The 144,179-nt window shown below is 36.6% G+C and overlaps 1 protein-coding gene and 1 pseudogene across 1 annotated transcript; one reads left to right on the top strand and one right to left on the bottom strand.

Annotated features, from left to right (window-relative positions):
* Positions 1–16,086: 16,086 nt before the first annotated feature.
* LOC131859031 (uncharacterized) lies at positions 16,087–16,518 on the bottom strand. The gene has a single exon (XM_059212545.1). It carries the CDS (start codon positions 16,516–16,518, stop codon positions 16,087–16,089), a length of 432 nt encoding a protein of 143 aa, XP_059068528.1.
* A 21,580-nt stretch (positions 16,519–38,098) lies between these two features.
* On the top strand, positions 38,099–117,057 carry LOC131039391 (cytochrome f-like; annotated as a pseudogene).
* The last annotated feature ends 27,122 nt before the right edge of the window (positions 117,058–144,179 follow it).

The raw sequence follows: 144,179 nt of genomic DNA, 5'->3' as shown, positions 1-144,179 counted from the left end.
CAAGGATGTCTTTGACTAGAGAAACAAGGACAAAACATGATATTTTCTTGTCTACTATTTTTAAATTAATCATTGATATTTGTAAATTTGTCTCAGGACATGATCATCAAAGAATCATTGAAGACATTTTGGATTTGCATATAGAAATGGTTAATACTGCCTGTTTTATGCAAGCAACACTCAGGTCATCTTGGGTCAATTATACCTCAATGCTTGTGCTAACTTGCAATATCAAAACCCAAGAAAGTAGTGCTTAGGTCATCATGGTTCATTTATACCATCGATGTTTTCACTCACTTCCCACATTTTAAAATCTCAATGATGACAAAAAGCAATGACCAAGTGACTAATTCGATCACAACATTGCATATTATTTTCATTTAAATTAGATTGTATTCTATTTTGCATGGGATCACAAAAGCCCATCTTTTTCCAAGGCCAAAACGCTTCAACATGTGTTATCTCTCTTATTACGTGATTGAGTACATTGGACATTAACAAAATATAATCAATTCATTCATTTGACATGATAAGTTAGTTCATTTCATCACATGTTAGCATTGCATAATAAGATGTCATTTGTATAGATCTATCATCCATATAGATCATAGATCATTCAATCTTTCATTCCTTCATAAATATCAATCATGTCAAAGGACATCATCATTGCATTGCGTTGCATCCATCTCATATAAACATGCATGGGAAAAGTCAGAAAAGCATTATACAAATAGGAAACATTTGATTTCACATGCATCACCATACATATTCACATAGTACATATAGCATCATCTTGCATCATCATATAAGAGGAATGCATCTATCATCTAGGGTCCATAATCATATAGCAACTAGAATGCATCCATAATCTCATAGACCATATAAGGCAAATAGGATCGAATGCATATGATATCATTCGAAATAATCAAGGTCCAATGTACAATGATATCACAAAAATCTCAGAATATATCGCAGGAATCATCAATGTCTCATCACTGGTGTATACAAAATCGCATCAATGATCAATCTCTCATATCAATATCCACTAGGATGATGACCAAAACTTTCTCCAGATGTTGTCAGCCTAAATGAATATCATGCTACTCCCCCAAATGCACCAACATCAGCACATCTAAATCCTCCTACAACAGGATATCAACAAAATGTCAGTTCTTTATCTAATCAATCTCTTTGATCATTTGATCTGCTATCCTATCCGCTCACTGGATATTTGCATCAATCTCTTTGAGCACCCATAAGTGATTCTAATTCATCATGAGGTCACACATCTAGTATTTTCAATCTTGAGTTTATATCATTGACGCTCATCAATCATGAAGTCAATCAAACACATCCTATTAGATCATCAAATAATGAGTTTATATCATTGACCCTCATTGATCATGAGGTCAATCACACTCTATCAATAATCAATTCAAGCAAAACATTAAAGTCATCAAAGAACTGGCACTTTCATCAACCAAAGTTGCAAGAATCAAGTAAATTTTATCGGGAAATCAATTTCGTCCAAATCCAAACAATTCAATTGTCCATTCTCTCAATTGATCTCTCTAAGGGGCATCCTTGCATCATAATCTATCAATCAACATCTAGGGAATCATATCGAAATCACATCCATATCAACTCAATTTTTTTTTTGAACTAACACGTCATCACACATCGCTTCAAAGAGGGGAAAAATGTATACACCTAAAAATGGTTTGAAGATAATGAATTAAATACATAGTTATTTAATTAATAACCCTTCCCAATTAATTGAATTCACAAATAATTTGATTAATTTCCCCATTCAATCTACTTATAAATAAATCTAAGGATTTATTCATTAAGTTCATTTCAATAATTCCCCTTTGATTAATTAATCCTCCCCCCATTTTAAATTCACTCTTCTAATCCAATAATTAGTTAAAACAAATCAAATTATGATTTGTTGAAATTGATTCTTTTCCTAATATTTGAATTTCTAAATTCAAATGAGTACATGGCTCCTAACTTCTAACCACCTAACCTAATCACCCCCTAACCTAACCCATTCTATCTAATCCTGGGTTTAACTAACCCTATCCTATCTTTCATATTCCTAACCTCTTTTATCCTAACCTCTTATGGGTTGGATATTCTCCCCTTGAGACACATGGAACTTTAGCCACATGTCTCCTCCCTTGGACACTTGCCCTCTCATGAGAAAGGTTATTTGACACTTGTCACCATAGAGATGACAAGTGTCCCTTCCTCCAACCTCTTCTCCAGCTTCCTCATTCTTGACCCTTGATATCTTCAGATTGAATTTGGACTGTCGATTCCTACCACCTCAGCTTTGTCCTTGGAATTCCTATAAATACCCCTCATTTTGGAATAATAAAGATCCCTTGCATCCTAGATTTAAGCATCATTACTGTAGTCATTTTTAATCTCAATCATCTAGCATAATTAACATCTTAGATTAATCTTGCATACAATCATGTATCTCATATCATTTTGGATTAATCTAGCTTAATTTGTTAATCTTGCATTCAACTAGTTTGCATTCATATAGATTAAATCCTTTGTCTTGGTGTAGTCAAGTCACTGGTACTACCTAGACAAATTTGAGAGAAAATCTATGCTCATATCTTTTAGGAGACAATAGGTTGATTTGTCATAGTTTTACATTTATTGATTTTGATCAACTAACCATGCATGTAATGATCTATTGAGTGTTTGTGTTGCAGATACAGATTCCAAATTTCATGCGAACAATTGTTGCTTTATTTTATTATTAGGATTAGGAGTAGGTTGAGTTGGTAATTGAGTAGGTCTTGGTGGGACATTGGTGGGTGCAGGTGGCATAATTGCTGGCTGGTTAGCAGATTGGTTGGGTTGGAGATCTAGCTAGCTGATTAGGCCATTTCTATCCTCTCCATGGTTGTGATTGTGGCCAATTGGTTTGTTGTGCCTGCCGATTTCCTGGGGGTGGTTTCCATTGAGCTTGAGGTCCAGACCAAGACTTTGGTTGATAATTCAATTGTGGATTCCCATAATCACCAAAATTTTGTGAATATTGAGGTTTCCACTGATTACTAGGTGAATAAGAATATGGACCATTAGAAGATAGAGGATTAGGTGGCATACCTTGTCTCCCAACCCATGGATTCCTTTGTGATACAAAGAAAAGTTGGCCTTGGTTATCTTCTACTAGATGAAATTTTGGTTGATGAGATTTGTTGTCGATGCTTGCCAGCTTCTTGCATCTACACTCCTTTTTCCTCTATCTGCAACGAGGACATAATTTAGACAGTATGGCCTCTGTAGCATCTTGCTTCTATTTTGCCTGAAGAGTGTCAATTTGTGTGGCCATGTTATTAATAATATCTTATTAAAAATCCTTGAGCAAATTGGTCAAATCCATTATTGAGACTCTAGAGTTGGTTTTATTCCCTAATGATGTATACTTGTATCCTCTAGGCCTTCTTAATGCAACTCTTGAATAATTTTGACAGAGTTGTTGTATGTCACTCCAAGTTGATTAAGTAATATCACCACTGCCCATGAGGTTCAGAGCATCAATACATTCCTCATTGATTCCCCTTAAGAAGACCAATTTATGAGAATCTTTAATCAACAGATTATGTTTGGACTTCTTCAAACTAAACATAAACCTTTCTACACAGTCTTCCAGAGATTCCTCAGCTTTCTGTTGCATCCAGAATATATCATCTCCTCTCATATCACTTCCTCTGCAGTAGTCCTTGTATTTTGTGAGGAAATTTTCTTTCATGGTGTCCCAATCAGTTATAGAATCTTCTCCTAAGGACATAAACCAACAGAGAGAAAAATATTTCAAAGTGGATGGAAACAACTTAAGTCTGTGTGCATCTATAGTATAGTCATAACTTTTGCATAGCACATCAAACTCAAAAAGGAAAGTTTCTGGGTCTTTCGTAACAAGGCCATAAAAGTGAGGGAAAGTGGTAGGATGAATGTTCTTCAGATTGGCATTGGCTCCTTGTGGTGGAATAGGAAACTTTAAGGTCAAGTCAGGAGGTGGGGGTGGATTGTTACCATCACCCCCACCACCACTGCCAAGGCCTACCATCTTGCCTTGGTAAACTACTAATGCAGAAAATGGATTCTCTACAAGTGGTGGCTCAGGTGGAGCAATGAAATTATCTAGGCCGTTATTATCTAGGTCTGCAAAGGGTTGTGCAAAAGGATTAATTTCTAGCTCAACATTTGGATCTTCAATTAGATATTCTTAAGAGTGATTCAGGTTAGGAAGAAATATCCTAAGGGGATCTCTTCTTCTATGGATACATGTATTGTAAAAATAGCATCAGACCTACATGAATGACACAAATAACTTAATCTAATCTAGAAATTAAAGTACTGCTATAACAATGACTTGACAAATGAAATCCCATGTTCCCATAAACTCTTAGTTTGTAACCATCCCTGACAATAACGCCAAAATGTTGGTCCAAAACAATGGATGTTAAACACAATATAATAAGCATCTTAGAGACACAAGTTCCTAATTGGGCAGCTATCCAAAACCCCACTATCCTAGCTCATTTATCTTATCAATTCAAGGACATACAACTTGAAATGGGACAACAAAATATATGCACCAAGAGTGTCAAGGAATAAATCTATCCTATTCTAAGCAGTTGGAAATACTAAATAAATATTCATAAGGAAGGAACTTTGCTTTAGAATTATAACTTAGAGAAACTATGCTAACTTCTACCAATAAAATGTAAGCTATTCTAACTTATGTAGAAATGACTATTCTGTTCTGTCATGGCTGCAGGAACAAACACATAGTGACAATCCAATAGCTGTAGGAATGGACAGTGAGTAATTTAAAAGAACAAAATTAAAAAACTTCAAAAGATAAAGTGCATAAAAAACAACTAGACATAATCCTCACCAAGTGGCCCCCCTTGAGTGAGTCTCCTAGATTATAAGTTACAACAAAAGTTAATTATAGAGCTCCAATAATCATATCACAATATTATGAACTTATTTAAGAAATTAGATATGCTCCTTTATTCAAAATCAATTCAACATCATAACATGGCCTGATATCAAAAATGACAACTAACTAACTAGGAAACTAGAGAAGGATTTATAACATTCATCTTTACAATAGTTTTCCACAAGAGCCACCCACTTCCTTATATCTGGGAGGAGGCTTTTATTTGGAATATGAAATCTAAGAGAACTAAGAAAACATGACTCTACTTCGTTCTTGAGAATTTGTAAATATTCCCTAGATATGCTTCAACATCCAACATGGCTATTAATAGAATTATTAATAGATCATAAATGATTTTGAAGATTCCTTAATGATCTTGAACAACTTGTGCCCGAGTTGTAATAACCCTTAACCTTTTCACATCTTGTTATCCAATCATGTCCACATTGCCATGCTGCTTATCAATAAAGCCCTGTTTCATCTCTATAAGTCTTCCATGTAGCTGCAACACCAAGGTTAGAACAAGCACTCCTATCCACATTTCATGATCATTCATTGCAACACATTCATCAACATACAAAGACAATAATTATTTATATTTGCATTCATTAGGTTCACTATTTTGTCAAAATAAAGGTTCCAAAGTATAGACAATATGATCATCAAATAGGTTCAAAAAGTCAGTCAAAAACATAATATAAAGTCCCATCAATAAGTATATAGGAGTCCTAAGCATGGTAAAAAGACTACAAATAAAGGCATAAAACTAAGACTCATCACTCACATATTTGGTCATTATTTCCACATTTGATGTAGTTTAGGACATGTTTGTGGTAGTTTCTACCACGTGTGTGATAAATTAGGTTTTTTGTTATTTTTTTAATTAATTTCTATTTTACAACGTCTTTGGTATATTTTGCCACGTCTCTGGCATATCTTGGAACATGTATGATTTATCCTTATGAATGTGTGGTAGATTTTTTTGCATCCGTGGTTTTTGCAGGTTTTTTGATTTTGTAGGTTGTGAGTCAATTTTGTTCATGTTTCTGGAAGGTATTATAACATCTTTGATTTTTGGGGTTTGGTTTTTGCATTATTAAATTTGGTTTTGATTTGGCTAACCCTTGTTGGTACTTACGAAGTGGTGCAACTTATCTATAGGTTGTAGAATGACCCCCTTTTGGAAATTACTAATCTCATCTTGTAGGACCCAAAGGGGTTATTTTTTTTTTCAACTACTAATTGGTGGCTTCGTAGGGGTTGCTAGTTGAGTGTTTGTGCTCTCTTAGATTAGCTCACATTTGGATTTTGTGCTTTAAAAAGAGATCTTATTTTTTGTGTCTTGTGCACTTGCACACTTTGTGTTTAGAACCCAAAGGTGTTGTGAAAGTATCCTTTCCCCTCTCCCTCATGGACCTTAGGTGTAAGAGAAATCACAATATCTTCTTTTTTTCTTTTGTAAAGGGTTTGCCTTTGGAGAAGTGTGTTGGCATTTTTGATGTTTATGTTGTGATTGCCATTGATGGACACACACTTGCATTGAGATCCCCTTTATATGTATGAGCTAGAGCTCAACCGGTATCTATTCCAACTAGTATGTTGTATTCTAGTCTTTAGACTATTGGTGATTGTGCAGAAAGTGTCTCTCGGTCTGAAGCGGCATATCGACCCCAAGTGGTTCATAGATCTCAAGCAGTATGAGGGAGAAAAGCGGCATAACACATTCTTACCAGTCTTCATTTTTGTCAAACTGGCAACTGGTATTTTGTATGAACCGGTAATACTCTGTGTTGAGTTACCAATCCACTAATTGTCTGACGGTGCCGACACACTGACAGTGCTTTTTGTGTCATGTTACTGAGTATGTCTAGATTCATTGAACCTAGGAAATTGAAATGTAATCCTATTGGACCAACATGAAATCAGATTCCTTCATAAGGACATCATGTCTAGGGTTCTAGGTTGTTGTTGAAAGTTTTTGTTTGTGCTAGGGTTTAAGGTGGTTGATGAGTTGTTGTAAGAGTGATCTTATCTGAGAAGATCAAGTAGTAACTGAGTGAGAGACAAAGAAGATTGAAGTAATGCTAGAATGCATTAGCTGTGAGCTATAATGTATTTAACCAAGCAATCTGTGCTATCTGATAGATTACACACTTGTTGATTACTCACCTCTTTGACAAGTCTGTAGCCCTTAACCAGGTAGGCTCAGAGTAGCCTTTGTAAAATCCTCTAACAAGGTGGTTCACCTCTGTGAATCTAAAATCCTCTAGCAAGGTAGTCCTTAATCGGACTTATCTCCTAACAGAGATTGAGATTCCTAATAGGATCTGTTTTGGTGAAGAACATTGTAAGACCTTAACCGGTCTGACCTTAACTGGTCTGGTTTCTATTCTACAGATAGTGACTTGTGAGTTCCATCTCACCGTGGTTTTTCCCATTTGGGTTTCCACGTCAAATATCTTGTGTTATGGTTGTATTTCTTTTGTGGGTGAATACTTTATTTGCATTTTGGTTTGCTTGTGTGATAACCAGTCTGTCTGTTAAGCTATCTCACCGGTTTATCTTTAGACTGTTTAAGTGTTTAAGTGTAGTGTTTTTCAGTATACTAATTCACCCCCCCCCTCTTAGTATTCATCAATTGGTATCAGAGCCTACCTTTCTATAAGTTTAACCACTTGGAAAGAGATATGGGGGAATACACCTTGAGGGAACTTACTCAATGGCTCACTTAGTTTGAGCAAGCCTATGATGATCTTATGGTCAAATTCAAGGAATCTCAAGCAAAAAGGAGAGAACATGTAGAAAAGCTGATGGAGCTATCTGAAAATAGTTCTGGAGATGAATCAGACATGGAAGCCCTAATTGCAGAAGTAAATAAGTTGAATGAATCAAACTCCAACCCGAGAAAAGAGTTGGAAGGATTGACTATCCAGATGTTTCAAGAGCTTGAGAATCGAAGAAAAACTGAAGACCTAGTGAAAGAAAGAGATTGTGAGATCTCCAAGTTGAAACAAGAGATGAGTGCCCTAAATGCTCAACTCCATGCAAGCAATGTGGAAAAGGAAGACATGCAAGGAGAATTGAACACTGCCATCTCTGAGAATGAAAACCTGTTGGAAACAAATGCTGCTATCTCCAAAGAACTCTCTGAGTCAAAGGAAATACTTGCTAAGTTTAGCAATAGTACTGTCAAGCTAAAGCAAAAGCTTGAGTCGGCTAGACTGGTAAAGAATACCAATGGACTTGGTTTCTCTAGACATGAGGAAGGAGAATCCTCAGAAACAAATGCTGAAGCATCAAAGAAGCAACCGACATTCAAAGGAAAAGGTAAGCAAAAATTCAAACCTGTTTGCTTTAACTATCTTAAAGAAGGACACACTGCCAATGTATGTAGGAGAAAAGCCTACAATAATTTTCCTTACTTTATTAACAATATACGTAGATCCAATAAGTTCAATGGTCATTGCTATGCATGCAACAAGTTTGGGCATAGAGTATCTGAATGCAGGTCTATCATGAACAACACCGGAAGATATCCTCAGAGGACCCAAGGAGCTGGTCCAGAATCTTTTGTGAATCGGAACCACAACCAGTTTAATGTCTTCAATCATCAACCAAGAAGCAATGGCTATCAACCGACAACCGGATAGAGAGCAAACTGTTGGGTTTATCATGGTCATGGTCACATTGCTGCTACATGCAGAAGGAAGAATGGAAACATGAACAATGGACCTTGGAGAGCACCTGGAATGATTTGCTATCATTGCAACAAACCGGGTCATGCGACAAGATTCCGCAGAAGCAGAAAGAGTGTATCTGATGATCTACCAGTCACTTGGGAAGGAGAAATTGATGTTGAAATAGTTCAAGCGGACATGAACAAAACCTGGAGGAAGAAACCAATAATGTTGGAAGAGGAATCAGTTTCTGCACCTAGTGTGGAAATATCAGAACTGGCAAACTAATCTTCAAAAGGCTTAGGGGGAGAAAAGGGCAGAATGTTTTCAAACCCCCGGTTTACACCGATAAAAGACCTTAATCGGTATGTGATACCTGTCACTTGGCAAAAGACCGAAAATAGTAAAAAGACAAATTAGGGTTTACGCCCTAATAGAGGAGCATTAATGGCAGTAGGTGAGAGACATGTAAAAAAGCATTTTTCAAATAATTTCTCACTATCTGTTTTTCGAGCGAAGAAAAGTTTTTCAAAGAGCAGAGCGAAGAAAAGGCGATTTGAGTTGAAATTTCAAGAAATTGACAAATCGCGAAGGAAATTCAAATTCAAATTGCAAACGGTCAAGTGGAGAACACAAAGCGGTGATTCAACAACCGATGGAGTGTGGAGTGAAGGAGAATCAGAAAGCCCTAAATTCGCGTTTTAAAGGTATTTCTCGAGTTCTTAAAATATTCTACAATGGCTTCCGCATCTCATACTAGTTCTAGTGCATCCATTGAGTCTGAAAGTTTCATTCAAAGGAAGTCAAAGTATAATGCCTTATCACAAGTTCCGGCTGGAGTGATAGTAGAAGAGGGAATTTTTGACTATATTGATTGCAAGATTGAAGACCTAGGGTCTCTAGCCATCCACTCCCAACTAGGTCTATTTTGTGGAAAGGATAAGAAAATCAAACCGGAATATAGTATCTTAGAGAAGAAAAAACTCCATAATGCTGTATACTTTCTGGAAGACTTTACCGAGGATCATATTAGGATTATTCTGAGTAGGGTCCATGGTGACAAGATGTACCTGGAGAGGATGCATGATATCACGCCATAGGCAATTCATGCAGTCACCAGTTTTTGCAACACAGGGGAAGTGCCAGCCCTAAGGACAATAAGCAAAATGAAAATGTCAAGGCTCATCGGTTCAGTGAGTGATTCACGAGGCATGACAGTCAACTCCATCAAGGATGATCGGGTTAAGTATGCCTGCATGGTGATAGGCTACCGAACATTCTTTGCCAGCAGAATTAACTCTGTATCTGCTGCAGTAGTAAATGCCGCTTATCGAATGATTAAAGAGGATGCATCATTTGACTTGTGCACTGGTATGCAGAGGCAACTCCTATCTAATTTGAAGTCGATCAAATAGGATAATGCACTAAGATTCAAGTTCAGACAACTATTGGTTGGGTTGTTCTTCTATTTCCAAGGCTACTTTCCTGGAGTAGGAGATGTCCAGTGGTCTCCTGACCAACCAGTAACCAAGCAGATCAAGAAAAGCATTCAAGCAATCAGAACTGGTTACCCTGATGTGCTGAACAAGTATTTTGATGAGTTCAAATGGAAAATGGGTCAAAGGATGAGGATCTCAGGTGACATCATCAAGAAATATGAAGATGACATCTGTTTTACCATCCAGGTGGACAAATGCTTAATGGAGGCTGTTGAGCCTAGAATGGAAGAAGTGGAGCCAATGGGCTATGAGGTGATGTACAATATGCTAGAAGGGTATGCCTCAACCCTTATTGCCTCACCTCTTGATCCTAAGGCAAAGAGGACTGGAACCTATCTAGAAAGGATTGCACTGGTCGAGAAACCCTTTGTTAAGAAAGGAAAAGAACCGACAACAAAGAAGGCAAAGGCAGTGCTTGTAGCATTGGCACCAACTACTATTGCAACTTTAAGAGTGACCAAGCGGTCACCTACAAAGAAGAAACCAGAAGTGGCACCGGAAAAAGTCTTTGAAAGAAAAAGGAAAACTAAGTCAAATGAACCAGACTCTAAAGAGACTGAGTCTGAGGAGATGCCAAAGAAGGCCAGACAGACAAAGAAGATGAAGAAGAATGAACCGACAGTGTCTGCACTGGTAAATATTGATATCTCCTCATATAAACCTTTGACACATTGTCAAAGAACAATAAAGAATATTAGGAGAAAATTACTTCATGACTTAGTAGATTATTATGATGATTTTAGTGATGAGGAGAAAGAAGAAGTACTACAGGAGATTATTATTTATTTGTGTAAGAATGACCGGTCGCCATCAGAGATTAAATCTCAGACACCAGATTCCTTATATAAGGCATTAGATAATAAATGGTGCATTGCTATAGAAAAAGAACAGGAGATTAGGGAGAAAGTCTTTGCACAGTACTTTCCCGACCTCTCAAACTCAGAATTATTTGATGTTTTGGACCAAAATAAAGGACTCTTCTTCACAAGGAGAAGAAGACTCTAGCTATTAGAGGGAAGAGTTGATGATGTTGAAAAAGACACTCATTAGTATATGGATCATGCTATCCATTATCACAAAGCACGTATGGCCAACCTGCAAGCAGAAAAAGAACCGGTTATATCCAAACTGAATGAAGTTTTTGATGAAGAAGGAAACCCGGTTGAAGAACCAATTGACACTATTAATGTCGATGCCCTGGATGTAGAAGATGTCACTCAAGACATACCTTCTGAGGGAACATGATAGGTGCAATAGGCCGAATAGGGTAGTGAGAAAGCCGAGGACAGATAGGAAGCGGCTAAGGAACAGGCAGAGAAGAAGAAGAGGGATGAAGATGAGAAAAAGCGGAAAGAGGAAGAGAAGAGAAAAGAGGAAGAGGAGAAAAGAAAAGATGAAGAGAAAAAGAAGCAAGAAGATGAGAGGAAAAAGAAAGAAGAAGAGGATAAGGAAGAAAAGAAGAAGAAGGAAGAGGAAAAGAAGAAGAAGGAAGAGGAAGATAAAGAAAAGGAAAAATGAAAGGAAGAAGAAAAGAAGAAGAAGGAAGAGGAAGAGAAAGAAGAGGAGAAGAGGAAGGAAGCTGAGAGGAAAAAGAAAGAAGAGGAAGACAAGGAACAAGAAAAGAAGAAGGAAGCAAAGAAAAAGAAGAAGGAAGAAGAAGACAAGGCAGTGGAGCAAAAGAAAGCGGAAGAGGACAAGGCAACGGAAGTGGTGAAGAGCACACAGATGGAGACTTCGAAGGCAACCGGGAGTCAAGCCAAACAGGCTGATATCTCTAGTCCTATCGATCTCCAGTCTGCAAGTGAATCAGAGCTAATGCAGAGCATCAAGGTTGCTCAAGAGCTCCTTGAAATCATTCGAAGGAAAAAGGAGCAAGATATAATTCAAGCGGCTGTAGACACCCTTACTGGTTTGATCCCCGGTACCAATCTTCCCAACACTGAATCATCACTAGCAAGGCTTAAGCTAATATGTATAGTAGTGGATGATAAAGTGTAGAGCTTGGAAGAAGCAGCTAAGGCAAATGTCAAGAAAGAGCATCAAAAGGCTCTTAACATTTCTCTAGTGAAGAAGTTGAATGAACTCCGGTCTGAACTACTGAAAGACCAAAAGGATATAAGGGACGCTTTGGATGAGGGAAATCTGCTACTAAGCAAAATCTGTCAACCCCATCTATTCTACAATGATGTGCTAGCCCAGAAGCAAAAGCTTCAAACGGACTTACAATCTTACTTGAGCACATTTAAGCCACCTTATGATTCCTTTGCAACTTATGGGCAAATCGTTCACCAGTTTCACATCCAGTCAGCCAAAATGGAGCAAGAGATCAACACACGGTCTAGAGATTTGTAGGAGCTACAACTGGTTTTACTTCCACATCTGCAAATTCTTCAGAAGTGTTATCTGAACCTGGATGCCTTGACAGTTACACAGGAGATGAGCACAGTTGATGCCATGGAAGAACAGGTCTCCTAGATGCAAACAGAGAAAGAAGTGGCCACCTCCCTACTTGTCCTGGTCTCTATCAATGAAACAATTTTTGCAAGACTATAAATCTGTTTTTGACAAGTACTACTCCTTATTGTCATAAAATTTTATTGTTTTAATATCAAATGGAAACAAGGTTGTTCAACGGTACTTTGTCATTGTTGGGAAAGGGGGAGAAGTACTCTATTTTGGAGAAGTATAGGGGAGAAGTCAAGTACTCTATAGGGGAGAAGTATAGGGGAGAAGTATCTGGTTTTAAAATTTTGCTATATGCTTTGATATATGCTCTGATATCTCAATGTTTATGCTTTGTATGCAAAATTTCTATACATTGTATTGATTAAGGGATAGTGTATATGCTTAGGAGGAGCAATTTTGTTAATGGCATGTTTTTGTTGTAAAACACTTAGATGTCAAAATTTTATTTTCCTAAGTGTTGCCATCAATGCCAAAGGGGGAGATTGTTGGCATTTTTGATGTTTATGTTGTGATTGTCATTGATGGACACACACTTGCATTGAGTTCCCCTTTATATGTATGAGCTAGAGCTCAACCGGTATTTGTTCCAACCGGTATGTTGTATTCTAGTCTTTATACTATTGGTGATTGTGTAGAAAGTGTTTCCCAGTCTAAAGTGGCATGTCGACCCCAAGCAGTTCGTATATCTCAAGCGGTACGAGGGAGAAAAGCGGCATAACACATTCTTACCAGTCTTCATTTTTGTCAAACCGGCAACCGGTATTTTGTATGAACCGGTAATACTCTATGTTGAGTTATCAACTGGCATTTTGTGATGAGTTACCAATTCACCGATTGTCTGATGGTGCCAACACACTGACAGTGCTTTTTGTGTTGTGTTACTGAGTATGTCTAGGTTCATTGAACCTAGGAAATTGAAATGTAATCCTATTGGACCAACATGAAATCAAATTCCTTCATAAGGACATCATTTCTAGGGTTCTAGGTTGTTGTTGAAAGTTTTTGTTTGTGCTAGGGTTTAAGGTGGTTGATGAGTTGTTGTAAGAGCGATCTTATCTGAGAAGATCAAGTAGTAACTGAGTGAGAGACAAAGAAGACTAAAGTAATGTTGGAATGCATTGGCTGTGAGCTATACTGGATCTAACCAAGCAATCTGTGCTATCTGATAGATCACACACTTGTTGATTACTCACCTCTTTGACAAGTCTGTAGCCCTTAACCGGGTAGGCTCAGAGTAGCCTTTATAAAATCTTCTAACAAGGTGGTTCACCTCTGTGAATCTAAAATCCTCTAGCAAATTAGTCCTTGATCGCACTTATCTCCTAACAGAGATTGAGATTCCTAACAGGATCTGTTCTGGTGAAGAACATTGTAAGACCTTAACCGGTCTGGTTTCTATTCTATAGATAGTGACTTGTGAGTTCCATCTCACTATGGTTTTTCCCATTTGGGTTTCCATGTCAAATATCTTGTGTTATGGTTGTATTGCTTTTGTGGGTGAATGCTTTATTTGCATTTTGGTTTGCTTGTGTGATAACCGGTCTATCTGTTAAGCTGTCTTACTAGTTTATCTTTAGACTGTTTAAGTGTTTAAGTGCAGTGTTTTTCGGTATACTAATTCACCCCCCCTCTTAGTATTCATCAAAGTGATCACTCCAAAGGGAATGAACCAAAGAAACTTTTCCTTTGGCTTATTATATAAGTGGTAAAGGTGAAAATTAGAGCCTAATTTGGGAGTGTATCCCATTGGTGTCAATTTGGGGGTGTATCTTATTGGTGTCAATTTTGGGGTGGAACTGGAGCCATGCACGGTTCACTAAATCCTTAAGTGGCTTACCAGCGAGTGCAACCACACAAGCCTCATGAATAGTGACTATAAACTTTGTTGTAGTGGCCTACCCTTTTGATTGACATTGTTGGTGGCTTGCTTAGTGCAAGGGTGTAGGATTGCACCTTGAAGTTATCGACCACAAGTGTCCCTTGAGTTGAGACAAAAAAAATCAGGTTGTCTAAGATACATGTAGCTTTCGAGAAGAGGGTGATTGGGTCATGCCTCTAGTCCTGGAGCCCACTACATATCCTTCTTTCATGAAGACAAGAATGCAAAGCACTCCTCAAGGTGTTGCGCATTTGAGTTGATGGAGATTCCAATTGTATTTTTTCCATCAACTTTCTTTTTGATCAATAATAGGTTTAATATTTGTATTGATTGAAAGGAGAAAATTACATGACTTCAGCTGCTCTGCAACTTTTCCACTATCATAAGACTATATGGGGTCTCGCCCCTACAAAACTCAAAATGAAACCTGAGACAAAAAAACAACACCAGCTATGCCTACCACTAAGGTTACAATCCTTACATCATTGAAAAACCTCCAAAAAAAACCAACGGCCTACTAACAAAAAATTCCTCACGAAACCATCCTACCGGAACCAGCCAAGGGCCTCCTCCTTGGAAAAATTGGGGATGGCATGACTGGGTCCTACATTAGATTGTGCCATCCCAACACTGGTCATAGTTCCCGGCCGTCCACCTCACAACTCACTGCGTTCCACAATCTTCGCAATCTTTCATGGGAATTGATGTCGTACCATCAGCCACCCATCCTCACCAATCAGAGCCTGCGACTTCACTGGGGTCTGCTTGCCACATAGTTTCACCCACTTTGTCAGATCCATCTTCTGCACAAAGTCTAGTAGATCTCGCCACCCTTTCCTTGCATCCTCCAACTGGGTTTCAACCGAGTGAGAGGCCGACCACACCACTAGAGGCTACACTACATCATTCCACCCGCCTAAGCACCTCCATGACCCTTGCTCCATTCACAAACCCACACCAATCTCTGCATGTTCCACCAACTCTGCTAGGCCAACCAACCATTTTGGTCTCAGAACTAGAGACGCCACCCACGTCACCTCCCCCCTTGAACTTCCCACCATCAGTGCCAGTGCCACAAATTGGGACGATACATCCAAATTAGTTCGCGGGTGACAGTAAGTGTCCAGGAATTCATCTCCAAACATTAAATGAACAACCTTCCAAAATTCTTCCTCATCCACCCTAAATACATTCTTCAGACGATGGCTTGAAATAGGGCCTCGAAAGGCAGGCATTTGGCCCAGAGTGAGCAATAAGAAATTTGCTTCCATCGTTCCCCTGCCACACAACCAAGAAACAACGCTTGCAAAGGAAATTGCAAGCCCTCTTCGAAATGCCAAAAAATGAGGACCATAATGTCACAAAATGCTGCCACCCCTTCCAATTATTACACCGCACGTACCACCTCACATCGCACATCACCAACAAATCCAAAGTTCCATTCACTGTCATAGTTGACGCCACCATTTTCTCTACTTGCTGCCATTGTAGTGTACTCAATCCACATAAGCAACATGCATATCTAAAATGGGTTCACACTTAGCTTTCCACAACTTTTCGGGTTCCCCTTTCATACTCAACGCTTCTTCATACAAATTCTAGGGGGTCCAAATCCCTTAAGTCTTCAAAGAAATTAAAATGTTCAGCCAAGGAACCATTTGCACCTACGTGCGAGAGCACATCATCTTCTGCATTCACTTCCCTTAGAAAATGCAATACTTTAAAGTCCTTGAACCCATTTAGGAGTTCATGTATTTTTCTGATATGTTTATCCAGGTGCCAAGCACCCATCCTACCCCTAGCGATGCCATTCACCACTATCTGGGAGTCCCCTTCAAGGTGTAGTTTTTTCACCTCCAATTTTTTTGCCATAAGAATTGCTTCAATTGCTGCCTGACACTCATCTTCATTGTTAGTGCCATCCACCAATCTCTTTGCTCCAAATGCTAAAATACTACCTTTCTCATCTCGAGCAATGACCCCTGCATCGAAGATCCCGGGATTCCCCCTAGATTCCATCAACCTTGACCTTAGGTGTAAAGAGTGTTTTTCATGTTTGCTTTTATGATAAGACCAATAGAAATTTGGACTTTGAGGATCCTAGGACATGCCTTAATTATTATTTATCACTGTAGCGTAGAAATTAGGAATCATCACAAGATAGGTAAATCAATCAAAACACAAGACATGCTAGCTCAATCAAAAGAACTCTTATTGAAATGAACCTAATTCCAAAGCACATTCAATAGAGGTATGAAAACAAAGCATCTAAAAGAAAATATCATGCAAACCATATAACAATTCGGATGCTTCTTCCATGCGGCTCCATTGTTGTTCTTTCCTCTTCAATGGGTTTGTGGATCTCACCTACAAGTGCTCACACAATTGAAAGCAAAAAGCTCAAGAGTACTAGAAACGAAAATTCGGTAGTTTGATAGAAATTCGGGATTCATGAAGGATTCGAAGGGTCAAGGGATTTGATTGATGAAGATCATCCAATTTATAGAGAAATTGGAGAAATGACAAGATTAGCATGATGCAATTCAAATGGAAATTGCAAATCAATATGACAAATTATGACAAATTATGCACTTTCCATGCACAATTTGATTGATTGACAATTTGATGACAAATTATGACACATTTCATGTCAAAATTGATTGATTATCAATTATGACAATTTCATGACAAATTGAAATGTCACTCCCATAGAATTAGGAGATGAATTAGGAGGGAAAAGGAATTAGAAATTTGAAAAATTAGGAAATTGAAATTGATGACAAATTAGGAATTAGAAATTGATAGAAATTAGAATTTAGGAATTAGTGAATTAATTAATAATTTTTCATTTATTAATCAATTCACAAAGAGGAATAATTAGCCAATTAAATAAAGATTTAATTGTAATAAGAAACTTAGGATTAATAAATAATTTAGTAATCCTAGAGGAAGAAATGACAAATTAGGTTAAATGAATAAATCATAAAACCCTAGAAGACAAATTAGAAATGTGAAAATGACAATTAGGTCTTGATTGAAGATAATTAATGTCATGATTTTGAATTGATAAATGACCAATGCGACAAAATGATTTGATTGATAAATGGGCCAATTGACGAGGAACAATGACAAATTGATCCAAATTGACATAATTGAGACAAAGAATGATCAATGACAAATCGGTTGCAAAATGACAAGATCGACAAAATAGATTGCAAGACGACAAAATTGGAAATGACCACGATCGATGACAAATCAGTCGCAAAATGACAAGATCGAACATGGCAATGATCGATGACAAATCGATCGTAAAACGACAAGATTGATAAACCGATCGCCAGATGATAAGATTGAAAAGAGGACAAAACCCTAATTAGGATTGACGATGTCAAAAATGATGAGATTGATGATAGGATTGATAAGATTGACAGGATTGATGATAAGATTGATAAGATTGATAGGAGGACAAAACCCTAATTAGGATTGACGATGTCGAAAATGATAAGATTGATGAATACGCACATTGATGCGACAGGGTAAAATCGATCAAAATCATGACTAGATAATGTTGTCGACAAGACCAAATTCGAGGACGAGATGAATGAAGAATGTAGAAGAATGACTCGATGTTCGCAAATGATAAAGACCAAGTGCGTGACATAGGAGAAATGTTAATGCGACGCAAAAACCTAACATGAGGCAATGCGCAAATGTTAAAGTATGACCTCGCAAGCGTTGACCATTTTTGGGTGTCTACAATCACATTAGTAGCCATTGTGTCATCTTTTTTGCAATGTATTCTTGCCACATTAATCATCAAATATTTAGATTTAGTCATGATTTCAACATTCAAAATAAACTTAAGCAAACATTTCACCAAAACCATGTATGTAGTAGATCGTGCCACATATTTGACTTATTATATCATGTGTCCGAGTAGTCTTGTCATGTGTGTGGTTTATCCTAGCACATGTTTGGCTTATACTTTCACGTATTTGAATAGTCTTGTCGCAATCTTGGCCTTTGTAACTGCGTATCTGGTATTTGATTCTACTTATTTGGTTAGAGATATTTAAGAGCTTCCAAAATAATTCAATAGGATTCCTAGTTAGTCAACCATCAATTTCACCATGTCTTTTTTTGCCATTTCTAGTCATTCCTTTTTCATGATCTCATCCAACCTGATTTTCTCAAGCTCAAAAAGTTCTCTTTGATGGTATGATGAAAGAGTAAGGATCTGATCAAATACTAAGAGGGCAGGGGGCGGGGGGGGGGGGGGGGGGGAGTGAATCAGTAGATAGAAAAACTGATATAAACTTTCACCATTCTTAGAATCAACCTCTCAAAGCAAACTCTAAACTGACAAGTTAAAGCACTGAACTATAAATGCAATATCACTGTTAGAATAAACCGGTTGACTATTACAACATATGAATAGTAAAACAACTTGAAACTCACAAACATCCAAATACTTTTACTGACATAGGTAAAACCTCATTTCAGATTGCTGTCGGTTATCATAACATATAAAAGTGGATTACGTAGTTAAGAAATTCAACCATAGTAAACATAACCACAAAAACACTCACCACTTGACATAATATTTTTGACATGGAAACCCAAATGGGAAAAACCATGGTGAGATGAGACTCACAAGTTAACTATCTGAACTCTTCTGAAGTTTGCCCTGTTAGGAGCCAACCCTGTTAAAGCTTTACAAAAAGTCTTGTTAAGAACAAATCCTATTAGGGACCACCCGGTTAAGGGATTGACTATAATACCCTATTAGAAGCAATACTCTATGAGGAGTAACCTCAGTAGAGGATTTGAAATCCAAGCTAATGGACCACCTAGTTAAAGGATTTAAATAATACTAAGCTTGTTAGAGCTTACCCAGTTAGGGGATTTTAACTGTTATAATTGTTAGAAAACAACAAAGGTTTGCTAATATATTTGAATAGCACTACACTTGCTTGTTCAGATCCTTTTCATGCTCCTATTTGCCTTTACACAAACTGTAGATACATCATACAATTCATCAACAACACACTCAACTAGAACTTTGCCAACACTGAAATAAAATAGCTCATCGACCTTATAAACAAATCAATAGGTCAGTAACACAATAAAAACCTAATTCTCTCATAGAGATTACAAATAAGTTGGTTCAAGTATGACCGTTAGATTACATAACAATCTCTGCACATCATTCAAGAAAGCCTCAACCATTCCTTGATCATCGCTTCATCAAACTTTGTAACTCATCACGCGTTTTGCATTACATGCAATATACTTGCTCATTCCCAAGATAAAAATTGTTATCTCAACGCACCAAAAACACTTTGAAACTCTCTTCATACAATATGCATACGTGTCATAATCATTACTGCTCATCATCAGATCATAAACCAATACAACTAATTCACCAAACTTAATTGGTTAGGGTTTATCAAATCAATTGGTAGGGTTTACGGTTCAACTCTTCAATACTTGGCAATACCGGTTCACTCCACAAACTTACCTACTGGTTACAGTTCCCTTCACTAGCTCTTCCTACCAATTACAAAACAACATTATAACAATATCATTACCACTTAATTGACATCAATGACAACAAAACATTTGATTAATGCAATATTCATGCAAATGCCAACACTCTTTTTTCCTCATTATCTTGGATTATCCTTGACATTAGTGATTTTCATACGTGGATCTATCATCTTTCATGGTAGGATACCATGTTAGTTTCTCAAGTTAAGCTAGCTTACCTTGGAATTTATCATCTCTTAGGAAGTCATATCTTGCTTGATCTATCGATTTGTGGCTATATATCATAGTCCTAATATTCTAAATATTGAAGTCTCATCTTAGGACTTTATGAGACAACTTTTGACTTCTCTCTATTCTAGTAATTTACCTTAGCCTAGTCTTTATGATCCCTCTTGTCATCTTGCCATTTCATCCATTATGTCAAATCTTTCTTGTGTATGGTTGAAACTAGAGCCTAAAAACTTAGAAGAGAAGCACGAGAAGCTCAAAAGCCTCAAAACATGGATACTTATTCTTATGATGAGGAGGATTTTTATAAAAGTCCTTTAGAAATTGAGGTTATAGAAGTGGTTCAAAAGACGATTCTCCAATCTTGGGACAAATTCAAGACTTTATGGTTTATTATAGGTGCAATAAGATTCTTGATGTTGTGTTACATCAATATCCATAACATTACTTTCTTATTCTTGCTCAAAGTAGTGTCAAATTGCTTCTCAATTTTGATGTGTCTAAACTTAAGGAGGTTAACCAAAATGACGTGAGTACTAGTGGACATGGATTTTGGGATATCCTTGTTCCTGACTCACCCTCATCCCTTTTGCAAAAGCTATCTAATCTTATTCAAGATGCCTAAATGTACACCCAACAAGACCAGAGGGGAGCTCATGTTAATACTCTTGGCATACACAGTTGAAAGAACAAGAGTTCACATACCAATAGTTTACCTCATGGTCCAAATCATGGTCACATTTCTACCAATCAACAACATGGTCCCTCTAATGAACAAAACCAAAATCATGCTATTAATACCAACCATACTCATGATCATAATACCAACCAACATTACCAACAGTACCAATAATATCATACTTATGTCCTTCCTCCTAGTGGTGCCTACAATAATTACATTCCTCCTCCATCTCTACCTAAGGATAAAAACAATAACTATGTTCCTCCACTACCTCTCGGTGGCTAATATCATGCTTAGATCCCCCCTCCCAATGGTCATTACAATTTTTACATTCCTCCTCCTCTTCCAGTTGGTGGCTTAGGAATAGGGATGAATCAAGTAGACATGGCACAACCCAATGGATATTTGACACAAGTGTGAGAATCACAACAAAAAATTATTATCACGCAAACAAGGACCCCTATCGAGATTTATAAACTTTAGGATATTTGTCCTTATCCTTTTGATAGGTCTATATGCATGCCACCTTTTCCTCCCAAATTTTGATGTGCCAAAATTTGACAAGTATAGGGGTAAAGGTGATCCTAAGGAACATATAATGATGAATACTAAGAGGGGGGGGGGGTGAATTAGTATACCAAAAATTACTATAAACAAACTCTTAAACAATTTAGCAGATAATCGGTGCAACAGATTCACTAATAAACTAGTTAAGATAAATGCAAACTAAATAGAAAACAAAGCATTCACCCACATGAGAAAAATCACCATAACACAAGATATTTGATGTGGAAACCCAAATGGGAAAAACCACGGTGAGCAGAAACTCACAAGTAACTATCTGTAGAATAGAAACTAGACCGGTTAAGGTCATACAATATTCTTCACCAGAACAGATCCTATTAGGAGATAAGTCCGTTAAAGACTACCTTGTTAAAGGATTTCAGATCCACAGTTGTGAACCACCTTGTTAGAGGATTTACAAAGGCTTTGCTGGGCCTACCTGGTTAAGGGTTTCAGACTTGTCAAAGATATTAGTAATCAACAAGTGAATGATCTAGATAATAGCACAATATGCTTGGTTAGATCCTTGACAACTCATTGTTAATGCATTTCAACATTACTTCAATCTTCAATATCTCCACACTCTATCTCTTCACACAGACTAATCTTCTCTTCAATGATCGCACATAACCTTTTCTATCACAAATCTCACATGAAAAACCTAGACATGATGTCCTTATAAAGGAAACTGATTTCATGTTGGTCGAATAGGATTAGACTACAAGTTCCTAGGTTCAGTGCATCTAGACATATTTGGTAACACGACACAAACACACCGCCAAAGTTTTGGTGGATGATAACTCATCACACATTACAGAAATACTGGTTGGTAACTCATCACAAATTAATACCAGTTAGTACAATATACCGATTACCGGTTGTCAAAAATGAAGATTGGTAGATCATAGTGTTCCGATCAAAAGTTAACTACCGCTTGGGTCCTTCATACCACTTGAGCTCCTCGTACCGCTTGGGGTCTTCATACCGCTTGAGCTCTTTAGTCAATCTGTGATTGGTAAACATCTTCTGCAAAATGCCGATAGTCTAAAGACTATACATTCAATAATATACAATACCGGTTGGAACAATTACCGATTGAGCATAACTCATACATCAAGAAAGTGTGTGTACATCATCAAGAAAGTGTGTGTCCATCAATGAAAATCAAAACATCATCAAAATGCCAACAATCTCCCCCTTTGGCATTGATGGTAACACTTTGGAAAATTTTGACAGCTAAGTGTTTTTACAACAAAAATTGCCATAATCAAAATTACTCCCCCTAAGCATATACACTACTCCCCAAACTGGTAACATGAAGTACATGAAATGGTAACATTCACCAAAATTTTAATGTACACTACTCCCCCTTTGCCATCAATGACAAAGTAATGCAAAGTAACCCCTTTTTGCATATATAATAAAATAGAGTAGATGTTCATGACAATAAGGAATGAAATTGATCAAAAACAGATTTAAAGTCTTGCATAAAAGTTTTCATGGCCAATGTCCATGACTCAAGTAATGAGGTAGCAACCTCACTTTTAGTCTACATCTGAAATACCAGTTCTTCCATTTCATCAATGGTACTCATCTCTTGAGTTACCGTGATAGCTTCCAGTTGAGAAAATATTTCTGAAGAATCTGTAGTCTAGGAAATAGGAGTAGTTGTAGCTCCTGCAAATCTTTAAACCGGTTGCTGATCTCTAAGTCCATCTTGGTAGTCTGTTGTTGATAACGATGAACGGTTTGCCCATATGTAGTAAATGAATCATATGGCATCTTGAAATTGCTGATATATGCCTAGAACTCTGATTGGAGTTTAGCTTTCTAGTTAAGCACATCGTCACAAAATAGATAGGGTTGGCAGATTTTACTCAACAGTAATTTACCTTCACCCATAGCAACGCTGATATCATTCTATTGCTTCATTAGTTGTGTCTGGAGCTCATTCATTTTTTTGACTAAGGCAGTGTTGAGTGCCTTTTCATGGTTCTTCTTTGTAGTGGCTTCAACAACATCTTCCAAGCATTGTACTTGGTATTACACTATGGTACACAGAAGTTTAAGCTTGGATAGAGAGGAATCAATACTAGGGAGGTTGGTACTGGGAATTAGACTGGTAAGGGTGTCAACCACAGTTTGTATGACATCCTGTTCTTTCTTCCTCTGTAATGCTTCCAGTCTCTCCTGTACAAGTTTGATGCTACACAGTAGATCATACTCATCTGCAAGAGTTAGATCAATAGGACTGGTGGTATCAACCTGTTTAGTTGGATCACCGATTGCCTTAGGAGTCTTCGCTTGTTTTTTCTTCTCTGCTTCCTTCTCCTCTTCTGCTTTTTTCTTATCCTCTTCTTTCTTATTTTGCTCCTCTTCTTGTTTCTTCTTCATTTCTTTTTTCTTCTTGTCCTCTTCCTGCTTTTTCTTCTCTTCCTCCTTCTTCCTTTCTTCTTTCTTCCTCTTCTCCTCTTCTTTCCTCTTCTCCTCTTCTTTCCTTTTCTTTTCCTCTTTCTTCTTCTCTTCCTCTTTCTTCTTCTCTTCCTCTTTTCTTTTGTTTTCTTCCTGCCTTTATTTTTCCTCTTGCTCTTTCTTCGCTTTCTCTTTGCCTTGTTTCTCTTTTTTAGCTTTTTCCTTGTCCTATTTCTCTTTCTCTTCTTTTTATTTATCCCATTTCTCTTTCTCTTTGTTAGGAGTGACATCCTCATTATCTAATGCATCCACATCAATAGGTTGTTCTGTCACTCTTTCACCTTCACTGTCAAATACTTCATCCGGTTAGCTTGATGATAGGTTAGGTTCTTGTTTAGCTTGCTTAGTAGCTTCAGATACTCGGTGCATATTGACAACAACTTTCACATGAATGTGAGTATCCTTTTCTACTTCAGAAGCTTTTCCTTCTAGTAGCTTGAGTCTTCTCCTTCTCATGAAGAAGATGCCTTTGTTCTTATCCATTATCTCAAATAATTCTGAATTTGAGGCATCAGGAAAGTATTATGCAAAATTTTTCTCCCCGATCTCCTGTTCCTTTTCAATGGAAATGTACCATTTATTATCTAAAGAATTATATAAAGAATCTAGAGTAATAGATTTAATCTCTGATGGTGATCGATCATTAACACATAATTATTTGATGACTTCCTATTCTACTTCTTTCTCACTATCAGTAAAATCATCAAAATATTCCTTTAAATCATCAAGCACTTTCCTCTTAATATTCTTTAGAGTCCTTTGACAATGTGTCATTGGCTTATAAGAGGAAATATCTATATTTACCAATGCTGAAGTTGCAAGTACATTACCGGTAGACTTCACCTTCTTGCTTGATTGCCTTGTCTTCTTTGTTTGAATTTCCGGTTCAGTGTCCTCTCACTTTGGTGAGTTGGTTTTGGTTTTTTGCTTCCTTTCAAATACCTTTGCTGGAATAACCTTAGGTTTCTTCTTGGCTGGTGACCACTTGGTCACTTTCAGACTGGTAGAGGTAACTGGTGCAGATACTGATGGCACTGCTTTGTCCTTTTTTTGTTTTGGTTCTTCAACCGTTGTTACCCTCTCTAAGTAGGTATCAGGTCTCTTTTTCTTAGCATCCAGTGGTGAGGCAAGTAGGGTAGAGGAATACCCGATCAACATGTCATACATCACTTCATACCCCATTGGTTCAACTACTTCCTTTCTTAGTTCCACTGCTTCCATTATGCAGTCATCAATCCTTATTGTGAAGTAGATGTCATCTTCATACTTCTTCACAATATCACCAGATATCCTTATGCTTTGGCTCATCTTCCGCTTGAATTCATCAAAATATTTATTCAGAACCTCAGGATATCTAGTTCCTACTGCTTGAAGACTTTCCTTGATTTACCTAGAAACTGGTAGGTCAACAGACCATTACAAATCACCTACTCCAAGGAAATAACCTTGAAAGTAGAAGAATAAACCGACTAGAAGTTGGCCAAATCTGAACCTTAGAGAATTGTCTTGTTTGATAGATTTTAGATTTAACAACAATTGCTTTTGTAGATAGGTACAAAGGTCAAATGAAGTGTCTTCCTTGATCATTCTATAAGCTGCATTCACCGCAGCAACAGGGACAGAGTTCATTTTGCTGGCATAAAACATCCGGTAACCAATCACCATGTAATCATATTTCACCAGATCATCAAAGATGGTGTTGACGGTCATCGCCCATTGGTCACTCAGAGATTCGGTGAGCTTTGTCATTTCAGTTTTGGTGACCTTTCATAGAGCTGGCACCTCTCCAATATTGTAGAAACTGGTGACAACATGAATTGCTTCTGGTGTGATGTCATGTGTCTGCTCGAGATACATCTTATCACCATGTACTCTACTGAGGATGATGCGAATACAATCTTCTGTGAACTCTTCCAGAAAATATACCGCATTGTGCAGTTTCATCTTTTCAAGGATACTATACTCAGGTTTGATCTTCTTATCATTCCCACAAAACAGACTTAGCTGGGAATGGATTACTAGGGATCCTAGGTTTTCAAACTTACAGTCTATATACCCTGAAATGTCTTCCTTGACAATAACTCCAGTGGGTATTTAGGATAGGGCATTATATTTCATTCTCTTTTGAAGAAATTCATTTGAATCTACAGGTGCACTAGAACTAGAGTGCGATGTAGAAGCCATGATAAGAAAGAAATTTGAGAAATACCTTCACAATCTAAAATTTAGGGTTTCCCAATGTTGCTCACATTACACCACTTCGGTTGCTAGATTACCGCTTAGTGCTCGTCACTGATAGATTGAAAAAGATCTCTGGATTCCTTTGCAATATTTTTGAATTCACTTTGAATCACTAGATGAATCGCTCTTTGTCACTCTGCTCTTGAAAATTCTTCTCTCAAAAAATGATAAGTGATAATGATGACAAAAATACCTTTTAAACAACTTCTCACCTACCATAATAAATGCATCACCGCTAGGGCACAAACCCTAATTTTGCCTTTTACCACTTCAAATCTTCTGCCGATTGACAGGTAACATATACCGGTTAAGGTCTTTACCGATATAAACCGGGGCTTCAAAATATTTCACCAATATGTTCCCCCTAAGCTTTTCTAAAGCTCAGTTTGCCGGTTCAGAGATTTCCACACTAGGTGCAGAAACTGGTTCATCTTGTGACTCTTCTTCTGATTTCTTTTTCCAAGTTTTATTCATTTCCACTTGAACAGTTTTAGCATCAATCTTCCCTTCTGGAGTGATCGGTATATCATCTGATAGGTTCTTTCTCAGTCTGCAAGTTTTGGCAGTGTGTCCTGGTTTGTTGCAATGATAGAATACCATTACAGGTATTCTCCATGGTCCATTATTCATACTTCCATTCTTCCTTCTGCATGTTGCAGCAGTGTGACTACTACCACAAGAGATCAAACAAGTTTCTCTCCAACTAGTTGCCGCTTGATAACCACCTGACCAATGGTCATAGGTATTATACCGGCTGGGATTCTAGTTCACAGAAGGTTCCAGGATAACTCCTTGAGTCATTGGAGGATGTCTCCCAATGTTGTGCAAAACAAACCTACATGCATAACCATTTCCATTGAATCTATTGGATCTAGGCTTCTTGTTTAGAAAATAAGGAAAATTGTTGTAGGCCTTGATTCTACACACATTAGCAGTATGTCCTTCTTTGAGACAATTAAAGCAAACAGGTTTAAATTTTTGCTTACCTTTATCTTTGGATGTCGGTTGCTTCTTTGATGCTTCATCTTTTGTTCCAGAGGTCTCACCTTCCTCATACCCAGAGAAACCAAATCTAGTGGTATTCTTTACTAGTTTTGCTGATTCCAGTTTTTGTTCTAGCTTAACAGTACTCTTATTGAATTTGGCAAGTATCTCCTTTGACTCAGTAAGTTCCTTGGAGACAGTAGCATTGGATTCCATCAAGGTTGCATTCTTAGAAATAGCCATGTTAGTTCACCTTGCATTTCTTCTTTTTCCACTTTACTCTCTTGGAGATGAGCAACAAGGGTACTGATTTCTTGCTTCAGCTTGGAGATCTCATGATCTTTGTCTTTTACCAGATCTTCAACTTTCCTTCTATTCTCAAGCTCTTGACACATTCTAATAGTCAGTCCTTCCAACTCTTTTCTCAGATTGGCTTTAGATTCATTCAATTTTTCAACTTCTTCAACTAGGGCATGCATGTTAGCTTCATCAGAAGAGCTATTTTCAGTAAGTTCCATCAGTTTCTCAACATTCGCTCTTCTTTTGGCCAAAGAGGCTTTATACTTGACTTTGAGTTTATCATAGGCTCTCTTAGTCTAAGTGAGAGGATGAGTAAGTCCCCTCACACTGTATTCCCCCATATCTCCTTCCAAGTGGTTAGAATTATAGAAAGGTTGTCTCTGATACCAATTGATGAATACTAAGATGGGGGGGTGAATTAGTATACCAAAAATTACTATAAACAAACTCTTAAATAGTTTAGCAGATAACCGGTGCAACTGATTCACTAATAAACTAGTTAAGATAAATTGAAACCAAATAGAAAACAAAGCATTCACCCATAAGAGCACAATCACCATAACATAAGATATCTGACGTGGAAACCCAAATGGGAAAAACCATGATGAGCAAAAACTCACAAGTAACTATTTGCAGAATAGAAACCAGACTGGTTAAGGTTAGACTGGTTAAGGTCATATAACATTCTTCACCAGAATAGATCCTATTAGGAATCTAGATCTCTGTTAGGAGATAATTCCTGTTAAAGACTACCTTGTTAAAGGATTTCAGATCCACAGTTGTGAACCACCTTGTTAGAGGATTTACAAAGGCTTTGCTTGGCCTACCCGGTTAAGGGTTTCAGACTTGTCGAAGATATTAGTAATCAACAAGTGAATGATCTAGATAATATCACAGTATGCTTGGTTAGATCCTTGACAACTCATTGTTAATGCATTTCAGCATTACTTCAGTCTTCAATATCTCCACACTCTGTCTCTTCACACAGACCTAATCTTCTCTTCAATGATCGCACATAACCTTTTCTATCACAGATCTCACATGCAAACCCTAGACATGATGTCCTTATAAAGGAAACTAATTTCATGTTGGTCGCATAGGATTAGACTACAAGTTCCTAGGTTCAGTGCATCTAGACACATTTGGTAACATGACACAAACACACCACCAAAGTTTCGGTGGATGATAACTCATCACACATTACAGAAATATTGGTTGGTAACTCATCATAGAGTAATACCGGTTAGTACAATATATCGATTACCGGTTGTCAAAAATGAAGACTGGTAGATCATAGTGTTCCGATCAAAAGTTAACTAACGCTTGGGTCCTTCGTACCGCTTGAGCTCCTCGTACCACTTGGGGTCTTCATACTGCTTGAGCTCTTTAGTCAATCTATGACCGGTAAACATCTTCTGCAAAATACCGATAGTCTAAAGACTATACATTCAATAATACACAATACCGGTTGGAACAATTACCAGTTGAGCATAACTCATACATCAAGAAAGTGTGTGTCCATCATCAAGAAAGTGTGTATCCATCAATGACAATCAAAACATCATCAAAATGCCGACATATAAGAGGGTTCTCCACCACCTGTATAGAGGTGGCTGATGATGACTCTTATCAAATGCATCTCTTTTCACATGGCTAAGTGGACAAGTTATGGAGTGGTTTTCATGATTGCCTCCTAGGATTAGATCTTGGGGTGATTTGGATGAGAAATTCATTACACACTTCTCCTATAATTTTGAGTATAAAGTCTTAATGACAACTTTATGTAATGCCAATAAATGTAATGAATAATCCTTTTCATTCTTACAACTATGGAGGAGTTTGGCTAGTCATTTCTCTTGTCATGTTCCATGAAAAATAAATGGTTGAGATGTCCATGCAGAACCTAAATAGTGAGATTGGATTTAAGTTTCACAAATTATGTTTGACAAAACTTTAGGAAGTCATTGAAAAGGGTCCATCTTTTGAAATTATCCTCCTTGAGAAACATACAATCAAGATCTACAAAGATAAAAAGGATGACCCTAATTCAAATAAATAAAGAAAAACCTCATTTTTGGAACAAGAACAAGAAAAACATTAATGATGGGGTTGTAGATACAAACATGGTTGAGATGACCCAACCTTTGGTGATCTTTCCAAGAGCTATTACATCAAGAAATAAAATTAATACCCAAAGGAAAACAAACCCCATGTCTTGAAGAAAGTTTACACCTTTGGGAAAACCCACGACAAACCTATAGAGTCAGCATTGCAAAAACATGTTGCTAATAAGCTTATTACCTTGCCATAAGCTAAACCATTTGAACCTAGGATAAATAATTCATGGTGGAATGACAATGAGTATTGTGAATATCATGGTAATAAAGGGAACACAACTAGTAATTGTCATAAGCTTAAAAATCTTATTAAGGACCTCATTGAGAGTGGTGCAATTGAAGTTGAAGGATGCTCATCTAATGAAGAGCATGTGGTGTTCAGGGACCCTTTGCCTAAACATGATAAAGGAAAATCTCCCAATGTTACTTTTTGATGCCCTTGCCTTGATGCCTCCTATGAGTATACAATCAATCATAATACCAAGATGGACCATCATGTCTCTACCATAATTGTCAAAGATAAAGCCCTTGAATGCATTGTAACAACTTGTCAAGGTAAAATGAACTTGAAAGGTATTATGTCCAAACCTACTTCCTTGTTAAACTAATATGACCTTATTGATCAACTCAGTAAAATGCCTACCCATATATCCATTCTTGAGTTTCTATTCATATCCCCTTTGCATACGCTAATCTAGACAAAGCGCTACAAGAAATTTCCAAACCAAGTGACCTACATGTGGATTAGTTTCAAGCCATGGTGGGAAATGTATACTTGCCTCAACACCTCATATTTACCGAGAAACATGATACATCTCCTCAACAACCTCATAATGCACCTCTCTGCATCAAAGCCTTTATCCATGAACATCAAATAAATCAAGTTCTGATAGATGGAGGATTGGGTCTAAATGTTTTTACCTTGAAATTAGTTCTAGCATTGAGATTCTTTGAAGGGGTTGTAGATTTAAACAAGAAGACAAAAATAAAGGCCTATGATGATGAAGAGCGCTCATCCAAAAGGATAGTCACCTTTATAATCAGAGTTGGGCCAGTAGTAAATGAAGACAAACTAGCTTCTCAATTGATAGACACAATAGATTTGGGCTTAGGACAGGTGTTATTGCAATAGAGATATGCATTTGGATCACTAGGAATAGTAATTTTTATTCCATTATGTGGAAATTTAATGCATTAATGGTATATAGAGGGAACAAATCCCATGAAATGGATCCAAAGACAACCCAAAAGTATGTTATAAGTGATATCAAGGTCTTAGACTTGGAAAACCACATCCTTTTGTTGATCCTGCATCATTAAAAGCTTCTACTTACAAACAACTTGAGATCAAGGCTAAGGTCACAGATAGAGGAATGAGAGAATATAGTTTGCAACAATCCATTTATCTTAGGCAATTTATGGATTCCCCTAAGAGTTATGGTAGACCACAATCATCACAATTTATGTCATTAGTTACTATTAAATGGGATCAAATGACCTTTACTAGATGGGGTGAGATGGAAGATGAAGACCTTCTCAAAATGTTATTTGAGGACTCATAAGAAAAATTAGATCAAGATGATATTAGAATACCTATTGAAAATTATGGTTAGGGTTTTATGTTCTTACAAAAAATGAGATATAATGGTAAAGATCCTCTTTGCTTATAGAAACAAGGAATGGTATAACCCCTTCAACTTGAATTAGTACCCATGAAACAAAGGAATAAAGGACTGGGTTACACACCTTTGAAATTACATGGTCCTAATTCTAAAACTGAAGAAACATTGCAAATAGTTTCATCTCATCCTACAATTAATAATGAACAGTGTAAAGAATATTGTCCAACCACATATTCTATCGAATGGGAATGGGGCTCAGATAAATCATCTAGCAAACTTGACCTCGAGGAAATATTCAAAGAACCTAGTGAGCCTACTTTGGAAGAAAAAATCAGGGTTGGGCAAACACATATTATGCCAAGAGTAGATCGGTATATTCTTCAAGACAAGCATGCTAGTGGCAAAGAATGGATAATTTTTTTTTGGGATATTGAACCCTCTATGTCTCAAGGTTTAGGGTCTGAATTGTGAAAGGTGAGGACCCCCTGTTATGAGTGTCCTTCTAGTAGTGTTGGTTAAACTACCTCCATAATAAAAAAATGATGAGGAGAGTACCACCAATGACCTTGATGATATCACATTTATAAAGACATGCATTTTTATCCTCGCCACATTTGACTTTGACTAAATTGATGGCCTTCCACTTGTTCACCCTTGACTCATAGATTAGGACCAACAAGGGCCTCTACAACTCAATATATTCCAAAACTATGAGGCTATTATTGACTAGACTTCAAGATGATCTTCCCATCAGGGACCATAGAGTAGGACTTATCATTGAACTCAGCAACGTGGCTTATTTTGGAGAGGATGCCAAGCCTTTTTAGTCATAAAAATATCAAAATTAATAATAAAAGGTCTTTTGGTGAAAACCACACCGTGAAACTTTTAGACCATGGAAAAGTAAAAAGAAAGGGTGTATCTAATGGTGAAAACCTCTATGAGGTGTTAGAGGATGGAAGGCTTGACACTCTCCCCTTAATGACTTATCATGAGTGATCACTTGTGTTAATAGAATAGACAATAATGAACAACCTTGAGATTGAAGAAGATCCTCACAATATCTATCTTGTAATATCACCGACATAATAAGAATGTACCGACTTTGTTATATTTTTCAAGGAAAATCATATCAACTTTGCATGGTCATACATCAATATGCCTAGTTTAGATCTTGATCTTGTCATGCATTAATTACCTAACAATTTCATCAAGTGGAAAACCTATAAAGCATAAGTTGAAAAAAATGAATCTGCAAGTAGCACTTTTGGCCAAGGCCGAGACTGAGAAGCTACTTGATGTTTGTTTCATCAGACCAATAAGTTATTTAGAATGGATTTCAAAATTGGTACCCATAGAAAAACCAAATGGTTGCATCAAAATATGTACAAATTTCAGAGATATCAATAAAGATTGTCCTAAGGATGATTTTCCATTACCCAACATAGATTTAATTGTCGATCATATGGATTGACATGCAATGTTATCACTCATGTATGTATTATCTAGATACAAACAAATTAAGATTGCATTTGAGGACCAATATAAGATAATTTTCACATGGCCTTAGAGAACATTTTGTTAGAAAATCGCATTTTTTGCCTCAAGAACATTGGAGCTACATATCAAAGGGCTATGACCACTATTTTTTATGCACACTCTAATGGAAGACTACGTTGATGAACTCTTCAATAAATCACTCACAAGAGAAAACCATTTGGATGTCCTAGACAAAATCTTCACTCAACTAGAAAAATATAAAGTGTGATTGAACCTCAAGAAATGTGTCTTTGGAGTAACCTATGGGAAGCTCGTAGGATACATTATGTCAGAACAAGGTATCAAAGTTGATCTAGGAAGGTCAAATCTATCTTAGAGATGCCTCCACCAAATAATATTAGTCAACTCCGATCACTACAAGGAAAGCTATAGTCAATCTGTAGGTTCATTGCACAACTTGCTGATAAGTACCATCCTTTTACACATTTGCTACACAAAAACATCGCATTCAGATGGGATAACAAGTCTCAATAATATTTTTAGATTCTCAAGGATTATCTCATAAATCCTCTTTTTTCTCATGTCACTAATTGAAAGTAAGCCCCTACTTTTGGACATATCAACAACAACGATAGTGTTAGGGGAAATTTTAGCATAACAAGACTACTAGTGGGATACGAGATCAATTACACTTCAATTGAGAAAGTGTGTCTTGCAATAATTTTTTCCTCACACAAATTGTGACATTACATGCTCACTCACAAAAAAAGCTTGTAGAAAAAATTAATTACCTAAATTATTTTCTTAACAAGACATTCTTGATAAGTAGGCTAGAAAAATGGGTAATGATTCTTAGTGAGTTTGATATTGAATATGTTGAAAGAAAGGTCATAAAAGAACAAGTTATTGTAGATTAGTTAGCAGCAACACCAATGATAGATGTTCACCCATTGGTTTCAGAGTTCCTAGATGAATCCATCCTAGTAGTCTCACTTTCAAGATTATTGTAGCTTTATTTTGGTGGATCATTCACACAACATGGAGCAGAAGAAAGAATCCTTTTTGTCACACCAAAAAGGAATTGCATTCTAAAATATTATAAAATATTATTCCCTTTCACAAACAATATAATAAAATATGAGGCACTTACTATTGAACTATAGATTGCAGTTTAGTGGAGGATCCAAAAACTTCAAGTTTTTGGTGATTCCTCATTAGTCATTCAACAAGAAAACAATGATTATCAAACAATTTATGAGAAACTTATACCTTAGAAATATGTGGTTGATAACTTCAATAAATACTTCACAGAGATCACCTTTGATTAGATCTTGAGAGATAATAACAAAGTTGTTGATGTTATGGCTACCACTATTTCTTTGATTGATATACCACATAATACAACTTGTTGTGATTTCTTGGTGGATAATCTCTTGGTACTTGCATATGAGATCCCATGTCTGAGCTTATATGTGTTCTTGATCCCGATTCCCCTGGTACAATGACATCTCTAACTACTTCTCTAAAATCACCCTTCCACCTAGCCTTTCTAGCAGTCAATATCGTACCTTCATTTGTCAAACCTCTCATTATGTAATCAATGCAGACACCCTTTATAATAGAGGTCTCAGTGGTACTCTTCTCAGATGTCTAGAATGTGAGGAAGTTCAAACTGCATTATGTGAGGTACACAAAGGTATATGTGGGGCTCACTCTAGTGGTCCAACCCTAGCTAAGAAATTGATGAAAAATTGGTTATTATTGGCCCACTATAGAGAAAGATTCCTATCAGTTTGTTAAGAAATGTGAACAATTCCAGATTCATGGATACTTGATACATGAGTTATATGAGCCAACACAAGAGTTTCACCGATTGCAACACCTTGGCCCTTCTATCAATGTGGGTTCGATCTCATGGGTAAGATTCACTGTCCATCCTCCAATGATAAAAAATTAATTATCACTTCCACTGAGTATTTCATGCAATGTATTGAAGCTATTCCTCTCACACAAGTCACAAATAAATAGATTTCCACTTTTGTCCTTAATTACATTGTATGTCGGTACGATGTTCCAATCCCTATCATCACTAGAATAATGGGCGTCCCTTAAAAATTAGGATGTTCAAAAACTCTTTAAGAAGTTCCATATTCAACACCATTTATCGACTCCATATTATCCCCAAGGCAATGGTCAAGCCGAGGCATCTAATAAAACCATCTTGAAAATCCTCAAGAAGATAATCAATGATGTTGGTCATGATTGACACATACAACTTAATCTCACCTTATGGGTATACTGTACAAGTGTTCGCACTCCCACTATATTCACACCATATTCACTTGTCCATGGATCTAAAGCTATCTTACCCATTGAGGTTGAGTTACCATCTTTGTGGATCTCTTTGTGCAAACTTATCAATGATGAAGATTATCGAGTCTCTCAACATCAAGATCTTGAATTATTGGATGAGCGTCGATAAAATGATTTCAATCCCCTCAAAACATATCAACAATGCATGTGACATAGTTACAACCACAAGGTTAAGTCTTACACATTTGAGGCGGGTGACTTAGCTCTCAAAGAAAATCCTAAAAATTAGCAAGATTGAGAAAAAAGAGGCAAGTTTAAACCCAACTGGCTAGGCCCCTATATTGTTATGGTAGTATATGGATTTGGAACATGTTAGTTATCTACTCTTGAAGGTAAAATACTTGAAGATCCTATAAAAAAACATGCATCTTCACAAGTTGTACACTTAGTCCTTCAGCGAATCTCTTAATATCAAAAAAATAAAAATAAAAAATAAAAAAATAAAAGAACATCACCTTGATGAAAACTTGGTAAACAAGCATCTATTCATTAGCTCTTATTTGTGGTGCACTATTTTGTGCAATGTGGGTAGTGGCTATAATAAGTTTGATGAAAAAGGAGTTGTATGCCTTTTTCGCTTGGGATTTTTTGAAAGAAATCATCACGTTTTCCTCCAATTTCATATGAAGGATATTTAGGCGATCAAAATGGAAGTTCAAGAAGGAATTTTTCCTCATCGTGTTCTTTATATGGAAATAAAGGGCCAAAAAGATATCTCCTTAACTTGTACTGAAGAAAATTTGACCCTGCATAAAATGGAAGAAAAAGATTCTGAATTAGCCCATTTTTTGTGCGTATCCATTGAAGGATTTTGAAATGAGGGGAGAAAGTCTTCTTTTTTAATATATAAATTGATAGATCTTGTATCAGTAGATACCAAAAAAAAGTTTTCACATATTTGTGTGGGGGAAAAGACCATATAGTCACTATATTTCCACCAACATGAAATGTTACTTATAAAATCATACCGATATTCTTTGGCAATTCACAAACACTCCATATCATTCTTTATCTATTATAAAACACATATATAATATATTAAAAGAATACAATAAAGTAAATGACTATTGTTTTTTACACCTTTTTTTACATATGGACCTGAAATATTACAATCTCATCTATGTACCAAAGTGTATAGAATTGGGCTTAAAATTTCATTTATTTGCTACTCAAATTGAAGTGACTCTTTGGGTCAAGACTTAAATAAGAAAACAATAAATAGAAAATGAGTCCAGATCCAAGCGATTTTCAAGGATTGATCCTTAATTTTCACTCTACTTCTCAATTGGAACAAAATATCTTTCATCTGAAAGATATTTTCTCCCGAAGTCAAAGAATTACACAAAACATCATTATATGGATCTCATAGCTCGTTCTATAATTCATACTTTGTTGAATTTTTGGACAAAGCTAACAATTAAAAGAAGCTCATTAGTGATTCACAAATTGGATGTCGCCAAATATAAAGCATTCGCTTCTCTAGAATATCTTACATTTTTAATAGTATTGCCTTGGACAATTTCAATTTTATTACATAACAATTTAGAATCTTGGGTTACAAATTTGTGGAATACTAGTTAATCAATTTTTTTTTTGATTATTTACAAGAAGAAAACACTATAAGAAAATTTGAAAAAATAGAAGAGCTATTCCTTTTAGAAATAATGGTGGAAGATTATTTGAAAACATATTCACAAGATATTCGTGTAGAGATGCAGAAAAAGATGACCCAATTGGTCAAAATGTATAATCAAAGATTGTATCCATATCATCTCACATTTATTAGCAAATCTAATAAGTTTGGTTCTTCTTAGTGTTTGTCTCATTTTGGGTAAGAATAAACTTGGCATTCTAAATTCTTGGATCCAAGAAGTCTTCTATAGCTTAAGTAATACAATGAAATCTTTTTTCTATTCTTTTAGAAACCGATCTATGTATTGGGTTTTATTTGCCCCATGGTTGGGAACTGATTATCGATTGATCTTAAAAAATATGGATTTTCCAATAACAAACAAATAATATCTGGTCTTGTTTCAACTTTTCCATTCATCTCAGACATAATTTTTAAATATTAGATCTTTCATAGTCTAAATTGTATATCTCCTTTACTTGTAGTAATTTATCACTCGATGGCTCTCTTCCTCACCATAATATTGAGAGTCGATCACCTTTTCCAAATACCCTTGACCCTACTTCGCCTTTGTTTAGTTTTGAGAAAGTTTGTATCTGACATCCTTGCCTTAGCTAGAGATAGGATGGTGTACACTTTCAAAATATTCAAGTGAATATTCTATGAGATCAAATATATCCAACTAAAATAGAGAGCTGATAGCAGTAATTTGGAGGTAATTAAAGAAAAAGTTAAGAATATAGATAATGTGCATATTTCTGATGAGAACAGTCCCTGGTCTGAGAAAGAGAAGTCTTCTGTTATCAATTGCCTTAAGATTACTATGGAAGCCTTTGAAAAATTCAAAAAAGACTATGAAGCTAGGATGGTGAGCCAGGAAGAACAAATTGATAAAATAAAGGATTCTATCAAAGCTGTTGTCAAAACTAGTTAAGGTGTGATTGGTGCCATGGTTGATAGCCTTAAAAATATGATTAGTAGTCTTGAAGAACAATTCCAGTTGAAAGATATTGTGGATGTGGACATGAACAATGATCAGGACATATCCTCAGGCCCCATCAAAAGATCGAGAGGCAACTTGAAGAGAAAGGCAGTGGGACCTCCTCCTGATTTCCAGAAGTTAAAGAAGATCACCAATACAATGATTGAGATTGAAAAGGAGATGACACAATTAATGAATCTATTGGACTAGTGCTGGTGCTCTGCAGCCTCTTTGTTGGGTCTGTTGCTATTGGTATTTTTGCTGTCTATTTTTCTTTGTTGCATACCAATTTCTGTTGTTTTGGTCTATCTTTTTGTTTGCCCCCTCTCTGTTTTGAGGCTTATTGTATATCTTATGGGGCAACATGGTCTTTTGTGGTCTCTTTTTGGCTTAATGGTTTGGTAAGTCTGAAGTACTCTCTATTTTATTGTTAAAGGGTTTCGGGTCCCTTCAAAACCCATTTTTACCTTTTTCTCCCCCATTTTACCTCTCTTGCTTTTTACATTTTTTTAAGGGTGATACTTCTTGTTTTTTAGCTTTATGTTTAGTATAGTAGCAGAATTGCAGGCTGGTAACTATGAGAGTTACCTACCACCATTTATTTTAAATAAAAGAATTGTAACAAAAAAATGAATCATGCAAAATAAAAAACTTATGATGACTAGGTGAAAAAGTGGATAGCTCAATCAATTTCATCTTAATAATGAAAGATATAATGAATCACACATCTATTGAAAATGCATATCCTATTTTTGCACAACAAGGCTATGAGAATCCTTGAGAAGCAACTAGGTGTATTGTATGTGCCAATTGTCATTTGGCTAAAAACCTATGGAGATTGAAGTTCCATAATCTGTGCTTCTTGATACCGTTTTTGAAGAAATTGTTAAAATACCCTATGATAAGCATATAAAACAAGTTCTTTCTAATGGTAAGAAAGGAACTTTAAATGTATTAGTTATTCTTATTTCACCTGAAAGTTTCAAATTATCTCCTCCAAATTGTGTTTATTCTGAGATTAAGGAAAAATCAGGTGATCTTTATTTTCAAAAATATCGTCCCAATGAAAAAAATATTCTAATAATAGGTCTTGTTCCTGGTAAAAAATATAGTGAAATTGTATTTCCCATCCTTTCACCAAATCCCACTACCAATAAAGCAACTCACTTCCTAAAATAACCTATATATGTGGGTAGTAATAGAGGAAGAGGACAAATATATCTCAATGGGAGAAAACACAACAATACAGTCTATAACGCTTCAACAATGGGTAAAGTAAAATTTCATGTAAAGAAAAGGGTGGATATCAAATTGTAGACATCTAAAAATGGTCAATGCTTGCTGAGTCATACTTTAACATTTGCGCATTGCCTTATTTTAGGGTTCTTGCATCGCATTAACATTTCTTCTATGTTCCGCACTTGGTCTTTATCATTTGCGAGCATCGAGTCCTTCTTCTGCATTCCTCATTTTTCTCGCTTTCGAATTAGGTCTTGTCATTTTGTGATCAATTTGTCATCAATCCTTGTCCTTGTCAATCTCGTCATTTTTGCGATTGATTCATCATCGATCCTTGTTCTTAGCAATCTCATCATTTTGCGATCGATTCATCATCGATCCTTGTCCTTGTCATTCACATCATTTTTGCGATCGATTCGTCATTGATCCTTGTCCTTTTCAGTCACGTCATTTTTGCGATCGATTCATCATCGATCCTTGTCCTTGTCAATCTTGTCATTTTGCGATCGATTCGTCATCGATCCTTGTCCTTTTCAATCATGTCAATTTGGATCGATTAGTCATTGTTCCTCGTGAATTGACGCCTATCAATTTGATCTCCTTGTCAATCTTGGTCAATTTGTCATTGATTTTTGTCAATCAATCTCAATCATTTATCAACATTGGTCCTTTGTCAATCAGAATCATGATCGAACCTACATTAATTTCTTGTTGTCTTGACCTAATTCCTTGTCCTCTTATTTCTAGGGTTTTATGATTTGTTCATTTAATCCTTTTCTTCTTCTTTGTGGGTTAAATAAATATATTTGTTTAGTCCTAGGTCTCTTTCATGAATTAATTAATGGATGAAAACCTATGAATTAATTCACCTAATTTCTATTTCATCTTTTTCTTCAATTTTCTAATTTGCTAATTTCTCCTAATTTCTAAATTTCTGTTTCTATTTCAAATTTGTCATAGTTTGTCATGCATTTTGCATAGCAACTTGTCATAATTTGTCATACATATTGCATAGAAATTGTCATACATTTGTCATAATGTTGCCATTCTTGATTTGAATTTCCTTTCAAATCTCTTCATGCTAATCTTGTCCTCTCTCCAATTTGTCTATAAATTGGATGAGTTTCTTCAATCAAGAAATGAATCACATTTTCAGAATCAATCACATTTTCAATCAATCAATCACATTTTCGAGTAACCTTATGCTATGAATTTCATCTCTCAACAACTTGCTTTCCACATGCATTTTGCACTTGTAGGTGAGATCCACATCAAATTTGAAGGTGAAAGAAGAACAATGGAGCCACATGAAGGAGATATCTGCATTGGTTTGCTTTGATTTCATTTGATTTGAACATCTTGTCTTTATGTCTTCATTGATTGGATTGGGATTGTTTTCATTGCTTTAGGTTTTGTGATTGTCCTAATTGTTGCTGGTTTTGATGCTTTTCAATTTCCTGATCTACACAAATAACTATTGATAATCCATCAAATGATTGACAAATGTTTGAATTTGTACCTCTAGGACCAAGACTTTTGTTTCAGAAGGCAAATTAATCAAGATGGACCAGTCATTAACAAATAAACCTAATGTAGGTGGATTTGGTTAGGAAAATATAGAAATAGTACTTCAAGATCCTTTATGTGTTCAAGGTCTTTTATTATTCTTAGCATCTGTCATTTTAGCACATATATTTCTAGTTATTAAGAAGAAACAATTTGAGAAAGTTCAATTGGTTGAAATGAATTTTTGGGTGCATAAAAGTGAATATATATATATCAAAAACAATGAAGATAAATAAATTCATCCAACGGTGAAAACCACTTTGGTGGTGCCTTAGGCAAGTACCATGGTAAAAATTAGGCAATCAATAACATGTGTAGGGACTTCGCTCCTCTCTCCTTCAGGATTCCATATCATCCTTTCACTTTGCACGCACTCACAACTCTCACTTCATAATGAACTTTTCATACCCATCATGGCTTTCTATTGTTCTACTATAGTCTTCGCCTTCCATAATAATTTTTGGCAACTTTGCTTCACCCATAATAATTTTTGTCACCCTTGCTTCACCCATAATAATTAGGTCCTTATATCTAACTAGGGGAATATTCTTGACTTAATTACAAAATTAGATCCTTCACACCACATGTTATGAGGAACTTCACTCTTCTATCATCCTTCACACACTCATCATTTGTAACAAACTTTCACTTGCATCGTAATCTGCAATAAAGTTTCCACCTTTCTTGGTAATAAAGCATTCATTTTATGGAGTGAGATACTTTCAAGTAGACCTATGTAGTGTTGGTCTTTAAAAAAATCAATTTTTTGATTAAGACCAAGATCCTAGCATGACTAATGATCCTATTTGCTTGAGCACTATTTGTCCTGCATTAGGATATTATAAAAAATCTCATCGGATAAAAAATCTAAAACTATGGAAAGAAATATTTGTGGCAAGTGAATTTAATTGACTGTTAGTTTAGGTCTTTATTTTTCTTTTGATTTGATCTTTGGTGACACACTTACTATACTTCTCAAGGATGTCTATGAACTAGAGTGGCCAGGATGAGGCATGCTCACCTGATTATTTCTTATGGTTTGTTCTCTAGTAACACTATGGCTCATCCAAGGATATGGCAGTCTATGATCATTGGGGACCTAATGAGTCAGGCGTGAACAAGGGCATTCCTTTTTTGTGAGTGTCTTCTCTACATGCAAATGTTATGTGGAATGTCTGGTCTAAACTACATCTAGATAGTCACATCTGCTTGCCATAATAAGCTCAATGAGGATATAAGCACTTTAAATTTGTACCAGTGATCATCAACAACTTATCTCTCATTCCCTCATCAATCCATCATCTCTTCTTTCTTCTATGGCCAACTAATCATTGAGCCCTTCGTCATCTTGGAAGTCCTACATCAACCGATTGAGTATGTTGACACATTAAAAATACTTAGGGCATGCATTGCATTAGAATCCATCCTGCATCACCACATGTTAGTACTGCATATATAAACATCTCATATAGTATCACATCTGACATCTGCTATAGTTTAGCTCATAATCATATGATAATTTGCATCATCATCCATACATAACACATAAAAAGCACCATAGATATATACACATATCCATGTAAGATCATTATACATCACAAGTGCATCATGATAACACATGCATACATATAGACATCATACATCATAGAAAGCATATAGAATCATTTCACCAGAGGATTATTTTGCATAAGTCCTAACTGAATCACATAGTACATAATGCATAATCCATCACAAATATCATAACATCATAAGAACATAGCATCATAGAATCATGTAGAACATAAATGTATCCATAAACGTAATAGAAAGCCATCACATAAAGAATGCATTCATATAGACAATGATGGCATATCTCAAAATGGCTACCAGGAGTCCCAAAATTATGTCCCATAAGTATCTACATATTGTACAAAATTGATACAAAAATAGTACACAAAACCAAAAGGAGCTATGATGAATTACCACTCTCGAGACTTGTCAGTCTCAATGGTCCTTGAGCACTAGAAGGTCTTGCCCATCTTATCCTTGCTGATGGAGGTGGTGTTTTTCCTCCTGAACATCTTGTCCTTGTGGGTGGAGGTGGTGCTCTTCCTCTTGACCATCCTATCCCTATGGGTGGAGGTGGTGCTCTTTCTACTAACCCTATTTTCCCTCATGTTGCCCATGTGGGCCCATCACCCCTGCACTCTATGTCCTTTGCCACTAAGATCTCCCATGAGATGTATGTTGAAATTTGTTTTCCCTTTGTCCCTTAGAACCACTAACTTGTGTAGTTTTCTCTAATAAGAAATCTCCAATCTTACGTGGAGGTAAAAATTCATACTCCCAAGCACATCCCCTTGTTGTGCCCTAATGGATAGTTGGATGGTGTCCTATCCTTGACTATATCTCTATATACTCATATCCCTCACTCATGTCAAAACTTGTATCTATTGTATGAGGGTAGATACCTCTTCTTGCAGAGCTATAACTTGTGCATCTCTGGCCTATACTTGCTGTAGACACCCAAAAATGTCCAGTCTAATTAAATAAATATTTTATTTATTTAATTATCTAAGCTTAATTCTTCTATTAATTAAATAAATCTTTATTTATTTAATTAATTCATTTATCCTCTTCTAGCCTTATTTCTCATTTAAATAAATACATTTATTTATTTAAATTATCTTTTTCTTAAATTAAATAAATATCTTATTTATTTAATTGATCCCACTTCCTCTATTAATTAAATAAATCTTTATTTATTTAATTAATTCATTAACCTTTTCTACCCATGACACATGTCATTCATCTCTTAATTCATACACTACCTAGCCCTTTCATTATTTTATTATTTCTTTTACCTACCCTCTAATCATAGCCGACCTCCTTTTACACCTCTCAATCTTATCCCTCCATTTCATATAGTGTCTTCTATATAAGGAGATGCTTCCTTCATTATCAAACCCCCTCGTTGACTACTTGACTACACTACGCTTTTGAACATAGGTGATCCTACTTGCAACCACATTCCGTTCTTTGTTGAGCTCTTGTGCACATAAAATCTGAGAGCAAATATATCAAGCAAGATCAATGGACATAGGAAGAATGGAGATCCAAAACTCTATTGGACATGTGATGGTATAATCTTTGTGATTTCATTTGATTTGCATTGTCTTAGGTAATCTTCATATGTTATGGTGGATCTTTGTTGTTGTTAGGCTAGGGTTTTGTGGTTGAATTCACTTAGCCTTTCAATATCGTTATTATTGTTATCCATTTTCACCATATACACTTGCAACTATAAGGAAAATATCTACTTGTCCCTATCATCTGTTTCTTGCAGCACAACTTGTCTTGATGCCTACCCCTACCCCTCCCCCTATCCTTTCTCTTGTGGTTGTACTTATGCCACATCATGTCCTCCTCAACTCCTTAGTACTCTAGGTGGTACCTATGCTCTATTAGCTCTACCCTCATAATCTCCATCCCCTCAATCCCCTTCTCCTATCCTCCTCCTCCGCACTTGTTTCCTTGGTTGGGGTCCCTCTCCCTCTGTGTCATTTTCTAGTATAAGTGGTACCTCTCTTGACCTAATCAAATGTGAGAACTGATGAAATGCAAACAATACCTCAAAATTGGGGGTCATCCCTGCATCTGTAATATCTTGTTGTAGATCCCACTATAATGGAACCAATGCTCTAAACTCTACTACAACTACCTTATTAAAACATGATAGACCCGCATGTGGCATCTCTCATTGTGTTTGCATAAGCTCAATTGAACCTCGTGGCTGATCTTGAATCCTCCCAAATTGCCTAAGTACCCCTATCTTGCAAGTGATGCTCAATCACATATGGTGTCCAACCTATTAAACATTGCGTCTGAATATAGTGTGGCAACTCTATGTCATTCTCCTCCTAATCCTGCTAGTCTAAATAATTTCTCTAGGTGACACTGTTAATATCATCTATTTCTCTATGCCAGTACTCCATCTTCCCTAGCCGTGGTTGGGAAGTGATCATGCTATACATAAATGCATAAGGTTGTCCTACTCCACAAAACCTCATGCATACTAACCACAAAATTGCAATATGCTTGTAAGTCCATGCATGTGAAAGGGTAACCCCTGCCAACAAATTTCATTTGTAGACAATGTCATGCAAATCATGGTATAGATGGGCCAATAGACATGGACTCCACATGAAATAGGTGTCCTTATCAACCATCATCTCCATCGCTCGACCCTATCCATGAGACAATCCGTGTGTCATCCTTTCCAAACAAATGTATCCTCATTTGATCCCACTTAAAATTATTGGCAATGCCTCCCCTGACCGTATCATCTCATCCTCGGTAACGTATCCCCTCAAATCTCTAGGTCATCAAATCTAAATGCATGACACAAAGCATAAGGGTCTCCATATCTATAATAAACTATGAGATCTCATGCTATCAGTATCTATAATATGTGATAGACATTCTTTAGCATCACAAATATCTTTCTTGTTGGAAAGTGGAATGACCTATGCTTGTTATACCATCTCTTACCCAACATCAACAACAATCTCAAGGATAAACACTATGTGTCATAATCTAACTGAACCTAGGATCAACATATTTGCTTCTGATAAATCTAGCCTCAACCATTGCATCTCTTGTGACTCCAATGGTGGCAAGTCAACCTGCAATCACAACAATCAGTGCATCAACAACAACTTAATCAACTAAACATATTAGGGATACTATCTGATTCTATCAATCTGGTAGTCATCCTTATCACCTACATCTTTTTATCACATTTGCATCTTTATCCCTTACTTTTCTTACCAGCTTAGCCAAGGACACATTTTTATCTACCCTATGCATGCCTTTATACTAAATACACATGTTTATGGTGCACACACACAACATTAATTATGTATGTAGTTTTAACTTCCATGCACACATCATTTGACTAGACACACGTTCATATACCAAGGATGTGTTTTTATGGACGAAGCACATCACAATAACTATCAGGCATGTGGTTGCACACCACACACATGTCAGTAGTGACCCAACACACATTTATAGGCTATCCTAATCCTATTGCATTTTTAGCAACCCAGGTTTTCTACCCTATTTATGATGCAATAAAGGCACTTCAAGGATGAAAGTAAGATGCACTCACCAGATCCCCATACTCCTTTGGTCAATTGCACCATTACACATTCTCAAATATGTGAAACCACTCTACTACACCAACCATCTCTACAACTGCTATGCTCTCCTTCCTAATCTTTAAACCAAGATCTCTAAGAGTAGTGGATGCAAATGAGGAGATTCTTTCCTTTGGATCCTATATAGAGGTGTTGTAAACCTAATTGGTCATGGTAATTCCTTGTGCTTCTTGTCATCCCTTGTGACCTTCCTTTACCCCATTTTATGCCAAAATAACTTGCATCTTTTGCATCTTTGTGCACCTTATCCTATTTTTTTGTTGAGAAATTGTTGAATTTTTTTCCAAATTTCACCCAATATCTCGAGAAGGCAGATACCAGCTTCTAAACTAGGGCATGCGTTGGTTAAAATCTTATTATTTGAAACTGTTAGGCCCAATATGGAAAACTAATGTACTGAGATGGGAGGGGTGAATCAGTACTCCAAAAATTTTCTTTGATAATAACCTTACTGTTGTGCATAAACATAATAGTGCAGTAACATAAAATAAAGCTAAAATCAACAGATAACAATCATACATGATTTACTCCATAACACATATTTTGGTCACGCAGAAACTCTTGGTTAGAGAGAAAAACTGTAGTGGGGATGGCACCCACAACTTCACTACTACAATAATAAATATTGCTCGGTTATAGCTACATTTAGCTATTTCTGATAGCTTACCCTGTTAGGAGTATCAAGATCAGTTAGATCTACCTTACTAAAGGATTTTATAACACTATATAAATGCTGCACCTGGTTAAAGGATTTACAATTTATAGACTTGGTTAGAGTCTTTTACCCTGTTAAAGGTTTCTCTTACAACTTCAAATATTACAATAGAATCATTACAAATATTTGCAACTTTACATTTGAAATGCTATAGCAGATTCTATGTGCTCAGAATAAGATTACCTAGCTTGTAGCATACCTCGGTAACCCATAATGAAACTTGGTAAACCCTTTTGATTACTCTGTTCTTCAACTGTTCACTGATAACCTTCTTGGTGACCTCTCTGTGTCTCTGTAACAGTCTTCCTTCATGCATACACACACATATCTCACATCTCTTGTTGTATATCTTTTCTAACCCTAAAATCATGCTATATAAATAGATCTCTTACAACGGTGATTTAATTTATTGCTTCGATCTTACAAAAAGATTCTTCAAATGAATAACTAAACAAAATATCTCATTGGTTAGATTGACCTTGTAATCATACACAATCTCCTAGTGCAATTTCCAATGCAAAAATGGTTAGATGTGCCTCGATCTTGTAACACGTTTTCATGTGCATGTCCAGATTCAATGTATCTGGTAAAACGTTTCACTCGGTGAATATCAACTCGGTGAGTTAACTTTACTGCTTGGTAGCCATGAAAGATTACTCGATAAACAACTCAGTGAATACTGCGTTCTGTGACTGCTTTCTTCTGTAACTGACTATACTGTTCATACCGACTTCTCTGTGTGTACCAACTGCATGATTCAGTAATACTAACCAACTAGAATATATAGTATGACTTTGGATATGAAACTAATGGCTATTTGATGAGTAGTAACAATGTCCCCTTTTGACATTAGTTGAGATGTTTGACAAAAACTACTTTCAAAGTCATAACTCAAAAACTATATACTTGCAAAATGACTATACTTGACAATATATACAATAGTCAATAAAATAGTATATGCAGATATACTCCCCTTATCATTATTCTATACATAACTCTGAATTTTGCATGTTTGGTTATGTTTTGTACTTGTGTGCTTTGAATTCTCTTTATATTCTGCTCGGTATACTCCCCTTGTATACAATACTCAAAATTGTGTTATCAAAATTGTATTACTCTCCAAATGTATAATTACTCCCCCTTTTCTAGGTATTACTTTCCTCTATGTGGTATCATAATATTACTCCCCCTTTTTGACAAACATTAAAAACTTAATTTCCATTTAGAGGCGGTAACTGATAAAAAATAGTCTTATACTTGGTCCGGGCGTCGGTGAGGGCGATTGAGAGTGAGTCCTTGACACTTTCCATTAATGAATTTTGTGCTTGAATATTAGATAAGAGTGATATTAAGCCATCAAGAGTGCTTCCCTCTTGTGTAGTTGATAAGCATGTAGTTCGGTTGATCTGTTCCTGTACTGATGAGAGATGAGGAAGGAATAATGTCTGAAGGGTCATTATATCCATCCTGATTTTATGCTCTTCATTCCTCAATTCTAATTGTTGAGCCATGAGCTGTTGTAGCTTTGTATAAAAATTCTGAACTAAATTTGGCTTGGTGGTCAACTTAGATGAGAGATTGGTGATCTCTTTCTCAATTGCATCAGTTTTATTTTTGACATCTTTAATAAATAAGGAAAATGTACACAGTTTCTGGAATAAATAAAGAATATGCTTGAGTTGAGGGGACAACTCAGCAATGAATTTGACAAGTTTTACCTTGCCAACAACAATTGATTTTTGTACTTCCTCTATCATTTTTGCTGTAAGCTCTTTATCCTTGAGCTTGCTTAAGTACTCAGATGCATCAACTCCAGATGTTTTGATCTGATTGAGGAGTTCATCCAATTGAATATGGATGGCTGCATCGGTTGTAACTATTGCTGATGGTAGCATTTCTATTAGTAGCGTCCTAACCTTCTGAAGTACTTTATTCTTTTTCTGTATGGCCAATTGCTTCTCCTGTTTAGCCTTTGCTTTGCATAGTTCACTGAATTCAGTGAGTGCTTGCCCTTTCAATTTGGAAATGTCTACATTGGGCAACACGATCGGTTTAGATAAGTCAAATTTGAAACCATGCTTTCTCACCTTCTGCTCTTTTCCTTTGGTTGGTGGCACTAAGACAAGTGCTTGTGAGGCTTGCTGACCCTTGGTAGGTTGCTCGATAGATGCAACACTTTGGTTGGCTCCTATAGCCATTGCAGTGTCTTTGGGTGGCTCGGTGCTAGGGGTCTCAGTTGTAACATTTGCAGTGCTTGTCTGTTCTTGAGACGTCTGATCTTTGGTTGTATCTCCTGTAGCTTCAGATTTGGTACCTTTGGTGCCTTGCTTGGTGTCCTTGGGAGCTTCGGTTGAGACTGGTGGCTTCACCGGTGGATAAGGATGAACTTGTTCTAAGACAGATTCACTAGAGACAAGTTTTGCATAAGTGGTGCCTTCAATCATTTCCTGCTCCGGTGCTGCTTCATCCATTACATCTTCATCAATTTGTATATTGTCAACCGGGTCTAGACCTTGCTTGGTGACATCTAGATCTTGCTCGGTGACATCAACAATTTCAATTTGAGATTGTTCACTGACATCCTTTTGTTTGAAGATCTCCTGCCACTTGGCTTTTTTCTCATTCTCCACATCTATATATAGCCCATTCATCAATTTTAAGGCTCTCTGTTTCACAAGAAATTTAGAATTGTATGTGGTCAAATGCTCCTTGATTTCTGCTACAGACATGTCAGGAAATAGATGGACTAGACTTCTTTCTCTTATTTGTCTCTCTGTGTCCATTGCATATTTACATCTGCTATCAATGTGTAAGTAGAGTTCACTCGGAAGTGACTTTGCTAGTTCTAATGGTGCTAACCAAAACTTCAGAAGTGTACAGATGATAGCTTCTTTAATCTGTCGCTTCTCATCATTATTCCTAGTCTCATACTTAACATATCTAAATCCTGCAAATCCACCGTATTCTTTAAGATTGGCACAAAAATTTTCAACACTGTGAATGTTTACCTTTTTTCTTTTCACAATTTGGAATTTGTTTGCATCATCAGACTCTGTATCACTCGACTCTTTTGCCAAAATGAGTCTCCGAGTAGATTTCTTGTAAGTCTTGGTTACCTTTGGTGCAGTAACACTCTTTTTCTTCTTACTCGGTGATGCAGCTGATGCTCTGGTGTTGGGTCTCTTTGTTGGTGGAGTCGGTAGGGCCTTTGTGATGTCTTGTTTCTTTCTTTTCAGAACTTTACCCTTTGGCAACTCTGTGCTCAATGTTATTGTAGCCTCTTGAGCTTCTGATTCCTCTTGAGTAATGGCAAGATTGCCTTTGATAGGTGTAGAGGAGGATTCTTCTCTGAATTTCTCAGATAAAACCTTTATCATCTTTGTAGCTTTTCTTGTAGCCTTAGGTACTACAATGCTCATTTTTACTTTCTCCTTCATCTCTTCATAGGTTCCATGCCTTAGTTCGGTTGCATGCCTTGGCAGTGATAAATAGGCATCAATTTGTTGCTGTGTAATATCATAATCAATCTCATAACCCATTGGTTGCAATGATTGAGTCCTCGGTTCAACAACATTTACATAACAATAATTAGTGTCAACTTAAAAACATATATTGTCCTTGTATTTTTCGACCAGCTGTGGTGGAATCTTGTACCTGTTGTTCATTTTCTCTTGGAATTTGCTGAAGTAATCATCCATGATATCATTAAAGTTATCTCCTAACTTCTTGATGTAGTCATTGATCTGATGGGTGATAGGTTAGTGTAGCTCCCATACTACTTTACCGACTGAGGGAAGGAACTTCTCAAAATAGAAAAACATACATACAAGTAGTGAACCGAACTTTAGTGTATTTGCTGAGTTGTTCTTCTTCAGCTTCCTTATTGTGTTCAGGTTCTCAAACAAGTTCTTCAGCAACACTTCACATAAGTCTACTTTCATTCCCTTCTTCACTATTTTGTAGGCCAAGTCAACTGTAGCATATGGTACACTATTTTCCCTTGCAGATTGGAAGAAACAGTAACCAATAACTCTAATTGCAAACTTTAGTTCTGCATCAGTGACATTATTTAGTTTCAGTCCTCGATAATCAGATTCTACTCCGGTTAGACTGATTAGCTCCTTTTGTGATATCATTTTCTATGCATGAGCATGATCATAGATGGGATACCCGGTGATCAGGTGAATGACTTCCTTCATGATCTTGAATGGTTGCTCTTGTAGCCACATGAAATCATCATGTATTCTGCTCAATACAAACTTAACCCACTGGGGTTTGAACACACGGGGAAAGACTAGGGCTTCAGTTAATCCCTTGATTTTGATATGCTCAAATTTGCTATCTAGTTTTCCATCAGTGCAAAGTTCATCATATGTGTCACTAATCTCTACATGGCCGAGTTCCTCAACACGACATTTGGTAAAGAATCTGACAACTTCCACTAACAAGACTCGTTCTGGGATGAGTGAAAATGCAGTTTTATCGTTCGGTTCTGAGGCAACTTTGCGAGTTAGAGAATATTTCAGTGAGGGCTTCTCCACATTTTGGACAACTACAGCGGCTTGGATCTTGGGTGCCATGGTAGGTTTTGGGTAAGATTTGATAAGTTATCCTTAGGGTTTACAAGTGACTGACGCTTCACACTCGATAGACAATAGCAATTTGACTAGATTGGAAACCAACTAAACAGTGAATAGATTGATGTAAATACCTTGAAATTTGCTCTGAATGAAGTTTGATCACTTTGATTCACTCTACTCTGCTTCTCAAAAACTTGGGTGAATGAAAATGACCGCAAAAACACTTTTAAGTACTAAAAAATACCTCATCGGGCTCCGTGCAAGTTAGGTCAAGACATTAAATGCACTTGATTCACCTTTTACTAATTTACTCCTTTTTCTATTTTAACCGAGTACCCAAATTTGCTTTATTAACCGACTTGATAGGTTTCCTGTATACACCGACTTGACAGGTTTCCTGTATAGTATATAAACTAACTAATTGCATCTTAACTATGCAGATTTTGAATTTTGTACATAATAGAATAGGAACTGTTATGATTTAACTTTTAGGGAATGCAGTCCCTTCATACCTTTTCTTGACTAATTTGAAATAGGTGCACCTAACTCGGTAGGTAAGGTTCTTTCTTCATTAGACATAATTTCTTTCTTTTTCCATATCATCTTGAATTTTTCTTTTATCTCTTCCGTGTCTCTTCTCGGTTGATCTCTACAATCTCCAGCTAAATGTCTAGCTTTGTGACAATGAAAACATGCCATACCAGGATTTCTCCATGATCTCAGGTTGTTCATTCCAAATCTTATAAAATAGTTGGCACTTATATGTCCATATCTATTGCAGTTTTTACAAAACCCTTTGAATTTTGCCTTCTGATAGTTGTTAATAGACTTTGTCCTACATTGATTAGGTGTGTGACCATATTTATTACAATTGTAACAATATCCATCAGACTTAGAGATATTCAATTGCTTACCTTTTCTGATCTGGCATATGTTGGCAGTATGACCTTGATTTCCACAGTAGTAGCAAATAGGCTTCTTCCTTTTGATGTTATTCCTATTTCCAGCTTGCTTTGATGATTCTCCTCTCTCGGTAGTATGAATTCCTTTCTTGGTTGATTCTTTTCCTTTGTAACCGAGTCCTCCATCTTTGTAGAGTCTTCTTGTATTCAGTTTCTCATCCAACATCTTTGATGCTTCATAACTTTTCTCCAATGATTCTTTGGATTTCTCCTCTGTTTCAAGTTCACCAGTCAACCTTGATACTTCAAGTTTCAATGATTGATTTTCATCATTCTTTAGAATTACTTCATGATGTGCATAACCTAGTTGATCTGTCATATTTTGTTGAATACCACTTAACCTTGTGATTTCATCATCCTTATCAGATACTAGAGCTTCAAGTTGTTGTTTCTCTCTTTGTAGATCTCTTGCTTTATCCTCAGCTATCCTTAATGCATCTAGATTTTCAGTCATCTGTGTACTGAAGTGTTCATGTTCTCTTTTCATTGCTTTTAGTTGATCAACCAATGCTTTATTCTTTTCTTTCAACATTCCAATCATTTCTTCAGTCTCTTCAGATATACTGTTCTCAGATGATGTCTCGATTTGTTCCACTAGCTCTTGAGAATCCTGCAAGTCATAAGATAATCTTCTCCTTACTTTCAAAGATTTTTGCATTTGCCTTTGCATATTTGCAATCACTTGATTTGCATTATCCAACTCTTCTTGAAGATACACAATCCTCTGAGATTGTTTGTAGCCTTCCATTGCTAAGATCTTTCTCTTTAGGTAGTTAAACCCTTTTCCAAGATTCAAGCTCTGATACCAATTGTTAGGCCCAATATGGAAAACTAATGTACTAAGAGGGGAGGGGTGAATCAATACTCCAAAAATTTTCTTTGATAATAACCTTACTATTATGCATAAATAGAATAGTGTAGTAACATAAAATAAAGCTAAAATCAACAGATAACAATCATACATGATTTACTCCATAACACATATATTTTGGTCACGTAGAAACTCTTGGTTAGAGAAAAAAACTATGGTGGGGATGGCACCCACAACTTCACTACTGTAATAATAAAGATTGCTCAGTTAGATTTACATTTAGCTATTTCTGATAGCTTACCCTGTTAGGAGTATCAAGATCAGTTAGATCTACCTTACTAAAGGATTTTACAACACTATATAAATGCTGCACCTAGTTAAAGGATTTACAATTTATAGACTTGGTTAGAGTCTTTTACCCTGTTAAAGGTTTCTCTTACAACTTCAAATATTACAATAGAATCATTACAAATATTTGCAACTTTACATCTGAAATGCTATAGCAGATTCTATGTGCTCAGAATAAGATTACCTAGCTTGTAGCATACCTCGGTAACCCATAATGAAACTTGGTAAACCCTTCTGATTACTCTATTCTTCGACTGTTCACTGATAACCTTCTCGGTGACCTCTTTGTGTCTCTGTAACAGTCTTCCTTCATGCATACACACACATATCTCACATCTCTTGTTGTATATCTTTTCTAACCCTAAAATCATGCTGTATAAATAGATCTCTTACAACAGTGATTTAATTTATTGCTTCGATCTTACAAAAGGATTCTTTGAATGAATAACTAAACAAAATATCTCATTGGTTAGATTGACCTTGTAATCATACACAATCTCCTAGTGCAATTTCCAATGCAAAAATGGTTAGATGTGCCTCGATCTTGTAACACATTTTCATGTGCATGTCCAGGTTTAATGTATCTGGTAAAACGTTTCACTCGGTGAATATCAACTCGGTGAGTTAACTTTACTGCTCGGTAGCCATGAAAGATTACTCGATAAACAACTCGGTGAATACTGCGTTCTGTGACTGCTTTCTTCTGTAACCGACTAGACTGTTCATATCGGCTTCTCTGTGTGTACCGACTGCATGATTCGGTAATACTAACCAACTAGAATATATAGTATAACTTTGGATATGAAACTAATGGCAATTTGATAAGTTGTAACATAAACAATGTAATAAACTACATTGTCTCAAAGAGGGGCAAAATATAGACACTTAAAATTATCCTTTAATTAAATAAATATTTATTATTTATTTAATTATTTTGTACTAGTGCCTTTTATTAATTAAATAAATATTTTTATTTTTTAAATTAATTCATTAGCCTCTTCTAGATTTCAAGAAAGATTGTAAACCTAGATCCGAGGAGGGAAAATGGATCATAAAATGTGACAAACGATTTAGGTTGAATTGTCAGGACCAAGGGAATCATATCGCCCTAGTCGTTTGAATATCAAGGGCATATAGACTGGATCTTTTTTGGATTAGGATGATGCATAGAATCCATTATCAGAAGGTCGTCGAAAACTCTTGAGACCGAGGGGAACCGGTCTCTCTAGTCCTTAGCTTTTCACGCCTTCAAAAGCAGAGTTTGATCATTATCATCTACACTACTAGATTCCTCGCTTGTAGCTCTTGAGACAATTCCCTACACACAAAAATGAGGAAATATGGTTGTTGATGGGGCCATGTCTTAGGTCAAACCCTAGTTTTGGAAATAATATTTAATTGAAATAGTAATTGAAATGTCGAAGTAAATGTTGTATCATAATACCTTAGATTTGCAATGACTTATTGAAGTTGATGATGCAATGCTCTTTAGATGTGATCACAAATGTTGATGCAATAACATAACATGACATAACATGAACATGACCTAATCAAACACACATTCTTGCATGAGGATTGATGTGATTTTCTCCTTGATTCTTGAAGGATATAGTGGGATGAAATGTTGCCTTGAATGATTGAGAATGCTTGATGAATGCACGAATGATGGGGTGTGTTATCCTTGTTTTCATTTCAAGTGAAAATAGGATAACCCCTACAATTTTTTGTTAAAATTCATTCTCATTTGTCTAAGAGTTAGTTTTTCAAGGTATTTTAGTCACCTCATTGGTCTTGAATACTTTGTATTCATTTTCAAAATCTTGTTTTTCTTCGAAGGAGTCGATGCTATATTCTCCCACTCCTCTGCCACTTCGGGCTATGAGAAACTATTAGTCCATCCCTAGGCCCCATCATGCACTAGTGCATTAAGGTCTGGCACCCTTTTTGCAGTCCATCCCCTTTCCTCAGGTTGCAAAATTGCTAGTATAGGATCAACATTTTCTAGCTCCAAAATCACCATAAGAGCCCCGACTTTAATCCTAACTCTGTGCACAATATGGTCATCCAATTGTCTACCAAATTGTTGCAGACCATTCTTCACATGATGAAAGTTTTGCCTTTCGAGGGCATGCTTGATTCAGTCATAAAGCACCATGTATGCATGACTGGATTGGATGAAATGACGTGGAAATAGACCCCCTAAGAGAGCCGATCCCTGCCACAGATTATAATTGGCCAGAGCTTCATGGAACGTGGCAGGTTCAAGCAAATTCTTCCTTACCACTTAAAAAACACTATTTTGAGCAGAGGAATCGATTGCAAAAGATCAAGAGCATTGGATAGAAAAAAACTGAGAATTTGATAGGGAAATAAAATTCTTTTGGCTTGGGGGGACAATATCTAATCACCAATGAAATCTTTGACTGCTCTCCTTAGTTGTGGGTTTTGCAGATGGAACAGTTGGTCGAGGTCCCCATCATCAATGTGGCCATGGAATGCTGCAAAGGGCTCTTTAATATGCACTGGAACTCCGTCGTTCCATGACATGTACTCCCAGTGCAATTGCCTACAACCTTCGCAAGAAAAAATATCCATTTTTCTATACACTGAATTGCTTCAAACTTCAAACACTTCGGCTGAAAATTGTGAATTAAAGTAGGCAAGTTTCCTTTTATAAACAAAATCTAGCTTGCCACGCAAAAATAGGTTCCAGAAGGATTGCATTAAGGCAATCTTTTTATTGCAATAATTAGTCGGTCTATAAAAAATCAAGCTCGAGATTTCTTGCATTAACATGTGACAGTAGCACAGTCGAGGGAATGTGTGAGAGGCCAAAAATCTGCTTACCCCATGTGAAATGACATCATCAAAATCTCAGAGTACTTGCACTGATCTTTCATTCATGCCATCCACAAGCTACATTTAAATGCATACATGCGAGTGTCCTGTCAGTCATACTATCCACATGCTTCAGATTAAGTGCATACATGCGAGTACTCATTGAGGTATAATTTGGAATTAAAGTGCTGTAATTTCCTTTTGTACCAATTCAAGCAAATCAGGGTATGAAGACAATTTAATGGGAGATGCAACAGACTCAACTGAAATGCCATCACAACCCATATTTACTAATTTGTTAGCTACGAAATTGCCTTCCCTTAATGTGTGGCTAACAATGTAATCTGAAAATGTCTCAAGTAAATCCCAAATATGCTTTAAAACATACGATAGGTGCCAAGTCTTAGATGTTTTTGATGTAATTGCATTGATGAGAACTAATGAGTCCCCTTCTAAATGTATGTTGGAGAGACCGCATTTCCTTGCTAACACTAGGCCAACTAGTAAGCCATTTGCCTCTGCCAAGTTATTGGTACCCGAGGGGATAGGAGATGCTTGGAAAGCACACATTTTGCCATAATGATCTCGAATACAAACTCCAATTCCCGACTTCCCTTGGTTTCCATGGGAAGAGCCATCGAAGTTGATCTTAAATAAATTGGGTGCAGGGGGTAGCCATTTTATGGAAGACCTATCTCTAACATGAGTTGAAGATCAATTCAGAGGAATCCCTATTGGTATAATAATACTATTCCATGATTTTACAATTACCTTATCCCACTGGGTAAATGACTGAATGTCCTTGGAATTAGAGAGAGAATAATTTATAATTTATGCAATCAAATTTTCCAACTTGGCCAAAACTCAATCCAGGGAAGAGGATGCTTTTTTGAAAATTCTTTTATTTCTCTCCCACCAGATGGCCCAAATGATGATAGCAGGAGCACATTTCCAAATGCCTGAGAAAGTTGAAGATAAAAATAAAAGAGGCCAAGAGTTAAACATATCCCAAAGTGATTTCAGGAAGGGCATAATAACTTGAAGTTTATTCATGATGAAGAACCAGCATTGAGAGGCAAAAGTGCAATGTAAAAATATGTGATCAACTGATTCTTCTTCTAAGCCACAAAGCACATAATTAAAATCTTGTGAAATTCCCAATTTTACTAGTCTATATACTATTAATATTCTTTTGTTCAATGTTAACCATGTGAAACAACCTTCTTTTGGCAGAACAATATCATTCCAACAAAATGAGTATGCCCGACTACTCACCTTACTGCTACAACCCTATTGTATGGCTTTGTAGCCTTCTCTAATTGAATATTTCCCTGATTTAGAAGCTGCCCAAATTAACACATCTTCCCTATTAGACATGAGAACTGTCATATTCAAGAATATATCTGCCAAGGAAGAAGATTGCTGATTGGATATTGGGAGAAGAACTGGGTCTTTCCAAATTGTTTTACCTGAAAATATTTCTATAGTGGACACATAGTCACTCAATTTTGTACCCCAGTGAGCTATAGCTATATTCATAATATCTTCCATATTATCCATTTGAGCAATTGGAGGATGCCCACACCATGAGTCTGTCCAAAAGTTAGCACTGAAACCATTATTGACTTCCTATGAAATATACTTAGTTACTAGATTTCTTGAATCCATCATAAAATTCCAAATAGCTGACCCTTTTGGAGGATCCAAAATTGTCAAAACTCTAGATGGTTGATTGTTGTCCAAATATTTAGCTTGCATAATCTGGCACCATTTGGAAGCAGGATTAGTATACAATTTCCAAATCAGTTTTCCTCCAAAAGCCTTGTTGCGATGTTTTAGATTATGAAGACTACGCCTCCTTGGGATTTTTGAAATGACATATTTTCCAGAGAGACTAAGGGGATTTTCCTTTCATTTGTCATATTACTATTCCATAGAAAGTCTCTTACAAGTTTTTGTAATTGTTGAATGACAAATGAAGGTGCTTTGAGAACAAACATGTAATTGTTCGGTATTGCTGTTAACACTGTCTTTATAAGAATAATTCAACCTGATAATGGAAGCCACCTTACTTTCCATGCTGAGATTCGTGCCTTGATTCTTCCAATAACAATAGACCAATAAGAAGATTTGTTTGTCCCCATAAAGAAAAGAATACCAAGGTAAGAAGATGGCAATTGATCCATTGAGAAGTCCAAAATATTGGATATTTTTAGTGACAAGATTGGATTTGTGTTGAAGATGAAAAGCTTAGACTTAGCAACATTAATTTTTTGACCCAAAGCTGATGAATAGACTTCCAAAGTTTGCTTAATATGCCTAGCTTCTTTTAAAGAAGACTTACCAAATAACAATGTGTCATCAACAAAAAGAGAGTGAGTTACTGCTATGAAAGTACCTGGTAGACTAGCTCCATGCCAAAGCCCTTTTGATGTCTGAAGATTGATGCTTCTACTAAAGGCATCCGCCATAAGAATGAAAAGAAAAGGTGATAAAGGGTTTGCCACCATCTTCAACATGCGGTGCAGGTGGCAAATTTTGTACTTGTACTTGTGATGATGTACCTTCCTAATTTTCACTAGTACCACAATCTTTTCCAATGCCAAAGTATGAATACAACGTTCTTCTTTTTGTTGGCCTCTCCTGGCCTTCCCCACATTTAGGTTTCCTACCCCTCTTCCTGTTCGACATCTCCAACGAAATAAAGGCTGCCAAAAAAATATCAATTTGCTGAAGAAGCAATAATAGACTATAATGTATAATATACCAGTTCAAAAATATGATCTCTCACCTTTAGGCTTTAGGTAATAGGCAGTCGCCAATACAGTCAACAACAATGATTTTCCTTGGTCTGAAACTTTGCTATTGATAAGAATTCAGAGCCTAGAACCCACCAGATTGTGTTGAGATAGATCTGATCTTTGCATGTATTTATACCAATCCTTATATGGCGAATTCCGCGGGAATTTACCAGTATACAAATATTTGGTGAATCTCGTGTAACTATAACATGACTTATGTAATTTTCGAGGCAATTATAGGTCGTCGAAATATGACTTATGTAATTTTCGAGGTGATTATAGGTCATCCAAATAATAGGCGAATAGCGAATACAATATAGTTGGTGAAAGTTGGGGTGACTGGAGACACGCGTCGGGCGAATTGGGTCCCCCCGGATAACAAATCTTCACATGCCTATAGGCGAATTAAGGTCATCTATTAAGGCAACCTTGGAGAGTGTAGGCAAAATAATTAAATTTACCGTGCGTCCACCATATATTGTATTGGTGAAATCATCACATAGAAACATTTAATTGCATAAAACATATGGCGATCGGGCCGTGACATTGACGGAAATTGATAATGTTCTGGCAACATGGCCACCCCCATACGGTACAAAATATTCGCCATTTTTGACAGGGCCGACGTGAAAAATTCGCCATTGGCAAATATTCGCCACTAAAGTAATCGCTGGTCACCTTGTCTTACTCCCTGTGTACCCTGAAAAAAACCTGAAGGATGTCCATTTATTAGAATCGAAAAGTGTGCACCTGAGACACAAGTTTTGATCCATTTGCATCATTTGTCTGAGAAGACAAATTTAGATTATACCTTAAAGAGAAAATCCCACTTAACCCTATCATATGCTTTCATCATATCAAGTTTGACAACAAAATTTTCTTGCTGATTTTCATGGATAGAATGTAAAACCTCATGTGCTACTAAAGCTCCTTCCATAGTCTCCCTTCTTGGAACAAAGCCCCCTTGTTCTTGCGAGATAATCTTAGGTATGAGATAATGCAGTATGAGGTAAATGGCCTTAGTTACTATCTTATAAATCATGTTATAGAGTGAAATAGGTCTGAACTCTACAAATGTTGATGGAGAGGGTGTTTTAGGGATAAGAGCAATATTTGTTGCATTGAAACTTTTTAACATTGCACCCCTTTTCCTGGATTCTTCCATTACCGCTAAGAGGTCAATCCCTATCACATCCCATCACTTTTGGAAGAAGAGAGCAGTGAACCCATCCAGACTTGGAGCTTTATCCGAGGAAAGAGAGAATACCACTTTATGGACTTCCCCTAAAGTGAAAGGGGCCAGTAAGACTCTATTATCCTAGTCAGTGATTAGAGGAGGGATAGACTGCAATAACTGCTCAACTTTATCATTCCAAGAAGGATCTAAAATAGGAGGTACAGGGGCTGAAAGATTCTTAAAAAACCTAGCTCTTTCATCTTGAATATCTGCCAAATTTTTAATCAATACCCCTGTGTCCGCATGCTTGATTGAGAATATAACATTTGATGCTTTTCTTTGTTTTGTGGATGCATGAAATTTTTTTGTGTTCTTATCTCCCTGCTTCAGCCAAAGCTCTCTTGATTTTTCTCTCCAATATTCTTCTTCTCTATTACAAACCTCTTCCCACTCACTTTGAAGACCCTTCTGTGTAGAGTGCAAAAGCTGATCCAATCCCTTGGAAATTATATTTTGGTTAACTTCTTCCAACTGTTGTTCAATGATTTTTTTGTGCAAATACATTCTTGAAGACCTTTCCATTCCACTCTTTTTCCTTAACCTTAATAAACTAAAGTTTCTTAAAGAATTGGTGCATCTTTGTTCCACTGCATGTAGGGGCAGATACCCACCACTTCCTTAATAAAGCCTGAAAGTGTGGATGTCTAAACCACATATGCTCAAATTTAAAAGAAGAACCAAAACATGACATCGGATTCTGATTTTGCCATTCAAGTGCAATTTGAACTGGAAAATGGTCTGATTCTGAAATAGGAAGAATTTCTGAGCAATAACTGAATTGTTTGAGTCGCCATTCCAAAGGTATAAAAAACCTATCAAGTCTTTCTACAATATGAAGAAAACCTGATCTCCTGTTAGTCCAAGTGAAGAGACCATTATTGGGAATCCCATCCAATAAGTTGTTTTCTATGGTAAAGTTTAGAAAATCCTACATAGTTCATGGGGGGTGGGTAGATTCCTCCTTGCTTCTCCTCATGAGACAAAATTGCATTAAAGTCTCCCCCTATGATAAAATTCTGTTCTTCTTCTTGTTGGAGCAATTGAGTCAGTTTATCCCATAGATCTTTCTTTTCCTAAGAGGGGGTAGGACCATACACATTGAATAACACAAAGGTCATGTCATAACATACTACTTTCAAAATTTGCCAATTATGATCTTGATCTAATAGGTAAACTTGAACTTTTTAAGGATTCCATAATGTGAGCAATCCTCCCAAGGCCCCAACACCTTGCATATAGGCATATCCAAATTGTGGTCATTTAGCCACTATTTTGTGATACATTTCCTTTGATAACTTCGTTTCTTGAAGTATGTAGATGTTAGCCTTTGTAGAATCAAGATGAAACTTGATTCTACCTCTTTTGTCAGGAGCATTAATTCCCCTGACATTCCATGAAATTATTTTCATTGCAAAAAAGGAGTGCCTTTCACACTCCTTGTAACTCTTCTTGACACCTTAAATTTTCCATCTAATGTACTCTAAACACCTACCTCTATTTCCTCTTGAATCTTGATAGAGTTCGGTTTTCTACCTCTCTTTTTAGGAGTTCTAAACACTTCTGACTTCATACTGGGACTTTTCTCAACCGATAACGACTGTGAATAGTCAAAATTACTCATCTTTGTCTCACCATCATGTTGAGGGGCTTCCATTTCTTTTTGCATAATTTCGTGCAAACGGATATAAGTGTGGGTAGATCGGAGAGAAATTTTGTTGTATCTTGTTTGTAGGACTTAATCCAACAGGTTTACTCAAAACATGAGATTCTTTCACCAAGGGAAGTTTCCCTTTCACTGAAAAGTCAATTGTTGAGCAACAACACCTTGCCTTTCGTAAGGGACACATTACATTTGTCATACTAACAACCTTCAAGTTCTACAATTTCCTCAATCATAGTGGCAACTAATGTAGACAAAATATCATCTGCTAATCCTTGAATATGGCCTTCATTTCTTCAAACAACTACCCTTGAATCTGAAAAATTATGCATTAAACTCTGAATATCAATCGGGGATTCATTAAACATTAGGTCTCAAACTATAAATTCTCTGTCATCAGATGTTTTGTCACATAATTGGAGAACCACTGTGGGCGTGCTAGAAGATTGATAGCTATAGAGAATCCAAGTATACATGTTAAAGAAATTGGTCAACTGAATAATCCAATGAACATAAGATAACTCAAAATTTGAGTCATCATGAGGCACAAAGGTGACACTACATGGTTGTACAGAATTAGAAGGTAAAACTACCTCGTGTTGATGGACGGTGCACAGTTAAGGGTCTGAGCAATGATTTTACAAACTAGAATCTCTGAAGACTCAAGACCACTACAGGCATTAGTAAAATGCCATAGTTTATGCTGATATTTGCAAATGTCCTCTGCATTATCCATAACAATGTCTTGATACCATAAACCCCATTTTGTTGTGACAAAGATTTGCCTTGGAAGGATTTTATTTGAATCGAGAAGTAGGCAAACTCTAACATCTCTTTGAATTACTTCAAACGGTATAAGATCACGAGAAAAAAAAAACCTAGTTGACTAGCCATGATCTCAACAATTTTTGGATCTCTATATTCCAAAGGCAAGCTCGAGTTAGAAATCCAATAAGGGTAAAATCTACATAAATTAGCATTTGGTTTAAAGTTTGGAATCTAGGGCAAGGTAAAAAGACCGGTCCGTTGACAAAACCAGCCTTTGAATTTATGGACTACATCTCTATCTTCAGGTGAATAAAATAGAGCAACAAAAAACCCCGAATGGCTATCAATATAGAAAAGATCATGAAAACCCGACCATTGGCTATTAGCCCATAAAAGTAAAGATTGAAAAGGGATCGATGAACTAAAATTACCAATGAGAGCTGACTTTTAGAGAAATGAAACAAAATAAGAGAGAGCATGCTCAGGAAAAGTGATATTGATGACAGAGGCGTTCTCTACTGGAGCCAGTTTGGAAAAAGGGGTTTCCACCTCCTTGAGATTGGCCTGTTTTCTTCTCCACACAAGGTGCATAGATTTTGGATTGAAGGGACCTCCATGATCACCCTAATGGTATGTTTCATTATCCCTTTCGACTAAACATCCCTTATGCAAGGATTGTTGGGATACAGATGGAGTTTCTTTACAAATGTCAAAAACAGGTTGTTCTTCTTTTTGCTTTGGCCGATACGCTTTCGAAGGTTGAAACTTTTTGACAGGATTTTGAATTTTTTTCCCACCCAAATGATTTTTCAATAAATGGGCGATGGCATGTGTGTCCTCTAAAATCATTTTGAGCCCCTTGTTTGTATGATGCTCCCCATTTGTAGTTGTTGAAATTCAAATAATTTTGCAAATTTCCTTGTTCTTTGAGAGATTTTTTATGAAATGAGTGAGCCGGTTGAACAATTGGTCAACTGTAGAAGATTTCAGAGATATCTGAATGATCTTGGAATCTTTGATTAGCTACCTTATTTATGTCAACAAGACATACAAAACAATTCAACCATTGTTTCCCTGAAGGTAAGTTTGAAACCAGTTGGATAAAAGGTTTATCTCTGAAAATTTTGGTAAAGGGATTAATATCAAAATCTGAATGCTGGGTGAGCCAAAGGGAGTCTACTGAAAATCACTATAGCCTTGCCTCCATCTTCCATTTCCTGAATGTTGAAGCTGCTCCCTACTTTGAAACCCTACTGCTCCATGCGGCCATCCCATTTCATAATCTCTATAGTTGATTATTACTTTCATGGTCGTACATTATTTCATGATTTCCTTGACTTTTTATCATCCTTTCTATGTTTTCACACTAATTATCCTTAAATTTGGTAGGTACTTCTCCTAGAGTATCAAACTTATTTTTGTTTTGAGGAGTAGCTTCATCTCCTCTAGGTGTGAAGGAGGTCAAAATGTATCTTTCTTATGAAGCATGGTAAATCCATTGGTATTATAGGGACTACCACTAGACCCTTGATCATGTCATTGAATCAATTATATATCCTTTTTATCGTCTTGTGGCACCTTCTCTTAAGAATCATCTAATTTAAGTTGTGGAAAATCCTAAAAAATATTTCCATAATGATGAAATTCGCTACATATGAAAGGAATGGTTTCATAATCAAGGATTTGATGCCAAAAAAGATCTCCCACCTAAACATTAAGAACCTCTAGCAAGAGATTATTTAGAACATGTCCAACTCTAATATAAACATAAGTATATTTTTTCCTCGATAATTTGTGAGGTACCTAAATAAGTACCCAAATAATCACCCAAAAAATTTAAGTACTCATCTTTCCAAAAAAATAGTGGTAAAACAAATAAATGGATCCAAAATAGGGCTTTAAATAGGAATTTCCACTATCGTAATAAAATATAGATGTTAGGGTTTCATGAAAAGTTCAACATGCTTCAAAGAATAATGACCTCCTTAAAAAACTTGAACATAGTCACCAATATTTTTAAAGAAAAGAAAGTGTTCATTGCCAACTAAGGTAATCTCCATCTCTCCTTTGATGAACCAAGACCTATTTGCCCATTCATGTAGTATACATTAATTTAATCTAACCCCCATGCACTTATTTATGAGAACAATTCTCTAGAAAATAACTAAAGCTTATAGATAGAGAGTTTATATTAATAAAATTGTAGGAAATTCCTTGCATTGAGGAAGGTATCCATTGATTTTTACATTATTATTATTTTTTTAAAGAAAAAATTGTTGCCTCTAATCAATATATACAATAATGTTTGTTGCATTAGTTTAATGTATGGAATGATTGACACATACACCAAGCATATCTTGTTTAAATAAACCTTAGTAGGATCATGAAGATCAACCGTGAAACCTTCTAAAACTCAAATTTCCTGAAATGCAAATCCAATAACATTAAACAAAAAGGAGATAAAATCCATTAAAAAAAACAAAGAAGAATAAGAAAGAAAATGAAAATCACACAATATTGTTGAACAAACCAAAGACCAGGGAAGAAGATAGTGCAAAACTTACATGTAGCACTATGCAAAGGCATGTAATGTAGAAGAAAGTCATCCCTATGTCATTAATTTTTAAGAAGTTGACGTGGCCATATAAAATAACTTTAGTATTCAAATATTATTTAAAATCATTCTCTTTTTTGTTTTAGTTAGAATTAATCCAATCTCATGTTGCATATAATATTGATTAGTCTAAATTACATCAAACATGTAGCCCATATGATCATTTCCTTGTACTAGATCTCACTACACAACCACATCCGTTAAATTTAAAATTCAAAATCTCACCTCCTAAAACCAATAATTATAGAAATTAGTCATTGTGTTGGACACAATGGATCACTGAGAGGGGATGAATCAGTGATTTAAACACTTTTTCTTCGACAGGGAGATGCTAGTAATATGTATAAAACAAACCGAGTGCTAACCGGTAGCCTAAATAGTACAAACCAGGTGTGTGAAAGGATTTGATAAAAACTTTAACTTAACACATGCACAAAAATGCATCACACAACACCAGATATACGAGGAAAACCCAATGTGGGAAAAACCTCGGTGAGAATAGCTGATGGAGATCTTCTTCTCTAATCCAGTCTCACAATGTAAAAGTTTTGATTAGAATTTTAAGGCACCAACCCAAGGAGCACCAACCCTTGATTTATGAGCACCAACTCAAAGGAGCACAAACCCCTGCATAATTTATAGGATACAACCTAATGGAGCTCCAACCCCTGCACTAAGCTCCAACTTAGTGAAAAGCAATATAAAGATTATAAATACAAAATGAGATCTCTGTTGCAAAAGAAGTTTTGCAACCTTACAATATTCTGTTATGTCGGTTTCAACCTTATAGATCTATGTTCTCTCCATCCACTCTGAAACTTTGATTTGTTGATAACTTTGCTAAGTCCCCTCACACAATGTCTTTACTTCTAAAACTCACACTTGATCACTCTTTATCAGGCACAACTTTTGCTGGTTTGTCACCTCTGTGTTCTATGCTCACTCCACTGGTTTGTTCCTTACACTGGTTTACCCTACTTCTCCTTATCGATATAGTATTCACTCATAAACACTTCAAGTATTTATCTCTTCGGCTCTCAGACAACAATTTCACACATGCCTTCACTCTGCAACAGTGACAATCTCAGTATCAAGTCATCATATTTAAACTTGAGCTTTCTTGGCAAGAATCAATTCAAACTAAGAGAGATTAGGGTTCCAATCTGTCTTGGATCAATCACCTGTATTTGAAGAATGCATATGTACGCATTTTCCATTATCCAATGCATATTTGCTAAAGATAGAAATCCCGATCATGATTTTCGGCCTTGAAATCTATCGACTCATTTATGACCTAGCTGTTTCCTTCTCGAGGTGCTCTTATAGTCTGATTTCTTTGCTTTGATCCAAGCACCAACAACTCCCTGATCTTTCTCTATCACTCTTTCTTCCTCGAGCCGTATCAATCAGTTATCATCCCATGATTTGTGGTTATTTTATTAATATCGACTAACTGTTTGAACAACCACGTCGATGGAAACTTCACCGTCCTCTGCATGCTTGCCACCTCAGCTCCACATGGCATCACATTGGTCATACAATCAGCTCACCAACACAAGGTCAGTTTATGTTTGAGTATTCAACAAACTCATATTGGCACAAGCCCTTATAGGTGAGACTTTCTCTTTCGGCTAACCGATAGTGCACACTATACCGGTAGCACATCTTCACCTCCGGTGGTTTGTGATCATTTTAACATTTTGCCTCTTCATCACAAGAAGACAACCATCCTTCAAACCAATTTATGCTCTACCGGTTATCACTCAACATGCTAACACGTACATGCATCTCACCTCATACCAGTGAAGTCACTGATAGTCTCAATTCCTACTTGTCTTCCACCATACCAATTGACAAGACTTCATGTTAATCTTCCTTATACCAGTTGAATCTTCTTTATACCGGGTGACATACCTTTATAGATAGTCTACAATACCGGTTGACATCAATGACAACTCAATGCCAACACATTGTTCCTATTTGGGGCCTTCATTTTTTTTTACACTTTCATGTTTACTAGGGTTAATTCTTTCCTCATTTCTTAAACCCTGAACCCTTGATTTATGATTGACCTTATATTCTAATTTCACGTTGACTAGTTATTCTTTGTGTCTGGTAACATAAGCCACAATTTGAGGGTATTAATACCTTGATGTGAAGGGTCACTTAACCCTAGCATTGCCTATTATCCAAGACAATTTCATATTTCCTAAAGTCCCTATGTTTTGTATTCAAATGTCAAAGTATTCATGGCCCCTTAGGTTGGCCCCCTCTTTTACCTAGTTGTTACGTGTTCAAGTTTTCACATGTATTTTTAGGATTTTTAATTAATCACTTAAGTATCTTGAGGGGTGGGACTCTTTAGCCGAGTCATTTATTTTTATTTAAACATAATCCTTCACTAAGAATTCCCTAAGGTCTCAACAAAGTTGTGAAAAGGCTTAGGTGGCTGGAGACTCTAGGATCAAGTACATTTTGTGGGAGCTCTCTTCATTGTTGAGACATCTTCCAAGCTCCAGTGAGCTTGTGAAGGAAAAAATGGTCCAAGTCATCATTTTTTTGAAACCTATCACATATTCCCAACAATCATACTAAGTATTACACGAATGTGAGTTTGGTTCAATAATTATTTCATAGGAAGTTGTTCCTTCACTAGAACATTCTACGAGTCTTGGTGGGATTGCAAAGATGCTTACGTGGTCAAAAGACCAAAGGGGAAATGTTATTTTGTGTGAACTTAAACATTCACCAGAGTGATTCAATAGTTCTTGAAAATCCATGAAAGATGACTTGTCAGGCATTTGTGACAACAAATATATTTTGCCAAAGTTTCTTTTTTTGTTGAGACACTTTTGTGTTCCTCACAAGTTAGCGAAAACACATGTGGCAAAGGCGTTAGATAAAGAGATTTTGTGGAAAGTCATGTAGTTGACTAAGCTTCTAATGAGCCCCATGGGTTGGAAGTTGAATCTTCACTAGGATATTTTTATGTCCCATCAAGGTAGAGATATTTCTCCATGTTAGAATATGAAGCCAAGTCAGTGAATTTTGCTGAAGCTTATGCCATCACTGGTACACTCCAAAGGCTCCTACGAAGAGGAGTGTGAGCAAAATTTTAAGATTTCCAAATCAAAAGGGGTGTTTCCTTTTTCGTAAAAGGAGATTTAAATCTATTCAATAGCCTAGATCACATTGAATCAACAAATGACATTTAAAATTACCAATGATCCACTAAGAGAAGGCTTGTTTCAGACTTATTGCATTAATTGCACCATTGCAAGATTTTAATTGATTTTTTAAAGTTTTTTGACCATAATTCAAATGTGAAAACACAATTATAGAGCTGGTGTGAGTGCATAAAGAAGAAATTTCTGGGTTCTTGCAATCAAACAAAGTTTTCAAGAAAGCTGCTTAGAATTTTGCTACCATTGAAACCAATGTCCTCTTATTGTATTCTAATAAATTAATTAGGGTTTCTTAGTAATATATAGTCCAAGTTGAAGGGAATTACTAGTATATATAAACTAATAACCTAATTTAGTTGCAATTATTGGTAAAATTAGTCAATTGGAAACAAAACCCTAGGGTTCTCTAAAAAAATCCTAGAAGAATGAAAATTTATTCAACCCTAGTCACAAATATGGCCGACAGATCAGAGGGAAAAGAAAAAGGAGAGAAAAGAGGACTTTCATATGAATCGATTACCCAATTTCCTAGTTTATATCAGACATCCCACCATAAAAAAGGCTAAAGTATGGAGTCTAATAGCATTACAGACATTCAAGAGGCATATAAATGAACCATACTCCCTATTAATGAATATGCAATATTCAAATACTATTTCAAAAAATGTGTGAGGAAGGTACCTATCTATAATCCTTGTAGATTAGAGCTTTGAAGGCTGGTTGTGTCCAATGTGTTTATAAATTTTAATTTGATAAGAGCACTAGCTAAAAATTATATCCTAGAGAAGAAGATAATTTTCACTGGTGATGCAAAGGTAATTGTAAAGATGACAATAGAATACATCTACAAGGTTTTCAACCTAGATTTAAATGCTAAGATGCTAATTTGGCATGGGAAAATTTCTTAGGGAGTACCATAGATTAGAATACAATTATAGAGTTAAGTGGCTCCCAATCCACAAGTCAAAGGTAAATGATAAATTGGTGATATTTACAGATGTGACAAGGAGCCATTCAACTATGGTATTTTATAGGACTACTTTTAGAACACTTATTTTTCTTTGTGCCAAGTGCTTGGAGTTGATTCTAAGGTGAACATGCCTTTGAACATAATGGTGTTGATAGAGGATGTTCAAATTTGGGAAGGGAATAGGCATTTTGATTAAGCCTCATTATTGGAGTAGGCTATCAACAAGGCCCTAGCAGACGTGAATAAGGATAATTTTATTGTTCATTTCAAGTGGTATTATATGTTGTGCCATATTATATTGTATGCATGCACTCATGTGTGGAAACCTCCTCTTAGATTAAGGATGCAGGGCTATAAAAAAATGGCTACTAGTCCAGGAGTGGACCTACATTTGGGATAGTGATTTCCCACGGCTAACCATTTTATGTTTGAGGAATTATTTATTAAGGAGGTGTACATGGACTCGGGTCACCTAGTAAAGTGGATATTGTTAGCAGCAAATAGGAGGGAAAACTAAGAAGGGGGGGGGGGGGGGTGAATCAGTCTTCACTAGATTTACAATCTTAACTACAAAAATAGATCTGATAAATTGCAACAATAATAAAGATAAGAAAACTAACATCACAATACACAACAACAATATTTTGACATGGAAAACCCGGTTAAGGGAAAAACCATGGTGGGAACCTACCCACAGTAAGATGATACTCTGTAGTAGTATGTGAACATATTACAATGGGGAATGCACATGCATTCAGGCACATTACCTAGAGCTCACTACTCAAAAGATAATGGCCTAGAAGGCTACAACCCTCAGGGAAGTCTCACTAAATTACAACAAGATTCAGACTACAATCTAGAAGAAATGAATTGAAAGAATAGCATCCCCGAATGCCTGATTATAGTTCTGGCTAAGAACAAATGTCTTTTATGCAACACCAATCTCTCCTCAATCATAATGCCAAAGGATATACCACTTGTTTGCACATACACCACTCTTTGATAATACAGACACAACCATGACACACAAATTACATGAATATATCACCTATATATACAATTTATCAACCTTGATAACAAGGTTGGATAAATCCTCAACCCTCAATTACAAAATTACATCACAAGATACAAAGATCAACCATCAGACCAATATAATAGTTTACATGACATAACATGGACCTAATTCAAATTCTCAAAAATACAACTTCACCGAAAATCATGCCAAGATCGATAGCAACACGTTACACCACTAGAGATACCGCATAATACAAAAACCATCGATTCATCAAAGTCACTAGAAACTCGCACAACAATCAATGCAGATAATCAAAACAAATAGGACACGACTATGAAACACCAACAAGAACATTAGAATCATAAAAATTGCTGCACCAACACCACTTATCAAATATTCATCTGTTAATGTCCGAAAGCTTAAGAACACAACCAAACAACAATTGTCACAAAGAAAGATAACTTGCGGAGCACCAAATCACAAACCATATGAAGTGAAGATACACAAGACCATATCAAGAAATATCTTAAAGTCTCAACACAAGATCTGTTGGTATTTTGGATATGTTGATATGGTTTTGTCCAGAGTTTACTTTAGTGGCGAATATTGGCCAATGGCAAATTTTTCACATCGGCCATGTCAGAAATGGCGAATATTTTGTACCGACTGGGGGTGGCCATGTCACCAGAACATTATCAATTTCTATCAAAGTCATGGCCTGATCGCCATATGTTTTATGCAATTAAATGTTTCTATGCGATGATTTCACCAATACAATATATGGTGGACACACGGTAAATTTTTTTTTTTTGCCTACACTCTCCGAGGTTGCCTTAATAGATGACCTTAATTCGCCTATAGGCATGTGAAGATTTGTTAGCCAGGGGGACCTAATTCACCCAACATCTTTCCGACGCGTGTCTCCATTCACCCCAATGTTCACCAACTATATTGTATTCGCCTATTATTTGGACAACCTATAATCACCTCAAAAATTACATGTCGTATTTGGATGACCTATAATCGCCTCGAAAATTACATAAGTTGTGTTATAGTTACGCGAGATTCGCCAAATATTTGTATACCATATAAAATTCCTCCAGAATTCGCCATATAAGGATTGGTATAAATACATGCAAAGATCAGATCTATCTCAACACAATCTGGTGGGTTCTAGGCTCTGAATTTTGATCAATAGCGAAGTTTCAGACCAAGGAAAATCATTGTTGTTGACTGCATTGGTGACTGCTAGTGACCTAAAGCCTAAAGTTGAGCGATCATATTTTTGAAGTGGTATATTATACATTATAGTCTATTATTGCTTCTTCAACAAATTGATATTTTTTTGGCAACCTTTATTTCGTTGGAGATGTCGAACAGGAAGAGGGGTAGGAAACCTGAATGTGGGGAAGGCCTGGAGAGGCCAACAAAAAGCAGAATGTTGTCTTTGTACTTTGGCATTGGAAAAGATTATGGTGAAAATTAGGAAGGTACATCATCACAAGTACAAGTACAAAATTCTCCACCTGCACCGCATGTTGAAGACGACGGCGAACCTGATATCTCAGATCAGGATGATCTTGAAGAAGATTATCTAGTAGATACCCAAGTTAGCTGGAATGAAATAATCGACTTGGGTGATAATGCCATTGATGATAATGCACAGAAGGGGAAAAGAAAAGACATATCAAAAAAGGGTGAACCACAATCAAAAAAGGATCGGGAGTGGGATATGTCAGCGAGGAATTTTCAAATTAATTGGGCATCAAAGTATCCATTCATTGAACCAGTGGAGAATCCAATCGAAGGTGAGCCTCCAATAGAATGCAGGTGTAAGATTTGCACTTGGAAACATAACAAGGAAATTAGGTTGCAGCTAAAATTTGACACCATAGAAAAGCATATGGGTAAAGTTTATGAAAAATAAACGATAGACGGGGTTGAAAAATCAATGATAAGATGAAAAACAAAGGAGGAATGTAAGCATGTGAGGAATGCCGAAGAGTATTATTTTCATGAGAAAATACAGATGAAGCTTGCTGAAGTTAAAGGTTCTATGGAATCTATTTTTGGAAAAGCAATGCAAATAAAATAACTGGGAAAAGCTGTTTAGTTAAGCGTTGTTTTTAATATTTTGAGCAGAGGGTGTGCTATGACATATTTCCCATCAATTAGTGGTTTGTTACACTTTTTGAAAGTTCCTAACTATCCTAATAGACATTGGTCAGTAAACATTGGATGGGAATGGGCAAGTTGTCTTGCTGAGGTTGAAAAAGAAGATGTAAAGGAAAAAATAAGAGAGTCAAACTTTATTGCATTTTCTTTAGACGAAGTTACAACAGTAGACAATACTTCATGGGTATGCATGCATGTTTATACTATAGAGACTCATACCCACCAACCTCATCTACTATCTGTTGCTAAAATGAAGGAGAATGCGACAACGAAAAATTTATTTCAACTAGTAAAGAGAAGTTTAATTGAATATGGAGGTATGGATGACATGACGGTAGCCAAAAAATTGGTTTGTGTTGGAGCAGATGGAGCTTCAGTAATGCAAGGTCATAGGAACGGTCTTTGTACAAAGATTGAAACTTGATTTGCACTGTACATTACTGCAATTCACTACATGGCTCACATAATGAATCTAGCTTTTGGAATTGTGAGCAAGTTTCCTTCGGTTAAAAAGATTGAAATTTTAATCAGAGAGCTCTACTCACACTTCTATCGAAGTCCCAAGCGATTTATGGAATTTCAACACTTTGGTGATGGAATAACTGATGGGAACAAGCTTCTCAAGAATAATGATACCAGATGGATCTCTTTGATGGTCCAACGCATTGAGTGTTTCTAGAATATCTATCTTTGATTGGACTATTTCACACAACTCACGACGAATCAGATCAACCAAAATTTCTTGAACTTCTTAGTAGGTTAAGTAATTTAGAGACACTCTTAACTTTAGCAGCTCTTTTGCCCATGCTAGAGGAAATGAGGAATATTATGAAGGCTGCCCAAAAAAGAGCTCTGTATATTGCAGAATATGCTACACTACGTAAGGTGACATGCATGACCCTCGAAAATCTCTATTGAAATAAACCAACACTATCTGATGAAAAATTTGTTAAGTGGCGGGAACTCATAGATTTGAACAATCCTGATAACTTTTTACAAATCGGTGCAGACGGGGAGGTATGTGCCAATGTATGGGGAGTTGAGATACCAATGCACTTCTATGCCATGGTCGACCTCAAGGAATCAAGAAAGCACCCGAGGAAGCAACTAGAAAGAGTTACAAGGGAAGATTTCAAGAAGATTGTTGAGACTGTAACTACTTCTGTGAAGAAAATTGCGTATGATCTTTCCTCACAAATTAGAAGCAGATTCCCTCCTGACAACCTACTCGAAGCCATGTCTATCATGTTTCCTCATTATTGGAACCTCAATAGTGCATCCAATTTTTGAAGAAAGCTATTGACTTTGATAAAACAATTCTGCATATCCAAAGAATTGAATGGAGTAACTATAAATAGAATATTAGATGAAACTCATCTTTGAGAGAAATCATCTCATTTTGCATACACTATGAGAGAACAATATGCCAAAATGGAGAACCCCCATGAAGAGGGATCAGTAACAAGGCTTTGGAAAACTGTAGCTAAGAACAAAACATTGCGTGATTCAATGCCAGAATATGTGAAGCTTGCTGATTTATGTCTTACCATGATATTGGGTTCGGTGGAAGATGAGAGAGTTTCAGTGCTTTGGGGTTCTTAAAATCAAAGCTAAGAAACAAACTAGAAAAAAATTTGGAAAATTCCTTGAGGTTCTATACATCTAGGTATGATGTCCACACTTTTCCTTATGATAGGGCATTGCAAATTTGGAGGTCCAAATGTGAAAGAAGAGGTTTGGGCAACACTTCAAACCAAAGTGCCAGTGGGACTATTGCCCCATGTACTGGACTATCACCTACTGGTAGCATTGAGATGCAGTTCGAAAAAGGTATGCAGACTCTGAGTGAAGAAACTCAAACTACAAACAAGAATCAAGAAAGCTCTGAATTTGATGAGGATGAATGGCAACTGTAAGAGATTGGTATTTATTAATCTTATTACTGTATCTCATCACTCTATTGGCATTATGTGAACCGACATGAAGACATAATGATATTGTATGTTGTCATTGATGTCAATATGAGACATGGTGTGAACCGACACATGTGATAGGTGAATAGAGAGAGGAACCGGCATATGTATGAACCAGTTTATATGCCAAAGTGAAGCGGCATATTTGTTCAAGGTGAACTGGCATGTAGTTATGGGAACCGACACATGGAAGCATTGTATGACTACCGGTTGGTAGGTAGCTTCCACTTCGAGGTTTCCAGTTGGAGTACCTCAAGTCTGTGTGACTCAATCGGTGATCTTTGTGTGATGAGTTAGCAGTATGATGGAGGATAGATCGTGTTGCCACATAAGCTCTGTGCGCGTGAAGGATCTTGCATGAAGAAGACTATTCCTGTCTACCTCAGGAATGTGCAAAGTCTGTCAAACGGTGATAACACGTGATGAGTTATCAGCCGCCAAGAAATCGGTGGATAATGGACGATGGATAATGTCTTGAGATCGATTCAAGATTGTTGCATTTAATGCAGTATGATTCAACGGTCAAGATTGAACCACTTGAATTGCTTAACCTAATAGGTTTAGGGTTTAGGGTTTTTGCTATCGACCTGTATGTTTCCTATAAGGTCGATGTTGTGTTTCTTTCTAAGGTTGTTGGCAAAAGTTGTGAGTGTGTATCCAAGGGAAGTGATACATGATTCTTGCCAGACCAAAGCAGAGAAGAGATACCTGCAAAGTGAATGTGCAGAAGGAAAAGAGGAGCCTAAATGGATCTGCATTAGCATTGAGTGCTATTAATAGATCATTGTAATACCTGTTGATCTCTAACCACTTCAACAGTTGTAAAATCCCCTAACAGGGTAGCCTTAACTGGCTTGATTCAAAATCCCTTAAATCGGGTGGTCTTAACCAACTTGATTCAAATCCCTTAACCGGGTAACTCGAGGCTAATGAGTTCTGAGAAGCTAGAGAAGCTTAGGAGATCCTTTCAGCTATTGAGTTCTTGAAATCCTCTAACAAGGTGACCCTATCGGGTTTAACCCTTAACCGGGTATCCCTTAACTGGGTGATCCCTAACAGGATCGGTTCCTACCAGAACCTATTGTAATGTCCTCAACCGGACAAGGCTCCTAATAGAGCAGACTTCTAAAGAGTTCAAAAAGCATCTTGTGGGTATTCATCCCCACCGTGGTTTTTCCTAGTTGGGTTTCCACGTGAAAAATATGTGTGTCATGTGAAATGCTTTTGTCTTGTGATGCTTTGTTTTACCTGTTAAGCACATGAAGGTTCTATGTTTTATGCCTGTCTATAAAACATATTGAGCTCACTATTGTGAAGATCTGATGGTTAAGTTTACTTGTTTATGAATGAGAATATAATGATACTATAGTATTGAGCTAAGAGGAAAGCTTATTGAGTGACTGGTTCATGACTGATTGAGCTGTACTGGATGTTACCGGTTGCACTCTATTTTACCGGTTTCCCTGTTTGTCAGTCATTTGGAGTATTTGCTGTCAAACTGGTTTTGGACTGTATTGGTGTTTGTACTAATTCACCCCCCCCTCTCAGTATCGGTTTGGTACTAGTGGTTCATCATTGAGTTATCACATTCATATTACAAAATCATATTACTTTTTGCATTTAGAATTTAATATTGATTTGTAATTGTATTTTTCAACTTTCTTTTTCCAGATTTAAAATAGCATAATAAAAAAAACCATAATGTGTTTATTGATACGTAGATGTTTATTGTTTATTTATACATGTTTGAGTCTCAAATCTGTGTGATACATTTCAGAACCATATGATACAATTCATTCAATAGTAATACACATGTCGAGAACTTAGATTTTCATTAATTCTTTTAAAATATAGCCATACAATACAATTCATTCAATAGTAATACACCAATCTGTGTGATTCTCCATGCAAATTGTAAAAATGAATACAAAGTTTAAGAACCCTTTGCAAATGACCCCGAATTCCCTTTTATAGAAACAAGAGAGCAACAACAGCTCCTGTGTGATTCTCCAATGTCCATGCAAAAGTGAATACAAAGTTTAAGAACCCTTTGCAAATGACCCTGAATTCCCTTTTATAGAAACAAGGGAGCAACAAAAGCTTCAGGTCGAATTGCAAGTGTGCAACATGTGAAGATTGAATATCAAAATCACAAACTCAACACAGATTTATATGGCCATCACAGGCCGTATTAACAATTTAACATCTGCTACATGTTTGATGTCTTGTGTTCAAAAAACAGAGTTCAAAATTAAATATTAATTCATGCCATGAGTCATGACAAATTAAACATAGATAATAGAAGTGCCTAAAACCTACTAATCAGAAATAGAGAAATGCATAAATGTTAAAGCAAGGGAGAATTTGAGAATACAAATTTACTGGCTGAAGTTTTGCACTGTGCATCATAGATTCATAGGCTGGATTAGCAAAATAGCAATAGTGAGTGCTATTTTTTTCCTATTCATAAAATAGATCCATAGGCTAGATTAGCAAAATATCAATAGCGATAGATTCATAGGCTGGATTAGCAAAATAACAAACAAAAAAAACATAAAACCTTGAAATTAAGAGTAAAAGAAGAAAATTGGGCAATACATACTATGATTCTTAAGAATTCTATGCCAGTTTTTGTAGGGTGCTCCACTCTTCATCTGATGGAAGGTCAACATTTTGTAAACTATGGAAAGTCAACTCCAACTCCGTCAACATTCCATATTTATTAGATTTACTTGACATCACTGTTTAATCCAATACCGAATTTAGAGCTGTAAATGGTTGGATGAATTCCAAAAAGCTTTGGGGAGTTGTGTCCTTTGGAAGCAAGTCTAAATCAAACTTCATTTTTATCTCCATGCTTTTTTTGAAAGCATCTTCTCCAATGAATTTATTTGATGTGTCAATAGGGTTAGGTAAACGAAGTTTAATCAAATTATTTTTCTTTTCTTGCAGCTTCAATATCTTTTTTCCATAACTTTCCATAACTTCTGTTGTTTCCCTTAGCTTCTGGAATTTTTGAATGATAGATGATGTCTTAACTGTGGCATCAATGCAGCTCTTAATTCCCTTGGATGCCAAGTAGCTGTCACTGGAACTGTAGACTACTTTCAGAATCTTTTTTGCCATATCCTCTTTTGAATAAACATGTGTGCTCTTCTCATAGTGCCCTTTGATTTTTATATAAATTAGTCTCATACTTTCAATCAATTGAAACCATTCACACAACTTCTCACTCCTCTGCATTATTTTCCACCAAATGTTTTCTTGTATATACTTCGTTGTATTTTTCATATTATCTTTCAATCTATCCTCCAGAGTTTTTATTTTATCATTTGCATTGTGCAGGTCTTCTTTCATTTGTGCACATTTTTTTCTTTCTTCCTCCACTTCCTCTTGCAAATGTTTTTCTTTTTCCTTCCCATGATCCAATAGGTCCTGTAATTTTCTCATTTCGGCGACAACAAACTCATAACTTTTGTATAATTTTTGAAAACTAGCTTTTTCCTCAACAATTTTTTTATTGCTTTTAGCTAGTTTTTTTGTCAGGTTCTTCAATTCTGCATCCATCTTCTCCTGCTTTGCAATTTCTACTACAGAGCCCGATTTTTTTATCCTTTTCTGTAAATCATTGCACTTGCTTTTGCTGCTTTCCTCCTTGATTTTTTCATTTTCCAGGTTTGCCTGTAACTTTTCTATTTGTTTCTCCAGTTTATTTTTTTCTCTCTCCACCTTTAGCAGTGAAGTGTAGACCACTTCGTTAGTCCTTTTTGACACACTAATTTTGTCCACATTATGTACTTTGGAAAAATCCATTTGGAGGGTGCTAACTTGAAATTGAGAGTGATCTATCTGACTGTGTGGTGGATTTTTATCTTTAGATGGGGCCGGGGGCATAACAACCATGAACTCCATCATATCTTTCTGTGGGTCATATGTTGGAAATACCCTGTTCCTTGCAGGCTGTTCGTTTAAAACTTCAGACACAAAAACCCTATGAAATGCTCTCTTTTTTTCTTTATTTGCTTTTGTTGTGTGTTCATATTTTTCATAGTAATCATAGAATTGAAAATTTGGGCTTGCTGAAGCAATCGAATGTTTGAAAGGTGACATAGGAATACCATAGGCTCCAGTTCCACTTATTCTTGTGGTTTTAACTAATGCTTGACCAGGATTACCAACAATAGTTCTTGATGCTGTCCCACTCCCATTGACACTTTCATGTGTAGTTTTCATAGTCTTTTGAGGTGTGTGATCTAAAGCTGCAAATGATTGATTTGTATTGTCAGTGGCACTTGATATAGGATTCTCAATAGTATGAGATTGAGTATCTACCTCTAGTGGCCTCTTGCAAGAGATATTTTGTTGTTGCCCTTGTCCATCACCAAGACAACTAGTATCAGTAGTAGTACCTATGCCAACCCCACCAATCACATTGGCACTTGACTGAACAATAATAGGAATACTATCCCTAGATTCCCCACCAGTGGCAGTGGCACTCGATTCACCACCAATGGGAATACCATGATGTGGTGATGGTTGTGGATTTGAACCTAAAACAAATGTAGGTGGACACTGAGGGTAATGAGTAGTACCTATCTGTGATGAATTTGAAGAATCAAGTCCAATGACTGGTTTAAGATAAACTTTTGATTTTGACTGTGATGGAAGTTGTACCTGAAGTGGATACCAAATGCCCTCTCCTCTGGCACCTAGACCACCACCTTCAAAAACCATTTTTTTCACAAGGTCTGCCCCTTTGCTATATTTTTCTTTCATGGACTCATTGACTCCACCTAATATTTTCGGGACTATAGTAGTTGTTGGAGGGGGATCAACGAAAACCTCATGCTCATCATCTTCAGTCCTGCCATGCTCCATACCCCACAATTTGCTAAACTCTGCATCCTTGTCGATGCTCTCAAATTTTGTACTTGTCTTTGGTTCACCGAGATTCTTCCTCATAGTCCAAAAATCATTTATTTTGGTTTGAGTCCAATAATTCTCTTTACATTCGTGCAAAATTGATTTGGGAATAGATTTCTTAGATGGATTAGTAGATTTAAGGTAGAAATTGTAGGACCTCCTATTTTGGATGCCCTGGCCCTCCTCTGTTGTCCTCTGTGTGTGCATTTGCAATGCCATAATTTGTGATGAAATTTCTTCTGTTGAAATGTTATTGTCAGCTGCAATTTTCTCCATCTCTTTTTTAACCTCATCCTAGGATTCCATGTTTCTAAGCTTTTCTAGCAATGGTTTACTTTCATGTTGACATAACGTTGAAGAGTTCCCATTTTTCTTAAGCCTTGCTTGAACTACTCTGATTGGATCATACTGCCAGAGACCCTTATCACCAAAGTTAAAAACTGTCAAAAAATCATGTGCCACATTGAATGCTTTTCTCTCAAATGTGAACCCTCCACATGAGAAAGGAAAGGAAGGAAATATGCTCTTCTTTTGCTGACCATGGAAGTGCCTATCTATGCTCTCCAATTTCCGTACATACTATAATGCAAATACCCTCTCTGTCACATGTATTGGAAATCTGTATGGTTTTACTGCCGATCCGTAAAACCTTAACATAGTGAATTCTTTCATGAAGAACCAGTCAACCAATTCTATTTGACTTCCGAGTTGAATGCAATATCTACAAGACAAAGGCAACCTAGGTATTGGAGTGCTTGTAATTTCATTATACATTGGTGCCAAAAATAAATCTACAAAATGGTTGTAGTTCTTTCTGTTATCATGCATCCTTATCTTTGGTGTCCAATCATATATTGGACACTTTGTTCTCTTCCCAATCTTCTCATCAATCTTATAGCTCACAATTTGAAGCTTGTTGGTCTCGAATATTGCACAATACTTGGATAGAAGGAGATATCACAAGTAGGATGAGAACCTAAAACTCTTACAGGAACCTTTTTTGATCATTAGTAATTGTTTTTGCATGGATTTTACAATGTGCTCAATAAAATTATATCTTACTGGCTGACCTGCACAATGGATATTATAAATCATTTCAAGCAGGCTTGCACCCACTTCCCTATCATTTTCCAATCCTAGGCAAAATGACAGCAAGGAAATAGTATCCCCAACCCATGGAACAAAAATGTTAGAATCATAAAGAGGCTTATGATTCTGATCCAACACAATACCAGTACCACTCTTTGTTAGAGATTTGATAAATGAATCTCTATGACTTGGATCGAGACTCTCATAATTCCCTGCTAGCTTTTCAAGGTCAATTTGGATGTTTGAGTTTTGGGCTTCAAATCCTAGGTTCAACAAACGAGAAAATTCTCCCTCGTTTATGGATAGAATTTCCTCTTTTGTATTTTTATTGACAATTGATTTTTTATCTTCATCATAATTTTTAGCGCAGACCATGACAAAATCAGGGCAAGAGAATACTTCAGGTAACACCATGCTTCCCAATCCATCATCCCACGATGCAATTTTATTTGTTTTTTGTTTTAACATTGGGTTGAAAATAGTAAATTTTGCCCTGGATGCATCTACCACCTTACTAGACAATGTATATCTAATATCTATGATACGCTTTTCACCATGGATAAAAGGGTCATAAATATCATGGTATTCATCAGTGAAACCTAGTGTTTTAACCAGTTCAGTTAGGTACATTTTGTTTTTCACTTGGCTTCTTGTTGAACTACTACTTCCCGTTTTCCCCATCACTATTATTGTTAATAATTCAAAATAATGCTAGATAAAAACCTGAAAATGCTAACCCTCAAATTGGACCACGAGATTACCAAAAGCAAAAAAGGTGGGATGTAGGTGTTCTAGATTTTACCCGAAAATTGGAATTTCTATTTCACTAGATTGGCGCAGACATTCTCTATTGCAACTTGCATTCCTCAATCTAGTAGCTATTTCTGAATCTCCCTCAATTTACAGGTTTGTCTATGAAATGAAAGACGATTATGATTTACGAGTCTCTTATTTTGAAAAATCTAAAAAGTAGAAAAGTAAAACCTAAAGGGCAAAATATCTAGAATCATGTTGTAATTTTATTAATAACTATTAATAACTATTCGATGTCGAAGGACAAAACATTCATTACTTCAGTATAAATTCCGAGGACATTATGAATCATGTTGTAATTTTATTAATTATTATTAATAACTATTTGATGCCGAAGGACAAAACATTCACTACTTCAGTATAAATTTTGAGGACATTAAATGTAATACGTTCAATTCTGGGCGAAGTTCTCCCAAATGTGTTCACTTCCCACATTCGGGCCAAAATCCACCCTAAGCCATTGATCTTTGCTCATCCAACAGACGAGGGACCCCAAGGTACCTGTTGTGACTTTGCGGGTCTATTTTTTAAGTCTGTTTAATAATTTTAAACTTTCGCCCAAAAAAGTGCTTTATAGACTTAATTATATTTAATTAAATTTAAAACGTTTCAATTCTGGGTGAAGTTCTCCCAAATGTGTTCACTTCCCACATTCGGGCCGAAATCTACCCTAAGCTGTTGATCTTTGCTCATCCAATGGATGATGGTACCTGTTGTTAGTTGTCGTGGGTCCCATGACTTCTGCCAGTTTTTGGGCACGTCACCATACTCATGTCACTTTTTCGGGCAAAGTTCTCAGAAAGCTGTTCACTTCCCACATTCGCCCTGAAATCCACCTTAAGCCATTGATCTTTGTTCATCCAACAGTCGATGGTACCTATTTTCAGATGTAGTGGGTCCCATGACTTCTGCCATTTTTCTGGCACGTCACCATACTCGGACACGTGTCACTTTTCGAGTTTGATTTTTAAGTCTATTTAATCATTTTAAACCTTCACCCGAAAAAAATCTTTATAGACTTAATTATATTTAATTAAATTTAAAATGTCCAATTCCGGGCGAAGTTCTTAGAAAGGTGTTCACTTCCCACATTCGGGCCAAAATCCACCCTAAGTCATTGATCTTTGTTCATCCAACGGTCGTCGGGTCGATGGTACCTGTTTTCAGATGAAGTGGGTCCCATGACTTCTGCCATTTTTCTGGCACGTCACCATACTCGTGTCTATTTTTGGGTCTGTTTTTAAAGTCAATTTAATCATTTTAAAATTCCACTTGAAAAAGAGATTTATAGTCTATAGACTATAGATTTAATTATATTTAATTAAATTTACAATGTTCAATTCCGAGCGAAGTTCTCACAAATGTGTTCACTACCCACATTTGGGCCGAAATCCACCCTAAGCCATTGATCTTTGCTCATCCGACAGACGATGATACCTGTTGAGAACTTGAGTGTTGTCAGATGTCGTCGGTCCCATAATAAGAGACATTTAAATTTTAAAGATGTGCAAACTACAATAGTTTGAGATAACTATTAAATATAATGTTAATATTATTTGTAAAAAATTGAAATTAAAAATAGTATAAAACATGAAACTTAGATTCTAGAATAAAACAAATAACTAAATAAAAATATAAATTTTGATATACAATTTGAAAGGTAAAAGTTTAATATAAAAAAGAAAACATTCAATATTAAATCTAAAATATTAATTTAAAGTTTAACAAAATTCTTTGAAAATATGTTTATGATATATAATTTTAAAAAATAGTTTAAAAATATATATAAAAGTTCAACATAAATTTAGTGTATTAATTTAAAAAAATGTGCAGTCCTCAACCTATTAAGGCGAGTAAATTTGGAAAGTACAAATGCCAAGGTGGCGATTAATTGTTGCAGAAAGAGTTGTCTACGACATGTCGCATGAACGGAGGAAGGGGAGGATGGTAGGAAATATTTTTCTTGATCTCATGGCATTAATGCCTTATCATGCATATTCATTACCCGACCTATAAGAGTTAAGACAGAGGCAAAATTTATTACCTTTTGATTTGTGTCCCAGTTTTTTCTTTGAAGCAGAACAAATCTATAGTTCATAGAATCATAGGTTCCAGTTTTTTCTTTGAAGCAGAACAAATCTGTAGTTCGTAGAATCGTGGCTTCTATAAGACATTTTTTGCAGGAAGTGCTTTTGAAATTGCAGGTGACCATGGAGGCCAATTTCACACTTCGAACAGACAAGAAGTTGGTGCCCTTTTTGGGCAAAGTATCTGATAAATGAATGCAAGGACTATTCAAGTTTAAGGAGGAGAAGTTGTGGGCAGCAGCTCGATTGATGCTTGCAGAGGAGGTGGCACATATCAGTCACCGGTATCGAACTAACATGGAGGTTTACTCTCTGATTCTGGAGTGGGCCTGTGAATTCGAACCGGAGGTGGAAAAGGTAAAACTCACATTAGTCAAATTGATTGATGGGGATTTTTTGATTAACCTGGATTCAATCTTGGAGTGGGTGGTGCTAGGAGTTGGCATTCGAATTAAGGAAGGGGACAACTAGGATGAATTACTTCCTTTTATTCGTGGCCCAGAGGATTAAATCAAATACCAATGCCGTGAACGTGCTTGAGTGGGGTGGGAAGCGATGAAACTCTTTGTGAAATTAACTAGGGTGGATGAAATCCTGAAGGCTTTGCATGTGGTGGCAAGGATGGAGGTTGGTAGGGAATTGAGAGATAGGGTTGAAGAAGGAAGGGCCATACAGCTACTAGCAAGCTTGGAGGGTGACCCCGACTTCGGGTGCCTAAATTGCATTCCAAAAATGAAAGATGAAGCGACAAAAGGGAAAGCCAAAGCATCAACCTCCGAGGAGGGAAGAGACTGGGAGGAGGCAACCCAGGGGGATTGTGAGTCTAAGTGAGTAGCCTATCGACAATGAACTGGTTTTTTTGTCTGCTTGTTATAAGCTGTGGGCAGTATGGTTTTCTCTCTATTTGCGTTTATGCATGAATGACTACAAATTTTGTATCTTGAAACTTTTGAATTAATAGAATGTAAAAACCTTTACCGATAAACTTTTGTATCTTGAAACTTGTATTTTGAAAGAATATATATTTATAAAATTATAATCAACCATAATCAATGTACAAATAATTAATGGAACGAACTGAATTTTTTTTTTATAGCATTACATAAAAAAGATCACAGTATTAAATTTATTTCCATTGTTTAACAAATAATTGAAATAATGTAGCTCATATACAAAAACCATTTGAAAGAAATTAATTAATAAAAATGAAATAGAATCATAGAAAGCATTTTTATATCCATAAGACTGTAAGAGGAAAATTGAAACAAACTAGAATTTGAAAAATTATCATTAATATTTATGCTTTTGAAATTTACAATTTTTTCGTCTGAGACTTGAGTCCCCCCAAAACTTAAAAGCCAAAATGAGTGAGCCACTAGCACTGAGCTTGTTAGGGTTCGAGGACATAGAAAAACAAAAACTACAGGGGGGTGGGGCTAGGGCACAGGTAGTGGAATTGTATACAATTTTGCCCTAAGAATCCGACCCTCCTTCCATGTAGAATTCTTCAGACAACATAAGTTGAAGAATTCTTCAAGCCACATGTAGTTTGGAAAGTGGTCCAGGAGGAACCATTTCCGGAGGAAGTCCCTGCCAATGCGTGCCCATTTTCTGTGATGTGTCAGCTACTCCGCATTCAGGTTTAGGAGAAACGGTTGCCTGGCCACTGGCACTGCTTGGTTAGGGAGGAGAAGCTTGGATAATTCACTCGCCCAAGGGATCCCCACCCCTACTTCTGCAAGGACGACAAGAGTAATGTCATCTCCAAGGAAGTCTTTCTTAAAAACCTTCCTCAATAGCATCAGTATATCCACCTTGTCTCCTCCCAGGTCCAAAAGAGATGCTAAGAAGTGGGATGTAATGTCCGTGTTAACACGGCACCTATTTTTTGTTTCGTAGAAACTCTCTACCCAGCACCATCTGCACAACCTCATTGGTGAATGACCCAACCTCATTGCAGACTGATTGGAGGGTTGGATCTCTAACGAAGCCTAGAAAGGCCCTCTGGTCCTCTGCAAAAATGCTTCTCAAGCGGATGGGAGTGTCCATCTTGAGAAAACAGATTAACAAATTAAACAACCTAGGCCTATAAACCTAAAATACCATGAGCTGAAGCTCCGACGATTTATCTACCAAATGGCAAAGGCTAATTGAAGATGAAAGAAGCAGAGATCATATATAAATTGTTTAAGCTCTTGATTGTAATAATTACTTCTTTAATTGTATTAACTGCTATAAATTTTTTTAAATCTTTCGTATCTCTGCAAATCTTTCCCATAAATGCACTATTGTGCGAAAATGGAAACAGCTATGAACCAGTACCAAATTGGCAAGTATCACATTGGAAGTCGTGGGGACAGAGTGGATTGCTGTAAGTGAATAGATATATGTTCATGACATTTGATACGTGTCTATTGAATCCAATTCCATTCCGGGCACTTTCTGGTGAGCTATGTTCTCTTCAGAAAATTGGGCTGAAATAAAACTTCAGCCATTGATCTACAATCATTGAACAGTTTAAAATCATTGATAGATTTTAGATATGTGTCACCCTTCACATGTCAAAGAGGTCACACTTATTGATACATCATGCAGAGTCCAGACTCATTGTATTATGAATTTATGTGATGTGATGTGCCTTGTCTATTAATGGCAATGAATTCATGAAATCGCCAATAAATTATATATTTTTCCATAAATAACAAAATATTCGCCAAAACAAATTAAATAATTTTTCAAGTGGTGGATAAAAATCGCCAATACATTTAAATAATTTTCAAGCGGTGGATAAAAATTGCCAATACATTTAAATTTTTTTTCCTTCGGAGTAAAATTTTTCGCTCATACAATTATATATTTGTTCCTTTTAACAAAAATTATTCGCCTCCCACAATAAATATTTTCCCCATAGAACAAGGTATTATTCACCAATACATTTAAATAATGTCTGATTCACCAGGATTTTACATAGTTGCTCGGGGGGGGGGGGGGGTTTCTTAAAGTTATCCTTGGTTTTGTCATTGATGTCAACACTTGTCAACACTTGTTGAACACTTAGAGATCTTTGGTTATGTTCACCGACATGATCAGTGACTTATGCATAGTCACCGGTTTCTGGTTCACTGGCAGGATTATATTGTTCACCGGCACTGAGGATGATCTGTTATCATATGGAGATTACTTGGTTATGTCGAAGACATCGTTTGGACACTTGGTCTTGGTGATTTGATTATTGATCTAATCGGGTTTGCATATTTGCTGTTACCGGCAAATAGGTCCAGGATATGCACCGGTAGGCTTATCTATTCCAGATCAGCACGACACATCATGAAGATGATTAATTATTATTGTAAATGAATTGAGCCGATATCATGCATCATATATTGATTGATTTGTAATTAATTTTATTGTAATATCTTAGTGAGATGACCTACACATTTGGTCTTAGGTTTTGGTATATATGTAAGATCTCATTTATGAGATTATGTGGTAGAAGTGAAAAAGGATTGTAATAAGGTATATGCAAATATAAGCAGAGCTATACATGTAGACATCATTCAATATTGAAGGAAGGTTTGAAGAAGGAAAATCAAAGCTTAACCGGTACTAAATCCAGCATATGAAGATGCTATTTTGAGAAGTACATTATCATTGGATTTAACCATCCAATTGTAGTCAATGTGACTCCCATTTTGTGATTGAACAGTGAGCTCTAGGCAATTGGCCTTTCTGCATGTGCAGACTCCATATTGTACATACATAATATCTGCAGTAGCATCATTTGATTGTGGGTAAGGTTTCCCACCATGGTTTTTCCCCTTACAGGGTTTCCATGTACAAATAACTGTGTTATGTGTTGTGTATGTTATTTGTGTTTTTGTTTCAAGCATTAAACTTTATCGGTACTGCAATTAACTGTTAAATTGTCTACCGGCATTAAAGTTTGGTTTATCGGTATTAAGCATTAAGTTTGGTTAAGTTAGTTTGATTTGTATTTATTGGACAACTGATTCACCCCCCCTCTCAGTTGCCTCCGAGACATAACAATTGGTATTAGAGCTTAGTCCTCTTTTTGTGGAATTTTAACAGCTTGAGGAGATCCAGTGTCTACTAACTATTTTAGGAAGGATAGTCTGAAGCTTGATGGAACCAACTATGGGATATGGAAGATCAGGATGGAGACACATCTGAATTGCATTGGGAAGGACATATGGGATGTTACAAAGAAGGGCTATACTGTTCCTACTCAAGGTCAACCTAATCCACCCACCTTGGCTAAGGACAAGGAAAATGATTGCAAAGCAAGAGAAGCATTTTTGAGTGCATTGTTAGATCAGAAAATCATGGGATTATCAGATAGATCTACTGCTAAAGCTATTTGGGATAAATTGGAAACATTGAATGAAGGTGATACCACAATCAAAATTGCAAAACTGGAATACTTCCGAGTCAGGTATGAAAATCTGAAAATGGAAGAAGATGAAAGAATTTATGCTTTTATGGAAAGAGTTAATGAAATTGTTTTGGGTATACAATGTTATGGAGGAACCTTAAGTGAAGATGAAATTGTTTCTAAATTTTTAAGAGATTTTCCACCAACATATAAAATGAAAGTTACTTCTATTAATGAATTGAGAACAATGCATAATACATCAGTATCTAGAGACACTTTGGTTGGAAAACTTTCAGCTTTTGAACTTGAGGAATTTGGTCCTATTGCTACTATTAAGACAGATTTAGCTTTCAAAGCATCATCATCATCATCTGTAGCATCATCATCATCATCATCTGAGAAATCTGATTGAAAATCCTTTTATGCAAGAGAACTTGAAGAAATTAGAAAGGAGAATGAAGAACTGGAAGATCTTGAAGCACTATTTGCAAAGAAAATGCCTAAAGGTCTAGTTGGAAGTAAGTATGAAGGTAAAGCACCATTTAAATGTTTTAATTGTAATAAGATTGGTCATATGGCTTCTAGGCGTCCTGATAGACATGCAAGATTGAAAGAAGAAGCTAAAAGAACATACAAGCCTAACCCTGAATATCAAAGGTACAGATTTAAGATGAATAGAGACAAATCATGTTACTATGCTGATGAAGGAGTTACTGATGATTTAGATGAGGAACTGACAGACAATGGATGGGCTTTTGTTGCAATAACAAAAGATCAGCCGACACCTACTATCCATTCGGTAGAGAAGGCCTTGGTAGCTAAAATTGAAGATAAGGATGAATGGATTATTGATTCTGGATGTTCACATCATATGACTGGTGATAAGAGTAAATTCTTAACCTTTTAGGAATACAATGGAGGTCTAGTAAGATTTGGAGATGAAAAAGCTTGTTTGATCAGAGGAAAAGGCACTATATCTTTTGATGGTATGCATAATACTGATAATGTTTACTTTGTTGAAGGTTTGAAGCATACTCTTTTGAGTGTTGGTCAATTAGTTGAAAATGGATTTCAGTTATAATTCAAGAATGGTAAATGAAAAATCATGAATAGAATTGGTTTAGAAATTGCAATCGGTAATCAGATTAGAGGTAATATCTTTCATTTGAATAACAATGAGAAGACATGCTTGATTGCACATATTGATGAAAGTTGGTTATGGCATAAGAGATTGTGTCATATAAATTTTGATTGCATTGTAAAAATCAATACAATTAAGGCAGTAAGAGATTTACCTAAGATTGTTAAGCCTCACAATCCGGTATGTAAGGAGTGTCAATTTGGAAAGCAAGTTAGAGAATCTTTTAAGAGTGTACCAAAAAAATCCAATAATGTTCTTGACTTAATTCATAGTGATTTATGTGGTCCAACAAGAACTAGAAGTTTACAAGGAGATAGGTATTTTATGCTAATCATTGATGACTATTCTAGAATGTGTTGGGTTACTTTTCTCAGGGAGAAATCAAAAGATTTTGGGAAGTTCAAAATATTCAAGGTCATGGTAGAGAATGAAACCGGTAAGAAAATAAAATGTTTAAGATCAGATCAAGGAGGTGAATTCACATCTAAGGAGTTTAATACATTCTGTGAAGTGAATGGAATCATAAGACAATTATCAACACCTTGGATACCCCAACATAATGGAGTTGTGGAAAGGAAGAACATAACTATTTTGGATGCAACTAGAAGCATGATATCATAAGCAAATCTACCTCATGTGTATTGGAGAGAAGCAGTCAATACAACTATTTACACATTCAACAAAGTTCACATCAAAGGTGAAACTGGTAAGACCCCTCATGAACTATGGTTTGGTAATACTCCTACTCTTAAATATTTTAGAATATTTGGAAGTAAATGCTGTATAAGAAGAGATGAGTATATTGGCAAATTTGATCCTAGAAGTGATGAAGGAATATTTCTTGGTTATTCATCTAAGAGAAAGACATATAGATGTTTTAATAAGAGATTGCAGAAAATCATTGAAAGTGCAAATGTGAAGATTGATGAACAGTTTAGAAGGTCCATGTACTCTGAACCAGAAATAGAGATAATATCAAATGAACCTACAATGAGCACACCGGTACAAAATGTTGATCCAGTCACACCGAAATCATCTGAGAATTCCATAGTGACTGAAGAACAGCAACAAGTAAAAACACCCCGGTATGTTAGATTGAATCACTCTGAAAATCAGATAATTGAGAACAAGTATCAAAGAGTTGTGACTAGAGGAAGACTGGCAAATGAAGAGGTATGTCTTATTTCTCAAATTGAACCAACATCTATTTATGAGGCATGTGAAGATAAAAATTGGATTAAAGCTATGGAAGATGAATTGGAACAAATTGAAAAGAATAACACATGGACATTAGTTCCTTGACCTAAAGACAAAAATGTAATTGGAACTAAATGGGTATTCGTAAATAAACTTAATGAAGATGGTAAGGTAATCAGAAACAAAGCAAGACTAGTGTGTAAGAGATATTCACAGAAAGAAGGAATTGATTATAATGAAACCTTTGCACCGATAGCTAGAATTCAGGCAGTCCGATTGTTCTTGGCTTTTGCAGCACACAAGAACTACAAAGTATATAAAATGGATGTTAAATATGCATTTCTGAATGGTGATCTTGAAGAAGAAGTTTACATAGAACAACCTGACGGATTTTCTTTGACAAATGAAAAATATATGGTTTGCAGGTTAAGGAAAGCTTTATATGGATTGAAGCAAGCTCCTAGAGCTTGGTATGCTAGATTGGACAAATATCTTTTGAAGATTGGTTTCACTAAAGGTAATGCTAACATCAATCTATATTACAAAGTAACTAATGATGACATCTTGGTTATTGAAGTTTTTGTTGATGATATAATCTTTGGAAGAGAAGATGGATTGTGTAAAGACTTTTCTAATAAGATGCAGGAAGAATTTGAAATGTCTATGATTGGAGAGATAAGTTTTTTTTAGGATTGTAGATTTCACAGACTGATAAAGGTATATTCATAAATCAATCAAAGTACTTGAAGGAATTACTTAAGAAATTTGGCATGGAAAACTCTAAACCGGTAAGCACAACTATGACTACAACTGATAAGCTATCTTTGAAGGATGAATCAATACCTGTTAATTTGACTAGGTACAAGTCTATGATAGGAGGTTTACTATATTTGACACAAACAAGACCTGATATTATGAATGCGGTATGTATTGTTTCAATATTTTAGAATAATCCTAAAGAAAATCATGAATCGACAGTAAAAAGGATTTTCTGGTATCTACAAGGCACTACAAATCTTGGTTTATGGTATCCTAAAGATGAAAATTTTGATTTATGTGCATACATAGATGCAAATTGGGCAGGAGATGTAGATGATAGAAAAAGCACCACTGACGGAGCATTCTTTCTTGGTAGCAGATTAATCTCTTGGTTGAGAAAGAAACAAAGTTACACATCTTTATCAATAACAGAATAAGAATATGTTGCAACAACAACTAATTATACACAAGTATTATGGATTAAGCAAATGTTGAAGGACATAAAGGTAAAATGCAAGGAACCTATAATCATTTATTGTGATAATATGGCAGCAATTGATATATCAAAGAATTCAGAATTTCACTCAAAAACTAAACATGTTTCTATCAAACTCAATTTTCTGAAAGAGAATGTTGAAGCAAAAGAAGTGAAATTGGTTTATGTGAATACTAAAGAGCAGATTTCAGATATCTTTACTAAGCCTTTTCCCAAGGAAACTTTTGAATATCTTAGGGAGCAGCTTGGAGTTATACCCTCACCAGTAGAAACTTAGATAGTTGATGATTGTCATCAACTGACAGAACTAACAGAGAAATCTTTTTTCCAACTTTGATGAGGAGAGCTACTTCTCAGGGGGAGTAGTTGGATAAATTGATAAGTTGGTATTTTGTGATAAGTTCTTTGAACTGATTGTATTTGGTTTTGTATTTCTTTGGCATTTGATGTCAAAGGGGGAGAGATATCTATGGAAAATCACTTTATCTTTTGAGGAGAGATTATTCCTAGGGGGAGAGATATTATGTATTTTGATTTCTGATTAAAGATCTCTTTGGGAGATTGTTGGTTTTTGGTTTTTATCATTTCTGCTTTGGCACTTAGACGGTTTTTCCATCTTGTGTTGCCATCAATGTGAAAGGGGGAGATTGTTGGTATTTTGGATATGTTGATATGGTTTTGTCATTGATGTCAACACTCATCAACACTTGTCGAACACTTGGAGATCTTTGGTTATGTTCACTGACATGATCAATGACTTATGCACAGTCACCGGTATCTGGTTCACCGATACTGAGGATGATCTGTTATCATATGGAGATTACTTGGTTATGTTGAAGACATCTTTTGGACACTTGGTCTTGGTGATTTGATTATTGAGCTAATCAGGTTTGCATATTTGCTGTTACCGACAAATAGATCTAGGATATGCACCTACAGGCTTATCTATTCCAGATCAGCACGACAAGTCATGAAGATGATTTATTATTATTGTAAATGCATTGAGCCGACATCATGCATCATATATTGATTGATTTTATTATAATATCTTAGTGAGCCGACCTACACATTTGGTCTTAGGTTTTGGTATATATGTAAGATCTCATTTATGAGATTATGTGCTAGAAGTGAAAAAGGATTGTAATAAGGTATATGTGAATATAAGAAGAGCTATACACACAGTCATCATTCAAGATTGAAGGAAGGTTCGAAGAAGGAAAATCAGAGCTTAACCAGTACTGAATCTAGCATATGAAGATGCTATTTTGAGTAGTACATTATCATTAGATTTAACCATCCAATTGTAGTCAGTGTGACTCTCATTTTGTGATTGAGCAGTGAGCTCTAGGCAATTGGCCTTTCTGCATGTGTAGACTCCATATTGTACACACATACTATCTATAGTAGTATCATCTGATTGTGGGTAAGGTTTCCCACCGTGGATTTTCCCCTTACTTATGTGTTGTGTATGTTAATTGTGTTTCTTTTTCATGCATTATACTTTACCGGTACTGCAATTAATTGTTAAGTTGTCTACCGACATTAAAGTTTGGTTTACCGGTATTAAGCATTAAGTTTGGTTAAGTTAGTTTGATTTGTAGTTATTGGACAATTGATTCACCCCCCCCTTAGTTGCCTTCAGGACCTAAGAAGATCTGATCACACCAAAATATACCGAAGGATATATTGAACTCAGCAAAGCACCAAAACTACAAAGCAAAATTGCAAACCGGATCATAAGATCTTCCCATATTGTAATCACCCAAGCAATACATAGGAATATGTTGACATAAATGACAACAACATATCCTAGCAACAAAAATGACCAACAATATCCAAAAATCCCCTCCTTTGGCATTTATGACAACATATGAATGTGAAAAACAATCAATGCGAAGAAAGAAGATATCTCCAACAAACTCCGCCTAAGATCAAGACATATAAATAAATTTTCACATGATCTCTCTCCCCCTTTGACAACAATGCCAAACATCAAAAAATAGATAATCAAACTTACTCTCCCCTTTGAATATGAAACATAAATATCTCTCCCCCAAAATAGAAACATGAATCTTAGGAATCATACGAATCTCTCTCCCTAAAACACAGACTACTCCACCAGAGGAGCAACACCAAATCATGAATCTGGATAAAGAGATAAGGCTTTGAAATCCACTGGATTGATGCAACTAAATGCATCTAGTTCTCATTAGGAGGGGCAGATACCCCTAACTTGTCTCTCAAATAGACAAATGTATCTATAGGTAAAGGCTTAGTGAAAATGTTAGCAATTTGTTCATTTGTAGATACATACTCCAACTTCACCTTCTCTTCACTAATTTTCTCTCTCAAGTAATGATATTTGATTGACACATTCTTAGTATTTTAATGTTGTACCAGATTCTTTGACATGTTAAAAGCACTAGAATTCTGACAATAAATGACAGTAGGCTCATCATATATAATTCTGATATCTTTTAACATTTGCTTCATCCAAACTACATGAGTGCAATTACTAGCAACAACAATGTACTCAACTTCAACAGTAGATAAGGACATTAAATCTTATTTCTTACCCAAAAAGAATGCTACATTGGTAGTTCTCTTTCGGTCATCTACATCACCAATCCAATCTACATCAGTGTAAGCACATAGCATGAAATCATCATTCCTCGGACACCACAAACCATAATCCACAGTTCCTTTCAAGTATTTGAATATTCTCTTAACAACACTAACACGACTCTCTTTTGGATCAGCTTGATATCTAGCAACCATGCACACAACATGCATAATATTCAGTGTAGCATGAGTAAGATATAGTAGCCCACCAACCATAGATTTGTACAAGCTCTGATTAGCTTTAGGAGATTCATCACTCTTATATAATTTACAACCAGTCACCATAAGAGTCCCAACTGGGTTGGAGTCATCCAACCCAAACTTCTTCAATAGTTCCTTTGATGGTATGATGAAAGAACAAAGATCCGATCAACGACTGAGCGAGGGGGGTGAATCAGTAGATAGAAAAACTGATATACTTTCACCTTTCTCAGAAATAACCTCTCAAGTAAACTTAGAACTATAAATGTAATATCTTTGTCGAGATAAAACTGTCAAGATAAACTGGTTGACTATTACAATAGATAACAATAAAAAAACTTGAAACTCACAATCATCCAAATACTTTTACTTGACATAAGTAAAACTTCATTTCAGATTGTTACCGGTTAACATAACTTATCAAAGTGAAAGAAGTAGCTAAGCAATTGAACCATAGAAAAATAAGCACAAAAACATTCACCACTTGACACAATACTTTGACATGGAAACCCAAATGGGAAAAACCACGGTGAGATGAGACTCACAAGATAACTATCTAAACTCTTCTAAAGTTCGCCATGTTAGGAGCCACGCCTGTTAAAGCTTTTACAAAAAGTCCTATTAAGAACAAATCCTGTTAGGGACCACTCGGTTAAGGGATTGACTATAATGCTTTGTTAGAAGAAATACCATGTGGGGAGTAACCTTTGTAAAGGATTTAGAATCCAAGCTAATGGATCACCTTGTTAGAGGATTTGAATAACACCAAGCTTGTTAGAGCTTACCCGGCTAGGGGATTTAACTGCTGTAATTGTTAGAAAACAATAGGAGTTTGCTGATATGTTTGAATAACACTTCTCTTGCATGTTCAGATCTTTTTCATGCTCCTATATGCCTTTACTCAAATTGTAGATACATCATCTGGTTCGGCAATCACACACTCAACTAAAACTTTTCCAATACTTAAACTAAACAACTCATCAACCTTATAAATAAATCAATTAGGTCGGTAACACAACAAAAACCTAATTCTCTCATAGAGATTAAAAACAAGTCAGTTCAAGTATGACCGTTGGATTACATAATAGTCTCTACACATCATTCAAGAAAGCCTTGACCACTCCTTGATCACCGCTTCATTGAGCTCAGTAACTCATCATGTGCTTTGCATTACATGCAATATACTTGCTCATTCCCAAGACAAAAAACATTAACTCAACGTGCCAAAAATTATTTGAAACTCCCTTCATATAATATGCATACATGTCATAATAATTACCACTCATTATTAGATCATAAACCAATATAACCAATTCACCAGAATTAATCGATTAGGGTTTATCAAAACAACAGGTAGGGTTTACTGGTTCAAGTCTCCAATACTTAGCAATACCGGTTCACTCCACAAACTTACCTATCGGTTATAGATCCTTTCACTTAGCTCTTCCTATGGGTTACAACACAACATTATCACAACAACATTACTGATTTAACTGACATCAATGACAACATAACATATCATTAATGCAATCTTCATGCAAATGCCAATAATATCCTCCTTTGGAATTGATGGCAATACAAATATCAATACCATTGATTGCTGTGATTGTGAATAGGAATCCTGTTTTACATTTTACCATGTACTCTCCTTGTCTTCAGTTTTTCACTGGTTCTTCTCCCTATAATCACATAGTTCTTCTCCCCCTTTGACAATAATGCCAAATTGAAAGTAAAACATGCAATGTAAAACTTCACTATTCAGCATCAAGAACCCGCAACTTAATGCTCCCCGTGTGGAATAACTCCACTCCTACACCAATCTTGTTGTAAAATTCTGCAAGTAGATCTGAGACTGATGTAATCTACATCATGCTCAATTAACCTCATGAAGTGGTATAACCCCTAGCTGACTTCTAAGATACTCAAAAGTAGTCTTAGGCATAGGTTTATTAAAGATATCTGCAAGCTGATCCTTGGTAGAAACATGCTCCAAGATCACATCTTTACTCTGCACTTTTTCCCTCAATAAATGATACTCCAATTCAATATGCTTGGTTCGTGCATGCAAGATAGGGTTCTTTGAAATATTAATGGCACTGGTATTGTCACATAAGATCTTTACAGGTTCAGTAAAATTCATCTTGAAACCTTCCAAAATATGCCTCATCCAGATAGCCTGGGTACAATTCATATAAGAAGCAACATATTCACCTTTAGTAGTAGCCTGTGAAATACAACTCTCCTTCTTGCTACTTCATGAAACAAGTCTTCCTCCCATAAAGAATGCTCCACTGGTTGTGATTTTCCGGTCATCAACATTGCTTGCTCAATCTGCATCTGTATACACCCTCAAGTCAAAGTTTCCTTCATATGGATACCATAATCCATAGTCAACAGTACCTTTCAAATATTTGAAAATCCTCTTGGTTGCTATCAAATGTGTTTCCTTAGGATTCTTTTGAAATCTAGCAACTAGACCAATTGCATGAGCTATATCTAGTCTGCTGTGAACAACATAGTGCAATTTTCCAATCATTGACCTGCACTCTTTCTCATCAACAAATGTGGCCTTATCTTCCTTAGACAACTTACATCCTATAACCATTGGTGTTCCAACTGGTTTAGAGTCACTCATACCAAATGTCTTTAATACTTCTTTCACATATTTAGACTGTGTAATGAAAATACCACTCTTCATTTGTTGTATTTGCAAACCTATGAAATTTTTTATCTCTCCAACTAGAGACATTTCAAACTCACTTTTAATTTCATTTGCAAAGTCATTTCTCATGTCATCATTTCCTCCAAATATGATATCATCCACAAATACTACACTAACCCGTATCTTATCTCCTTCAGATTTGAGATATATGTTACTCTCTTCATTAGTTCTCTGAAATCCTATCTTCATCAGGTGTGAATGAAGCCTTTCATACCATGCTCATAGTGTTTTCTTTAATCCATATAGTGCCTTGTGTAACTTACATACCATGTCCTTCTTATCAGTTAAAGCATAACCATCTGGCTGCTCAATGTATACTTCTTCTTCCAGTATTCCATTCAAAAATGCAGATTTCACTTCCATCTGATATACTTTGAATCATTTATGAGCTACAAAATCTAGTAAAGTTATGACACCTTCTAGTCTAGCCACTGGTGCAAAACTCTCACCATAATCTTCTCCTTCTTCTTGTGCATAACCTTTGCAAACCAATCTAGCTTTGTTGCAAACTACAACACCATCTTCATTTAGCTTGTTCCTGAAAACCCACTTAGTAACTATTACAATTTTATTCACCAGTCGGGGTACTAGAGTCCATGTGTTATTCTTCTCAATTTGATCAAGCTCCTCCTCCATATATTTAATCCAATGATCATCACCAAATGCTTCCTTAGCAGTTCTAGACTCAATAGTGGAGATCATGCAAGAATTTTCTCCGATTCTTCTTCTGGTTAGCACTCCAACATCCTTATCTCCAATAATCTGTTCAGGATTGTGATTGAGTCTCACATACCTCAGAATAACATGATCATTATCTTCAAGTTCATTTTCTTCATTATCATCTTCTTCTTCTGAGTCTACCTATTCCGGTTGAACTAGTACATCAATATTTGCTTTACCGGTTTCAGGTTTCATAGGTTCTAGTTCCAAAAACAAAATGCAAGGGTCTTCATCCTTTTTCTCCACATTGGTTTCTCCTGAGACTTCAGGATACTCATCCACTCGAACATCAACACTCTCAATGATTATCTGTGTCTAGTTGTTATAGCATTTGTAAGCCTTACTCTTGGTGCAATATCCAAGAAATATGTCTTCATCACTTTTAGCCTCAAACTTGCTAACATAGTCACCTCTCTTAATAAAACATTTGCTACCAAATATATTGAAATAACCAACATTAGGTGATCTACAATACCGGCATTCATAAGGAGTCTTGTCCTTACCTCTTTTTACCAAAATCCTGTTCATTGTGTAGACACTTGTGCTGCAAGCTTTTGTCTAGAAAGTTTTAGCTACACCTCCTTGTATCAACATCGTCCTAGAAGCTTCAACAATTGACCGGTTGTTTCTCTCTGCAAAACATTCTGCTGTGGTGTCCTCAGTGCAGAAAGCTGCCGTTTGATACCATTTTCTTCATAATATCTAGTGAATTCCTTAGTAGTGAATTCTCCGCCTTGATCTATCCTCAGACACTTTATCTTCTTTCCAATCCCCTTTTCAGCTAAGGCCCTGAATGCCTTGAACTTATTAAATGCCTCTATTTTATCTTTCAAGAATGTGACCCACATCATCCTTGAGCAATCATCAGTGAAGATCATGAAATATCTATCACCTTGAATACTTTTAGTCATTGGTCCGCAGAGGTCTGTATGAACCAAATCTAATAGATACTCTGCTGAAAAAGATTTGCTCTTGAAAGTTGAGGATGTCATCTTTCCTAATTGACATTCCCTACATATAGCATTAACCGGTTTGTCCAGTTGAGGCAAACCTCTCACTGTCTTTTATTTACTCACTTTAACAATGTTATGAAAATTCAAATGACAAAATCTCTTATGCCAAAGCCAGCTATCATCTATTTTAGCAATTAAACAACTGCTGACTTTAGGATTCAGGTGAAACAAGTTACCTTTAGACTACTTGCCGGTTGCAATCAATTCACCTTTGCTCCCATAGATATTGTACATACCATTCTTAAACTCCAATGGGTATCCTCTGTCATTGAGTTGGGCAACACTCAATATATTGTTCTTTAGACTTCAACCCAGTAGACATCATCTGCACTTCTCTTTCCATTAAGAGAAATAGTTCCCTTACCTTTAATCATGCAGGGTGAGTCATTACCAAATGTTACAACTCTGCCATCAAATTCCTTCAAAGAAAGAAATTTGCTCTGGTCATGTGATGTGAGAAACCACTATCAATGATCCAATCACCATAATTATTCATGCAAGAAACTAAAGCTTTCTCATGAGATGTCTCCTCTTTAATGGATACAAAGACAATGTCTTCATTAGCATCACCATCATATTCCTCATCAGTGATACCACCATCAACTGTAATATGACAATCTCTTTTTAATTTTCCCTTGTAATTCTTGAACTTCTCTCACTTGTGCTCATTATCAACATTAGGAATGTTAGTAGCTATGTGTCCAATCTTGTTGCATGCAAAACATTTCAAAGGTAATTTACCTCTATATTTACCGGTACCTCTGGGCAACCGCTTGGCCAACAATACTTCAAGATAAACTAAACTGTCTTCATCATCCATTTCTCTATTGGATCTATATTCATGACAATGACTAACATCTCTACTTTTCCTCATAGACGGGTTTGAAACAGAAGCTCTAAATGCTGATTCAGATTTCAGAACACTACCATCATAATTATTTAATTCAAAAGCAGTAATCTTACCAATGATGGAGTCAAGGGTTACCTTGGTTTTGTCAATAGATTTTAGCTCCTGAATGGCTGCAACTCGGATAGTGTAGATCGGTAGCAAGGTTCTCAACACCTTACTAACTACTGTGGCATCATCCATTTTACCACCAGCACTCTTGAGCTCACAAACTATCTCTTTTATCCATTGACCATACTGTTGGATATTCTTACCTTCAGCCATCCGCATGTCATCAAACTTCCCTCTTAGACTCTCTTCCTTGGCAATCTTCACATGTTCATCACCACTATAAATCTCTTCAAGTTTCTTCCATACCTCATATGTAGTCTCTAAACCATGAACATCAACATATTCAACATCAGACAAAGAACTAATAATAGCCTCCAATGCTTGATTATTTTCTTGTTTCTCTTACTTGTGATCATCAATCATAATCCCACTAGGTGCAACATATTGAGTATTAACATGTTCCTAGTATTGATTTCCAAGACTCTTGATATAAATTTTCATTCTATCACTCCATATCCTATAGTTCTCTCTATTAAACTTCAGACCTTCCTTCTTCATCATGTTCTACAAGATCTTTACCTGAAGCTATTAGGCTTAGACCTTAGAGGACTTGAGATTTGCTCTGATACCAATTGATGGTATGATGAAAGAACAAGGATCCGATCAACTACTAAGAGGGGAGGGGGGTGAATCAGTAGATAGAAAAACTGATATACTTTCACCTTTCTCAGAAATAACCTCTCAAGTAAACTTAGAACTATAAATGCAATATCTCTGTCAAGATAAAACTATCAAGATAAACCGGTTGACTATTAGAAAAGATAATAGTAAAAAACTTGAAACTCACAATCATCCAAATAAATTTACTTGAAATAAGTTAAACTTGATTTTAGATTGTTACCAGTTAACATAACTTATACAAGTGAAATAAGTATTAAAGCAATTCAACTATAGAAATATAACCACAAAAACATTCACTACTTGACACAATACTTTGATGTGGAAACCCAAATGAGAAATACCACGATGAGATGAGACTCACAAGATAACTATCTGAACTCTTCTAAAGTTCGCCTTGTTAGGAGCCAAGCCTGTTAAAGCTTTTACAAAAGTCCTGTTAATTAAGAACAGATCTTGTTAGGGACCACCCGGTTAAGGGATTGACTATAATGCCTTGTTAGAAGTAATAATCTATTAGGAGTAACCTTTGTAAAGGATTTAGAATCCAATCTAATGGATCACCTTGTTAGAGGATTTGAATAACACCAAGCTTGTTAGAGCTTATCCAGTTAGGGGATTTAACTGTTGTAATTGCTAGAAAACAACATGAGTTTTCTGATCTATTTGAATAACACTTCTCGTGCTTGTTCAGATCCTTTTCATGCTCCTATCTGCCTTTACTTAACCTACAGATACATCATCCGGTTGGGCAACTACACACTTAACTAAAACTCTGCCAACACTTAAACTAAATACTCATCAACCTTATAAACAAATCAAATAGGTCGGTAGCACAACAAAAACCTAATTCTCTCATAGAGATTACAAACAAGTCAGTTCAAGTATGACCATTGGATTACGTAACAGTCTCTACACATCATTCAAGAAAGACTTGACTACTCCTTGATCACCACTTCATCGAGCTCAGTAACTCATCACATGCTTTGTATTACATGCAATATACTTTCTTATTCCCAAGATAAAAAATATTAACTCAATGCGCCAAAAACTATTTAAAACTCTCTTCATACAATATGCATACATGTTATAATCATTACCACTCATTATCAGATCATGAACCAATATAACCAATTCACTAGAGTTAACCAGTTAGGGTTTATCAAAACAATAGGTAGGGTTTACTGGTTCAAGTCTCCAATACTTAGCAATACCGGTTCACTCCACAAACTTACCTACCATTTATAGATCCTTTCACTTAGCTCTTCCTACCGGTTACAAAACAATATTATCACAATAACATTACCAGTTTAATTGAAATCAATGACAACATAACATTTCATTAATGCAATCTTCATACAAATGCCAAAATCCTTCATATACTTAGTTTGAGATATGAATATACCTTTTCCAGTCTATGAAATCTGTAAACCTAAGAAAAATTTCATCTCACCAATCATAAAAATCTCAAATTCTTTCTACATATCATCGACAAACTTCATGCTCAAGTCATCATCACCACCAAAGATATTATCATTAGCAAAGATTTCAACAATCAGGATGTTATCACTCTATCTTCATATACAGATTACTGTCAACAACACCTTTATTAAATCCCAATTTCAACAAATATTTATCTAGTCTAGCATAGCAAGCTCTAGGGGCTTGCTTCAACCCATAAAGAGGTTTCTTCAACTTACATACCATGTCTCCATCATCTGATAATGAAAATCCACTAGGTTACTCAATGTAGACTTCTTCCTCAAGATCACTATTCAAAAAGATAGATTTGACATCCATTTGATATACCTTGAAATCTTTATAAGCAGCATATGCAACCAATAATCTAACAACTTCAAGTCTGACAAACTAGACAAAAGTCTCCTCATAATCAATTCCTTCTTTCTGTGAATATCCTTTCCAAACCACTCTAGCTTTATTTTTGACAACTTCACCAGCTTCATTCAGTTTGTTTCTGAATACCCATTTAGTACCAATAACATTCTTATCTTTAGGTCTAGGCACACCTTCCCAAGTATTATTCTTTTCAATCTGATCTAATTCTTCTTCCATAGCTCTCATCTAATTTTCATCTTTACAAGCTTCAAGAACATCTTTAGGTTCAACTTTAGAAATCAAACATACTTCTTCAACAACTAACCTTCTTCTAGTGTTCACACGTTTATTCTTATCACCAATAATATAATTTTCAGAATGATTCAACCTTACATACCTCAAAGTATTCTGATTGTTCTGATTTTCAAGTTCCTACACCTCTTCACCGACAACAACAACATCTAGATTAGTAGTCTCTACCAGATCATTCTTCTTAGGCTCTTCAGTTTAAATAGGAGCTAAAACAATATGCTGTCCATCATCATAACCAAATACTCTGATCTCTTTCCCAAGGTTCTCATCCACCTTCACATTTGCACTTTATATTATCTTTCTAAGTCTCTTATTGTAGCACTAGTAGGCTTTTCTCTTTGTTGAATATCCCAAGAAAATTCCTTCATCACTTCTAGCATCAAACTTTCCTATATTCTCATTTCTCTTGATATAATATTTCCTACCAAAACCTTTGAGATATCTCACAATAGGAACATGAACAAACTAAAGCTCATAAGGAGTCTTATTGGTATGACCTTTGATATGAACTCCGTTGAATGTGTAAACAACAATTCTAATAGCTTCAATCCAGTAGATCTTTGGAACATTTTCTTCAATCAACATAGTCCTTACAACATCCAAGACAATTATGTTTTTCCTTTCAACAACTCTATTTTGCTGAGGGGTTCTAGGAGCAGATAATTGTCTTCTAATCCCATGCTTCTCACAGAATGAATTGAACTCAGCGGAACAAAATTGTCCACCTCTGTTAGATCTCAAACATTTTACCTTCAATCCAGACTCAGTCTCCACCTTAGCTTTTAATATCTTGAACTTGTCCAATGCTTGCAATTTCTCCTTCAAAAAGACAACCCACATCATTCTGGAATAATCATCAATTAGTAGCATACAATATCTATCACCGTGCACACTTATAACATTTGTCAGATGGGATCAATTTTTGTTTTTGAAGTGATCAGGCACGGTTCTTTCTAGATCTTTTGACTCTCTTGATATGTAAAAGGTTTGGGTTCCTTTCAAAAACCTATTTTTACTTAATCAAAAGATTGGTAGGTCTACATAGGTCAATATGCACAAGATCTAGCAATCCATCAGATGTATACTATTTTCTCTTAAAAGAGATTCTTGTTTGCTTACCCAAATAACATTCCTTACATACCATATTAGCAGGCTTGACATTCTTAGGCAAATCTCTAACAACTTGTGTAGAACAGATCTTAATCATTGAATAAAAGTTAACATGACACATTCTCCAATGCCACGACCAAATCTCATCAATCTGAGCAATCAAACATCTTTTCTCACCAACAGTCAAGTGAAAAATGTTACCTTCTATCTTAGTTCCAGATGCAATCTCTATACCGAAGGCATTTAGGATCTTGCATTTTTCATCCTTGAATTGTATATCATAACCTTTATCAACCATCTATCCAACACTCAAAAGATTATGATTCAAACCTTCAACATACAAGACATCATTGGTGTTACGCTTACCATCAAAATAAATAGAACCTCTTCGATGGATCACACAGGCTTTATCATCTCCAAATCTAAATATTCCACCATCATACCTTTCCATGACCACAAATTTGTTTTTATCACTGGTCATATGAGGTGTACAACCGCTGTCAATCACCCATTCATCTTTCTCTTCAACCTTAGCAGCTAAAGCTTTCTCCTCAATAGAACAACTTGTGGAATCAATAGGTACAAGTACATCTTCCTTTATGGAAATAAACACAACTTCATATCCTTCAGATTCTTCATCCATAACACCTTCATCAACAATATAATAATAGTTCTTCTGATTCCTATACTCCTGATTAGACTTGTAAGGCTTACCACACTTCTCATGCTTCTCATATCTATCATTCTTATCATGCTTATCAAACTTATCACGCTTGTCATACTTAGCCATTCTCTTCGGGCATCTAGAAGCAAAATGTCCTATCTTATTACAAGAGAAATATTTCAAGGGCAATTTTCCATCATACTTACCATCTCCTTTATGCAATCTCTGAGTAATCAATGCTTCAAGCTCATCCAACTCTCTTTCTTTCTCTTCCATCTCTCTTCTCTCTCTTTCATATCTGGATATTCTGCACTCATCAGGATCATACTTCTTCTTTCTGGATATAGATGCTGATGCTCTAAATGTTGTCTTAGAATTTCCATGTGATTCTCCAAATTTTCTCATCTCAAATGCAACAATCTTTCCAACCAACATATCTCTTGTCACTATAGTCACACTCCAGATCTCATCAATAGTAGCAACCTTATGTTTATAAGAAGGAGGCAAGGATCTAAGCACCATAGCAACAATTTCATCTTCCTCAATGGTTGCACTGACACATATGATACCCAGGACAAGGTCATTCACCTTAGCCATAAAAGAGTGAATGTTCTCATCATCTCCCATCTTGCACATCTCATACTTTCCTTTCAAGCTCTGCAACTTAGCAACTTTCACTTGTTTGTCACCTTCATATAGGATCTCAAGCTTCTCCTAGATCTCATGTGCAGTCTAAAGTCCCATTACATTTGTCATCTCAGAATCAGTCAAGGCACTAAGCAATGCTTCCTTCACTCTGATATTATGTTCAACTTCTTGATCTCATCAGGAGTAGTTGGTCCATTCTGTAGGCATTCTTTGTAATCTTCCAGTAATCTTCTCCAAGACACTTCAAGTGTACTTCTATCTGGTTCTTCCATATAGTATAGTTACTTCCATCAAACCTTAGACTGTCCTTCTTAAAGATAACACTTTGAGATGTCATCCCGGATCTCCTTAAGCGAATAAGATTCTTTTGGAAGATCTAGATCCGATACCAATTGTTAGCAACAAAGAGGAGGGAAGACTAAGAGGGGGGGTAAATCAGTCTTCACCAAATTTACAATCTTAACTACAAAAGTAGATCTGATAAACTACAACACTAATAAAGATAAGAATACTAACAACACAACACACAACACCAAGATTTTGACGTGGAAAACCCAGTTAAGGAAAAAACCACGGTGGGAGCCTACCCACAGTAAGATGATACTCTGCAGTAGTATGTGAAAATATTACAATGGGGAATGCACATGCATTTAGGCACACATCCTAGAGATAAATTCTTAAAAGATAATGGCCCAGAAGGCTACAACACTCAGGGAAGTCTCACTGACTTACAACAAGATTCAGACTACAATCCAGAAGAAATGAACTGAAAGAGTAGCATCTCCAAATGCCTGATTATAGCTCTGGTTAAGCACAAATGTTTGCTCTGCAACACCAACCTCTCCTCAATCACAATTCCAAAGGATAAACCACTTGTTTTCATATACACCACTCTTTGATAATGTAGACACAACCATGATACACATTACATGAATATATCACCTAAATATACAATTCATCAACCTTGATAACAAGGTCAACTAAACCCTCAACCCCTAATTACAAAATTACATCAAACGATACAAAGATCAACCACTAGACCAATATAATGATTTACATGACATAACATGGACTTAATTCAAATTCTCAAACACACAACTTCACCAGAAATCATGCCAAGATCAACCGCAACACGCTACACCACAAAAAATACCACATAACACGAAAATTATCATCGGTTCATCAAAGTCACCAAAAAATTGCACAACGATCAATGTAGATCATCAAAACAAATAGGAAATGACTAGGAAACACCAACAAGAATGTTAGAATCATCAGAAACAACTGTACCAACACCACTTATCAAATCTTCATCTGTCAACATCCGAAAGCTCAAGAACACAACAAAACAACAACTATCACAAAGAAAGATAACTTGCTGAGCACCAAATCATGAACCATCTGAATTAAAGATATATAAGACCATCTCAATAAATATCCCAAATTCTCATCATAAAATCTGATCACACTGGAATATACCAGAGGATATACTGAACTCAACAAAGCACCAAAAGTACAAAGCAAAATTGCAAACCAGATTATAAGATCTTCCCAATCTGCAATCACTAGAGAAATACATGGAAATATGTTGACATTAATGACAACAACATATTCTAGTAGCAAAAATGGCCAACAATATCCAATAGATATTATCAAAGAAGGTTAGAAATTTCTTGAGACCTAAAGATATGCAATCACAATTACAAATTTGCCACAATTAGGGTGATTGATGTATTTTTGTAGATGTCACAATTATTAGGGTATGGGTTTGAGGGTGCACCTCATGTGTAGCCAAGGTCAATAATTGATATGGTTTCCTTTTTTAAGATCATCTGATTGATGAAAACATCTAATACGACTCATTTTATAATCTCCAAGAAGGCTTCTATTATTCCTTCTACTATTTACTTTTGTGATTTTTAAATTACTTCAAAGGAGTGTTTGGTTCTTGTAGCTTCCAAATTGGACCATTATTAGTTGCATAGATAAGCAAAGAAGGTGTGACACTTAAGGTTCCATTCACAATTCTATGATAGCCAACACAGTTGAGGCATATGGACATGATTTCCAACCCCTTGAGGTTTTGGTAAGAAATTGTGCCTTAGAGGCTGAACGAGAGAGAAGAATAGATATATGGGAGAAAATCCAAATAACTAAGAAGATGAGAAAGGAGGAAGACCCTTCTTATTAAGGAGCTTATATGGGGATTGAAGATCCAATCCAAAGGATCAGAGCAACATTACAAAATGAGGCAAAATTGCTCCCAAATGTTGTAAGAGTTCCAAGGAGTACCTAAGATCCTTCAACATTAGCCCCTTTTGCATCCAAATGGGCCATCAAGCCTGAGAGCCCAAGGTGTGTCACACATTTGCATCATGTATCCCCATTTACTTCACCTAATCCTAGTTTTTCTATGGATGAAGGTGATGCAATGGATATATTAGATGTAATGGAGAGTATGTAGGCTCATAGGGTTGAAGTGGTAGATATCCCTATAGATAGAATGATTTTGACATTTGAGGCCTTTGATAAACTCTTAGATGATGTAAGAGCAGTAGTTTATGATAGGTTTGTAAATGATGACACATTTATAGCTACTAGAGAATTCAAATATTTTGTCTACAAGCTTACGGGTGAAGAAATCACAAAAAAAGGTAAAAGAGGTTACACCAGAGAGTAAGAATCAAGACATTTTAAATTTTTGGATGAAAAAAAAAAAATGGAAGGAATGACCCCACATAACTGTAGAGAAATTGTCAAAGACATTGACTACTTGTTATTTTTATGATATGATATATCATAAACTATTACATTTGATACAATAAGGAGACATGAGGGCATTGATTTGAAATGAATGAAGAAAAAAAAGAGTTATAATTTGTGTCTAAATTTGATCTAGATACAAATGCCTTAGCCATTTGGGCCATTTAACCATCCAATAATAAGCTAATGGTTATAGAGGACCTAGGTAAATTAATTAGAAGCCTCACTATTCAAATATTATAAGATAGTAATGATGTTCAAGTTGCATACCTAACTACACATTTAGCTATATTCATAGAGGCAACATTGAAGAAGATGCAAGTTGAGCTTGAAAAGTTTAACAAAGAAAATTTATCACTCTGTGAGAAGTTCAATGTTGCAATAGGTGCCCTCCTTCTAATCTCACTCCCAATTCCTTCTAGAGAAGAGAGTAAACTGAGAAAGAAATTGGAGGAAAGTAGGGATAGAGAAGATATGCTTACAAAAAAATTGAAGTAAAACTTAGCTTTGTCACAAGCTTGCTAGACAAGAATTTGAAAAATATTATGATACATGTTGATAAAACTTGGTAGAAATAAAATGCATTTCAAAAAATATTTGTTGAACATAGAAGGATGGAAATAAATTAAAATGTTGGGAGAAAAATATGGTTCCCAAGATAAAGGTTTTCAATATTATTTTGAAACAAACATGTTTTGATGCTGATTTTTTCAAGCATTTGTTATATATCAGTGGAACTTTCAAAGTGGTTAGGACTATTTTATAGAAACATGTAAATTTCATCAGTTTATTGTCAAGGAGCTAAACCATTTTGAGAGATTAAAAGGCTCCCCTATGCCACAATTTTTGAAGGAGGATAGAACAATAAAGAGTCAAGTAGAGTGGAATGATTTTTTTTCACAAATGACCACTCCTATTATTCTTGCTATTGAAATTAATATGAAGAAAATTTCATTGAAAATTTGAGCTCAAAATTGGATGAGTTGTCAATGTTAAAATATGAAATGATAATAATAAATGCTTCAATTATCTTGGATACTAGTGTTGAAATGTGGCGATTGATTAGCAAAGTACTGTACACACAGCATGTATCCTTGTCGGGGTCCCAGGCTGGGCTGGGCCTTGGGTGGGGGTTTGGGGGCGGCAGCCCCCTAAGCGGGCGAAGCCCGCTATGGGGGTTCGGGGGCGGTAGCCCCCAAGAAATTTTTTTTTGCTATTTTTTGTTGATGAAAACCGACATTGTAATAAAACCCTAAAAAGGCCGACTTTGTTTGTTGCCCTAAAAATGCATGTTATAAGCGGCTGGGATGCTTAAGGCATTGTAATATTGATGTACTATTTTTGCTGGATAATAAGAAAGACTGGACGGTTGTGTATGGTGGACGTAACCCATTTTGGGTGAACCATGTTAAATCTTTGTGTTATCTGTGTCCTATTTTATTTCTTTATCTTTTGTATTTAAATCTGCATATAATCGTTAGTTCATATTTGCTTCGGATCTGGTTGAAACCCTAAAAATTGGTATCCGAGCGAGGTTTTTCTATAAATTGGCAGGACTTTCAGATTTGAGTGGGAGCAATGGAGCATTCCAAATTCAAGGTTGAAAAGTTTAACGACCAGAATTATCAGTTATGGAAAATGCAGATGGAGGATTACCTGTATCAAAAGGATTTGTGGCGGCCATTAGAAGGAAAGGCAAAGAAAGCGACCACAATGTCAGATGAAGAATAGGACATTTTAGATAGAAAGGCACTGGGATCCATTCGATTGTGCCTTGCACCGTCTGTAGCTTTCAATATAGTAGAAGCAAAAACGGCTATAGATTTGATGGCGACATTGGCTAAGCTGTATGAGAAACCCTCAGCTTCGAATAAGGTATTTCTTATGAAGCGTTTGTTTAATTTGAAAATGAGTGAGGGAGGATCTGTAGCAGAGAACTTAAATAAATTTAATACAATTACCAGTCAATTGTCTTCGGTAAAAATTACCTTTTTAGAAGAGGTTAGGGCTCTCTTGATTTTATGTTCTTTGCCAAAAAGCTGGAATAGCTTGGTTATGGCTGTAAGTAACTCTGTCTCTGGTAAAAATACTTTGGTATTTGATGATATTGTTGGCATTATCCTAAGCGAGGAAATGCGAAGGAAAAGCACAGGTGAGACTACAACATCATCGGGTAGTGTTTTGAATGTGGAGAACAAAGGAAGATCAAAGGAAAGAGGAAAAGGCCCTTGGAATGAGAAGTCACAAGGGAAGTTAAAGAAAGGATGCTCTCAATCTAGAGGAAAGAAATATTGCTGGTACTGCGGAAAGCCTGGTCATCTAAAGAAAGACTGTTGGTCTCAGAAAAACAAAGAAGGAGACAAAAATGAAAATGACAGTAAGGAAGCTAATATTGCAAGTAATACTTTACAAGATGCTTTAATCTTATGTTTAGATAATGTTAATGATTCTTGGGTAATAGATTTTGGGGCTTCATTTCATGCTACACCCCATAGAAAATATTTTCTAGATTATGTTCAAGGTGATTTTGGACAGGTATATTTGGGTGATGGTGAGCCCTGTCAAATTATTGGAAAAGGAAAGATAAAGATCAAGTTGCAGAATGGTAATGACTGGTTTCTGTAGGAGGTAAGACATGTTCCTAACTTAAGAAGAAATTTAATTTCTGCAGGGCAACTAGGTAGTGAAGGTTGCATAGTTACCTTCTTAGATAGTATCTAGAAGGTCAGTAAAGGATCATTAGTAGTAGCTAAAGGTGCGAAGGTAGGCACATTATATTTGTGTACTGGTAACACTTACTCTACCTTAGCTGCTACAGATAAAGTTACTGTAGGGACATCAACAATAGATGTTGCAAGAACAAATTCAATAATGTGGCACCATAAGCTTGGGCACATGAGTGAGAAAGGGATGAAAATCCTTCACTCCAAAAATCTATTGCCAGGACTAAAGAAGATTGATTTAGAGTTCTGTGAAAACTGTGTTTATGGCAAACAGAAAAGAGTCAGATTTCTCAAGGTTGGGAAAGAGAAGAAGAGTGAGAAGTTAGAGCTTGTGCATTCAAATGTATGGGGATCAGCTCAGGTATCATCTCTTGGTGGCTCTTGTTATTATGTTATTTTTATTGATGACTCAACCAGAAAAAACATGGGTATATTTCCTAAAGCAAAAATCAGATGTTTTTGAAACTTTTAAGAAATGGAAAGCTTTGGTTGAGAATGAGACAGGAAAAAGGTTGAAGTGTCTCAGATCGGATAATGGAGGTGAGTATTGCAGCAAGGCATTTGAAGATTACTGCTCCTTAAATGGGATTAGAAAGCAGAAGACAGTTCCAGGAACTCCACAGGAAAATGGTGTGTCAGAGAGAATGAATAGGACTATCATGGAACACGGGAGGAGTATGAGATTGTATGCTGGATTGCCCTTACATTTTTGGGCAGATGATGTACATACTACTGTCTATTTGATAAATAGAGGACCTTCAACCCCTTTGGATGGTGGTATTCCAGAGGAGGCATGGACTGGTAAAAAGGTAAATTATTCTTTTCTGAAAACCTTTGGTTGTGAAGCTTTTGTCCATGTTGATAAAGAAAATAGAACCAAGCTTGATGCTAAATCTTAGAAATGTACCTTCATTGGATATGGGATAGATGAATATGGCTATTAGTTATGGGATTTTGAAAATAAGAAAATAACTAGAAGTAGAGATGTTATATTCAATGAGAAGGTTATGTATAAAGAATAGATGTAGGAAAAGAAGCATGAACAGGAAAAGCAAGAATATGTGGTGTTGGATGAGATTCCTGAAAATGAAATGCCATAGGTACCTGATGCTCAGCAACAACAGAATGTCCCACAAACTCCTACAAGTGTTAGACGTTCTACGAGGTCAAGTAGACCCCCTGAAAGATTTTCTCCTTCTTTGTATTCTATATTATTAACTGATTTTGGTGAACCAGAAGAATATGAAGAAGCAATGCAGGTGGATGCCAAACAATAGTGGGAGATAGACATGAAAGAGGAGATGGACTCCTTGATGAAAAATAAGACTTGGGACTTTGATAGGGAGGAGAATGCTGGGTGGTTGTTAAGTGGCTAGTATGTTTGCTAGGTAATAGTCCCTTACTATTTTCAAGGTGTAAACACCAAGGTCAGAGTGCAAATAGCTCAAAGGCAGTCTAACAACTCACCTTGCTCTGCCTCCCTATGTCAAGCTCTCCTTGGCTACTCAAAAGCTCCAACTCCCTAGTTGTTGACATCCTTTCAAGTGCTCAAAAACCAACTTAAGAAGCCAAACTCACCAAATAGGTTGAATTCATGTTAGGTTAACCTGTTTCAACTTGTTTTGTTGGATTTCATGCTTTGCAACCTTCACTTGCATACCCGATTTGACAAAAACTTGGTTTTAGGCCTAAAACGGGCTACTAGGCATTAGCCCTCCATTTGAGGTTTTGTGCTCACCCTGTTCAAACAATGGACTTACAGAAAAAAAGCTTCACATTTATGGATACCCTTTTGGGAATACTTGAAGATTCATAAATTTTCAAGGTCTCTTAGGCCTTCTCCATGACTGTCCCAAAAATGGGTGAAAAATGAGGGCTTTGAAGGGTTTTGATGGTGAAAAACCAAGATTCAACCTATAAACCTCCAATATGGACAAGAGACCTTAGTGCCATCATAGTACTGAATAATTAAGCCACAAACAAGAATATTTACACTTCAAAGTTTGAAGAATAAGTTTTTACAAAAAGTTGCTTATGAGGAAAATGCAACATTTTACAACTTTTCCAATTTTGCCTCTTTCAAACACATCATTTGCAAACAAAACCAATTACATTCAACATGTAAGAATGCCTATCATTTAGAAACAAAGGGAATCTTGTTATCCCTACATACAAGCATTAGGCAATTACAAAATGGAATTAATTCACTGTCAAGCTGACTATTACTGCCCTTTGTCTTTCACTGTTTTTTTGTAGTTCACTGTGACCTGCACTTTCACTATTAGAACTCCTCACAAAAAGTCTGTTTAGTGCTCCTTAACAAGGCTCAAACTTTTTTGACTTATTGTCCTTCATACCTATCATTTAGAGGGAGAAGATTACATATTTAAATTCAAAAGGAAATGTAAAAATCAGTCCTAGTTGACTGGGACAGCAAATGGGCATTCCAAAATCTTGCCTCAAAGATCATTGATTGATCTTGGAAACTTCAAACTCATAGATGACATAAAGAACACTCCTTGTGCTTTTTTGCAAGCCATTATAAGGAGGTACAACAACCTTACATGCTCCAATGCATGATGGAGAGTAGGCTAATGAAAAGAAATTGCCTCTAAAACAGTGACTCACTGTTTTTTACATTATTTTCACAAAGTAAACTTGCAAACAAACTCCTCATGGCTTAGTAAGCCTCTTTGCCTTGGAATAAAAAATTCAACATCAAGGCAAGTCTTTTCAACATTTAAATGCACTTGATATAGAAGAGCAAAGCATTAAATTTCTTCAAGACCCTAGCCAAATGGCACACTTGCCTAGGGCTTAATGGCCACCAAAACTCCTTACACCTGCATTCTTGAAAAAAAAAACATGTATTTACATAGTCTACAAGTTGACCAACTGGTTCTTGGGAAGCCAAGTTGGTCAAGCATCCTTGCTAATTCCTAGACAAGGCAGTGAAACTGTCAAATCAAACTAATTTTGCCACAAACTCAAAACTTGATAAAATTAAATTCCACCAAAGGGAAAAGTTTAAGGAAACATATTAGAATCAGAAAATGCAAGAACAGTATGGCCAAGTATAGTTGGTGTATAGACTGCTGTTCACATGGAGCCAAAAACTAGAGAAAACCAAACAAAACTAGTGTAAATTTGTAAAATGCTTTTTCACTTCGAATGATCAACCCTTACAATAGTTAAAATAGGAGATTAAATACCTCTCCAAGTTGGTTAACCTCCTATACGGACATGTACATGTCCAAGGGCACTTAATTTTGACATTTTGATGCCTAAATGACAACTTTTGGTGCTTAGAAAATGCAAGATTGACCTCCAAAACTCACCATCACCTAAAAATACTTCTCAAACCTAAAACCCAAACAAGAAACATGTCTAAAACCTTTTCAAAACAAAAACCACAAAAAAAACTCATTTTTCCATCATTTTGCCAGGCAACACCAAACTGGCAACTTTGAGCAAAAAGGTGAAAACAAGAAACCAAAACCCCATAATGAGTTCAAAACTCATCAAAACAACCTAGAACAACTTCAAAAACATCCTAAACAACTTTCCAACTTAAAACAACAAAAATCAAACCTGTGATGAAATTTTTTTTTGCCGTTTTTTGTTGATGAAAATCGACATTGTAATAAAACCCTAAAAAGGCCGACTTTGTTTGTTGCCCTAAAAATGCATGTTATAAGCGGCTGGGATGCTTAAGGCATTGTAATGTTGATGTAATATTTTTGCTAGATAATAAGAAAGAGTGGACGGCTATGTATGGTGGACGTAACCCATTTTGGGTGAACCACGTTAAATCTATGTGTTATCTATGTCCTATTTTATTTCTTTATATTTTGTATTTAAATCTGCATATAATTGTTAGTTCATATTTGCTTCGGATCTACTTGAAACCCTAACAACTAGCAAGGAGTTTGTTGAGCACTTGGCAAATATTAACCAAATTTTGCTCCTAGATAATTTAATGAAATTAAGAAAATACAAACTTGATTTGCATTTCAATTTGTCATCTTTGGACCTATTTTGCCAGGTTATCTAGTTACATGCCTCTTAAATTTTGATACAGAGAAGAGTAAAGAAAATGCAAAATTAATTTTCATCGACAATATGTCAAGATTGTGGCTATTTTGATATGATCTTCAATTGTGGCTTTCTTCATTTTATGAGAAAGGAAGTAAATTCAATATTTGACCTGCATTTGAACTAGTTATCTCTTCAACTACCATTTTTTGATTTTGAAGAATAAGTAAATGCAAAGGCTTGGATTCATTTCCAATTTGTCATCTGAATAGTTTTAGAAGTCACATCATCAGAGTAGAGAGTTTAATATGTTATATTGGTTTCCAAGAAAATCAAATATATTTTGGATCAACATGCATACCTAGTTGGTGAATCCTCAATAGAAATATCACTTTCAACTACCTTCAACAATAGACAAGAATTTTTTTTGTCTCTTTTGCAACCTTTTAATTTTTTTTTTTGTATTTTTGTGACTTAAGCCGGTTACCTACCAAATTAAAAATTGAAAATGGCCCCAAGCTTGTTTCTCCCTTATCCTTATAAAAGGAAAATCAAAGCCATTTTGCGGGGGTTCTAATTTTTATTTATCAACTTTAGGTTTCTTGTTCCATTTGTGTCTAAGTCTAGGTTTTGTTATAGAGGCTAATAGTGTGCACATTTGAATATCAATATATGTAAAGTTTTTTGTCACAATGTGCAATGTAAATATAGGTTGAAAAACTTTGAAATTGTCTCCAAGATGTCATCCTCCAAACCTTTTAAAATATCAATAAAAATGGCTTCATTGTGTTTCATTTGTGGGCATTTTCCATAGAGTATGGTTTATTTTTGCTTTCTTTCAATGTAAAAGATTAAAAATAGCTTGCAATAAATCATAAGGGTTTGGGTGGAGTCTTTAGGATCTAGAAATAATAATCATAATTGTTTTTGAATTAAGGAGGGTTAATATGAGGTATTAATGCTAAGCCTATTGATCATAAAACCTCTCATTGTGTTATGTTCTGTCCCAAGTGACTCTGTAACCCAAAATAGGCACCAGTCATGATTTATGGTCTTTATCATAGTAGAATAACATATAAACATCAAAAACCATTTTAATTTCACTTTTATTAAAGTAGGAAGTTTATTTTGAATCTTACATTCTCTTAAAATTAAAGAGATTAAGTATCAAGAATTGTTTCCAAATTGTTGAATATCTCTAGGATTATTGAGCCTATATAAGGTAGTATATCTACATAGCAACACATCAACTGTATAAAATAAAGCAAGGTTTTGACAAAGGGATCACTCTTCTAGGTCTTGTAAAGCCTAAAGTGTAGAGGAAGGCAATTTTGTAAATTGATTCCTATTCGTTGGCCATGTTCAACATTAATTATAAGTATTAGACTTGACAAACCTATAGGGTTTAGTGATGTGTTGATTTGGGAAACAATAGTTCCTTTGAACTGCATGCTAAACATCTCAATTTGAGCAACTAGGGCTGAGTATTTATATGTTGTCCTATGTTATTAGTTTTTATCAATGTATTGGGATGTTTTATTACAAATTACTTTTACACGAGCATTACATATTTAGGAATTGCATCTTTTTCTTGGTGTGTTTGTAGACATGATAAATTAAAAAAAGGATTTTAATCCGAATTATGGTTTTGGAATACAATACCTAGTGTGAACCTGTGGTATTGTCAATTTTGATTTCAAGAACAGAACCAATTTAGAATTGTAGCAAGCCAAAAAGTGATTCCCTTCATTCCAAAATCAAATTTATACAAAATTTTGAACTTCCCGTGGTCACAACAGACCTTTGGGATGCATTACTGTTCGACTCCCAAATCCTAACATTGGAATTAAAATCCCAAAATGACAACCCACTGCTGGACACCGATGTTGACATAGCTATACCGAACAAGGATTTTGGACGTCTATCGACATAGCCATCAATAGTTGGCTAAACAACATTTTCCAAACCCGATAGAGAAAACTATCCCAATGACAGTTTATCGAGATAGCTATCCCAATGAAAAACTTGACACTTTTTACAACGAAGACACCTTATCGAGATAACTATCCCGATGCCAACATTTGACAATTTTTTTATACAACAATGACACTTTATCGGGTTAACTATCCTGATGACAACAAAATGAATCCAAATTTGATATTTTTGAAATTATTTCATGATCATTCCTCCCCCATTGAAAATAAATGGATCCCATTTCATCCACTCTCTATAGAAGATGAGGAAAATGAAGCTGAGTCTGATTCCGAGTAAGCCATTTACCTTGCTGAGGAAAATGACCTGATTGAACCACTTTGTATAAATAAATTTGTCGTTGTTTCAATTTTTTCACCATGGTGTCTATAACCTGATCAAATCGTATTGGAGTAGCTTCTTTTCAATTTAGTTCTGTATTAGTTATTGTTTCTGCAACATCAACAACATCCAATTGTGGAGGAAAATATGGCTTCAATAGTTCTACATTGAAGACTGTATGAATACCCAAAAATGGAGGTAAATTGAGCTCAAATGCATTATCACCAACTTGCTTGATGATTGTATATGGGCCATAATGTAGAGGGCGAAGCTTCCTGTTGGTCCCTTGCAATCTCTTTCTGAATATGCATCCACACCTTATCCCCAATTTAAAAATTATGGGGAGTGCGATGCTCATCATGCCTTTCCTTATAATTCTTATTGGTGCGTTCCAAGATTTCATGAACTTGTTGCTGCAGATGATGAATTCTATCAATAAACCATGTTGCCTTGTCATCCTCCTTATCAACACTTGGAGCCAAATCAGGTTGAATATGTGGCATAGAAACATCCATGGGCGCTAATGGTTGATAACCAAGACAAACTTCAAAGGGGTTGCGACCCGTCAAATTGTGAATTGCCCTATTGTAACTATGTTGAACATATGGAAGGCTTTCGTCCCATGTGCAGGGATGCTTTGAGTGATACATGTGTAGAATTTGGATGATCATTCGATTGACTACCTTTGTTTGGCCATCTATTTGAGGATGGAAAGCAGTAGACTTCATTAATTTTGTGTCCATCTTCTCCCATAGTGAAGACCAAAAATTACTGAGAAATCTGCTATCCCTATCTGAAATAATGTTGTTTGGAAGACCAAAATGAACCGATATGTTTTTGAAGAAAAGCTTTTAGTGTCCTCTGCAGAAATTGTCTTTTTACAAGCCACCATTATTGCCATTTTTGAAAACATATCAAACATAACATTTACACAATCATGCCCTCGTTTGGTGGCAGGGAAACCAAACATAAAATCCATAGAAACCGAATGCCAAGGTTTTTCAAGAATAGGAAGTGGCGTATATAAACCTAGTTTACGATTGGCAGGCTTTACAATAGCACATGTTGTACAAGCCTGAATATTTGAATTTACATCATTCCTTAGTTTTGGCCAATAGAATTATCTCTAGAGTATAGCAGTAGTCTTACCTAAACCAAAATGACTAGCAACCTTGCTATAATAAGCATCCCATATCAGCTTCTTATGCTCTGCATTGGGCACACAAATTTGGCCGGAGTGATAAAGCATACCATCCTGCAAATAGAAGTCATTCACATGGTTTCTGTCATGCCCAAAATTTAGGGCAAAAATAGGATGATTTTTTTAAAAAAATACTAATTAATTAACAAAGTTTGCTAACCCGACATACATTAACATGGTTGCCATATCAATATTCGAGCTAACTCTGATACTAAACTAAGTAACAAAATTAATTAAAATTTATTTGCGGAAAACTAAATGATTTAATTTATTTTCTCATCAAACATAGTCAATAGTTTAATTAAAACAAACTCATTAAAAATAGTAGATGAAGATAAATTTAGTCTCCAATAAGACTATATTGTCTAAAATCCATTTTTAAATCAATAATTAAAATAATCGATTAAAGTGTCAATTAATTTAGATAATTAATTTACACGGGCAAAATTAATTATGGGTAACTATTAATCGACTTTAGAAAGCTAATTAAAAATTATTTTTCTAGCATCCATTCTAACCTCAAAATGAAAGGTGCTTAAATTTATCCCTTTTAAATCCAACCTTAAAAGTAATTACTCTAATTAGATTAGCTAAGGCACAATTAAGTATTTACCACACTAAACAAATTTTAAAATATAAGGTTAGGCTTTATTCTTTAAATTTTCCCCAACTTCCTATTGAATATCATATATGGGTATTTAAATATTTGTATCTACATATAAATACTACCCAAATATATATATATATATATTAGCCTTCTTAAAAGATTTCCCAACTTAATAGCAAATAGACTTTCAAACCCTAACTAGGGATTTTCAATTATACAATTTCCCTAATCTAAATAAGTTACCATTTTATTTTATTTATTTATTACCCTAGCCCTACCCGGGCTAGGGTTTAATATATATATTTTTGATTAACACTTTGATGCAGGGCCGAATCTAGGGGAGATCCGGTGGCGCAGAGGCGGAGATATGGGAGGTGGGGGTTTTTTTATAGTAGCGCGCCCATGGCCACCCACTGTGCATTGCATAGTGTTTGGCCTTGCCACCCATTGTGCAGTGCACAGTGTGCGGCCCCGCCGTCCACTGTGTAGTGCACAGTGTGCAGCCCCGCCGTCCACTGTGCATTGCACAGTGCACGGCTCCGTCGGCCACTGTGCATTGCACAGTGCGTGGCTTTCCTCGCCGATCACTGTGCGATGCACAGTGCTCGGCCCCTTCCCCCCATTTTTTTTCATTTTATATTTTTTTTGTTTTATTTTTATATATATATATATATATATATATATATATTTTCATATATATTTACATACATGCATTTTTTTTTTTTTAAAAGAAAAGAAATCCATTAAGTTTAATAAATCTATCTATCTATATATATATATATATATATATATATATATATATTTTCATATATATTTACATACATGCATTTTTTTTTTTTAAAAGAAAAGAAATCCATTAAGTTTAATAAATCTATATATATATATATATATGTGTGTGTATATATATATATATATATATATATATATATAACATATCATAAAAATAACCTACAAAACAAATGTAGATGTAAACCTATATATATATATACAAATATATATATACAATTTCATATGTATATATTCATATATATATATATTTGTATATATATATTTAGGTTTACATCTATATTTGTTTTGCAGGTTATTTTTATGATATGTTTTATATATAAGTATATATAAATATATACATGAATTCTACATGTATATAAATATATATATTTAATTATAACTTATATTATTATTTCTTTTCTTAAAATAAGACCGAAATCATGGAGGATTCTGATTCACAATTGTAGGAAAGGAAGTATAGTAATAAATCTGTTTAATGGAAGGATATTTTTCCAGAACTATATTGTACTTTATTTTTTTTTACAGAAAACAAAATTATAAAATTTATTTTTAATCTACAATATGCATGCAAATCTTATTAATGCCTTTCCTATTTATTTTTATTTTAAATGCCTAAGAATGGAATAAATTTCCTGCTAAACTATTTATCATAACACATCGGATATACTTGTTTTATTTTTTTTGAACTTAGGGAATACTAATTTAAGAATACATTATTCTTTTCTGCAATAAATACATTTACTGATTCTGCAAGTTCTACTGCAAATAAATAGATAATTTTATTTAAAATCTAACAACAACTACAACTCAACTTTCTGCAATTAAAATGAATACAAATTCACAGATAAAAGAAAAACACAGAATTAAATAAAACCAATTTTCATTATACAATGACTATTGCATGCAATTCAAAGGTATTTCTTTTCAAATAGAAAATATGGATGTATTTAGCTTTTTACAATCCTAAAGATATTCTGCAAAATTTACAAGATGTTTCTTTATTTAAATACAATAACAAATCTCATGTCTATATTTCAAATTTAAAACTTGCCTCTCATTTCAACAAATGAGGGTATATTTCTCCTTTTAAAATTAATAATTATAACTGCACATAAATTTCTGCAACAATAATTCCTGCAACCTTCCACTTGTCCTATTCTTTACTCCCGACATTCCTGCATATTAAATCACAACTATGACCATGGAGTGCTCACCTCCCAGCCTAGGCTAACTAGTAGCCATCCCCGAGCTCGGAGAACCAAGCCCTAGACGGGTAACAAACATGCAAACACACAGAAGACAGAAAACACACAAATTTCAAAACACACTCCCAACTTGGCTACACTGCACCACACTTTGGTGATGACCTTTTCAAGGGTGGTAGTGGACCAATACCCTGAGGAGAACTGCAAGTATGGAAAACATGTAGCCACCTCATGGCACCATAAATACATCAAGAATTTCAACCACTTATTCCTTATGTCCACCAAGGCATTCTAGCCTTATATCCCTCCTTATGACCCCCATTGCACAAATAGGCCATGCAACAAGGGTCACACAAAAAATCCCTTGTGATCGCTCTAAAAAATGAGAGTCTCTCACTCGAGGGTTGTCACTGCTACCACCCACAAGATCCTCCTCTCTCCCAAGAGTAAGAGGTCTTGAAAAACTCCCAAAAAACACATACAAAACATAATGCAAAATACCAAATGAAATTCCCAAAAAGGACATACAAGAAAATAGAGTTCTTACACCAACATACCTTCAAAACACATGCAAATAGAAGTCATTTAAAGAAGAATGTAACCAACCTTAATCTGCCCAAAGGTAGGATAGTATTTGAGGAAGAGCTGCCCAATTCCACGGATTTTCTTCTTCTACCCTTAGCCAAATTTTACTATTCAAATCTATTCTATTCTTTTTCAAAAATTCTCTTGTCTCCAAAAATGGATAGTGGGTGATTACCCTCAAATTTTCAAATTCTTGCTTAAGAAGCTCCTTCTCTCAGTTCTCACAAGATTATAAAAACTAAAGAGGAAGGTAAGACAGAATGGGAAAGAGAACTCTCATTCGAATAGAAAAGTTTACAACTAGGTTCAAACTTCTAATGACAATTTTCGCACAACTCAGAAAAGCCAAATTTTAGAGTGTCTAAAAGGTCACTTAGGAGTAGAAACTTGCCTAAAATTACCCCTAACCCTTAGGTATACCTAACCCTATTAAACTACCCCTAGGTGTTCATTTAACCCATTTTAAACCCCTCTGAAGTTTATTCTCGGGTCAAACATATGTTGACCTCTCCAAAGATTCTTTTCCCAAGGTATTTATAAAATCATGTTATACTAAATGAAAAAGCTATAGTTGAACACTTTCCCACCAAGAGACAAAAATAAAACATTTAACTTAAATCCACACATGTGTCAAGTGACACAAATAAAACTCTTTTACAGTTTAAAACATGAACGTCTCTTGTGGATTTTACACAATAATTTTAAATAACACTTAACACACATGCAGCATATACTGTTATGAATAAACTACAACACAAACAGGGTGTTGTCTCTCCAAATAGACAACCCCTGGCTTACGAACATACATAAGTCTAGGTTTGGTTCTCCATAAATTTTCCATGGTCACATGGATAACTTCCTGCGCATCTCAATTTACACATTAGTACTTTCAAATATCCACATATAATATAATTCAAAGGAATAACAATACACATCATCACTTACATACAATTTACATCTGTACAGATTAAATACATCTTTTATCAAGCAATTTCACATAAGCAATTTCATCCTAATTCACATAGACTTAACCATACATCATAGTTCTATTATCATAGTAAAGTCTTGCAAATTAAATAACGACATCTATCATCGCAATATCATCTTATCTAACAATCATGTAGTGTTCTACCTCATAAGGCATATAAGTAAATCATCAAAATATAGCAATGTTATCCAAATCCTGAAATCATATAAGTTCTAAGTTTCAAAATGCATCAAAATAAAGTATCCATAATAGTCTAAATATAGAAATCACTGAAATGTCAGACTGAGTCGAGGTGAGGCCTCACACCCTCCCCCTCTAGGCATGAACTTCCTCCTAGAGTTCATCAAAGAGGTGGGGGTACTCTGATCTCATGCGTGCTGCATCCTCCAATGAAGCCGTAACCTCATCATAACAATCCCACTGGACCCTAACCTGGTCCAGCTCTCGACCTCGAAGGGCCAGCATCTGGCGTGCCAAAATGCGAATGGGCTCCAAAGCTAGCTGCCCGTCTGACTCCACCTGCAACTCATCCCAATCTAAAATATGAGACTCATCATAGATATATTTTCTCAAAACTGATACATGAAACACATCGTGGATGCGTTACAGGCTAGGTGGCAATGCTAAACGATAGGCAACTGGGCCTATCCTCTCAAGAATCTCAAAAGGTCCTACAAAGTGAGGTGCGATCTTAGAACCCTTTCCATTACGGATTGGACTCTTATGCGGTCACACTCTCAAGAAGACTTTGTCTCCAACCAAGTAGCTACGATCTATCCTCTTTGCATCAGCATAATTCTTCTGCCTATCCTGAGCCTCTCTAAGACACTACCTAATCAAATCCACCTGCTGTTCGATATCCTGAACTATCTCAAGACCAATAGCAACTCTGTCCTCTATGCGATGCCAACTCAAGGGTGTCCTGCAAGGCCTGCTGTATAATGCCTGATAGGGTGGCATCCCCAAAGAAGTGTGATGCCCATTGTTATAGGCAAACTCCACTAAGGGAAGGTACTCCTCCCATCGGGTCTGATGATCCATGACATACATGCGAAGCATATCCTCTAACACCTGATTGACCCTCTCTGTCTAACCATCTATTTCCGGGTGATAGGCTGTACTGAAATTGAGCTTAGTGCCCATAGCCGACTGTAATGACTTCCAAAAGGAAGAAGTGAAAAGAGAATCCCTATCAGAAATAATCTTGTGGGGCACGCCATGAAGTCTAACAGTGTCTCGCAAGAACACCTGTGCTACTGCTGGAGCTGTGAATGTAGTACGGACTGGTGAAAAGTGAGCTACTTTGGTCAACTTGTCAACTATCACCAAGATAGCATCATGGCGATGAGAAGACATAGGAAGACCAATGATGAAATCCATGGATATATTATCCCACTTCCACTCTGGTATAGCATGAGACTGGAGCAACCCACCTGGATGGCGGTGCTCCGCCTTTACTCTCTGACACTTGAGGCATCAAGCTACTATCTCAGCAATGAGCTGCCACATTCCCAACCAATGATATAACTGCCTCAAGTCAGCATGCAACTTTTTAACCCCGGGATGCACTGCATAAGGAGCTCTATGAGCCTCCGTGATAATGAACTCTCGCAACCCTTTGGAGGAAGGTACATAAATGCATCCTTTGTGGCGTAACAGTCCATCGGACTCCAAAGAATAATCCACATATTTCCCTTCTAGAGTAACCTGAGATCGTATTACTTGACCAACCTCTGCATACCATCCATCCTCTGGCAAGTGCTGTAGTATACAGTCTCTCAAATCCATGCCCATAGATATGGTGTAAATCTCATGACGTCTCCTACTCAAAGCATCTGCAACTACATTTTCCTTTCCTTTGATGTAGTGAATGTAAAAATCATATTCACACAAGAACTCCATCCATCTCCTCTGATGTGCATTAAGGTTCGGCTAAGTGAAAATGTACTGAAGACCCTAATGATTTGAATGCAGCTCGAAGTGATGACCTAAAAGGAAGTGTCTCCACCTCACAAGTGCATGCACTAATACTACGATCTCAAGGTCATGAGTGGGATAATTAAGTTCATGAGTCTTAAGTTTCCTAGACTCGAAAGCTATGGCCCTACCATCCTGCATAAGAACTTCTCCTAAGCCATCTAGTGAAGCATCTGTACAAACCATGAAGTCAGCTATGGGATCTGGTACAACAAGGATAGGAGTGCTAGTAAGTGCCTTCTTGAGTTCCTGAAAGGCCTTCTCGCACTTCTCTGTCCACTCAAATTTCTTCCCTTTACGTTGAAGAGAAGTAATAGGGTGTGCGACTCTGGAGAATCCCTCGACAAAATGTTGGTAATACCCTGCTAAGCCCATGAAACTCCTAACCTCTGTCACACTGGTTGGCGCTGGCCAATCTATAATAGCCCTAATCTTTGATGGGTCAACTGAGATCCCATCACCGGAAATAACATGCCCAAGGTACTTGACCTCTGACCGAAAGAAAGCACACTTCGACAAACTACCAAACAACTGTTTATCCTGCAAGCACTACAATACCTATTTCAGGTGCTCCTCATGCTCCTTCTCATTCCGAGAATATATCAGTATATCATTGAGAAACACAATAAAAAAATGGTCCAGAAATGTACGGAGCACCCCATTCATGAGGCTCATAAAAACTGCTGGGGCATTCGTAAGTCCGAATGGGACTACAGTGAACACATAGTGACCATATCTAGTGTGAAATGCGGTCTTGTGGATATCATTCTCCACTATTCTCAGCTGATGGTATCTTGACTTTAGATCTATTTTGGAAAAGACTTTGGCACCCTGAAGCTGGTCAAATAAATCATCAATTCTAGGCAAAGGATATCGGTTCTTGATGGTTACTTTATTAAGCTGCCGATAATCCATACATAATCGGAGAGATCCATCCTTCTTCTTAATGAAGATGACTGGTGCACCCCAAGGGGATACGCTAGGATGAAAATGACCCTTTTCAAGGAGTTCCTCAAGTTGTATTTTGAGTTCATTAAGCTCATTTGTGGTCATCCTATAAGGTGCTCTGGAAACTGGCTCGGCTCCTGGTACTAGGTCTATATGAAAATCAATCTCTCTACGGGGCAGCATTCTAGGTAACTCTGAAGGAAATACATCTGAATATCCCTTAAGGATAGGATGGTCATCAAGCGATGTTTCTTTTTCTTTGTCTTCTCCTCTGTCACTGATAGTGATAGCAAAAAATTGACATCCCTTTCACATGCTCCGCTTAAGCTGCATTGCAGAGATCATATGAAGAGACACGGGCCTCTGGATCCCGATGATAACTATGGGTGAACCATGATCATCCTCACACTTAATCTTTTTCAGGCGGCAATCCATCTTGGCTCTGTGGGCATAAAGCCAATCCATGCCAAGTATGATTCCGTAAGATCCAAGTGGAGTCACTCTAAGGTCTACTAAAGTGGTGGTCTTGCCAATCTGCAGCTGACATGCCCTAACCTCTGATTCCACTGACACTCTAGCCCCTGAAGCTAATTCCACTTCCCAACTGACACCCTGTCTAGTTGCCACTAGCTCGCAACACTCCATGACCAAGGGAGATATAAAGGAGTTAGTATCTCCTCAATCAAACAAAATAGATACATTGTTACCTTTGATCATACCTGTAGATTTGATAACCGTGGCTTGATGTTCAGCCTGGCGGTTGTCAACCACTACGAATACTCTATGGGACCTGCCCATATCACCAACTGTCAGCTCTGAAGTGGCCATCCGCTGATTCCCTGCCACCTGACCCTGAGGGCAATCCCTTGCCATATGCCCCATGGCTCCACACGTAAAGAAAGTACCCCGTGCCTGGAACTGGGTGCCCTGAGGCTTAGAGAAAGCCTGACCTCCTGTCCTACTAGATCCGCTATACCCACCCCTGGAGGACTACTGAGTCCTCGCCGGCTATGTGTACTGCCCCTGTGCTCTCTGATCACATCTCTGTCCCTAAGTCTGCCACTGTTTGGGCTTGGAGCCCTGCTGATACTATGGAGGCTTCTTCCTCTGGTTCTGTGGTGTCTGTTGCAGAGGAGGGGGTTTGGAGAACCCCTATGAGTTTCAGTTGTTTCCTTTCCAATGTGGTTTCTGGAATCCATAAGTCTGAGGTGTGGGATTTTGGTTCTGAAACCGATCCCTATTGTCTTGTGGTCTGACCTAAATTTCCTCGGCAATTAGTGCCTTCTCCATAGCGAACCGAAGGCTCTCTAGAGCGGACATCCTAACAGGCCCGGCTATACCGGCATTTAACCCTTTGATGAAGCGGTTTACAGGAAGTTTCTCATCCTTTAGATAATCTACATAAGGCAACAGCTCAAAGAATTTACTCTCATACTGGGTTACTAACAAGCCTTTTTGTTGGAGATCATGAAATTTATCTATACAACGTTGTCTGAAGTGTTCTGATAGGTACCTCTCACGGAACCTCTCTGTGAATATCTCCCAAGTGAGACTATCAGGAAGTAATCCGCATTTGTACTCTTCTTGTCTCCACCAAGTGGAGGCCGACCCTCTCAGTAGATGGACTGCGACACGTTCTTTTAGGTTGCTCTCGTAAGAATGCAACGCAAAGCACCTCTCAAGACTCAAAAGCCATGCCTCGGCCTCTACCCCATCGGTAGAACCTCCGAAGGACGGTGGCTAGAGGTGCATGACCTCCCTGATAAGATCCCCTGGATCCCGACGAGCTCTCTAAAAGAAAACTGGTTCAATCGTAGTTGCAGATGCTTTGAGTAGGAGACGTCACGAGGTTTACACCATATCTATGGGCATGGATTTGAGAGACCGTATACTATAGCACTTGCTAGAGGATAGATGGTATGCAGAGGTTGGTCAGGTAATACGATCTCAAGTTACTCTAGAGGGGAAATATATGAATTATTCTTTGGAGTCCAATGGATTGTTACACCACAGAGGGTGCATTTATGTACCTTCCTCCGGAGGGTTGTGAGAGTTCATTGTCACGGAGGCTCATAGAGCTCCTTACGCAGCGCATCCCAGAGTTTAAAAGTTGCATGCTGACTTGAGGCAATTATATCATTGGCCAGGAATGCGATAGCTCATTGCTAAGATAGTAGCTCGATGCCTCGAGTGTTAGAGAGTAAAGGCGGAGCACCGCCATCCAGGTGGGTTGCTCCAGTCTCATGCTATACCAGAGTGGAAGTGGGATACTATATCCATGGATTTCATCATTGGTCTTCCTATGTCTTCTTGTCGCCATGATGCTATCTTGGTGATAGTTGACAAGTTGACCAAAGTAGCTCACTTTTCACCAGTCCGTACTACATTCATAGCTCCAGCAGTAGCACAGGTGTTCTTGCGAGACATTGTTAGACTTCATGGCGTGCCTCGCAAGATTATTTCTGATAGGGATTCTCTTTTCACTTCTTCCTTTTGGAAGTCATTACAGTCAGCTATGGGCACTAAGCTCAATTTCAGTACAGCTTATCACCGAGAAATAGATGGTCAGACAGAGAGGGTCAATCATGTGTTAGAGGATATGCATCGCATGTACGTCATGGATCATCAGACCTGGTGGGAGGAGTATCTTCCCTTAGTGGAGTTTTCCTATAACAATGGGCATCACACTTCTTTGGGGATGCCACCCTATCAGGCATTATACGACAGGCCTTGCAGGACACCCTTGAGTTGGGATCGCATAGAGGACAGAGTAGCTATTGGTCCTGAGATAGTTCAGGATATGGAACAGCAGGTGGATTTGATTAGGCAGCGTCTTAGAGAGGCTCAGGATAGGCAGAAGAAATATGCTGATGCAAAGAGGATAGATCATAGCTACTTGGTTGGAGACAGAGTCTTCTTGAGAGTGCGACCGCATAAGAGTCCAATCCATTACGGAAAGGGTTCTAAGCTCGCACCTCGCTTTGTAGGACCTTTTGAGATTCTTGAGAGGATAGGCCCAGTTGCCTATCGTTTAGCATTGCCACCTAGCCTGTCACGCATCCATGATGTGTTTCATGTATCAGTTTTGAGAAAATATATCTATGATGAGTCTCATATTTTAGATTGGGATGCCTTGCAGGTGGAGTCGAACAGGCAGCTGGCTTTGGAGCCCATTCGCATTTTGGCACGCCAGACGCTGGCCCTTCGAGGTGGAGAGATGGACCAGGGTAGGGTCCAGTGGGATTGTTATGATGAGGTTACGGCTTCATGGGAGGATGCAACATGCATGAGATCAGAGTACCCCCACCTCTTTGATGAACTCCAAGAGGAAGTTCATGCCTAGAGGGGGAGGGTGTGAGGCCTCACCTCGACTCAGTCTAACATTTCAGTGATTTTTTATATTTAGACTATTATGGATACTTTGTTTTGATGCATTTTGAAACTTAGAACTTATATGATTTCAGGATTTGGATAGCATTGCTATATTTTGATGATTTACTTATATGCCTTATGAGATAGAACACTACATGATTGTTAGATAAGATGATATTGCGATGATAGATGTCGTTATTGAATTTGCAAGACTTTACTATGATAATAGAACTATGATGTATGGTTAAGTTTATGTGAATTAGGATGAAATTGCTTATGTGAAATTGCTTGATAAAAGATGTATTTAATCTGTGCAGATGTAAATTGTATGCAACGGATGATGTGTATTGTTATTCCTTTGAATTATATTATATGTGGATATTTGAAAGTACTAATGTGTAAATTGAGATGCGCAGGAAGTTATCCATGTGACCATGGAAAATTTACGGAGAACCAAACCTAGACTTATGTATGTTCATAAGCCAGGGGTTGTTTATTTGGAGAGACAACACCCCGTTTGTGTTATATTTTATTCGTAACAGTATATGCTGCATGTGTGTTAAGTGTTATTTAAAATTATTGTGTAAAATCCACAAGAGACGATTTCATGTTTTAAATTGTAAAAGTTTTTTATTTGTGTCACTTGACATGTGTGGATTTAAGTTAAATGTTTTATTTTTGTCTCTTGTTGGGAAAAAGTGTTCAACTATAGCTTTTTCATTTAGTGTAATGTGATGTCATAAATACCTTGGGAAAAGAATCTTTGGAGAGGTCAACATATGTTTGACCTGAAAATAAACTTTAGAGGGGTTTAAAATGGGTTAAATGAACACCTAGGGGTAGTTTAATAGGGTTTCCTAAAGCCCATAAGGTATACCTAAGGGTTAGGGGTAATTTTAGGCAAGTTTCTACTCCTAAGTGACCTTTTAGACACTCTAAAATTTGGCTTTTTTGAGTTGTGCGAAAATTGAAATTAGAAGTTTGAACCTAGTTGTAAACTTTCCTATTCGAATGAGAGTTATCTTTCCCATTCCGTCTTACCTTCCTCTTTAGTTTTTAGAAGGTTGTGAGAACTGAGAGAAGGAGCTTCTTAAGCAAGAATTTTAAAATTTGAGGGTAATCACCCACTCTCCATTTTTGGAGACAAGAGAATTTTTGAAAAGAATAGAATAGATTTGAATAGTAAAATTTGGCTAAGGGTAGAAGAAGAAGATCCGTGGAATTGGGAAGCTCTTCCTCAAATACTATCCTACCTTTGGGCAGATTAAGGTTGGTTACATTCTTCTTTAAATGACTTCTGTTTGCATGTGTTTTGAAGGTATGTTGGTGTAAGAACTCTGTTTTCTTGTATGTCCTTTTTGGGAATTTCATTTGGTATTTTGCATTATGTTTTGTATGTGTTTTTGGGAGTTTTTCAAGACCTCTTACTCTTGGGAGAGAGGAGGATCTTGTGGGTGGTAGCAGTGACAACCCTTGAGTGATAGACTCTCATTTTTGAGAGCGATCACAAGGGATTTTTGTGTGACCCTTGCTGCATGGCCTGTTTGTGCAATGGGGGTCATAAGGAGGGATATAAGGCTAGAATGCCTTGGGGGGAATAAGGAATAAGGGGTTGAAATTCTTGATGTATTTGTGGTGCCATGAGGTGGCTACATGTTTTCCATACTTGCAGTTCTCCTCAAGGTATTGGTCCACTACCACCCTTGAAAAGGTCATCACCAAAGTGTGGTGCAGTGTAGCCAAGTTGGGAGTGTGTTTTGAAATCTGTGTGTTTTCTATCTTCTGTGTGTTTTCATGTTTGTTACCCGTCTAGGGCTTGGTTCTCCGAGCTCGGGGGTGGCTACTAGTTAGCCTAGGCTAGGAGGTGAGCACTCCATGGTCATAGTTGTGATTTAATATGCAGGAATTTCGGCAGTAAAGAATAGGACAAGTGGAAGGTTACAGGGACTACCCCTAGGTGTTCATTTAACCCATTTTAAACCCCTCTGAAGTTTATTTTTGGGTCAAACATATGTTGACCTCTCCAAAGATACTTTTCCCAAGGTATTTATGACATCACATTACACTAAATGAAAAAGCTATAGTTGAACACTTTTTCCCTGCAAGAGACAAAAATAAAACATTTAACTTAAATCCAAACATGTGTCAAGTGACACAAATAAAACACTTTTACAATTTAAAACATGAAATTATCTCTTGTGGATTTTACACAATAATTTTAAATAACACTTAACACACATGCAACATATACTGTTACGAATAAAATACAACACAAACGGGGTGTTGTCTCTCCAAATAGACAACCCCTGGCTTACGAACATACATAAGTCTAGGTTTGGTTCTCCGTAAATTTTCCATGGTCACATGGATAACTTCCTGTGCATCTCAATTTACACATTAGTACTTTCAAATATCCACATATAATATAACTCAAAGGAATAACAATACACATCATCACTTGCATACAATTTACATCTACACAGATTAAATACATCTTTTATCAAGCAAATTCACATAAGCAATTTCATCCTAATTCACATAAACTTAACCATACATCATAGTTCTATTATCATAGTAAAGTCTTGCAAATTCAATAACGACATCTATCAGCGCAATATCATCTTATCTAACAATCATGTAGTGTTCTATCCCATAAGACATATAAGTAAATCATCAAAATATAGCAATGTTATCCAAATCCTGAAATCATATAAGTTCTAAGTTTCAAAATGCATCAAAATAAAGTATCCATAATAATTTAAATATAAAAAATCACTGAAATGTCAGACTGAGTCGAGGTGAGGCCTCACACCCTCCCCCTCTAGGCATGAACTTCCTCCTGGAGTTCATCAAAGAGGTGGGGGTACTCTGATCTCATGCATGCTGTGTCCTCCCATGAAGCCGTAACCTCATCATAACAATCCCACTGGACCCTAACCTGGTCCAGCTCTCGACCTCGAAGGGCCAGCATCCGGCGTGCCAAAATGTGAATGGGCTCCAAAGCTAGCTGCCTGTCTGACTCCACCTGCAAGGCATCCCAATCTAAAATATGAGACTCATCATAGATATATTTTCTCAAAACTGATACATGAAACACATCGTGGATGCGTGACAGACTAGGTGGCAATGCTAAATGGTAGGCAACTGGGCCTATCCTCTCAAGAATCTCAAAAGGTCCTACAAAGTGAGGTGCAAGCTTAGAACCCTTTCTGTAATGGATTGGACTCTTATGCCGTCGCACTCTCAAGAAGACTCTTTCTCCAACCAAGTAGCTATGATCTATCCTCTTTGCATCAGCATATTTCTTCTGCCTATCCTGAGCCTCTCTAAGACGCTGCCTAATCAAATCCACCTGCTGTTCCATATCCTGAACTATCTCAGGACCAATAGCAACTCTGTCCTCTATGCAATCCCAACTCAAGGGTGTCCTGCAAGGCCTGCCGTATAATGCCTGATAGGGTGGCATCCCCAAAGAAGTGTGATGCCCATTGTTATAGGAAAAATCCACTAAGGGAAGATACTCCTCCCACCGGGTCTGATGATCTATGACGTACATGCGAAGCATATCCTCTAACACCTGATTGACCCTCTCTGCCTGACCATCTATTTCCGGGTGATAGGCTGTACTGAAATTGAGCTTAGTGCCCATAGCTGACTGTAATGACTTCCAAAAGGAAGAAGTGAAAAGAGAATCCCTGTCAGAAATAATCTTGTGGGGCACGCCATGAAGTCTAACAATGTCTTGCAAGAACACCTGTGCTACTGCTGGAGCTGTGAATGTAGTACGGACTGGTGAAAAGTGAGCTACTTTGGTCAACTTGTCAACTGTCACCAAGATAGCATCATGGTGATGAGAAGACATAGGAAGACCAATGATGAAATCCATGTATATAGTATCCCACTTCCACTCTGGTATAGCATGAGACTGGAGCAACCCACCTGGATGGCAGTGCTCCGCCTTTACTCTCTGACATTCGAGGCATCGAGCTACTATCTCAGCAATGAGCTATCGCATTCCTGGCCAATGATATAATTGCCTCAAGTCAGCATGCAACTTTTTAACCCTGGGATGCGCTGCATAAGGAGCTCTATGAGCCTCTGTGACAATGAACTCTCGCAACCCTCCGGAGGAAGGTACATAAATGTACCCTCTATGGCGTAACAGTCCATTGGACTCCAAAGAATAATCCACACATTTCCCCTCTAGAGTAACCTGAGATCGTATTACCTGACCAACCTCTGCATACCATCCATCCTCTAGAAAGTGTTGTAGTATATGGTCTCTCAAATCCGTGCCCATAGATATGGTGTAAACCATGTGACGTCTCCTACTCAAAGCATCTGCAACTACGTTTTCCTTTCCTTTGATGTAGTGAATGTCAAAATCATATTCGCACAAGAACTCCATCCATCTCCTCTGACGTGCATTAAGGTTTGGCTGAGTGAAAATGTACTAAAGACTCTGATGATCTGAATGTAGCTCGAAGTGATGACCTAAAAGGAAGTGTCTCCACCTCACAAGTGCATGCACTACTGCTGCGAGCTCAAGGTCATGAGTGGGATAATTAAGTTCATGAGTCTTAAGTTTCCTAGACTCGAAAGCTATGGCCCTACCATCCGACATAAGAATTGCTCCTAAACCCTCTAGTGAAGCATCTATACAAACCATGAAGTCAGCTGTGGGATCTGGTACAACAAGGATACAAGTGCTAGTAAGTGCCTTTTTGAGTTCCTAAAAGGCCTTCTCGCACTTCTCGGTTTCCATTTACCAAATGATTGTAAACATTTGCAAACTCATTATCATTCTTGTACAAGTGAGCCTAGGTTTCAGTTTGATGACCACATGATTCTAGTACCATACTTATAGCTATAATTGGAGGCTTGCTCAAAAAATCTGCTACTTTGTTAGTGCTTCCTTTCTTATGACAAATATTGAGATGAAATTGTTGAAGATAGGCTAACCATCTTTGGTGTCTATCATTCTGCAACTTCCCTTGTGTTTGCAAGAATTGAAGAGGTTTATGATCTGTGTGAATGACAATCTCCTTACCCAAAATATAATGCTTCCACTACTTACAAGCTTGAACAATGGAATACCATTCCTTGTCGTAAGTGGGATACCTATGTACTGTATTAGAAAAAGTCTCACTGTGATATACAACTGGATGACCATGTTGCATGAGAACTACTCCCATAGCATATTCAGATGCATCAATTTGTATCTCAAATGACTATTGTAGATCAAGAAGAGAAAACTAGTGCAGAACATAACCTTCATTTTAACTCCTTGAATGCTTGTTTTGATTAAGTAAAAATAGGTATTTGAAAGGTACCCAAACCTTTTACAAGCCAGGAGAACAGAAAAGCATAAAAAAGTGCCTGATCACTTCAAAAAGTCAAAATGAACCCACTGAATGGGCACAACTTAAAACATCATTACATAATTACATAAAACTCAAAACAGACAGCAATAGGAAAGCAAAAGACAACAAAGAGACAGAACCAAGGACAACAACTGGAACTAAATACTATTTAGGATCTCCTCAGCGTGAACAACCATTTGTTTCATGTTGTTTGCTGAGGTCTTCATATCCTCCAGCTCATGACCTTCGATGTCGACCTTATTCTTTGTGTTGGCTGTAGTCCTCCTTTCACGACCCTTCTTGTTCGCCTACTCTTTATCACCTTCCTTCTCTGCATTGTTCTCATACCTGTTGATAAAGATGTTCATGTTGTCCACCGAAGATTTAAGAATTTGGAAATTTTGATCAGCAAGTTGCTTGACATTGTGCTCCAGCTTATCAATTCTCCTGCCAAAATCTTTCAGTTTGTTGTCAATTTCCTTTCTATCTCCCATCTCATTGACCTTTTTCTCTGTGGCTAAGATTTTACCAACCATACATTCAATAGCTTGCGCATTATGCAGAACGACCACTAACTCTTTAACATGCTCTGCCAAGGGCTTGTCACCAACTGTAATTCTTGCCATGGCCTGTGTATCTATTTTCAAACTATTAATATCCTTCACCAGAGTAGTGATGGTCTCACAGAAAGCCTTAATGGTATCTTTGTCACCACTATCACTTTGACCCCCTTTTTCCTTCTTATGCAGTCTAGTGGTTTTCACGGTCTCCACGGTATCCAAATTATCCTTAACCGGGTTACCCTCCCCTTCTTTGTCCTGACTATCAATCCTCTTATTATCATCATCCTCCTCCTCAGACTCAACTAGAACATAATTGAGATCAGAATTGCTACCCTTTTTAGTGTTCTTTTTCTGAGCCTTCTTTCCAGAGGCTTTCCCTTTCCTCTTTTTAACAGGTTTTTCCTCAAGGGAATCAGTTTTAGAGTCTGACATTTCAGATTCCACAATAATCCTCCTCTTCTTAGCCCTAATCCTCCCTTTTTTGCTAGTTTCTTCCGACTCTCCCTCGGTCTCAGAATCAAAGTTGAAACCACTATCCTTACTTTCCGTAGTCTCATCTCTGGCATTTTTGCCTTTAATAAGATTTTCAATGCACTTCCCCTTTAGCATTTTGTAAACTAGGACCATGAGCCCCTGGTAGAGGGAATGATCACCTTTAGGGTCCTTCTAGATCTCCTTTATAGTATGATCCATTGAACAGGCTAGGTAATAGGGAAGGCTAACCCTTTCACCATGACAAAAATGGTTAAGAAGGATGAAGTGATGCCCATAAGCCCTGGTAAACCTACCGTCTAAGGTAATATATTCAATAGAAGCAAATAAGACAAACCTCCATGGCATGCAAATTCTCTTTGGGGAGTGGTAGGAGTTGTCAATTTTGATCATCTTTCTTCTCTCACCATCCATAACAGGAAACTTGTCTGCAGCCTTATCTGATATCCCTCTATCCCTATAAAATTTCATACCCTCGGTAGTCATCCCCATGGCCTCAGTGATAACCTCTTCATCTACATTCATCATATGTGATCCAATAAGAAATTTTCCATTTTTCCAGTTCTTTATGAAGTAGCTGGTAATTGTGGGGTCCTTCCCATTCAGTCATTCCATGAAAACATTGAGCCCCCTTGCTGAAGGATACTCCAGACTTCTTCGTTCTTTCTCCATTCAGAGCAGGAAGTAGGTTCAAATCTCTTCTTGTTTCCTCCCATTTTTCCAGCACCTTCCTTGCAATTCCTTCTCTCATTTTGATAACTTTTCCTCTGGTTTCTATGGTTATTCTGTAAGAGCGGCCATAATTCGTGCCAAATAATGATGACATGACACCTATTTAATAGTTCATTATCTTCAAGCAAGCCTTGCATCGAAAAAGGGAGAAAGGTCATTAGAAATAATGATTAAAAGTACCATGTTGCCTTGTATAGCTTCGGTCCTGATTGAGCAAGGATTTCATTTCACTTGTAATCTCCTTTTCACCATAACTAGTGATGATGTTTTCCGATTGGCAAGCTAGGTTGGCTGCCCAATCAGCACAAGAGTTGGCCTCCCTATAAACATGTGTAAAAACACACATTTCAAACTCTTCGCTGATTTTCCTTGTTTCTTTAATAGCATTACTAATCGACCATGATGGCAGGAATTTCATATTTAAACAATTGATTATGTTTAAGGAGTCTCCTTCAGACCAAACTTTAGTGCATTTGGCTTCTTTGGCAGGGATAATCCCATGATAAGCTGCCATGGCTTCGGCAACATGGTTGGTCTGTTTTCCTATAGGAATACATTTTATGATTTTACATATTCCCCATTCATCCCTTAGGACCACTCCACATCCTGCAACCCTCGGGTTTCCCTCAGAGGCCCCATCAAAATTGATTTTCATCCATCCCCTAGGTGGGCTGGTCCATATCACTCCCTCTCTAGGGTTACTCTGGATACTCTCTTGAGCTTTTAATCTCCATTTTTTATAGACAAATTGATCCTCCTTAGTGTTAGGATTATCAATACCACCTACAATATTCATATTTTCCACTATGCTTCTTCTTATTTTTTCAAACACAATGTTAGCCTTAGAATACTTTTCTCTGAAAATCCTATCATTTCTCTCTTTCCATATACCCGATTACATGTGTGGTAAAGAAATTCTCCATAGCAAGGTAGTAGTTCTATTTTTTGAAGGATAATGCCATGACTTGAAAATCTCCTGAATCGAGTTGGGAAAGCTCCAATTGATATTGAATTGATCTAGACAGCTTCCCCAAACATTAGCTGAGAAGGGGCAATGAAAGAGCATATGATTTATTGTCTCCTCATTCTGCTTACAGAGAGTACAAAAACTTGGTATGCTGATACCTCTTTTTCTTATATTCTATGTTTTTAGAATTTTGTCTTGGAGGGATATCCAAAAGAAAATATTGATCTTGGGGGTAAGGCCTTTCACCCATGCTTTAGCTAGCAAGGACTTTCCATGTTATTGTACTATTGATGATAAAGAGATGCCACAGTAAAAGTACCACTAGCAGTGAGTTTCCAAATTAACTGGTCTTCTTCTTCAATCCTCACCATTGAGTTCATGACTTTGTTCAAACTACCCAAAGACTGATCCACTTGAGATAAGTCTTTCCACTGTCCATCTTTCCAATAATCCTCCACCTTGGTTCCAAATATTTCCTTGCATTGGTTTTGATATTTGTTCCACTCAAGGTTTTCATTTAAAGGGGTCTCTATAAGCCAAGGATCCTCCCAAAACTGAATAAGATTCCCTTTCCCCAACTTCCATTTTGTACCTTTGATAATTAAGTCTCTAGTCCTAGAGATATTTTTCCAAATATTGGATCCAATTGGGATAATCTCTGCTTTGAGGAAACTTTGAAGATTTGGACATTGACTTTTATATTTGTTGTCCCATATTTTCTTCCACTCTCCTTGATTTCTATATCCTCTCCAAATCTACTTAGCCATAAGGTATTTATTTATGTCTCTTATTCTTCTAAGGCCCAGACCGCCTTTATTCATAGGCTTACACACCTTCTCCCAAGCAATTAAGTTCATTCTCTTCTTCTCCTCAACCCCTGTCCATAAAAAGGATCTCTGTATTTTTTCAATGGCCTCAGCATACTTAGTAGGAATCTTGAACAGACTGATGGCATAGAGAGGGATACTTTGAAGAGTGGTTTTTAGCATTTGAACCTTACTTGCTTGACTAAGTAGAGCTCCCTTCCATCTAGATAGCTTTTTATGGAATTTATCCACCAAGGCTCCCCAAAAGGTATTCAGAGGATCTTGACCTAAAGGGAGCCCCAAATAGGAGGCAGACAAGCTACCAATTTGGCCACCCAGAATGTTACTAATTTTAATCCTCCTTCTCTCTGAGGTATTAATAAAATAAACAAAGCTTTTAGACTAGTTTATAAGTTGACCAATAGCCTCTCCATAGATATCCAAAGCTTTTTTTAGTCTTCTAGCGTCCTTCATAGTGGCTTTTCCCATTATTATAGAATCATCAACAAACTACTGATGAGAGCATATTTGATCTGCCGAAGAAGGTTTCAAACCACAACACTCACTTTTATCAACCAATTTTCCAATACATCTCCCCAAACATTCCACCATGATGATAAAGATCACTGGAGATAGGGGGTCCCCTTGCCTGAGACCTCTTGAGGCTTTAAAGAAAGGAGAGGGGGAGCCATTCATTAGCACAGAGAAAGTGGCCAAAGAAACAAGTTGCCTGATAAGTCCAACACTCCTAGGATTAAAACCAAAAGTTGAAAGAACATCCATCATAAAATCCCAATCCACTCTATCATAGGCTTTAGAAAGGTCAAGCTTTAGAAAAAAAACCTTCATTTTAAGAAAAGGCCAGAGAATGGATATTTTCATGAACAGAGATGATAGAGTCCAAAATTTGCCTTCCTGGGACAAAACCACTATGTTGAGGCGATATAATGGAAGGAAGCAAATTGAGAATTCTAGAGGTAAGGACCTTAGAGATAATCTTGTAGAGAGAGTTGCATAAGATTATAGGTCTGAAAATATCCATTGAATCAGCCCCCATCTTTTTGGGTATAAGAGCTATAAAAGTACCATTAACTTCTTTCAAAAGTTTTCTAGCACCAAAAAACTGTTTCACAGCTCTTGTAACATCATCTCCAATAATATGCCAGTACATTTGGAAGAAGAACATGGGAAAGCCATCCAGACCTGGGGCTTTGCTGCCCTCAAAGGACTTAATAGCTGTCAGAATTTCATCATGGGAGGGAATGACAATTAAACAGTCATTGTGATCTTCCCCCAGAGTGGTAGGTATACTATCAAGAAGTTCCCTTTGGGCCTGTTTATTCAGATTTTGATCCTTAGCAAGTAGATTAGAGAAAAAATCCATTGCAGCCTTGCTCATGGAATCATCATCTTCAACACATCTTCCATTCACTTTAATTTGTAAAATTCTATTTATAGCCTTATGTCTAAGTGTGGACATATGGAATTATTTAGTGTTCCTATCCCCCTCCTTTAACCAGACATTTCTTGATCTTTGTTTCCAATAGGTTTCCTCTTTAGCTATTATTTCATGATATCTCATTAGAATAGCATCTTCAGTATTTCTAGACATATAGGTATAACCATTGTGTTGTATCTCATCTTGGATCTCCTTGAGTTCTAAGAGGGTCGATGCTTTTGAGGTAAAGATGTTCCCAAAGCAGTCCTTATTCCACTTCTAGACATTATCTTTAACATTCTTCAGCTTTTTGACCACTTTATACATGGCATTGCCTTCAATACTGACCTACCACCAGTCCTTAATCTTACTTTCCAGATCCGAGTGTCTAGTCCATATTTTTTCAAATCTATAAGGGAAATGTCTCCTATTTTTTACTTCAGCCGTTAAGGTTATAGGGTAATGATCTGATCCCACCCTTATGTGAGAAGATAAAGAACATTCATGAAGATTAAACCAGTCTAAGGAAAGTAGAGCTCTATCCAGTCTGACCTAAATCAAATTCTCACCACTTCTTCGATTAGTCCAGGTGTATTTGACTCCTTGCAACTCCAGATCATGAATGGCATTATTGTTTATAAAGTCCATTAGGTCCAATCTGCTATCTAGATTAGCATGACTCCCTCCCTTTTTCTCATTTTCCTTCAGGGGAGTGTTGAAATCTCCCATAATTATCCAGCTGTCCTTAGCAAATCTTCTTCTTAGCCCAGTAAGATATCTCCACATCTCGGTACGGCCAGTCTTAGTGTTAGGAGCATAAACATTTTTTAGGACCCACGTAGTGCAATTCTTAATGTGTTTAAATCTAATACAGGCTAGGTTGTTGTCCTAAATTAACACCTCTCCTTCTATATTGTTTTTGTTCCAGAATGTAACAATTCCTCCCGAGGCACCTTCTGAACTACCTCCACTGAGTCCTCCATTTTTGAAAATATTCAAACTTTCGACTTTATCTTTCACCATCTTAGTTTCTTGAATCAAAAAAATGTCAGGGTTTTTGTCTCATCATATTTATAACAAAATTATGTTTGTGAGGACTATTAAGTCCCCTAATATTCCAGGAGATGATTTTCATGGATTTTTGGAAATACTTGCCTCAAAGATGGTTCTTTGGGTACCATCTGCTAAATTCCTGCTTGTTTCCAATGTTCTTTTTTTGGCATTTGAGTTTCTTCCTGGAGAAGTGTGTTGCGCTCCCACATCACCAAGCCCGCTTCTGGTGTTTCTAGTCAGCGTACTATTTACTAGGTTATTGTTATTCTTTTTCTTTTGCTTGTTCTTTCTTTTATCCTCTGCAACTTCTTCGTCCCTCTGCTTTGATTCATTCTTCCCCAGTGCCTTTTCTATGTCCTCTTCATCTCCCCATTTTGGATCTTGTTCCTCCGAATTAGCTAGCTTTCCCTTTACTGGGGTGTTTAATGAGATTTTCGATAGCCCTTGGCCCAAAATGGTATCAGGTTGGGCTTGTTGGAACTAGTCTATTTCTTTATCTTGATCTTAAGATTTTGAGACAAGGTTGAATTTATCTCCATCCTCTTTATTAACTATGGGATGTTTATCTATTTTCTCTACCTCTATCTTGTCCTCTTTCTGATCCTCTTGCTGAGTGTTGTCTTTTTCTTTGTGTTCAACACCCTGTTCCAACATCTGAATCTTTGGTTCATTACCCACTTCACTAGTGATTTCTTCCTCCACCCTTACTATCTGGGACTGCTTCTCCTGATTAGGGTCATTGGAATCCCAAACTTTTAGTGGCTTGTCCACTTTTTTCCAAACCTTAGTTTGGGTATGGGGTTTATCCTCTTTAGATGGACATTTTTTAGCCCAGTGTCTGACTTTTTTACAATGATAACAAGCGAAGGGGATTGTTTCATAAACAATGTTCTGCTTCCACTTCCCCAGTTTTGATTCTATCTCTATTTCCTCTGGCAAGTTCATATCAGGTCCAACTCCAACATAGATCCTTGCATAGATCAACCTTCTTCTAGAAGTCGTGATTTGATCAATGGTGATTAGCTCCCCAAAGGTATTGGTAATTCCTACAAAAACATCTTCCTCCCAGAATTCCATTGGGAGCCTAGGGAGTTTGACCCACACTGGGACTTGGGCCAAAAAATTCTTTCCTTTCGCTACATTAGGGTACCACTTCTGGATGTACATGATGTATTTGCCTATTGCCCATGACCCACTACATAGAATGTTTCTTCTATCCTCATCACAAGAAAAGGAGAAGGATAGACAACCTTTTTTCATTGCTACCACATCTACCTGACCTTTCAGGTTCCACTTTCTTTTGACAAATCCACAAACTATTTCTATGTTAGGTCTAGATCCAAAGAAATAACCAATCAAAGTGTTTTCCATTCTAGCGATGTTTTGATCAATGATTTGGTCAGAAATAACGATAGCAAACTTACCCTGAGACACATTCAAGGAGTTTTTAATAGGAGGCGATGAGGACTTACCTTTTGGCTTGACCTCAAACAATGAGGACCACTTACGTGTCTATCCATTGGGTCCCCCTTTAGGGTCCGTTGACAAAAGAACCTTTTTCAGATGATCTTTACCTTCCACTGTGTTCTCTGAAACACAAGTCGTTTGCTATCCTTGGGCTCCTTCTGAGTTGCCGTCTTCTATTTTTGAAGTTTGAACCTGCCCTTTCTCGTTCTCTAGTGCTAACTAATCTTCATGTGGTGTTGATCCTCCCCCTGGGTCCCCCAAGTTCACGAGATCATCGGGGTCCTTACCATCTAAACCTTCTCCTTCCACAGAAATCTCTGAATCATTTGCCGCATGCTATCCCGATGCCGATCTAGAATTCCCACTCGAATTTGAATCCTGGAACCGCCCACCTTCCATGTTGTATGTTTAATGATAACTCCTCGAATGCTTGTTGTTGAGCACTTGTCTACTTAAATTTTGCTTGCACTCCTTGAAATGACTGATTTAAGGGCCAAGATAAATGTGAAAATCCCAGCACAAACCTCAGATACAAATTTTCCAGCCCAAGGAAGCTACATAAATCTGTAAGGTTTTTAGGAGAGGGCCAGTCCTTGATTACTTGTATTTTGTTAGGATCAACATGAACACCCTCACTATCAATAACATATCCCAAATATCTAATGCTTTGCATACCAAAGGAACACTTTTCTTTATTTGCATATAATCCATGATCTTGCAAAGTTGAAAAGACTTGGTCCACATGTTGTAGATGCTCCTCCCAAGTCTTGCTGAAGATGAGTATATCATCCAAGTACACTACTACAAAGGAATCAGTGAATGGTCTAAGTACATCATTCATCATCCTCATGAATGTATCTAGAGCATTTGTTAGACCAAAGGGCATTACTAGCCATTTAAACAAACCTTATTTAGATTTAAAATTTGTCTTCCATACATCTACTGGGTCAATTGGTACTTGATGGTACCCAGATTTCAAATCAATTTTAGTGAAGAACTTGGCCCCCCTAAGCTGGTCCAAAAGGTCATCTATCCGAGGGATTCGATATCTATTTTTACTATAATTTTATTCAATGCTCGATAATCAATACAGAGCCTCCATGTTCCATCCTTTTTATTCGCTAAAATAATTGGGCTACCACAAGGTGATGCACTTGGGCAGATATGTGCCTTATGAATAAATTCCCATATCCGCCTTTTAATATCATCATTTTCTAATGCTGACCTATGGTACACTGGTTCATGAGGTAATGGAGTTCCTGGTATCAAATCAATAGAATGTCTAACTTGATAGTGTGAGGGTACCCTAGTTGGCAATTTAAATAAATTTTGATATTTTGCTACAATCTGATCCATTGACCTTTGTTGTTGTGTAGAGGTGTTCATAGTGGTATGGGAATTGTATACAAATTTTATTTCTCCCTTAGGGCCAATTATCAACAAAACAAATGTTCCATTTTGAGCAATCAACTTTCTACATTGCTTAGCACTAATTAAAGATGCAAAGTGTGCAGAAATTACCTTTGGTATTGGATATTTTTGTCCACCCAATTTGATTATCACACTACGTGTACAAGATTCATATATGCCATGATGCTAATACATGTATGGTTGTCCCAACAAAACATCACAAACATCAAGAGGGGTTACATCACAAATAACTTCATCTTTGAAGGGCTTGATAGAATATGGAAGGCGACATTGCTGGTTCACTTGAATGTCTCACCCTTGACTTACCCATCCCATAGAGTAGGGTTGTGGGTGTGCTATTATTTTCAAATTCAACCTCTTTACTGTCTCAACCGATATTAAGTTCTTTTGGCTTCCACTATCAATAATAAAATGTAGGGCTTTTCCCCCAACCCACATTTGTGAATAGAAAAATCTTTCCTCATCCTCCTGAGGCAATATTTTTGCAGTAGCTACTATTGCATATAGATCAGCCTCAATGACCTGTTCATGGTCTTTTTCCAGTGCAATTTTTTGCCACCTCAGGATCCACTTTGTCCTCATGGGTCTCCATCATTAAATTCTTTATAGTTCTGTAATCTTTTGTATTATGAGAGGGGCTTTTATGAACTTCACACCACATACCTGTATCTTGCTGTACTTTCTTCACATCCCATATCTTTTTTGTTGGTGAAGTGGAGAATGATTCTTTGGCCGTTTCTTTTCCTATGGTTTTATTTCTTTCACCCTTCCATTTACTGTTTGCAAAGTTATCCCTTCTTCCTTTTGTTTGAACTTCTCTTCAATCTTCGAAGCAAACTTGTAAGCACTAGATAAAGTCTCTATGTTTAGAAACTCCATCTCAGTTTGCATATACCTATGAAGCCCACTTTGATATTTCATAACTTGATGTTTTTCAGAATCTTTGATGCTAGGATTTGCCGACAGAGAATGGACTGTGTTGGTATATTCCTGAAATGTTTGATCTTTTTTTTGTCTAAGTAATTGCCACTGCATATACTTCTCTTTGTATGTATCAATAGGAAAATATTCTTCCTTTATGTGTTCCATGAATTCTTCCCATGTAGGTTTTTGATCGAAAACAAATGTATTTCTATTTTGTAACTCTTTAAATGACAATTTTGCTTCCCATGAATGTTTCACATGACCCTTAGGTTCGAGAAGAGCAAAAGTAATTTTTTCTTCATTTGAGAATTAATTAACAGAAAAATACTGCTCCAATTTTGACAACCAATCATCAACAACATCCACATCAATCTTTCCCTGGAATGTAGGGATATCAAAATTCGCATGTACCTTGAATGGAGTGTATCCGGTGAATGGTGAGTTTGCTTGTGACCCATGACTTTCTAGCACCTATTTAAACCGTTCCATCATTTCTTCACATTGCTTCTTCAATGCGTCTTCAACCAATACTGTGATATCATCATTTCAAAATTTCAACATATGCAATCGTGAGCATCTTAGAAGAAGGTAGTCTAAAGTATTTCTTGTTTCCAACCCAGGTTTTTGATATGTTGATCACGTGCAATATGACA

This window comes from Cryptomeria japonica, chromosome 10 (assembly GCF_030272615.1).
Source record: "Cryptomeria japonica chromosome 10, Sugi_1.0, whole genome shotgun sequence".
Lineage (NCBI taxonomy): Eukaryota > Viridiplantae > Streptophyta > Pinopsida > Cupressales > Cupressaceae > Cryptomeria > Cryptomeria japonica.
The sequence above is the reverse complement of the archived record's forward strand: the minus strand, read 5'-3'. Positions and strand labels throughout refer to the sequence as shown.

Coding starts and splice junctions, on each gene's coding strand:
- LOC131859031 (XM_059212545.1), bottom strand. CDS start 16,518: ATGGAATCTAGGGGGAATCCCGGGATCTTCGATGCAGGGGTCATTGCT.